The sequence below is a fragment of the Physella acuta genome, unplaced genomic scaffold, assembly GCF_028476545.2.
Source record: "Physella acuta isolate Inbredline_101_S28 unplaced genomic scaffold, ASM2847654v3 ptg001575l, whole genome shotgun sequence".
NCBI classification, from domain to species: domain Eukaryota; kingdom Metazoa; phylum Mollusca; class Gastropoda; family Physidae; genus Physella; species Physella acuta.
The window spans coordinates 1-144,179 of record NW_026733089.1 but is presented as its reverse complement, the minus strand read 5'-3'; the positions used below and the strand labels follow the sequence as shown (position 1 = coordinate 144,179).

General features: G+C 36.7%; 8 protein-coding genes, 1 long non-coding RNA gene and 1 pseudogene across 12 annotated transcripts; 5 read left to right on the top strand and 5 right to left on the bottom strand.

Moving 5' to 3' along the window:
- Positions 1-30,597: 30,597 nt before the first annotated feature.
- LOC131928952 (glycine cleavage system H protein) lies at positions 30,598-44,947 on the top strand. The gene is made up of 5 exons (XM_059285134.1): positions 30,598-30,799; positions 42,028-42,107; positions 42,343-42,406; positions 43,079-43,210; positions 44,170-44,947. Exons 1-5 carry the CDS (start codon positions 30,679-30,681, stop codon positions 44,268-44,270), a joined length of 498 nt encoding a protein of 165 aa, XP_059141117.1. The 5' UTR covers positions 30,598-30,678; the 3' UTR covers positions 44,271-44,947.
- Positions 44,948-45,712: 765 nt separating this feature from the next.
- On the bottom strand, positions 45,713-49,965 carry LOC131928948 (protein SYS1 homolog). The gene is made up of 5 exons (XM_059285130.1): positions 49,843-49,965; positions 48,061-48,158; positions 47,346-47,495; positions 47,158-47,225; positions 45,713-46,812 (listed from the first exon to the last, which is right to left on the bottom strand). Exons 2-5 carry the CDS (start codon positions 48,109-48,111, stop codon positions 46,572-46,574), a joined length of 510 nt encoding a protein of 169 aa, XP_059141113.1. The 5' UTR covers positions 48,112-48,158; positions 49,843-49,965; the 3' UTR covers positions 45,713-46,571.
- A 1,076-nt stretch (positions 49,966-51,041) lies between these two features.
- Positions 51,042-60,504, bottom strand: LOC131928947 (protein unc-93 homolog A). 3 transcript variants are annotated; one of them, XM_059285128.1, is made up of 5 exons: positions 60,431-60,498; positions 56,424-58,605; positions 56,157-56,292; positions 53,121-53,252; positions 51,042-52,691 (listed from the first exon to the last, which is right to left on the bottom strand). In XM_059285128.1, exons 2-5 carry the CDS (start codon positions 58,380-58,382, stop codon positions 52,447-52,449), a joined length of 2,472 nt encoding a protein of 823 aa, XP_059141111.1. In that variant the 5' UTR covers positions 58,383-58,605; positions 60,431-60,498; the 3' UTR covers positions 51,042-52,446. The 3 variants fall into 3 exon arrangements, 2 of the variants coding, with proteins under 2 accessions (XP_059141111.1, XP_059141112.1); XR_009383867.1 differs by lacking the exon at positions 51,042-52,691 and adding an exon at positions 54,767-54,986 and having other exon boundaries at positions 53,119-53,252; positions 60,431-60,504; XM_059285129.1 differs by lacking the exons at positions 51,042-52,691; positions 53,121-53,252 and adding an exon at positions 54,300-54,986 and having other exon boundaries at positions 60,431-60,504.
- A 22,748-nt stretch (positions 60,505-83,252) lies between these two features.
- Positions 83,253-91,530, bottom strand: LOC131928949 (E3 ubiquitin-protein ligase MYLIP). Its single transcript, XM_059285131.1, has 7 exons — positions 91,309-91,530; positions 89,050-89,246; positions 88,703-88,868; positions 88,170-88,420; positions 87,754-88,013; positions 87,332-87,522; positions 83,253-87,085 (listed from the first exon to the last, which is right to left on the bottom strand). Exons 1-7 carry the CDS (start codon positions 91,393-91,395, stop codon positions 86,867-86,869), a joined length of 1,371 nt encoding a protein of 456 aa, XP_059141114.1. The 5' UTR covers positions 91,396-91,530; the 3' UTR covers positions 83,253-86,866.
- A 5,928-nt stretch (positions 91,531-97,458) lies between these two features.
- Positions 97,459-113,407, top strand: LOC131928950 (engulfment and cell motility protein 1). The gene is made up of 22 exons (XM_059285132.1): positions 97,459-97,558; positions 98,164-98,505; positions 98,840-98,880; positions 99,027-99,102; positions 99,329-99,379; positions 99,548-99,717; positions 100,189-100,288; positions 100,851-100,942; positions 101,493-101,558; positions 101,829-101,907; positions 102,022-102,072; positions 102,248-102,367; positions 102,704-102,826; positions 103,179-103,280; positions 103,667-103,775; positions 104,187-104,323; positions 105,576-105,745; positions 106,248-106,363; positions 107,397-107,498; positions 107,992-108,068; positions 108,824-108,952; positions 109,649-113,407. Exons 2-22 carry the CDS (start codon positions 98,317-98,319, stop codon positions 109,802-109,804), a joined length of 2,256 nt encoding a protein of 751 aa, XP_059141115.1. The 5' UTR covers positions 97,459-97,558; positions 98,164-98,316; the 3' UTR covers positions 109,805-113,407.
- LOC131928951 (uncharacterized) lies at positions 100,835-105,012 on the bottom strand. The gene is made up of 5 exons (XR_009383868.1): positions 104,849-105,012; positions 103,107-103,270; positions 102,689-102,794; positions 102,238-102,462; positions 100,835-100,934 (listed from the first exon to the last, which is right to left on the bottom strand). It is a non-coding gene; the product is annotated as an uncharacterized LOC131928951 (long non-coding RNA).
- Positions 113,408-117,694: 4,287 nt separating the features above from the next.
- On the top strand, positions 117,695-119,290 carry LOC131928956 (dermatopontin-like). The gene is made up of 2 exons (XM_059285138.1): positions 117,695-117,938; positions 118,800-119,290. Exons 1-2 carry the CDS (start codon positions 117,722-117,724, stop codon positions 119,102-119,104), a joined length of 522 nt encoding a protein of 173 aa, XP_059141121.1. The 5' UTR covers positions 117,695-117,721; the 3' UTR covers positions 119,105-119,290.
- Positions 119,291-121,097: 1,807 nt separating this feature from the next.
- On the top strand, positions 121,098-125,324 carry LOC131928953 (dermatopontin-like; annotated as a pseudogene).
- Positions 125,325-129,277: 3,953 nt separating this feature from the next.
- On the top strand, positions 129,278-134,581 carry LOC131928954 (dermatopontin-like). Of its 2 annotated transcripts, none has more exons than XM_059285135.1 (2): positions 129,278-129,567; positions 134,001-134,581. In XM_059285135.1, exons 1-2 carry the CDS (start codon positions 129,354-129,356, stop codon positions 134,303-134,305), a joined length of 519 nt encoding a protein of 172 aa, XP_059141118.1. In that variant the 5' UTR covers positions 129,278-129,353; the 3' UTR covers positions 134,306-134,581. The 2 variants fall into 2 exon arrangements, with proteins under 2 accessions (XP_059141118.1, XP_059141119.1); XM_059285136.1 differs by lacking the exon at positions 134,001-134,581 and adding an exon at positions 131,975-132,506 and having other exon boundaries at positions 129,281-129,567.
- Positions 134,582-137,053: 2,472 nt separating this feature from the next.
- LOC131928955 (dermatopontin-like) lies at positions 137,054-141,263 on the bottom strand. The gene is made up of 2 exons (XM_059285137.1): positions 140,999-141,263; positions 137,054-137,615 (listed from the first exon to the last, which is right to left on the bottom strand). The coding sequence occupies exons 1-2, from the start codon at positions 141,213-141,215 to the stop codon at positions 137,236-137,238; spliced, it is 597 nt and encodes a 198-aa protein (XP_059141120.1). The 5' UTR covers positions 141,216-141,263; the 3' UTR covers positions 137,054-137,235.
- Positions 141,264-144,179: the final 2,916 nt, after the last annotated feature.

Sequence of the window (144,179 nt, the reverse complement as noted above, 5' to 3'; positions counted from 1 at the left end):
AATTTAGTATTGGCATTGGAGTTTGCTTTGGATTACGGATGGAATAGAGAATTTAAAGTTTGCTTCGGATGTTTGGATAAAATAGACTTGAAGACAAATCAGTAGGAATCTTGACATCCCTGTCTGTTACAAGAAAATTGACTGTCCTGTCAACAAACAATAAACCAGATGGCAATTTATAAATTAGAAGCTATTTTAAAAACTTATATCATAAAAAAATCGTCCTATCTGGAGAAAAATTAACAACCGAGCCCGACTTAAGTTTTTAAAATTTCAAAAGTCCAAAACATTTTAAATCTAAAGCCTATCATTAACAAATATATACCGCCCATCCCAAGCAGTTAAATTTCAACAATAATTCTCAACACGAACTATCTAAAAAGTTTGACATCAATTATAAATGATGTCATTGTGGCAGCGATTCTTCAAAGCGCCTGACCACGCGCTATACCTTACAACTGACTAACAACGGTGTTGATGTTTGATCTCGCTGTAAGGAGGGAGATGAATTTATAATCGGGTTTCACGCACTAAGTCACCCTGAGGGGATCGCCAGTTAGAGGGTGTTAAGGGTAGATTTGTTTGTTTGTTTGTCGCTATAGTACAGGGTTTCTTGGCCTTTTTGTAATGTTACAGTAAACCTAGAGTAATGTTACAATAAACCTAGAATAATGTTACAGTACCCTACCCGTTTTGTATGCGCAGTCACCGAAGACTGCTAACAGTACTAAAATCCGATCGTGAATCACATGCGTTGGTGTGTGTCTTGACCTCCCCTGAGACTGAACCACCGAACCCCTGGTGTTCAATCGAACCCTGGTTAAGAACGGCTAACAACCCCCCCCCCCCCCCACCCACCCACCACTCCCGCTCCACTCCCAGCTCTCTTATCTCAGATATTTCTAAGTGAATTACGATAAAGAAAATAAATTTCATAAATAATTGAATCATATTGAAGACAACGAAAACAATAATATAGTTGTGTGCGCGTGTGTACGTGTGTGTAATATATATGTGTGTGCGTGTGTGTGTGTATGTGTGTGCACGTGTGTGGGTGGGTGTGGGTGGCGTGTAAAAGAATAAAAATAGTAAATATGTTTTTAATTGGTAAATAAATGCTGTTTAGCTTGATGAACATGAAGGTTAAAAAAAAAAGATATTTGTTTCATCTGGCAAATTGGTTTTCTATCGGCGGAACTGGCATAATAATGGAGCAGTGACGTCATGTATCGGATGAAATCTGCCACCGGAAATGACAGGCAGCAAGCGATACGATGTCCTTGGAGAACAGACCTCTTGCAGGCTTGTTGTAGGAGTGGTGGTGGTGGGGGGGAGGGGGTTCTACAGGTTGGTGGTGGTCAAGGTCATGAGAAGAATGATGGGGGTCGTAAGTGGGGTGGGGGGGAACGGTTGTTTCCGAGGGGGTGGGGGTTTTAAGGGTAATAGGGGGATGTGGGATGGTCTGTATATGTAAGTGGAGGATCATGAGATACGGAGGGTCATGGGGTTTGTTGTTGTGGAGGGGGTCAAGGGGGTTGTGTGAAGGAATGTCGCGGTGTGAATTTATTTAATTATTGAAGTAGTTGTGTGAGTAATTTTATGAGGGGGGGGGGGGGTCGGGAATTTTATTTGGCGGTTTGGAGTAAATTTATTTGAATATGACGGTTGGGAGGGTGGGGTTGTCCGAGTGCTAGAAAGTGAAAAATGAATCACATTACATTATGGCATCATGACAGAGAAAACAATGTTTTTAGCTTGATACGCCTTTGTTAATTTGTGCGCATGTTGTTGCGCATGTAGGCGTGTCGCAAAATATTCACCTCGCGAAAAGAACGTTCTAAAAAAATGTACATCGATTTCTTCCGAATCGGGTTATATGTATATTGATATATTGATGTATATTGATATGTACATATGTGTGCGAGGTCATGTTTATCATATATATATATATATATATATATATATATATATATATATATATATATATATATATATGTATAACATTAACATACGCATGCCCTTAATGACAGGAGTCGTTGAATATAACCTATGTGCACGAATTAAATACAACGTGTGCCTGTATCTTTCTAATCTTAACCATCACATTAATTGATATTCGAGGTCCAGTATGTTAACAGTCTAATACATTATTTATTAACTTAATAGACTTGGCAGACGCTTTGCACAGAGAGACAAAAGGTAGTTGGCGAAATCTACATACAATTTACATATTGGGAAGTAGATTAGCATCTATATTTTAATTAATAGTTGACGACCTAAATCATCCTATTGCAGCGGTTCATATATAAATGAGAATACACATATGCATACTCATACGTGTGCATTCATATACACATAAGCGTGTGTTCACAGATAGACACACTCAAGCAATAAATGTTAAGATGAGAAACGAAATCTAACTAAAATGTTAAGTGCTTTTCTGTCTCCGCTTATCCTTCATCAACTGGAATATCTAGACGTCCAGCACGCTATGCCGAGGTCACAAAAACTGGTTAACTCTACTTCACTTGCCCCATGGTCCGTCAGGTTCGAAAAAGGGAACTTTACCAAAAGCGAACGATTGGAATACGGTGAGCTGTATTGCGTCAGCATTTTGGCCTAGACTTTAGTGTATCTCTAGAGAAAAAGCGTACTGAATACCCCTGATTACCAAAGTAGACTTGTGCACCTCCATAGTTGCGCACCTCCGAGGATGGGCACATTCCTGGGCACACCCAAAGGCATACGCACCTACGTGGACACTCGCGTGGCAGAAGGAAGGTTAGGGCACTGTGGCCGGGACAGAAAGCTGGTTGTCAGTTGGCTCAAATAAAGGTATTTAACAGATAGGGGGTAGGGTGGAAGGTAACGAGTGGTAGTTTAATTATGAATCATTATAACTAATTAATTAGCGAGACAAAAGCCGTGTATGTATCTATGCATATGGTTGTATGGTGAGACCAGCGGGAATTCCAGAAACATCTGTTACAGTCTCCATTCTGTCTATTTAGATAAGGCCTAATGTTACGGTAATGTTACAGTCTCCATTCTGTCTGTTTAGATAAGGCCTAATGTTACGGTAATGTTACGGTAATGTTACGGTAATGTTACGGTAATGTTACAGTCACATCTCCATTCTGTCTGTTTAGATAAGGCCTAATGTTACGGTAATGTTACGGTAATGTTACGGTAATGTTACGGTAATGTTACAGTCACATCTCCATTCTGTCTGTTTAGATAAGGCCTAATGTTACGGTAATGTTACAGTCACATCTACATTCTGTTTGTTTAGATAAGGCCTAATGTTACGGTAATGTTACGGTAATGTTACCGTAAACATAGAGTAATGTTACAGTTAACCTGGAGTTACGTTACAGTAAACCTAGGGTAATATTGCAGTAAACGTAGAGTAATATTACAGTAATGTTACGGTAATGTTACGGTAATGTTACAGTAAACCTAAAGTAATGTTACAGTAATCCTACAGTAATGTTGCAGTAAACTTAGAGTAATGTTACAGTAAAAGTTGTGTGACAAAGTTGCTGAAGTAATACCAGAGTAATGTTAAAGTAATTTTACAGTAATGTTACAGTAATGTTAAAGATCTGTTGGGATAATGTTAAAGTAATGTTGGTTTAATGTTACGGCAATGTTACAGCATTGTTGCAGTAATCATACATTAACGTTAAAGAATTAGGTTAATCCACGAGTTGTACAAAAATAAACTTAATCCTTATCGAATTGCCTTGTACACAACTCAATAATTTTTTCTTGTTGAAAATTCTTGTTTCAAATCTTTTTTTTTTCTCGTTGCTATCTCATAATACTTTATTATCCTCTGTGATTTTTTTTTTAAATATAAAAATCACAGCTTTGATCGTATGAAGGTTGTTAAACACAAATAATTTGTTTGTTGGTAACGAACATGTTCACGCATTAGAGGCTGAGCGGCCCTGATTAAGAGATTTACTTGGCTGTGGTATAATACAGCCACGTTGTAATAATTAAGCTATAGAAGAGGAGCGTTCGGTGTTAGGCTTAGGGTTTGAAACTCGAGTTAGATTGCAACGCGAGGCAAGACTGAACATGTGAGTAAGTATGAAGTCAACCCCAAATCTATCCTGAAATACCGGACCAACGGGGCTTTGGTGAAACTGCATCAGAGGCGTAGCGACCCTTCCCGGCGCCCGGGGACAAACTTACAAACTTTTCAATTTGCACCTCCCCCCCTTAAACTTCCAATTTGCAACCCCGCCCCCATAATTTTTTTTATATTTATAATGCAAAAATGCAGCTACAATGAGATTTTAATTTGTTTTTCCAACCCATTTTGGCGCCCCCTAAGGTCGGCGCCCGGGGACATATGTACCCCCCCCCCCTCGCTACGCCTCTGAACTGCATAGACTGATTATTTGTGGTTGTATTAATGTGGATACTGAAACCACAAATAGCGCACAGTGGATGGGATGCAGAAAGGTGTATCCAAGATGACTATCATGATATTTCGACTTGCTAAAGCCAGTGTATCACCAGTACAACGAAATCACGTCTCACATTTAAATTAAATACCGAGATAGAAAGAACAAAATGAAAAATTACCAAGGAAAAGATCAATCGACGATAGTTATGCGGTTTTAGAAAGACTTGGCCTGAAGTAAAGAGGATTTTCAAGAAAAGGTTCGGTAACTGCAGTGCTCTGCCCTTTGTTTGACAACAAGCACAAGGGGGCGACACTTAGATTAATATTATGTCGCCGTTCCGTATTACAATATACGTTTCAGTAAAGAAATGCTGGGATTTCTAAGCAAAATTAAAAATATATTACACTTTTTCGTCTTTTAAATAACAAACGTCAAACGAATTGTGGAGAAATAAATATGGAAGTTGGATGTTTACATACACCCTGGGGCGAACACAACCACATATAAATACACGGAACACGAGTTTAGGTTTTTAATCAGCAGCACGGCTAGACATCAAGGAGATCGTTTGTCCAAACGAAATATATTTTGTAAAGAAAAAAAAAAAAAAAAAACACCCTTTCCTCCCCCCTAACTACAGTATTATGATGAACGTGGGATTTTTACTTATATAAACATATAGTATTTTTATTCCTTTTTCTATAATTTCTTAAGCTTTGGTAGGTTTTTATTTGATTAAAAATTATTATAATAGATCAGACTCTAAAACCCCGTCTAAAAAAGGATTGTGTACATATTATAAAACGCAATGGGAAGCAGGTTTGGTCATCATTTTTGTATTGTATTGTTTGGGATAAATTGCAGTGTTGTACAAAGCAATGCTGTAGTACACTGTCTTTTCTTTGATATGCTACTCTTTCATCTTGGGCAGTAGTTCTAAACTCTTTTGGAGATATCGAACCCCCACCATTTTCATATGCACATTCGCCGAACCGTTCTGTTGTCCGCACTGACAAAATCAGATCTCGAATCGGGTGTTTGTCTTGACCTCCACCGAACCCCTGAGATCGAACCCGGACTAAGAGCCACTGTACAGTAAGTTAGACATAGACTTTTCTGGGCTACAGACTAGTAGGTTAAATCCTTTGATCGACACACTCTTAACTTCACAACGTGTGACCAATAAAATAATGTCTAGCATTCTGGCTTTACAAATAAATACACCGGTCTTCTAAGCTAAAAAAAAAAAAAGTTTATATATTAAGTACTAACAAACTTGCAACATACCACTTTGGCCACACGTAAACAATTTACTGTTGTAATGCTGACAACAACCTTTTCCCCTTGTATACCGAAGTCATAGAAACAGATAAGCTCTACTTCATCTGTTTTATAGATGAATTGGTAACTTAGATGCCGAACAACGACGCTGACCTATCAAACAATAACTAGATCTTTAACGCAGTGAGATGACGTCAAGAAAACATAAACAAACCACTCATTAGTAAACCATTTGTTTAAAATAATTACAAAACATGGTTCCACGTACTGTCAGAGAAAACGAAAAAAACTACCAACAGTAGGACCCTGTCATGTGAGCTATGTCAACAGTAAACAAACCTGTAGTGAACTGTACTCAGTGAGTCGACACAAACACAACACACGCGTGGTTTGATTGGGTTAACGGCGGGAAAGGTCAGCGCCACCTAGCGGTGTACACTTTCAGTGATTACCTTTTGACCCCGTAAGGTAAACATACCTGCACTGTTGGTTAAAGGTAAATATACATTTTAAAGGTTGTAGGTAAATTTATCTTGAAACTGTGGGTAAACTCACATTAAAGTGTATTCAAGTGTACTTTAAACAAATGTAACTGTTGCGTATTTAGATAAACTATTCGGAAAAGTAAATATTAAAAATATAGGAAAATATACGTAGAAAATATTTGGTAAGTACTTTTAAAATGTTAATAAGTGTAACTTAGAAAGGAAGGTAAGTTTATTTTTAGGGGAAATAAAACTTAGCGAGATAACTTGAAACACGCAACTAAGCTTAGCTTTATAATCGTACTGCAAACATGTAATTAAGCGTATCGAACTTGTAATCAAGCATATCGTGAGAATATAATTAGGTATACCTTGAACAAGTAATTAAACATTCCCTCATAGCAGTGGTTCTTAAATTTTTTGTAGGTACTGAACCCCGCCAGTTTTATACTCGCATTTCACAGAACCCTATTTCATAGTTATAACGTCCGCATTGAGAAAATCCGATTGTGAATAATATGAGTTGGGTGTGTGACGGCCTCCACCGAACCCCCGAGACAGACTCACTGAACCCCTGGGGTTCACTCAAACCCAGGTTAAGAACCACTGCCTTAAAAGCATAACTTTTATACGTAATCAAGCATATTTGAACAAGTAATCAAGCCTACATTGAGCAAGTAATTAATCATACCTTTAAAATCAATGTCAACACACCTGTGAGTGCGTGTGCTTGGTACGGGCAGGTTGTCCAACCAGCAGGTAACCTAATCCAACCTGTCAACCCGATGTCATCCTCCCGTTATACACGGAGAGACGGACAACTCTCCTATTTAACTCCCCTTTTTTTTTGTCTCCCCTGTTTGGTGCCAACGACGCAGCGCGCGTGCGTTTCTTTGTGAGTACTCGACGCTATTAGCTCGCGCGTGAGGCCGGTGGTCGAGGTGAGATGTACGTCCCCCCCCCTCGTCATACGGAGCATGTGATGTATGAGTTACGGGAGGTGGGGAGGTGGGAGTGTGCTAGGAGAGGGGGGGGCTGTGTCAAGATAAGGGAATATTGAGTACTATCTGGATTTTTGGCTCGGTCAAGGTTGTATGGCGATCGAACAAGTTGACCGCTGGTCAGTTGAACACTAGACACAGGTGACCGCTGGTTTAACACTAGACACAGGTGACCGCTGGTTTAACACTAGACACAGGTGACCGCTGGTTTAACACTAGACACAGGTGACCGCTGGTTTAACACTAGACACAGGTGACCGCTGGTTTAACACTAGACACAGGTGACCGCTGGTTTAACACTAGACACAGGTGACCGCTGGTTTAACACTAGACACAGGTGACCGCTGGTTTAACACTAGACACAGGTGACCGCTGGTTTAACACTAGACACAGGTGACCGCTGGTTTAACACTAGACACAGGTGACCGCTGGTTTAACACTAGACACAGGTGACCGCTGGTTTAACACTAGACACAGGTGAGTGTTGGTCAGTTGAACACTATACACAGGTGACCGCTAGTTTAACACTAGACACAGGTGACCGCTGGTTTAACACTAGACACAGGTGAGTGTTGGTCAGCTGAACACTAGACACAGGTGACCGCTAGTTTAACACTAGACACAGGTGACTGCTGGTCAGTTGAACACTAGACACAGCTGACTACTTGGTGTAGATCGATGTTCGAGTAAGGTCACTAATATTGTGGTCTTGTGTTTGTGATCGTTTGATCGTTGGTGTCGCTTGATGTGAGGAGAGTTGACGACATAGATTTGGACAAATTAAAAAAAAAAATAACAACCTCTGCTCGCTGTTGTTAACTTTAGCCAAAGGTCAGTTTATTTCAGGCGCTAGGTCGATTCATGACTTATACATAGACAGCAGTTAGTTCATTTCAGCCGCTCGGTAGATTCATGGTTTCACATAGACAACAGTCAGTTTAATTCAGACGAGATACAGAACGATGGTTTGAACAGTTCTACGCCATTACTGTTTTTTTTTTAAAATTCATTTCACTCATGCCAGTTCAAAAAATAAACTTTAAAATTGCGTAGTTGGACGCTTGCTAGCCCTCGCAGTTAAAAAAAACGTATTTGGACTCTCAAAGTTAAACTTTGACCTCTAAACTATTAAAAATGTATGTTGGGAAAATAAGCATCGACAATGTGAAAATGGATTAAATTTAAAAAAAAAATCTTCTGTGCAGAGAAATGTTGATACATCTTCATTATCACAAGAATTTTATATTTAACTGTGTATCTGTGTAAAAAAAATCTCAGATACATAATGTATAGCATACATTATTAATGGTACGTAAAGTGCGGCAATCCTTGCAGAAACTTTGTCCCCAGGTGGCGCTAGATTAGAGAGAGAACCGTGGCTAATCCTGACTTCAAATCAAACAACTAAACTGGCATTTCGGGCTGCAATACCTGAATGTTCCAGAACAGAAATCCAGCGACCAAAACATTCAAACAAAACGACCAAAACATTCAAACAAAACGAATAAAACATTCATACAAAACTACCCAACATCCAAACAAATGGAAATGCCGGATAATCGGGTCATCGACCGATCCGGTTTGAACCGGTTAATTTGTACGGTCCGCGTGTACAAGCCGGCAAGAACATGGCCGCTGCGCCAGGTTTTTTCCCCTCCTTCTTTTGTTGTCGCAACAAGTCGGCGTTAATCAATCGGTGACGTCACGTGAAACAAACCCGTCTAAAAATAGACGACCACGCTTGTTTACGTTTATTGATGTCAAGGTCGCCATTGCGCACGCGCTGTGTTCGCTTTGGGTTTGAGATTTTTTTTTTCTTGTTTGTTTAAAGCTTGAGAGTTCATTTTTTTTAAGAATGCTTGTTACAGTAGCAACTAGCATAGTCGGGGAGAGCGTTGGTTCTTCAAGTGTGGTTTAGATCAGATTGCAGTCAAAGCGGATTGGTGAGCTGTGGTTTGAAAGATTCATTAATTAGGTTTCGTTTTCTTGCTGGGGTAGTAACGTAACTTTTTTATGGAAGTGGGTGACAGCAGGACAGAGGATGTAGAGTTCGCTACTTTCTCTGACCACGGCATACGAAGGTGTGGTCAGTTCTTTGTCCAGCCTCGTTTACTTTTCCTAGCGTGAGTTAAAGAGTGGTGGGAAACAAACGCGAGCCTGGGTTACGAACTCGAGACTTTCTGATAGGCCATCGTGCGCTCAAACACCCGACCACGGACACTGTGATGACATTGTAGTGTGCAGTGTACCTGATAGTTCTGGGTTCGGCTACTCGGGATTGTCTTTTTGTGTCCAGTAAGTTGAGAGTGAAAGAGTAAGGGCGGCGGGACTTAGTTATCTGTTATTTGCTTTGTTGTGATGACATAAGTTGGTGCTGTTATCTGCTTTGTTGTGGTGACAGAATTTGGTGCTGTTATCTGCTTTGTTGTGGTGACAGAATTTGGTGCTGTTATCTGCTTTGTTGTGGTGACAGAATTTGGTGCTGTTATCTGCTTTGTTGTGGTGACAGAATTTGGTGCTGTTATCTGCTTTGTTGTGGTGACAGAATTTGGTGCTGTTATCTGCTTTGTTGTGGTGACAGAATTTGGTGCTGTTATCTGCTTTGTTGTGGTGACAGAATTTGGTGCTGTTATCTGCTTTGTTGTGGTGACAGAATTTGGTGCTGTTATCTGCTTTGTTGTGGTGACAGAATTTGGTGCTGTTATCTGCTTTGTTGTGGTGACATAATTTGGTGCTGTTATCTGCTTTGTTGTGGTGACATAATTTGGTGCTGTTATCTGCTTTGTTGACAGAATTTGGTGCTGTTATCTGCTTTGTTGTGGTGACAGAATTTGGTGCTGTTATCTGCTTTGTTGACAGAATTTGGTGCTGTTATTTGCTTTGTTTTGGTGACAGAATTTGGTGCTGTTATCTGCTTTGTTGTGGACACAGAATTTGGTGCTGTTATCTGCTTTGTTGTGGTGACAGAATTTGGTGCTGTTATCTGCTTTGTTGTGGTGACAGAATTTGGTGCTGTTATCTGCTTTGTTGTGGTGACAGAATTTGGTGCTGTTATCTCCTTTGTTGTGGTGACAAGATTTTGTGAAGGCTTAACCTAGCTAGATCTATGACGTTTTGTGATTTGAAACTACGTGATTCCATAACGTGGACCTATAGCGGACTGGTCAGATAATTATTAAATTAACTAATTAATTAGCAAAAATGTTTTTCCGATGAATCACCATATTAATGCCCCCCCCCCCCCCCCCTAAAAATCGTCATTAGGCCTTACTCTGTCATCATATCATCATACAACTGGAGTTCACTAACTTCAATGGCCGGATTTATAAACCTGGATCACACTAAAAAAATTTAATCGATTTTTTAACCCCCGTTGAAAACATGACACATAAATCAGAATAATACGTGGAACGCTGTTGTATCTATAAATACCCCAGTCACAAAAGACGGGCGGAGATTAACATTTATTTTTTAACCAAATGGTAATATGAGATTACATAGATACAGAATGTTGAGTATACCATCACAGTGACACAAGTCTGTTAAAAAATGCTGGGGTTAAGCCGCCTCAACGGACTTATGTGTTTGTTTAGTGGCGACCTCTAACAACACCACAGCGTAAATTTTAGGGTTGTAGTTGCGACTGCGTAATCGCCTTAACCTTTAGGACGTAAATCAATAGCTTAAAGTAACACAGTAGTTTGAGAGACACACCTATTTATAGTTAGTGAAATAATCTTAACAAACACACCTATACATAGTTAGTGAAATAATCTTAACAAACACACCTATATATAGTTAGTGAAATAATCTCGACAAACACACATACATATTTATATAGTTAGTGAATTAATCTTAACTAACACACCTATATATAGTTAGTGAAATAATCTTGACAGATACACCGATATATAGTTAGTGAAATTATCCTGATAGACACAGCGATATATATAGTTAGAGAAATAATGTTGACAAACACTGCTTTTGTTCAATATTTGAAATATCTTTATTTACATTTTAGTGTTTAAATATTGATGTAAAGGGGGAATGTTTAATACAAGAATAAACGGCAATTTCAAGAATGTTAGGTCTTGTTAACTAAAATCATTAACAAGTAGGAGTAGGGGGGAGGGGGGGGTCTATCTTTAGTTGTATAGTTGGAAAGGGAGTGAATAAGGACATGAATATAACTAACACAACCTGTAAGGCTGAATCAAGGGCGGTAATCCATAAATATAAACACAAATAATTTAACTAAGTGGCTTCCCTCTAGCTAGTCACGAGGTTTTTTTTTGTTGTTTTTTTTTTCATTGTTAAAAGTTAGTTAAAACTAGAACATAACCTTTAACCTTAGTTACGTAATACTACATTCAATAAGGCTATCTTAATTTTATAGTATTCAGGCATTCAAGACATTTGTATATTTCATTATATGAAATGTGAAGTAGGGCAAGAGACTGATCACGTTGATTCCAAGATATCAACGTAATCACGTTTATATAAAAGTACTAATGTCACGTAAATATCGAAAGGCTGATGTGATCACGTTGATATTAGATGCTGTGATTCTTAATACAACCATACTGATATAATCACGTTAATATAAAGTACGTGTTGCGATGTACTGATGTGATCACGTTGATATTGATGTCCTTTAATGATCACGTCACTCTTGATGTATTAGTCTGATCACGCAGCATTGAGCTGTCTTGTGACGACGCGATATACTGTCACGCTGAGACCAATAATTCACCGTATGATCACGCTGTAACCAATATCATTACATGGCCACGTTGAGGCCTAACTAAAACTACAGTTGCTGTGAATGATCACAGCGGCCATCTTTTGGGGTAATATCTAAAACGAGCAGACCCGCGACGTAGCATACGCCGCTATCTATTTGTTTTATTTTCTACTTCTACTTATCAACAATTCATAATTTGTGAATTCGACTATACCCCCCCCCCCCCCCCACACACACACACACCCCACCCCGCCCAGTGAACGCAGCCGTTTACAGACGACAATGAAAATATCAAGCATAACTTATTATCTCCTTTTCGGTTCAAATCGTTCAAAAACTAAATTATCTGCCCCTAATAGCCGTCGCTGATTCGAACCGGGTCTACTATTGTAAACATTCGGGGTGAACCACAGCTCACCTGACAGGTGGGGCTGAGGGTGGTGGCTAAGCTGCGTGGTGTTTTCTATGGTCTCCATGAAGAGAATCTATATATATAATTCTCTTCTGGGAGACGTTAGAAAACAAGCTGCCAGCGCGCCTTGCAGTCCCCTCTCTTCCTTTCTATCGCTACCACCCCCACCCCCACCCCTACATGGACTGGTGAGCTGTAGTTCACGCTCAATGTTTACATTTTACATTCGTAGAGACGGGTTTGGCTACGGCTATTAGGGGCAGATAATTTAGTTTGAAACGATTTTAAACGTAGAGGAGGTAACTAAGAGGAGGCTGCTTTCACGGAAGGGGTGGGGGGTATTAGTGTTTTAAAGCAAATATTTTCAGTGGCAACATTGGTACTGTCGAATTCACAAATTATGAATTACTGAAAAGTAGAAAAAACTACAACTAAATAGCGACGTATGATACACCGCGGGTCGGCTCGTTATATATATTTATATATATATATATATATATATATATATATATATATATATATATATATATATATATATATATATATATATATATATATATATATATAATAGATTCACCATAACTACAGCTGCTGTGAGTGATCTGAGCGGCCATCTTTTGGGTAATATCTAAAATTCACCGGAGTCTCGTCCTCAAAGTTTGAGTCTAGCGACCTCTCCGAGTCACTCCCCTCCCTTTCTGTATTGTCCTTGTGTTCTCTCCCCTTGTTTTTATCCCCACCCAGCCTTCTCCCCGGGGGTGGCGTCCCTTGGGTGTTAGAGCTCACCAAATACCCCGACATTTCCCGTAAATCTGGCAATGAAATGGATGACCTGCGACCTTTATGCCTCTCGCTCCAAACAGCATCATCCATGTTTTTTGATACGAAATTATCAGCCTGTTTTCCTAAAATAAAATCCTCTTCAAAAACCGCAGTTGAGTTGTCTATCTTTAAATTCACTCCCCTTGTTTGATTAACTCCCTGTTTTATTTGACGTTTAAGCATTGGACTAGTTTCCGGGTTATCTGTTCTTGAGCTACGGAACGATCTTCTCTCGACATTTTCCCTACGAAGATTTGAAGGCACAGTTAGAAATTGTTCATCTCGCGTAGCCTCGTTTTGGATATTCCGGAAGCTCGAGCTATGCTGCAGCAGCTGTTTTTTAACTGGCATCACAGGACTGCTCAGTGCGCTGAATTTTTTATTCGACGGTTCTGTAAAGTAATTGTTGGCGTTGTTCTCGGATAAAACTGCTTGCGTGTTGCCAGATTTTCTGACGATTCGAGGCGAGTGGGTGTTGGGGTTGATGCACGGTGGTAAAAGTGGTCCCTGTGTTCTGAATTTATCGGGGCCAGTCCGGTTTTCATTCGGTGATGAAGGAGAAGAGTTATCGTTGAATTCAGACTGGGAAACACTGAGGCGTTCTTGGTTGAAGGGTGGGGTCGCGCTTCTTGAGGTAAACCCGTTGGATGTAGAGGTGTCGGTTTCTAGGGGTGTGTTGTGGTCTGTCGTGATGTTGGAGCGCCAGTTGTATTTTCTGGAGAGAGAGCTGGCCCGCCTTAACTGGGGCTGCTCCGTAGCTCGACGGGGTGTTGGTGGAGTCTGGGAGCTATGCGGAGTCTGGGAGCTCTGAGGAGCCAGGTAACTCTGAGTGGTCTGAGAGTTATTCGGAGGTTGGGAGCTGTGGGCAGTCAGGTAGCTCTGAGTAGTCTGAGAGTTATTCGGAGGTTGGGAGCTCTGGGGAGTCAGGTAGCTCTGGGTAGTCTGTGAGTTAAACGGGGGTTGGGAGCTCTGCCGAGTTTGAGAGCTATGGGGAGTCTGGGAGCTCTGAGTATCCTGGTAACTCTTGGAAGTCCGGGATCTTGAAAAAGTCGGGGTGCTCGGCCTCATTGTGGTTGGGATGGGGTTCTGTTCTGAAAAGGTGGGTTCGTGTTGTGTGACGCCTGTACGATCGTGCTGTCCGTCTGATGTGACTGCTGGAGTGTTGTCGTCTGCCCTCTTTGCCGAGGACATGGCAGCGGAAAATTTCCTCGCGACCGCCGAGTTTTTCTTCTGTCTCGCGAGGTCTACTGGGCTGTAGCCTAGGACAATACAATGGTGCAGTTATGTGGGTGAAATGGGTATTATTAAATGATAACAAGCAGACCCTTGCTTCGTGTTAATTATATACCTCATTCAAAACCTAATCTAAACATTCAGATCTAGTAAAATAATAATTGTGCTAGATAAACATAGTCAAGAAATGACCATCTGCTCAATGATAACAGAAATGTATAGAAAAACAATCAGATAAAAAGTGCAAAAAACAATCGCTGTTTACATTTCAGCTGATTCAGTGTTTATATGATGAGCTCAGAGATTAAGCTACACACTTCCCGTGCGAAACCTGAGCTACGCCACTGAGTGAGATTAAGTCTGAGCATCTTACCCTGAAAGTCTAAAGTCCTGAAAGCGGCCTGCACGTTCGGATGCCGCAGTACCCTGTCGATGACGTCATCGCCGCCGCTGGTGGCCGCGTAGTGTACCAAGTTCCGCCCCTTCCGGTCGGTGACCGTGACGTCACAGCCGTGCGCCAGCGCGTACTCCATCATGGCGGAGTTGTTGGCGATGCAGGCGTGCATGGCCAGGGTCCGCCCGAGGTTGTCCTGCTGGTTGGGGTTGGGTTGTCTGCCCCTGACTGCCTGCAGGATCTGCCGCAGGCGTGTCGGGTCCTGCAGGTCCACGTGACACAGTCGCATCAACGGCGTCTGCAGGTCATGTGACACGTCACGGAAGTTGATGTCGAACAGGTCAGAGGTCAAGCATGTGATTATTTTGTCCACATCCGCGTCTTTGAGGGCTTGAGAAAATAGTTCCTGTGTGACGTCAGACTGCATGGCTGTAGGGATACAGAATGTTTTAAATGCTTGAAAGAAACTCTGGTTAATTTTAATGTGGCGTTTGTTCTATTATATGGATGGATTAAAGCACACATATAAATAAATAAACCTATAGGCCTAGCGGTAGAGAGCTAGACTACCAGAGTTTCTTCCAGGCATCTCTTCGCCCCCCCCCCCCGAAAAAAATTCTACCGCCCCCCCCCCCCCCCCGAACGAAATGGAATTTATATAATTTATATAGAAAATATATACTTTTAACAGTGTCCGCCCCCCTCCCCCCCCCCCCCCCCCCCCCGAAAATTTCAAGTGCCCCCCCCGGAGAAAAAAGTCTGGAAGAAACACTGTAGACTACTAACCCGAAAGTCTCGAGTTCGAATCCGGGTTCAAATCAGTGGAACATCCCTGAGTCCACCCAGCTCTGATGGGTACCTAACTTATGTTAGGGAAACAAAGGCGGCTGGGCTAAGTCTTCATATTCCGAGGACTATGAATCAGATAAACTCTACTTCATCTGTCCTATATGACTTGGGCAAAACGGGATTAAGAAGAAGAAGATGAATAGGCCAATAGGAAGACTTTTCGAAGTCAGATATATGGAACACAGACAAATGGAAAACAGACAGACTGAACTCAGACATACGTATAACAGACACGCGGAAGAAAAATACACGCAAGACAGAAACGCAGAAGACAGACACAAGAAAGACATGCTCATGGAAAATAGATACACATAAGACAGAAACACAGAAGACAGACACATTGAAGACAAACATCTGAGAGACAGATAATTTTAAAAACCATCGTCAATTTCCCTACATGGGACGCAACTAAAAAAATATTTAAAGAGTCTTTAACTAAAGTGATTATATAAAACATTTGTATACGCAAATCATTTTATTTGATCTGTTATACTTCGGCATGTAGCGATATTTCCTATAAATGTGCAAGCAGTAACATCAATACATTGATACATTTAAATTAGTAAACTAATTATAGAGAAGTGTATGGTTGATTGGTGATACATGTAAATTAGTAAACTAATTATAGAGAAGTGTATGATTGATTGGTGAGAGTTTGTAGTATTCAATAAATGCATACTTTAGTTCTGCAAGGTAATTAATGAAAAAAAAAATGCCAATGATTTCTCCAAAGGAAAAAATAAATAGTTACTTCAATCAAAAAAAAAAAACTTCGACCGTTATAAAAAGTCAATTTTACGCATGAACGGCATCCTAAGTGTGTTATTTGTTCATTTCTGTTCGCTGTCTGACCTCTCATGCGTGACCCGTGGTTTACACACGTGGGGTTAGTCCTGTCTGCGTGCGTGCAAATAAATGTAGCGGGTTTTTATAAACTGTTCAGACCCTAGCATGAACTTCTTAATGAACAGATCAATATGTCAGTAGTGTTCGATACGGTACAATGCATGGTCATGTCAAGTCGTAGTCCTGTTTAGTTGGTTTTTTTAATTAAGATTTTTCATAGAACGTTTTGTACCCAAGGTACATAACTCAATGGACACAAAAATAAATGGCGCGTCGTTTGTGTTATTGTGTGACGCACTTCGCCGAAAAATTTAATTGTAAGTTAGTTGAACAACCTAAATGAACATCTGCTGTTTCTATTTTTAGAATTTAATTTTGGTGATATTTTTAAAAATTGAGTTCCTTATTTTGAACCTGACGGTCCATGAGGCAAGTGAAGTAGAGTTCCCCTGTTTCTGCGAAGGGATAGTTTGGTCAGCACTATGCCCAGCCGCCTTTACTTTCCCTAAACAAAGCTGGTGGACTCAGGGACTCAAGATTCGAACTTAAGACTTTTGAGTTAGCACGCTAAAAAACGCTATGCTAAAAAGTGAAGATCCCTTTCGAACTGATGTTCGGTCTTTTATATTTTGTGTTGTAAGTAAGTGGCTGCTTCTAGATCTTGAGGTCGAAGGAGCAGGTGAAGTAGAGTTTACCTGTTGTAGCAAAAATAGTGTGTGTGTGTGTGTGTGTAACTCATGTAGCCAGTGAGTAACAACTGCAGTGTCTAGGCGCCTTTATTGTTTTTCTTGACCTAATTATGTCAAGTACACACACTAATCACAGGTGATGGGTACCCGATTTAAGTACCCAGATGAAACATGAGTAGGGGATAAAAAAAAATATCAATAACGCGGCTATGGCTATGGAGTTCAAGCGTCTGATCTTTCAGTCAAATATTTTTGAATAGACTTTTCAAGTCATATTTTCCTTAAAGTCACATATTTCCAAAAACCATATTTAATATATTTCCGAAAATCAAATATTTCCAAAAAAAAATGAAGTATTTAAGTCACGTAACTTCTAAAATCAAATGGGCGTGAATGCGTAAAACAAATATATGACGTTATTTGTACATTTTGTAGACAGCTTTTCATTTAAAACTGTTGTTGTTTTGTACATGTTAAAATATGTTCTCCCCACTATGTTACATATAAAATTAAATGTATATAAAATTAAATTCTATATTAAATTCATGAATAAAAATAGATACCAGTGTGAAAATAATTCGTTAAAATACTATCGTGACATACCTGAATTAAATTCATAGAAAATATCTTGTAACGTCTTCTAGTCCTAAGGTTTATAGTACCATACTGTTTCCACTAAACACTAAACATTGCCTATTGACTACCATGTTTTCTTAATGCTTCAGTTCTCTAAGACGCCATAACATTTTTTTTCAAAACCAACCAGGCAAAGAAGAGCAGGCTGTAGGTGATTATAAAGTCCAAGGATTTACATGGCCAGGTATGTTAGCAGAACGGGGGGCCAAACCAAAATAACGCTTTTGTTTCTGTGCGCTGGTCCGTGACGCGGTATCGATGATTGTGGACGGGGGGGGGGGGGGGGGGTTGGTTGGATTAAGATCACGGGTGTGGGGGGGTTGCTGTTAAAAATATATTGTGATATTTTAGAGTGTCATTGTTTTTGGTGGGTGGGGTTGGTATGAGTAAGAGGGGGGGGGGGGTATTTGAAAGAAGGCTAGGGTAGTATGAGTAAATGGGGGGGGGGGGTGGTGGGATGCATGAGGGAGGGGTGTATGTGGTATGTGAGAGGAAGAGGTAGATATGTTATAAGTGCGAGAGAGGAGGTGGGTAATACGAGGAAGTCAGGGGTCTCGATTGTCATTCATTGATAATTGGGGACAGTTGTGTTTCAAACATTTATAAAGAATTTTTTTGTTTAGTCGTGCAAATTTCTTGGTCGAAATTGGCATTTAAAGTAAGGATTGTGTTCAAGGTGTGTATTTATAGTAATAATTGTGTTTAGGGTTTTAAAGTAAGGATTGTGTTTAGGGTTTTAAAGTAAGGATTGTGTTCAGGGTTTTAAAGTAAGGATTGTGTTCATGGTGTTAAAGTAAGGATTGTGTTTAGGGTTTTAAAGTAAGGATTGTGTTTAGGGTGTTAAAGTAAGGATTGTGTTCAAGGTATTAAATTAAAGAAGGTGTTCAGGGTATTAAAGTAAGGATTGTGTTCAGGGTTTAGTATCAAGTTCTCATGTCTGAGTTTTTGTTATTCGGTTTAAGTTTCCGCCCTGTTGCCAGAAAAGAATAAAGCTTAACTAGGGTTTACCGTGAGATTTTGGCTGGAGTTTGTTTCTATACCAAGCCCTTGTGACGCGAGCTATAATTAATGGGATTACTGGCGTTGCGCGGCTTAGCTAAATGTAATCTGTAATCTTCTTATGTTATATAAATCAACGGTTACATTAAGCTGGTTCCAGATTTGTCAGCAGATAAGTCTGGCATGGTTTTGATCCTGAACAGCACAAATATTGAGAAGAGGGGAAAATTTTTATACTGTCAGCAACTGTTATCACCTTCTGATTCAGGGGCTAGTTTTGTACAGGTTGTGACTTATGCCCCGTCCCTCTAGCAGTTTAGATAATCCCTGGTGCTAATCCCCCTCCAGGTTTTTAAGTACTTAAATAAGGGTATAGGAGAGTATAGAGCTTAGTTAACTACCATTTCTATTTTCTCACAATAGTGTTTTGAGTACACATAGGGCTATGCTAAGAGCATGGTTCACTTGTTGTGTACTGAGCGTGTTATTTTTTTTTAGTAAGCGAGCACAGTGTCAACAGCTGGTGTGTTGACGTCATACGGTGGATGTGTTGAACATTGTAACACGGCTTTAAATTATATACAGTTAATTTGTATCTTTCAGATATTTTGCTCCGGATGAGCAATTTAAATTTCCGAATGAGCTTTTAAAACTTCCGAATGAGCCCTGGAAACTTCCGAATGAGCCCTGGAAACTTCCGAATGAGTACTTTAAACTTCCGAATGAGTACTAGCAATTTCCGAATGAGCACTTTAAACTTCCGGATGAGTACTTGCAATTTCCGAATGAGCACTTGAAAAGAAAGATATAATGTTACCACCCATGAATGACACGGGCAGATCAAGGGCTTCATTGGGGCGGAGAGTGTGGTGGAGAGTGGTGTGGGGAGTGGTGTGGAGAGTGGTGTGGAGAGTGGTGTGGAGAGTGGTGTGGAGAGTGGTGGAGAGAGTGCTGTGGAGAGAGAGGTGTGGAGAGTGGGGCGAGAGAGTGGGGGTGGGTCTTTGCTGCTAATGCACGTCATGTATGATCAAGAAATGAAAATACGGCGTATTTGGTTTAATAATATCAATACAATACGGTCTATTTGTTTAGTGCTATCCATACAATATGGTGTATTTGTTTAGTAACATTTCCATAGCTCGCTTCTGTGTGAAGATGATCGTACACAATATGTATGGCATTTGTTTCAGCAAGTTTTCATTTTAAAACTAAACTACATTTGCAGGACATGATTCGATTTTTGATTTTATCAAAACAACGAGGAAACTGTAGACAACACGGTAAAGAAACTAAAGTTCACCTGTCTGGAGTTTCGACGTATGAAGATAGTGTGGTCAGTTCTATGACCATGTACCTGTCAGAACTCGGTGGACTCATAGACGCCAGCGATTCAAACTCGAAACTTTCGGGTTTGCAATCGTGTGCTCTGCCCCCCGACCATACCGTCCAATGCAGCCAACACAGCCCACATCTAAACCAGGCCATGAAGTTCTTTAATCCTAATAAGTTTCCTTTGACGAACACAGCGTCATACGTCACGACAATAGTGCCATACGTCACGAACACAGTGCCATACGTCACGAACGCCATACGTCACAAACACAGTGCAATACGTCATGAACGCCATACGTCACGAACACAGTGCCATACGTCACGAACGCCATACGTCACGAACACAGTGCCATACGACACGAACACAGGGCAATACGTCGTGAACGCCATACGTCACGAACACAGTACCATACGTCACAAACGCCATACGTCACGAACACAGTCTCATACGTCACGAACACAGTGCCATACGTCACAAACACTGTACCATACCTCAACAACACAGTGTCATACGACACCAACACAGTACCATACGCCTATGAAAACAGAGCCGTTCACACCTTTATAAATAACCAGTGCAGAAAAAATCAAGCCTGGTTTGAATAATAGGATCGTGCTGTTGTATTGATCCCTATAAGGTGCTTATGTTCGCCCAACCCGTTATTTATGTTGCAATTAATTATACGCTGTAATAAAAATATGTATACCCACTGGCTTTAATCTGATTAATGCTTTTAAACCGTGTTCTATTAATATCCGCCTTAGAAAATTTAGTCTTTCAATACTTATTGTCCCAGCGCACGTCTCTCCACACCTGTTTCCCCCACACATTTCTACCCACACATGTCTACCCACAATTGTAACCGTTTTTTTTTAAATAAATTTGAATTTGAATGTCCACGGCCCACACATGCCTTCCCACACATCAAACATGTTAACCTTACTTTTCTCACACACATGTCTTCCCACATATCTCTCCCCACACATGCCTTCCCACACATCAAACATGTTAACCTTACTTTTCTCACACACATGTCTTCCCACATATCTCTCCCCACACATGTCTTCCCACATATCTCTCCCCACACATGTCTTCCCACATATCTCTCCCCACACATGTCTTTTCACATATCTCTCCCCACACATGTCTTCCCACATATCTCTCCCCACACATGTCTTCCCACATATCTCTCCCCACACATGTCTTCCCACATATCTCTCCCCACACATGTCTTCCCACATATCTCTCCCCACACATGTCTTTTCACATATCTCTCCCCACACATGTCTTCCCACATATCTCTCCCCACACATGTCTTCCCACATATCTCTCCCCACACATGTCTTCCCACATATCTCTCCCCACACATGTCTTCCCACATATCTCTCCTCACACATGTCTTTTCACATATCTCTCCCCACACATGTCTTCCCACATATCTCTCCCCACACATGTCTTCCCACATATCTCTCCCCACACATGTCTTCCCACATATCTCTCCCCACACATGTCTTCCCACATATCTCTCCCCACACATGTCTTCCCACATATCTCTCCCCACTCATGTCTTCCCACATATCTCTCCCCACACATGTCTTCCCACATATCTCTCCCCACACATGTCTTCCCACATATCTCTCCCCACACATGTCTTTTCACATATCTCTCCCCACACATGTCTTCCCACATATCTCTCCCCACACATGTCTTCCCACATATCTCTCCCCACACATGTCTTCCCACATATCTCTCCCCACACATGTCTTCCCACATATCTCTCCTCACACATGTCTTTTCACATATCTCTCCCCACACATGTCTTCCCACATATCTCTCCCCACACATGTCTTCCCACATATCTCTCCCCACACATGTCTTCCCACATATCTCTCCCCACACATGTCTTCCCACATATCTCTCCCCACACATGTCTTCCCACATATCTCTCCCCACACATGTCTTCCCACATATCTCTCCCCACACATGTCTTCCCACATATCTCTCCCCACACATGTCTTCCCACATATCTCTCCCCACACATGTCTTCCCACATATCTCTCCCCACACATGTCTTCCCACATATCTCTCCCCACACATGTCTTCCCACATATCTCTCCCCACACATGTCTTCCCACATATCTCTCCTCACACATGTCTTCCCACATATCTCTCCCCACACATGTCTTCCCACATATCTCTCCCCACACATGTCTTCCCACATATCTCTCCCCACACATGTCTTCCCACATATCTCTCCCCACACATGTCTTCCCACATATCTCTCCCCACACATGTCTTCCCACATATCTCTCCTCACACATGTCTTCCCACATATCTCTCCTCACACATGTCTTCCCACATATCTCTCCCCACACATGTCTTCCCACATATCTCTCCCCACACATGTCTTCCCACATATCTCTCCCCACACATGTCTTCCCACATATCTCTCCCCACACATGTCTTCCCACATATCTCTCCCCACACATGTCTTCCCACATATCTCTCCTCACACATGTCTTCCCACATATCTCTCCCCACACATGTCTTCCCACATATCTCTCCCCACACATGTCTTCCCACATATCTCTCCCCACACATGTCTTCCCACATATCTCTCCCCACACATGTCTTCCCACATATCTCTCCCCACACATGTCTTCCCACATATCTCTCCTCACACATGTCTTCCCACATATCTCTCCCCACACATGTCTTCCCACATATCTCTCCCCACACATGTCTTCCCACATATCTCTCCCCACACATGTCTTCCCACATATCTCTCCCCACACATGTCTTCCCACATATCTCTCCCCACACATGTCTTCCCACATATCTCTCCTCACACATGTCTTCCCACATATCTCTCCTCACACATGTCTTCCCACATATCTCTCCCCACACATGTCTTCCCACATATCTCTCCCCACACATGTCTTCCCACATATCTCTCCCCACACATGTCTTCCCACATATCTCTCCCCACACATGTCTTCCCACATATCTCTCCCCACACATGTCTTCCCACATATCTCTCCTCACACATGTCTTCCCACATATCTCTCCTCACACATGTCTTCCCACATATCTCTCCTCACACATGTCTTCCCACATATCTCTCCTCACACATGTCTTCCCACATATCTCTCCTCACACATGTCTTCCCACATATCTCTCCCCACACATGTCTTCCCACATATCTCTCCTCACACATGTTTTCCCTCATATCTCTCCTCACACATGTCTTTTCACATATCTCTCCTCACACATGTTTTCCCACATATCTCTCCCCACACATGTCTTCCCACATATCTCTTCCCACACATGTTTTCCCTCATATCTCTCCTCACACATGTCTTCCCACATATCTCTCCCCACACATGTCTTCCCACATATCTCTCCTCACACATGTCTTTTCACATATCTCTCCTCACACATGTCTTTTCACATATCTCTCCTCACACATGTCTTCCCACATATCTCTTCCCACTCATGTCTTCCCACATATCTCTCCTCACACATGTCTTCCCACATATCTCTTCCCACTCATGTCTTCCCACATATCTCTCCTCACACATGTCTTCCCACATATCTCTCCCCACACATGTCTTCCCACATATCTCTCCTCACACATGTCTTTTCACATATCTCTCCTCACACATGTCTTTTCACATATCTCTCCTCACACATGTCTTCCCTCATATCTCTCCCCACACATGTCTTCCCACATATCTCTCCTCACACATGTCCTCCCACATATCTCTTCCCACACATGTCTTCCCACATATCTCTTCCCACACATGTCTTCCCACATATCTCTTCCCACACATGTCTTCCCACATATCTCTCCTCACACATGTCTTCCCACATATCTCTTCCCACACATGTCTTCCCACATATCTCTTCCCACACATGTCTTCCCACATATCTCTCCTCACACATGTCTTCCCACATATCTCTCCCCACACATGTCTTCCCACATATCTCTCCTCACACATGTTTTCCCTCATATCTCTCCTCACACATGTCTTTTCACATATCTCTCCCCACACATGTCTTCCCACATATCTCTCCTCACACATGTCTTCCCACATATCTCTTCCCACACATGTCTTCCCACATATCTCTCCTCACACATGTCTTCCCACATATCTCTCCCCACACATGTCTTCCCACATATCTCTCCCCACACATGTCTTCCCACATATCTCTCCCCACACATGTCTTCCCACATATCTCTCCTCACACATGTCTTTTCACATATCTCTCCCCACACATGTCTTCCCACATATCTCTCCTCACACATGTCTTCCCACATATCTCTTCCCACACATGTCTTCCCACATATCTCTCCCCACACATGTCTTCCCACATATCTCTCCCCACTCATGTCTTCCCACATATCTCTCCCCACACATGTCTTCCCACATATCTCTCCCCACAATGTCTTCCCACATATCTCTCCCCACACATGTCTTCCCACATATCTCTCCCCACAATGTCTTCCCACATATCTCTCCCCACACATGTCTTCCCACATATCTCTCCCCACACATGTCTTCCCACATATCTCTCCCCACACATGTCTTCCCACATATCTCTCCCCACACATGTCTTCCCACATATCTCTCCCCACACATGTCTTCCCACATATCTCTCCCCACACATGTCTTCCCACATATCTCTCCTCACACATGTCTTCCCACATATCTCTCCTCACACATGTCTTTTCACATATCTCTCCTCACACATGTCTTTTCACATATCTCTCCCCACACATGTCTTCCCACATATCTCTCCCCACACATGTCTTCCCACATATCTCTTCCCACACATGTTTTCCCTCATATCTCTCCCCACACATGTCTTCCCACATATCTCTCCCCACACATGTCTTCCCACATATCTCTCCCCACACATGTCTTCCCACATATCTCTCCCCACACATGTCTTCCCACATATCTCTCCTCACACATGTCTTCCCACATATCTCTCCCCACACATGTCTTCCCACATATCTCTCCTCACACATGTCTTCCCACATATCTCTCCTCACACATGTCTTCCCACATATCTCTCCTCACACATGTTTTCCCTCATATCTCTCCTCACACATGTTTTCCCTCATATCTCTCCCCACACATGTCTTCCCACATATCTCTCCTCACACATGTCTTCCCACATATCTCTCCTCACACATGTCTTCCCACATATCTCTCCCCACACATGTCTTCCCACATATCTCTCCTCACACATGTCTTCCCACATATCTCTCCTCACACATGTCTTCCCACATATCTCTCCCCACACATGTCTTCCCACATATCTCTCCTCACACATGTTTTCCCTCATATCTCTCCTCACACATGTCTTTTCACATATCTCTCCTCACACATGTCTTTTCACATATCTCTCCTCACACATGTTTTCCCACATATCTCTCCCCACACATGTCTTCCCACATATCTCTTCCCACACATGTTTTCCCTCATATCTCTCCTCACACATGTCTTCCCACATATCTCTCCCCACACATGTCTTCCCACATATCTCTCCTCACACATGTCTTTTCACATATCTCTCCTCACACATGTCTTTTCACATATCTCTCCTCACACATGTCTTCCCACATATCTCTTCCCACTCATGTCTTCCCACATATCTCTCCTCACACATGTCTTCCCACATATCTCTTCCCACTCATGTCTTCCCACATATCTCTCCTCACACATGTCTTCCCACATATCTCTTCCCACTCATGTCTTCCCACATATCTCTCCTCACACATGTCTTCCCACATATCTCTCCCCACACATGTCTTCCCACATATCTCTCCTCACACATGTCTTTTCACATATCTCTCCTCACACATGTCTTTTCACATATCTCTCCTCACACATGTCTTCCCACATATCTCTTCCCACTCATGTCTTCCCACATATCTCTCCTCACACATGTCTTCCCACATATCTCTTCCCACTCATGTCTTCCCACATATCTCTCCTCACACATGTCTTCCCACATATCTCTCCCCACACATGTCTTCCCACATATCTCTCCTCACACATGTCTTTTCACATATCTCTCCTCACACATGTCTTTTCACATATCTCTCCTCACACATGTCTTCCCTCATATCTCTCCCCACACATGTCTTCCCACATATCTCTCCTCACACATGTCTTCCCTCATATCTCTCCTCACACATGTCTTCCCACATATCTCTTCCCACACATGTCTTCCCACATATCTCTTCCCACACATGTCTTCCCACATATCTCTCCTCACACATGTCTTCCCACATATCTCTTCCCACACATGTCTTCCCACATATCTCTCTCCCCACACATGTCTTCCCACATATCTCTCCTCACACATGTCTTTTCACATATCTCTCCTCACACGTGTCTTTTCACATATCTCTCCCCACACATGTCTTCCCTCAAATCTCTCCCCACACATGTCTTCCCACATATCTCTCCCCACACATGTCTTCCCACATATCTCTCCCCACACATGTCTTCCCACATATCTCTCCCCACACATGTCTTCCCACATATCTCTCCCCACACATGTCTTCCCACATATCTCTCCTCACACATGTCTTTTCACATATCTCTCCCCACACATGTCTTCCCACATATCTCTCCTCACACATGTCTTCCCACATATCTCTCCTCACACATGTCTTCCCACATATCTCTCCCCACACATGTCTTCCCACATATCTCTCCCCACACATGTCTTCCCACATATCTCTCCCCACACATGTCTTCCCACATATCTCTCCTCACACATGTCTTCCCACATATCTCTCCTCACACGTGTCTTTTCACATATCTCTCCCCACACATGTATTCCCACATATCTCTCCCCACACATGTCTTCCCACATATCTCTCCCCACGTCTCACCACACTTGTCTACACACAACTGTCTCCCCAAAAATGTCTCCCACACACGTCTCCCAACACATGTTCCCCACTCACGTCTTCCCCACACATGTCCTAAAATCTCAATGCTCCCACCTTCCCCGCCATTCTCCCCCACTTTTGTCTAACTTCCACACACCATTCTCCTTATAGTTACGTGTCTCCCCACACCATTATTCCCAGCTACCTTCCCACACATATCTCTACACATGACTCCCACACTTAACTCCTGTCCTCACACGACTAAGACACAATATTCCCTTCCCCCTTCCCACTCCCCCCACCCCATATGTATACCTATACCACCCAAATTAACATGTCAATACCTCTGAAGTATAATTAGAACCGAACTTAAAAACTCAAACTATTTTTACCGCCGTGTTAATCAGCAGACGTAATAGCGCCCCCTGTGGGTGATTGATTTCAATCATTCATGAATAAGACAACGTATTGTTTGATATCTTTGCGTGTGACCGCCTCAAGAATGGGCGCCTTTAACATGGTAATCATGGTAAGGGGCGATAACTGCCAGTAATAATGTTTCAACAAGATGGCCGTACGTTGGGGGGAGAGGGGGGGGGGTTGAACCAGATTGTTGACACTAGATACGACCACGGGTGTAATGGTGTTTGGTGTACAGCTGTGAAGATTTAGTTTCCATTTAAAATGTATTTTTTAAAGCTACCCATACACCATAGATATTTCTTGAGGGTAGAGGTGGGTTGAAATTACGATGTGTGTTTTTGTTACGATTTACTAACAATAATCTGTTTCAAATGCGAAATAGCCGCTAAACCCCCATGTAAAATAAATAAATTACCTTAATGTTACCTCGTCACATAGTCAAAATGTACGACCCCCACCACCTTACCTCCACCCACCCCCCCCCCCCACACACACACACAAACACACACAATGGGTGTGTCGTCATTTTTCACTATCCTTATCTACGAGGGCGGCTCCGGGGGGGGGGGGGGGGACTTTCGCTATCCCTAATGCTTGATCTAAGGTCAGGTGAGGGATTAGGACAAAAGTGTTGGGTTATGGTTATTGTTAGTGATGCCAGTAAAAAAAAAATAACTTCGACACTGCGTCTTGTGCGATCACAGCAGTACCGCTTAGACCAGCAGTAATTTGGGACCATTAGACTATTATCTGTTGAATTGGTCTCTTGTCATCTGGACACATTGGACCATTGTGTGTTGAATTAGTCTCTTGTCATCTGGACACATGGGACCATTGTGTGTTGAATTAGTCTCTTGTCATCTGGACACATGGGACCATTGTGTGTTAATTAGTCTCTTGTCATCTGGACACATGGGACCATTGTGTGTTAATTAGTCTCTTGTCATCTGGACACATGGGACCATTGTGTGTTGAATTAGTCTCTTGTCATCTGGACACATGGGACCATTGTGTGTTGAATTAGTCTCTTGTCAGCTGGACACTTGGGACCATTGTGTGTTGAATTAGTCTCTTGTCACCTGGACACATGGGACCATTGTGTGTTGAATTAGTCTCTTGTCACCTGGACACATGGGACCATTGTGTGTTGAATTAGTCTCTTAACTGGCTGAAGAAATATGACCTCTGCACTAAACTAACGCCCCATTGAGCTCTCAATTGACACACAACAAAAACTGTTTAAGTAGGTTACAATACATATTTAGAACACACGGCTCTAGAAGAAAGTGCGGATTAAGGATGGGACTAACGTGACAGCAACCCGGGGCCCCCTTATTTTTTTACTATGCATCTTTGGTGACAACACAAAAATATCTAATTATTCATTCAATTCGGTTTTTAATGTATCATTAGAATTTTTTTTTTCGATTCTCTTTATTTAATAACAACATATGACATTAAAAATAAGATTGCTTTAGAAAGAATACCCCCCCCCCCATCTCCTCCATCCTCCCCACTGTCCCCTTTAAAAAAAAAAAACTACGTCAGCCTACGTCAGTTTGTGTTTATCACTTGGCTTTCAACTCCTGGTTAACATCCTGACAATGGCCAAGTCTTTACTTTCGTCCAACTACATAAACACACATATTGATGTTTTACGTCTACCGTTTTTGGTATTGGTGATCAATTTTAACACTCCAAATGCCGCAAAAAAAAAAAAAACTAAGCAAACTAAATCGATCAACGGCTGTATACATCTTAATCCCAAGTGGATAACAGAATGCAATGAATCTAGTGCGGTTTTTTTTTAAGTAAACCAAAAAGGAAGTGTTTGATTTTTAAAAAAAATAGTCCACTCACTTACCCATACCCCGGTTACGTTACATAATATTACCATATACATTTCTATTTCAGCCCTTGATATCAGACCTATATAATATTAACAGGCATATTTCTTGCAGCCGCCTTATATCCCTTCCCTTACAAACCAAGATACAATTTAGTACTACAACCAGTATTGATTTTAGGAATATGTGACGCATTATTGCATATTTTTTATAGAAGGAGTTGTCCAAAATGACGTCACACTTGTAGCGGGAGGGGGGGGGGTCCGTAATTTTGTGAAGGTGTGTGATTAGTGTTTCTTCCAGACTTTTTTCTCCGGGGGTCACTTGAAATTTTCGGGGGGGGGGGGGGGGGGCGGTAGACTTTCTTCGGGGGGGGGGGGGCGGACTCTGTTAAAAGTATATATTTTCTATATAAATTTCATTTCGTTCGGGGGAGGGGCGGTAATTTTTCTTCGGGGGGGGGGGGGGGGTAAGGTAAAAATCGTCAAAAGAAAGTAAAAAACAGCTGTTTTGAATATGTTTTTCATCATGACAAGTTGGCCTATTTCAGTATTTTTAAACATAGTGTGGAAATTTTTTTGAGATTGTTGTGCGCGTGCGTGTAATTCTAGATGATTAAATGTAAAACCTGCCGCTAATGACCAATTATATTTGATTTTTGCCTTAATGAACATTTGACACGGGGCAGGGAGTGGGAAGGAGTCTAAACATCCCTACGATATGGGCCTGATTCCAGCACGGGGTCCTTTAAAGACTAAAACTGTCACACTTTACATTTAAAAAAAATTAACTATGGAAAACCTACGATGCACTATGAAGCAAAAGAATGGGCTGTCTATTCACTTCGCTTAGAAGATTGACCCATAAAGATAAGCCACACTGCTTATCAATTTCATTGCACACAATTCTCTATGCAAACTAAATCTACTAGCCACTTGGTTTTAAAAATTTCAAGATTGTTAGTTTTTCAGACATTTTTTTTAACTTACTAGTCTACTAGTCTAGATCTAATAATCTAATTTAGGCCGTATTACATAAATTAAAAAAAAAATTTTTAAAAATTGCGAGGTTCTAAATCTATTTAGAATCTCGAGGCCTGCTTAATTGGTTGTTATGTAATCGTATCCTCTCGAGTCGATCTTGTTAATTTGGTTAATGATTTTTTTTAATAAATTGTTTTTATTTACTCAGTTTAAATTTATGGAAAAGCGCGTTATATAAAATTAATTTAAATGATTTTTATTTAGAACTGATACGGGTCCTATCAATGAGATAACACATGCGCTTGGCGGAAATCGTGTACAGCTGATTTAGGGTTACGAAGGTGAAGGTCTTTGTCGCACGACGATGGCAGCCTCCATTGTAAGAAAGCTTGTTGGCTCAACGTATAAATGTACTGTAATATCAAGACTTGTAACTTCTGAAACTTTAGGCAAACGAACATTTAGCTTCTCTAGATGTTTAGCTGGTAAGTTAATTGCTCTAAAAAGATAGATCTAGTATTAAAATAATCTAGATTCTAGTTCTAGCAGTATTTGAAGATCGCATCGTGACTGTCCTGTGTGTCCAAATCATCGATTGTTGATTTTGTTGACGTTGGTACAGTACAGTACATGTCGATTAGATTTCTACATATCCTACCTAATTTTCCTAAGGTTCTAAACACAGTAGTTTACCCAAAAGTGTCATACTCTAGAGAAGAATATTGGGATTATTAGCTTAAATATTAAAAGTAAAGGTAATCTATCGTTTTAGGTACGTAAAATCGGCCGCGACTAGTAATGTGAAAAACAGGTGACTCCTTACATTTTAATAATTATTTCACATTTTGATGAGGATTTATGTTTTGAAAAATACAAAGATGTTTCCTTGGTAAAATCTTAGTTTAGCGTCGTAAATTCGGCCAAATCTAGTAATGTAGGAGAGAGTGCATTAATGAATGTCATTAAAATATGAGTATATTTTCGTATATTTTGATAAAATATTATAAATAATTGAATAATAGATCACCATTTATGGTTAAATCAATTTAAATGTCCTGAAATTAATTTTTATCAACCCTGTTCGAGATAGTAAATTTGCTATTAAAAACAGCAGCCATCTTAAGAAAATGTTATTTAGAGTAGCTTCCCTTTCATTTCTATTCGTATAAAAATGTATTTAAATATGATTGTCTTGTTGTATAGTCCGTATTACAAAGCATTTTTTTTTTTAAATTCTGCTCTTTAAAAACTGAATTTCCTAACAAACAACTTTATTAATTCTAGAAGCATTGTGAGATGCAACTTGTATCCATGTTTTAAATCACGTTTTTTTTACTAATGTTTATTTGATCTTATTATTACTATATAGTTTGAGATTTTTCTTATTGTTTGAATGTTCACTATTTTCATTTCAGGTTTTTCTTTTCATCAATTAGTGATTCTATCATAACTTATGACATTTTTTTTACTTCTCTGTACCTTAATTAAACCCCAATCTCCGTCATATTTTTGTTGTCAATGTCACAACAAGTCATAAGGGGTCATCCATAAATGACGTCACACTAGTAGGGGGGAGGTCCGTAATTTTGTGACGATGTGTGATGAGGGAGAGGGGGGGGGGGTTCAGATGTTGCGACGTCACATTTTTGCATTATAAAAAAGCAATGTTAGAAAACGAATTTTAGACGTTATTTCGCGTTTTAGATAACTGTTATAATAAATTGAATAATGTAATAGTTTAGACAAGATTTTGGAAAAATATCGATGTTTAAAAAAAAATTCAACTGCAATTTTGAGGGGGGTTGTAGGTTGAGGTGTGACGTCATTTTAGGGGGGGGTCTGGCTTTTTGTGACGACGTGTGACGGAGGGAAGGGGGGGGTAAAAATTGTCAAAAAAAGCGTGACGTCATTTATGGATGACCCCTAATGTAAAAAATTACGCTTCGCTCTGCCTTATCTAAGATCTCTAGCCATAATTTTGACAACAATAAATGTTTGTCATCATTTATATATACAGAGAGACAAAATGTATTATCCACCAGCTTCCCTCGTAAAACATCATCTAAAATAATCAGCCACTCCACCCCTTAAGTGCGTGTTGTCATTATGGTCGATCGCAAGTCTCCACCTGCCAGACACATTTTGGTTATCCTTTGTTGTCAAAATGTCAATATCAAGTACCCAAGTGAGTGATATGGGGTTGTCCATAAATGATGTCACATATGATTTGCTACGGGAGTGAGTGAAGATTTGTGACGTCAACTAAGGCGGCTCCGCAATTTATGACGTGTCGGTCTCAAGAAAGGAGGTGAACGGGGAAAATACCTAGGTGATTGATGGAGAACCTCTATAATGCTTTGTTCAATCAAAATAACGATAAATAGGCATTAGTATACGTATACCTTGCTTAAAACGAATCATCACAAATGTTGCAAGCCTGCTAGTTTAAGACATTCGGCAAAACGGCCGCAACACATTATCCCCGTCAAAAAGGCTTGCCACCAAATGCCTGCCGACGAATAAGCAGCGTCTAATGCGGGGCGTTAGGAATACGGCCATTAGCATGGGGCCGCGTTAGAGCACCAGTAAGCTATCGCGCTTTGTAAGATGACGTAAATACTTAAATTCAATTTCGCGAAACTACGCGAAAATTTAGTAATGTTCCATCGTTTGAGGAAATATAATTTACTTTAATATAAGTGTCATCTTATCGTTTATTGTGCTTTTTATAAAGCGCATAGCAGCTTCAAAATCGGACGGCCATTTTCACCAAGCTTCTTTTGGAGCTTAATATGGGTAGTCTAGCTCTATACGGTGAGAGCTTAATACATTTTTAAAGGGCCGAATGTCTCAAGACAGCAAGCTTGCAGAAATAACCACGTACGTTTAAATGGACGAGTGATAGGTGTGTTAGGGGCTGTTTAATGAACACCAACTTATGTAATCAAATTAAACGTCGCATAAGCGTCAAAAAGGCAGTGCTGGTTGTTTTTTTTATATAAAATTAGCCTAACGGTCTGCGGTGCCGGTACATGACGTCACGTGCGAGCGTTAACTCGGTGACGATGTACTAAGTGGGGGAATGAAAAAGGTGGGGTTCAAGAAATGCGACTCAGTAAGCTTTTTACATTTCTTGACCCTTCTTAACAGTTCTATCGTCCCCACTGAGAAAATGGATCACCAATGAATGACGCGTCATACTTCTACAGCTGGTCTTTCTCCCACAACCATCCCGTTTTCACGAAAAAAAAAAACCTGACCCGTCTCCAAAATCACATCGCTGAGTTCTACTCAACCTCTCCCCACCACAAATCACAATTTCTATCTGAAACAATATGTTCATATGTTTGTTCTGTAATAATGCACGCTGTCATTACTATCTTAAGAGCGACGTCATTTATGAGCGATCTAATATTGATTTGATTACTGCAAATAAAGTGTTCAAAAGTTCGACCTCCCAACAATTGTTGTGGTCTTGGATGCACACTATTAAGTCTGAAAAGGTGTATTACTATTACCATAGTTATTCATGTCAACTATATTGAAAAAAAGAAAAATTACTATACAGGGGGTCATCCATAAATGACGTCACGCTTCTTTTGACGATTTTTACCTCCCCCCTCCCCTCCGTCACATGTCGTCACAAAAAGCTGGACCCCCCTAAAATGACGTCACACCTCAGCCTACAACCTCCCTCAAAATAATTGCAGTTGATTTTTTTTTTAAATAGCTATATTTTTCCAAAATCTTGTCTGAACTCTGTCAAAATAGAGTATTTTAATCAATTGTTACTACAATGTATTAAAACAGTTTTCTAAAACGCAAAATAACGTCTAAAATTCGTTTTCTAACATTGCGTTTTTATAATGCAAAAGTGTGACGTCGCACCATCTGAACCCCCCTCCCCCTCATCACACACCGTCACAAAATTACGGACTCCCCTTCCCCCCTACGAGTGTGACGTCATTTATGGACGACCCCCAGGCATATATTAAAACAATACAAAACAATCATATTAAACCACAAAATCAACACAAATGACATGCGAATAGACAATTTTTCAAGGGAAACTACACTATTTATGTTTTTGAAACATGGCCGCTGCTTGTATTTACTCATTGTTGTCTCGAACGGGGTAGTTTAAAGTTTATTCCAGGATATTTATGACTGGTTTGGTCTTGGATTGTGATTTGTTATTCAATTATCTGTTATATTATGTAAAATATGACATAAATATGGCCAAATGAAAGAAATATTCATTAGTTACCTTCATCGCACATTACTAGCTACGTTGGAATTTACGACGCTAAACTAAGATTTTACCGTTTCCTTGTTTCATTTATGTACCTGTTTTTAAACAATTGAATTAAAACTTTTCAGTAATAAATGAACACCAGCGATGTTTCCAACAGATGCAACCACGCTCATTTACTATAGCAGCCATCTTGTTTAAGTTTTATTTTTATAGACATATAGCGCGAGATTCAGGCGGAAGTCACTCTATTTTACAAATGGCTGCTGTTTATATAGCAAATCTTGCTTGCAGACAAAGCTGTTTAAAGTTAATTTCTGGCCTATATTGATATATTTAGCCATTGATTTAGGTTTATTATTCATTTATCTATAATATTTGACACAAACATATCACAATATACTTCTATTACAGCCTTGACAATGAGGTAACGTTTTCGTACATTAATAGCCGCGGGCGATTTTACGTACCCAAAACGATAGATTACCAAAGTAAAGTTTCCCTTTCAAAGCTGACGGTCTATGGAGTCTATGGCCTATGGGGCAAGTGAAGTAGAGTTCACTTGTTTCTGTGACCTCGACATATGAAGAGATAGTGTGGTCAGCACTATGCCCAGCCGCCTTTACTTTCCCTAACGTGAGTTAGGTACCCAAAGAGTTGGGTGGACTCCGGGTGATTTGAACCCGGATTTAAACTCGAGACTTACGGGTTAGCTCGCGACTAGTAATGTGAAAAACGGGTGACTCCTTAAATTTTAATAATTATTTCACATTTACAGGAGGATTTTAGTTTCGAAATTTACAAAAATGTTTCAAAGTTTCATTTATGTGCCTTTTTTTAAACAATTGAATTAAAACTTTTCAGTAATAAATGAAGACTAGCGATGTTTTCATTAGATGCAACCATGCTCATTTACTATAGCAGCCATCTTGTTTAAGTTTTTTTTGTGTAAACTTATAGCGGGAGATTCAGGGGAAGCCACTGCTGTTTATATAGCAAATCTTGCTCGCAAACACGGCTTTTTAAAGTTAATTTCTGCCCTATATTGATACGTTTAGCCATTATTTTGGTTTATTTTTCAGTTATCTAATAAGGCAGGAAACAGATTGGTACCGCAAAATGCATATTCGATCTTCGCCGTTCATAAACTTTCTAACCAGACATCGTTCGGGGATTTTGTTTATACTAATAAATAGAGCTATGTTTTTACAAGCTTCGTTAGCAACATTTTTGTGGAATACGTTTTTTATGACATTTTGTGCCGCGGCGAAGGATGCGAAGTATGCAAATCAAGACGGAATGGATCTACTTGGAAAAGTACGTGTACTGCACTAATAAGGTAAGAAATAATATTTTGTAAAAATAACTATTATTTTTATGGATTTTTCATTAGAAATGATTGCTGTAAATTATGAAAGTAAAAAAAAGTATATTTGAATGCGTTTTTTACTTAAATTTGAACAAAATAAATGGCCATAATTACTACACATCGGCGTCGTTGAAAGCGGGGATTTCAGTTAATTTTTTACGGATATAAAATTGTATATTTTTACTCCGAGACATGTATTTAAACAGTTTAGTTAAATCTATTTAATTCTGTAAAATATAAGTATTATTTTGCCGTAGATACTTTTAAATTTTTTTTAATGATTTTCTGTCGGGGAAAATCGATATTCGCACCAGGCACGCACGCGTAGTAAAACTAGACTTATCTTTAAAACAGGAGAATCTTGAGTACGCTGCGAATAACAAAGTTTTTAAATTTTAGTTTACTTTTGACTTTAAGCCATTTGTTTTAAATCGAAATTAATTGATAATGTTATTATTTCAAAGTAAAAATTTTCCGTATGAAATTGGGTTCTAATCTTCGCCCACTGAACCAGCCTACGCACGACATTCGCGCGAGTCTGTTTCTTCGCAATAGTCTGTATAGTGTCGAGGGCTAATTCTAAAAAGGATCGAGTCCTTACTAATCTAATGTTTATTAAAATTAGGTACAATTGTTGGAACGCATGAGAAATAAAAAAAATAATATTTCTTTAAATCTATTGCCAAAAGAAAGTAGAACTTTATAACTCTGTAAATTATGAATCGAGTGACGGCTGTCGTGAAAACAGGAGCCATTTTACTCTTTTTTTTAGGGTGACCTACTTTTATTATATAACTTTAAAATTCATGATTATGATAAGCAGCTGAGTAGCTGACTACGCATGCGATATGGCTGGCACATTTTGGGATAGGGATCGAGTGCACCATAGAATTTTTTTTTCTTAGAACTAAGCATATTTTTTTTTAAAATCAAAAGATACTTACCTATCAGTTGTTGATTTCAATTTCATTATAGATCTAATCACTAACTTCAGTTTTTAAAAGTGATTTTGCTTCTAGATCTAGCGTATTTTCAAAATTACGTAAATCTAGATCTAGATCTATTTACTTACTAGATTTGACAACCGTGTCAGTAAAATGAGGTCACCTCTTCCAGATTCTTAGGTTTTAATTATGTTTTAATTATTTTTGTCATTTTGATCTATTATAAGTAGCATTAAAACAACTGCATCTATCATCAACATTGTTTTTATAGGCCAGTTCTAATTATACATTCTGTTCATTACCAATTCTAATGAAATCGTATCAGGCCCTAACACCCTGTTCCCCTACACTGACACTACACTTGAATGACGCCACAGACAGTCGTAACTTTAAATTAATGTTTAAAGTACTAAACAATTATAATTAGCCATGTAAATGCTGCAACTATAATAAAAATTGGCATATAGACATTTTATTAATAATGTTTTTTATATAGACCTTCTATATTTAACTCTGTTATTTTTTTCTTCCCCAGAGTGTTTCTAAAAGCCAGAATTTTAAAGGGGAGGGCGGTCGTTTTTTTTTTTCAAGAATAATTATAGAAATAAGCTATAAACTGGTATATTTTGTAAAGTTTGACATAATTACACATAAATGTATGCCTAAGTGACATTTCTGTGTAATTATATTGTGAATTTTGTGAATTTCGTGGATTTTTAGACCTCACTACATTTAGATGTAAAAAAAAATCTCAGTTGAGTGAGTGTGGTTAATCTGCATTTTGAATGTGATGTAAATGTCTAGTGCTATTAATTTTTATATTTTTGAATTCCTCGATTGTTAAGCAACAAAATTGATATATAATATGTCAATATTTGTTACTTTGAAAATTGGCGAAAATCGACCCTAAAAGTAGATGCTTGAGGGTTGAATCTGTTTCCTGCCATATATGACACAAATATATCATAATATACTTCTATTAAAGCCTCAACAATAAGGTAACTTTTTCGTACATTACTAGCCGCTGCCGATTTTACATACCTAAAATGATAGATTACCGGAATTGTATGCAATTAAATTAAATTATAGCCAGTCCAGTTGTTTGTCAATCATTTTAAATAAAACATTTTTTTAAGTTTTAGACAGTTTTAGGTACCAAAGTAAATCAAGTGACAGAAAGGTGGATGGTTAAATTTTACAATTTTACAATGATTTAGATTTATGATTAAATTAAAGTAAAATGTTTCATCTGGGCAATCTAGAGCTCTTGTGTAGACTGCTCTAGCTTCAACCAAGTTCTAACTTTGACTGATTTCTTACTATGGTCTGAAAAAAAAATATATAAATTTTTATAAACACCATTGGCCAAAATAAATTATATAGGCCTAGGCCTATGGCCTGTTTAATAATTTATATTTAATTACACATTTGTCGAGTTGTGGGGGATTTTCCTCGTATCATTTTTGAGCTCTCGAACAGAAAATTTAAGGTACAACGCGTCCGTGAATTTTATCACTTGAACATGATGAATTCAATTTTTGCTGTCTTTAAGGTGGCATGCTTTACAATGCTCAAATTAATTTATGAATTTAAATTTTATTAATTAACGCTTAGGCCTAAAAAATATGTGTATTTTTTTATTTAAATAAAACTTTAAAAAAACTAAAGTTGGCATAGTCCTAACTTTGGCTGACTGAAGAACTTGACCTTAAAACATAACTTTGCATGAATTATCTTAGCTTAATTATAGTTTTATTGAATAGTGTAATCAGCAGAGCATTCTTTTTTTCTGAAAATAACAGTGCCATGTGTAAAAGACCTAACAGTTTTTGCGCCCACCCCCATTAAGCCTGCGGCACCTATTCATTTATTATTCTAAATTAATTTATAATTAAATAGCAGTTCTACTTCTACTCCTGCACAATTTTTATTTTAATCCCCTAATCTTTTAGTAAATGTGAAAGTTAAACCATAGACTTAGTGGATAAAACAATAATTTATATATAAGCTTATTGTGGTCAAAGTTAGTACAAGCTAGCGACCCTGTCAAAGTTGAAACCAAGCATAACAAAGTGGGGTCAATATCTAGACTTGCATACAGCTAACATAAGAATTATTATCTTAATGATGGTTGGTTAACTATTCATACCAAACCGATCAGCTGAGGTAACGTTTTTAATGGTGATACAATGAAGCCGCCATGTTTATTGTTTTACAAAATAAAACAAAGAGAATCGAAAACGAATAATTGGAAGTTAAAGCGGTCTATCCTATGTTTTTTTTAAAACAATTTAGGCCTATTTATTAGTTGGCTAAAAAATAAAGATTAGTAATCTTTTGATCAGATGGAACCCAGCTTGTTAACTTAGTACCATTTTTATGGTAGATTATTGTTAGAATTTTCAGGGGAAACCACTCATTTACAAATGGCTGCTGTTTATATAGCAAATCTTGCTCTCAAAGAGTGCTGTTTAAAGTGAATTTCTGGTCTACATTTATGTATTTATATATTGCATTTGGTTTATTATTCAATCTAAAGTTTCGGCTAATTTTACGTACCTAAATCGATAGGTAACCGAAATTTTGATTATCTTGATCAATCTGTTTTTTTTTTATTTTCCTGTGAAATCAGAAGCCTGTCTCATGAAATTCAAAATTATTTCCTTATTTAACCTTAACTTATTCCATTGCTTGCAAACTATATGCCTATACACTGTAAAATAACATAACAAAAATTATTGTAAGGTCCTAATTGACTTAGGGGTCTATGTACATACTTATAGTCTTAGCCTATGCTGAATCAACTTCAATTCAAACAAATAACTAAAAAGGGGTAAATAAAAATCTCATTAAAAATTATTTTTATAAGTAATATAAGGAAAAAGGCTTTTATTGTATTCACACATAAAAAAATAAATGAAAAAAAAAATTATGTTAAAAAAAAATTAGTTTCATGTAAGGCAAATAGTGATTAGTTTAATGGTGGATGTAGGTGTAACTGCACATAATGTTGCCAAATGAACTGCATAAACATCATTGCGGCTAAAAAACATATTACCAGCTGCCAAGTCTGCAAACTTGTATAAATATATGTACCGAGGCTGGTATTATTAATCAAGTGAAGGCTGTTGAAGGCATATTGTCCTGCAAGAACATGACTGTGCATGCTGATGGCACTTCCAGGGATCACAACAAAATTGTGGGCCATCTGCTAGCTCTTGATAATGGAATGATTCTTTATTTAGGATTTAATCCTGTGGCAACTGAATATGCCAACACATTGTTAGAGGTCGCAATGAACCTTTTTAAATCAATGTTGGATATATACTGAGGCTACAGTAATGAGTTGTCTGTGTTGGTTTTAAAGAGTTGAGTTTGAAATTATTTATTAAGAAATTTCAAGATACTCAGTAGAACTTGGAGAGAATATACCAGTTAATTTTCTCCCCTGTAACGCCCTTTTTCTACTAGAGCTCAGCAGTGCCTGTGAGAAAGAACTTAGTCAAGTTGAAATTGAACTTTAGGAAAAATGTGGTCCTCTTGGACGAGTCAAGCTAGATATGTCTCAAAGTTTCTAAAGCAGTACTGAAAGTTCCGTATGTCTTTGATAAGAATGACATGTTAGGACCTTAGAGGGGATAAAATGAATAGTCTTAGCCCATTGTCTTTTACTTTTAAGCAATTAAATTGATGAGATTCCCTTCGGGATTTTGATTATGACATGGGCAGACGCAGAAATTGCTGTTGAATCATTCAGTGATGAACAGACTTAAAAGAAATCAGACAGCTGCTTATAGCAAAAGCCAGTCATTGGCTAAGAAAGCAGCTCTTCTTGTACGCTCATCAGCAATCTAAAATGTTCTGGAGTAGTGCTAGGTTGAATGAAAACCATGTGCAACTTCAGATGAAATGGCAATAAACAAAGATAAATGCATTCAAAATGTGGTAAAGAAAATCAACAACTCAGCAGTGTAAACAAAAGTGAAAATTCATGGAGGTCCATGTACTTCTTTATGTGACAGGCTAGATGGTAAGCTATTGTTGGAGGCTTTAAAAAGGGAAATTAGAATACAGAAACCAATATTTTAATAAATAACTCAGGTATTTTGAAGCTGTGTGGCAATGTGGATGATTTATATCACACTCTTAAACTGCATTTTCTAAAGCAGAGTTAAGGTTAACATGCTGATTTTACTTATATATAATAGTAATATGCTCAGTTTTGTTTGTTTCATCATATCTTATCTAGTGTACTGAATATTTTTTTGTAGAATTTCGGGGGGAAAATTGACTTTTTGTCACACTCGGTTTTGAGTAACATTATGAATGTTTCTGATTTGTAGAACAATATATACAGTTTAAATTTTTTTCTAGGGTCGTTATAGTACTTTGCTTAACATTATTATATTAGAGCGCTTTTGTTGATTTAAAAGAAAATTTTGTAAAATTTTCTCTTTGTGGTTTTTATTGAGATGATGATTAAAGCTCGATTTCTGCATTTTTATATTCTACTCTAATTAACCTTTACTATCAATGGTTTATTTACATCAGTTTGTTATGTTTTATTTTTTAAAAACTTTGATTTTTCTTTTACATCCCTTGAAATTTTGTATAAAAATGACAAGTTGCCATTTGTATACAATAAAAGTATATATTGGAAATTAACAGCATGTTTTAAAAAAAATGGGTATTAAATCTTTGTATTCGACATTAGAATTTATTTAAATCTTTATTACATCATTTATAGTTTTTAAGATAAGGGGCGGTAAAGTTGGGACCTCATTGGAATGAAAAAGTATTTTTTTTAAAATGTCCGATTTCAAAATCACTTTTTTACTAATTGTCTTTTAGAAATAAATTTTGTATCCACGTCCTTAGAATAATTAGTTCTACACATTAAAACCAAACCAACTGCTGTGTGAAAAATAAGTTTGGTGTACCTACTTTTATATTTTAAATATAATTGTCATCTAACATCAATATCTTTAAATTTGGGTTAATTTTGTTATTAGGTTTGGAGTCAATTTATAAAATACATGAGTGTAATGTACTACCTCAGTTTTTATGTCAGTTTGTACTTGATAGACTGGTAATAGCCTGCTCCCTGTTGATTGTTTATCTTTAATGGGTTTTAATTTTTACTTTTAGATAGACTTTACACAGACAAACATGAATGGATTGAAATCAAAGGAGGGAAAGGCACTGTTGGAATATCTGTTTATGCACAGGTAAAGCTTAGTGATCTATTTAGAATGCACCAAGTGAATCCCATCTTATATAACAGTTATAACTTAGCTACAAAACTAAAGGTCTAATGGCTGATAACTGCTCTAGGTGGAACACCATTTTTATATAAGCACCTGTGCACCTTTTTCTTATTTAAAAAAAATTTCAACAACCCAATGTGTTTTTGTATCATACAAAATGAATTTTAAGAAGAATTGTATTTTGATTCACTTTCAGGAACAATTGGGAGAAATTGTCTTTGTTGAAACGCCTGAAATTGGTGCCACATTAAATGCCCATGGTAGGTGAATTATTTCAGTTTAAACTATTTATGAGATGTAACTCCTGTTTTCGTTTGAGAAAATTTTTTACCATTAGTTAGATTTAAAAATCAATTTTTGTTTCGTTTATATTGACAGCAATTTATTGACAATATTTTTTTAAATGCACCCGGAAAATACTTAAAATACCTTTGGTTTGTTGTTAGAAACATTTGGAGAAAAAAAATGTCCTTATTTTTTGAAAGTCTTTTTTTTTACTTTCAATTAGAATATATGTAGTTACAAGAGGAATCCACTAACAAAGTAATACTTGAAAAGTAAAGCTTTGTATATTTTTAAGATGCTAAGTTGAAGAGGCTATTGTAAACTACTTCTTTCAGCTGGCCAAGACCATTTAGTATATTCTATAAATTGATAAAGATGAGAGACAGTGAAGAGTTTATGGGAAGATTTTTTAGCAGTTGCGCATTCCTTCAATTAATTTGTCTTGAAGCGATTTGCTGCACATGTTTTGTTAAACTTCTATTTAGTAATATTATAGTGTCGACATTAGTTTAATACTAAAAAGGTAATTTTTATGATGTACTGATTGATCTGTTTTATTTTAAAAGTAAAGTTTACATGAAGACTATAGATGAATTAATTAAAATTTAGGAAGTTAAGTACTTAAATTAATAAGTCACCTGTTTCAGATGTGGCAGGCTGTCTGGAGAGTGTGAAAGCAGCCAGTGAAGTGTACAGCCCTGTTGGGGGTAAAGTCACAGAAGTCAATGATAAGTTGTCCGGTGAACCAAAGCTAGTCAACACATCACCCCTTGATAAAGGTACATGGCATTTTTATATTTATTTATAACTACGTATGCATCATGTGTTGCTGCGATCTGATGCTACACGAAAATGACTCAATTTTTAACCGCATGATCTTATTTTCTGAAATTGAGTTATTTAAATGTAAATAATGTCAGCACTAAATTGCTTGGATATTAGTTTTTGGGTGCTGGTTTGTCTACTGCCCAGATGCTCCAGGGTGAGCTGAGTGAAAATGAAAACCTTGATCTTACTTGCATCACCCTCCATAACAGTCAGGTAAAATATACCTTGGCATTGCTGGCATCTAGTGCAGTTTTTTGGTTGAGTTTAGTCATTGAATGTAGTGGACCACCGTGTCCTTAGTGTAAGGTGCTCTTGAAAATAATGTAGGCACCATAGTGCTCATGAGGAGGTCCAGGGTCACCTGCTGTCCTGGTGCTGGAGGATGACCCTAGTGTATTTTGACAGTTGAATCAAGTGTAGTACATCTGACTCCTCCCCTGCGCAAGACGTGCAATCAACTGACCCCAGGTAGCTGTTGGGGAACCCTAGGTGCCAAACTGCACCTTCCCACTTCACTGATGTTTTTTTTTAAATTTTAACATTCGCTAGTGTTCTTCCCAAAGTTTCATTGTTATCAGGTTAATGATGCATAAAAGACCCATAAAACAGACTAACATTCATTTTTATATTGATAGATTTTGGTCTTGTTGTTAATGTTTTGAGTAGATGTAGTAATAGATGTGTAGTCTTTGTGTTGATTGAAGCAGACTTGTTGTCTGTGTGTTAACTGCAGTAATGATCTTCAGTAGAATGTTGGTCATCGTATTAGTTTTAGTAGACTTGTAATCTTATTGTGAATTCTTATAGAATTATGCTCTTTTTATGAATTTGAGTGAACTTGTAGTTTGATATAAATAATTGCATAATTTATGATTTAAATACCACTTGAGGCTTCTGTCATATCTTCCAGGCTGGCTATACAAGCTTGATGTTGCTCCTGGCACCAAAACTGATGATTTGATGGACGAGAAAGCTTATGCTGAGTTTGTTGGAACCATTGATAATCATTAAAATAATGTGTACTGATAAAATGGCGCAATTGGGTTTGTGAATTGAAAACTGGGAGATTATTTGTAAATTAATTATTTCATGTAACATGGCCTGCTTAGTGGTATTAATACATAATTAATTAGTTCTTTGGAAATTAATTCACTTTGTTGCTAAGTTCAGCGGCTCCACATTTTTAAAAAATACAGGATCTGTGAATTCTCCACTTTTTTAATTCATTGTTACACTCAGAACCAGAATTATATACTCATTCATTTAATTAGCATTGTGTGTCAGAAACATGAATGTCTGAATAGTTGTTTTAATGAGAGGGGCAATGAATTAATTATAAAAACCATCTTCATGTTTGTTGCTAGTCATCTAGACATTTTTTTCTATATTCTGATTTATACTAAACAGCTGTATGGAATGACTTCTTTATTAGCAACATATACAGAAAATTTCCTTGTGCCTTTGTAGTTACCTTAGTATTAAGTAGTGATTTATGTTATTGTTAATGCATTCATGTATAAAGATTCTGTTTCTGTTATTTACATGCCCTAGTTTGTGGAGAAACAAATGTAGTGTACAGTATATATTTTTAGATTATACTGTATGGTGTAAACAGAGTTTGGTCTCTTCTTGGCTTTTTTTTTTATCAGGGATTTTATTCATCTATCCAATAAAAAATGTGACATGGTTGAATTTGTTTTGTTGTCTTTTATATCACATTTTGTACTCGCAGAAATAATTTAAACAAAACATTAGCAATGTTTAAATGACTAATGAAATACCAACACCTTCATTTTAACTGAAAGACATTATCTTCTCATAGCATAAGCAAGTTTTGTCTAAGAGCAGACCAATGAAGATATAGTCCTGTAAAATAAGATGAGAGCACACAGTTCAAGTCATTGTCCCACCATTTGACAGTTTACAAAGATGACCTTTCCAGAAATGACAACAAAATTGTAGGTCACCAATGGACTCTACTCATTTGGATTTAATCCTGTGGTGTTGGAGGATGCCCATATCTGCCAGAGGGAACAATGAATTTTTTTAACTCAATGGCCACATCTATTCAGACTATTGCAGTGGTAGTGATAAGTCTTCTTTAACAGACTATGCTGGGACTGCATGTTGGATCATATTATGATTGCTAACACAACAGTCTTGAGTTTGAATCCCGGGCTCAAGTTCTTAGTGTAGTACAATAAAATTTGACATGAAAAGTAAATAACTATACAATAATAAAAGAAAAGGTAACTGTCCAGTTCAAGCTGTAGCAAACTGTATTGCAAAATAACCAAGTGTACAGCAGCATCAACTTTAAAAGACAATGAATATTCAAGAAAAACAGTCAGATGTAAGGAAAATTTTACAAAACAAGTTTATTTTTAAATGTTTCAATTTTTGGATCCCTCTGGAGATTTTTGAGAAAATAAAATCAAAACAAAAATAGAAAACATTTTGTTTATATTCAATTGTATTTGGATAATTTTTACTTCTTAACTCCACTGCGAAACAGACCAAACAGAAATTAAGATTTGAAAATCTTTCTGGACATTTTTTATACAAAAAAACAAAAAAATATGAACAAAACTGCATGATTTATATAATTAAAACAATAATTCAATTGGCATATCTTTACATATTATAAACAAACACAGTTAAAACAGCCTTGATGCTGCCCTCCAACAACCACAATAATGGCAATACCAACACTATCTAATAATCTGCTATCAGTAAGATACTCAATGAGTTCTTTACATTAAATCATCAACAAGAGTCAAAAAATGAACAAAGAAATGCAATGTACAGACACATAATAAGACATGCACTTCAAGCAGTCTCAGATTCTCAAAAACATTCAACTCTTTTGACAATAGTTCTATGAGTAATTTTCAAATACTTGCAAAACAAAAATAAAACAGTAAAAAAATGAATCATTATAGTTCTATATCCTTCTATACAGTGACTACCTATATATATTATAGTCTAATATATCTACTCAATTTCTGGATAAATTTTACTATAATTTAGTGTTAATATTTATTTCTATACATGGTATCCACACACATAATGAACAATTTAAGAGTTTTTTTTATATAAAATACGTACATTGAAAAAAAACATTTTATATAAATACCACACAAAATTATGTGTGCTTTAGTTTAAAATGAATACACATTGGATGAAATCAAAAATGTCTATTTTGAAATTAACTAAAACAAAAAAAATAATTTTATACTGAGTTTACAGCCATCTGTTAGTTCAGGAGCGATGCAGCAACATAACTTTCACAAAGCACTTTGCCAACAACCTTTACAAATCTACTTTAGCCCCCATCCCCACTGGTATAGCCTTCATCTCTGACCTCATACACAGGAACTCTGCAGTCACGGTAGTCAGGGCCAGGCAAATGATGTTGGTCACCCACCACCAAAATGTCACAGGTACATAACCAAAGTAGATCCAGCAGGCAAAGAAGTGGAACCCATGGATGGTTGCAGTGAAGTCTAAGCACTGTTTCGTGCGTCCTACTACAGTCCACATAATGAATGACCTGTGGAGATTATGATAAAAAACTTCATTTGGTAAGTAAGTTACTTACCACAAGAAATTCTTTATGAGTTCAGTGCCCTTGAATGTTATTATATTCAATAAACTCAATTAGTCAAACTCAGCATAAAAAGGAAATTGTGACAGGCATAAACTATGACATTTTTCAAATTATGTGCAAAAAATGTATGCATGCAAAATATTAAGAGCATAAATTATATTAATATAAACATAGATCAATATACGAAAGCTACTATTTAAATAGTTATGGGCATTCATATAGTATAATACTATGAACATCCAATTGTAAGCTCATAAAAAATTATTAAAGCTATCAAAATAAACTTACGCAGTTAAACTGTTGAGGGCATATGCTATTATATTTGTTCTTCCAGAGTCTTCATATAGTCCAAGATCCTAATGAAAGTTATAGATATATTTATATGGTCAATTTAGCAAGGGGATAACCAATGATCACATGATACAAATCTTAATTTTTTTTTTACCATAAATAAAATAATAAAAGGCTCTACATACGCTCTGTGTAAAAAGTTGTTCAGTTGAAAGGTCAAACTTTCCAATGACATCTAGGACAAATATCCACATGCCCAAAGAAAAGTACCAAAAGGAAATCATTGCTATTATCTGGCCAATGATGAGGACAGGGTCCCATTGAAAACTGCGGAACTAGTGGGTGAATCAAAACAATAATCAAAAATGTGTTACTAAATTAATTTTTTTTAGTAAAATGTAAGAAATTGTAATCGGACAATGTGGTCCAACAGTACAGCATTTGGCTGCTAGCTCAAAGCTCTCAATTTCAGAGCTCGGTTAGGACTTGTCACTGTAGGACGTCCATGAGTCCACCCAGCTCTGATGGGTACCTCACAAAGTTGGGGAAAGTAAAGGCTGCTGGACATAGTGTTGACCACACCATCCTTTCATAGGCCAGGAAACATATAAACTGTACTTTAACTGCCCAATGGATAGCTAGGTCCTAAGAGAAAAAATTACTTAACTTTCCAAAAGTTGTTACAAAAATTTCAGTTTTTAATTAGCTTTGCAAGGTAATATTATGAAATGCCATTAATTCTTTTTTAAGCATGATAGTTGTTAGGGTTAGAGTGAAGGGTGCAGTGAAATATCATTAAGTATCAGTGTCAATACAAAAATATTGATTATAATAATCAATTAAGTTCTTAAAAAGTCAGGCTATCTCTATGAAATAATTTTAATAGAAACTTGAACTTACTTGTCCTCCCATCTTTAGTGACGGAACCGGTATTCTAATCAAATGTAGCATATCATTGGACTTGTCATCCAAATTCCAACTGTACAAGAAGGTTTATTCTGAGTGTATAAAACATATTGTTTTAGTATGATTGTCTTAAAAATGTTAATGAACATGTTATGTTTTAGATATTTGAGGCATTGGTCCTATTATCACCCCCCCACCCCCGCCCAGCACACACACACACAAATACTGTTGATGTCAAGTGGGTTAGGACAAAGTAGGCATTTTGAAGAAAATTTCATAATGATTTTTTAATTTAAAAATGTAGCACACAAGTAAACTAAGCTAATTTAGCATATTTTAACTTTCTGTGCAAAGTCATTATTACTGAAAAAAATTTTAAAGTCAGGTCAGCCTGTGGCACCCTCCACTGAACTTGACTGAAGGGAAAAATATTTGACCTGTGACCTTCATTAAAACAGAATTTACTTTCGTTTTTTATTTTTATTTTTAGTAAACATTTGACAATTACTTTTAATTACTGTTGTAAAGTGAGATAAACAGCTTAAAAAACATGTGTTTTGAGGGGGTGTGACCCGGGTGTGGCACATCGCATTGTAACTTTATATTTCTGTGTTTTATGACTATATTTGTTCACAATCAGCATGCTATGCTTTTAAAATTGATAAAGGGTAAGTATACCAAGTTACAAAACCTGAAATCTAACTAACACTTCATACTTTCAGTTTAAAAAAGAATGAAAACGATCATCAATGAAGAAAGTGTAAACATTCTATTTTTAGGTGTGACATAAAAAAAACAGTCATAAATCTAGCCAAATGATTGGATTCATGTGTGTCACACATTTTCCAGCGACTTGTGTTCACCAAAAAAGATTATAATAAAATGGCATTATTATTTTCACGGACCATATCTCATAGAGAACCATAAATTATTACCAGTTTATTGTAATGTGTGTAAAATTAATGCTTTCAAGTTTCAAATAAGTCTGGTTAAAAGTAGCAGCGGTATTTTATAGTTATTGGATTCGAAAGATAAGAATTATATAGAGCTACTTTCACTAAGGCGCCGCTTGCGAGACAAACAAAGAAATTAGGCCAAAAGTAGATCCGACAATTCTTAAATAACAGACTTAAATAGAAAAGGATAGTTCCGATTTCAAAAATTAACGATGGCTTCATAATCATTAGTTTTATCCCTCTACACATTAGTGAAAGCGAAACTGGCCGCCATTTTTGGTAAGTGCATGAGCCGTGAGATGGCTTCAAAACAACAAACCCGGAAGCTGTGAATCGAACGGCCTAGACAAGGGTTAAATAAATATCTGATGAGTTAAGGATACTTGATTTTTCACTATTTATTATAAGCATTTTTTGTGTGTTGTTAACATGAGTTCAATGTAATTTTAGAAGTGTGTCATAAGTTGAAGTCTCTCATTCAAATCAAATACATGCAGGCAATAGGTAAAAAAAATGAATAGGTGGCTTAGTCGGCCGTTGTCTCATCCAAGTTATAACTTGGGTGGAGGATTTTTGTAAATATTATTTTGTTATAGATGGACATTTGCTTGGTACAAATGTACTTTGAGTAGTTGTTTACTATCACTCACACTAACAGTCAGTCACAGTTTGCAGTGTCAGAGTCAGTGCAGTGTCAGTCACAGGTGACAGTTGAAGTTGAGTACTCATCAGTGAGTCTGACAGCATATATCAGACTGCTCAATTAGAAATGGCGAATGTTAACAGTAGACTATATAATATACTATAGAAATGTACAAACCGTATTATTTTGTAAGTTCAAGTCATGGGAGAATGATGGAGGATGGAGAAGTTGATACAAGTGTCTTGGGCTTCGACTAAGGAAATTGTTTACTATGCCAACTTGGAGGTCGCCATATTGAAAAAGGGGAGACTACTAATTTATAATATTTCACCAAACTTAAAAGGAATAAAAGAGGTTAGATACAGATACGGTATTAGTATTAGGGTCCATTCTAAAATTAGTCCCAGAAATTATATTACATCATGTAATATTAGAATGATTATTCCAAATACCATTACCGTTCCTTGCCAAAGAAAATTTTTAAAAACTTAGGCCAACAAGAATATGTATATAAAAAATTCAAAAATTATTTGCTGACAATATAAAAGGTATGCCAGATACCTTTTCCGAAAATACTGGACACCTTTCCATCCTTCCCTTCTCAGGTATGCCGCAAAGCAGAAGAAGGGGGGGGGGGGGGGTAACAGAGTATTATTCATATACTTGTCCAGTATTTATATTTATTTTTTCCTGGACAGTCTGCTCAAATACTGGACTGTCCAGTTCAAAACTGGACACCTGGCAACCCAATAGATTATCAGCTAGATCAACTGACTAGATCTATATGCATTTAACGATTAATAATTAACTCATTAGAACCTTTTTGGAGTAGTTATTAATATTAATATTGAAAAATAACAATGTTTAATTCAATGCCATACCTGGATCTTCAGATACTTTTAGCAGCCAAATCTTATGCAGCTTTTGGATTGTACTTTGTCAGCCCTAAATATTACTAAATAATAAATTACTTTAAATATATTTAATGAATAACAGATAAAAATTAATTTAAAGGGTTGTCTTCTTTGTTTTTAATTGTACTGTTGGAAGGTATTTCCTCCACCACAATTAAGTATTACTGGTCAACTTGTTATGCGTCAGATTGGCCATTGGTCCTCTCAGCTTTTGTTTCTAGATTTGCTTCCATAACTTTTGTCCAACCAAGCTCAAACTACAAGGCAGAATTTGCTTGATTTTGGAGTTTACTTTTCTAGATTGGTTGCTGACCCCAGCTATTGAGCCTTATCTGCCTGGGTGATAGAACTCTTGGACTTTTCATTTTATCAACCATGAGTTTTGCAGACTCAACCAAGCCAACCCCTAAAAGGGTTGGATCTGCTTGAAACTGATGTAAAAACAAACAACAAAAAGTGGTATAAAATTAAATACTTTAATTAATTACAAGAGTCAAAAGTAAAGTACAGTAACAAATTGATTTGCCTACAAACAAAAGTCACAACCATATCAACAATAACACAAAAACAATATTCCTACTAATAAACTATTAAATATAACAAGTAAATATCAGATGCAACAAAAAAAATGTTAATACAATTTTAGTAAAGATTATCATTTGCACTAAATAAAATATAGGAACTTTAATCTTCTGTTAACTATTATTTTTTTAATTTATGAGTGTAAAACTAGTAAAAGACTAAAGTGTTAATAAGAAAAAATGTGTCTACAGAAAGAGCTACATCTTGGTGAATGTATACAGGCTATATGTATCTAAAAGATAATCATCCAGAATAATTATAAATGATAAAGACAACACACAAATTATAGAGTACGCAACTAAAATGCTATGCTTTTTTTTTAAAAGCATGCTGTTATTTAAACAAAACCTACTGATATATTTTAATATGTACATTTTTAGATGCTAAGAAACAAATAAAAGAGGTAACATAGTTTTTAAAATTAAAAATAGTTAATGCTGAGATTTTTTTCATGACATTGCACAATGAACATGCAAAATTATGTACATAAAAGGAAAAACTTGTTTAATCTCATACTAAAGTCAAACATATTTACAGTGTCTTAGTAAATGTATACACTCCATAGACAGAAATTTAGCTTAATTACAACAACAAAAATTATTGCAAGTAAGTATTTTATATAATTTACAATTATATGATACATTAGAAATAACAGGCAACTGGTATAACTTAAATATTCAGCATAAAAATTCTATAATAGGCACAGCAAAAAGGCTATCAATCATAAGTCTTTTCATAAATTATGAATAGTTTTCTTTTGTTGATTCATTTTATTTCGGTTTCTAGTGATGTAATCTTGTCATAATAAAAAAATTGCACAGGAAAATAGTGAGACAGAAGAAAACCCAGTATCCCAAAAAAGTTATTCGAAATTGATGTATTTAGATAGTCATGGAAATATCTGTATAAAAGTAACCATATATAACAGAATACTGTGAGTAAAAAGTGTAGACCTTCAAATTACATTTAAAATTTGCTGGATGCGTAAAAGTGGTAATCTGGAATGGTAGACATAGCTTAGCAATATAGACAGTAATATAGGATGTTAACGTAAAAAAGTTCAGCAGAAGAAAAGTGGAATTGGTTTAAAATATGTAGAGCGAAAAAATGGGCTTGCTTTGGTTTTGTATGCTTTAGATAGTTTCTGAATTAAATTTAATCTGATTTAATGTTACACACATTGTGAGCTATTTTTTAAACTTATAGCAATAGTATAAATCATTTTTTTAAAGTTTTGAAATGGTTTTATTTTCAGAGATAATTTTTTCATCAATAAACATTAAACTTAAGCAGTTGTCTCCCTTATCTTTAGAACCATTACTTTTTTGTTTTCTTTGAGCTTCAAATTCACCTCCATTGCCAAGTATGAAGTCAGGGAGAATATGCATGCAGCCAGCATTATGTAAACTTTAAACTTCATACAAAAGCTACTGGAGTATCCAAATAGAATAGCCACACCTAGACCTTGAGCAATGCGCAGTCCAGCAAAAGCCTCTTCATACTTTTCAAGGAAAATTGTTCCCACCAGACCTAAGAATGCAAAAAAAAAAAACATCACATTAAAATATTTCATTACAATTACATTTTGTACAGTTACCTATTCATCAGTTACTTTAATACGCTTTTTATTATGATGGTGCTTTTTATTATGATAGTTATGAACCAAACTGAACAGTAGCTATAAATAAAAATTGCTATAAATATATGACTTGATCTGTGGCATGATAAAGATAAGCGAGCTATACTTCATTATTTCCTAAATAACTAAACATAGGGTGTTTCCTCATAAATATGAAGACAAATTAGACAAAAATCTATCAATCCCCTGCCCCAACAGTGTCAAACCACAACAGTTACCAGTTTTACTATGCCATAAAGTGTCATCACACAAAAATAATCTAGTCAGTAAAGTTACACTCCAAATTTTTGCTTATATTAAAAATTTTAGTGACTGCTTACAGTTGATTTGACTGATCCATATGCCGTCTGCCACTCCCCACGCACCAATCATGACAAAATACGGAACCAGCGAGTCATGGTTTGGTTGCCACTGGCTCATAAACATCAGAACACAGAAGTTAAAGATGGCAGCTAGAAGAAGAAATAAAGAAAACAGATGCAAAACGTAATACCGAAAATAGTTGGGCAGTTTTCAGCACCATCATCAGAACAAGGCGACTTGTGCAACATAACAACTGGTATTTTGTGTATTGCTAGCCAAAAATTTGGACACCATCGAGATAAACAAAAAGTGCTGTATAAAACCAGAAATACGTAATCAAGCTATTTAAAAAGTTATTTTAAAAATCATTAGGTAACAAAGTTTAAAAAGTCAATGGGTTTTCAATGGTATATATTTTAATGGAAAGGATAATTTTTCTGTTAAAAGTAGTTGTCCAGATAACATTTTTACATATATTTACAAAAATCTTTTTGAGATTGTGGGGAACCAATTTTACCCTATAAAATATAGAAATGGTAAAATATGCTTTAAGATTTTAAAATCCATGATAAGATTGTGCACTGACAAATTTAGCTCAGCAGTCTATGTTAAAACAACACAATGTAACACTTTAAAAAGTACAATAACATTTGACTTAAACTTAAAAAAAAAACATGTTTAGTCTAAAACAATAACATCTTTATAGCATCTATACACACAATATCACTGTTACTGTTATCTAAAATGAAAAAATTCAAAGCAAGTGTGAAATTAACAGGGTACTCAAGCATATACAAGCTATGTGACATTTGTTTCTAATTCTATAGTCAAGCAACAAGAAAGGTTATACAGTGCAGTATAATGGGGTGCAGTCTATAATGTTATGTATTGTAAACCTCCAACAACCAATCTTGGGTTAACACATGCCATCAGTTCTCAACCCAGGGTAATTAATTATACACATCATCTTAGGTCATTGAATTTTTAAAATATATTATATTTACAATGGTATGACAAGGAAGTTTATTCGCCATGCATGACTGATTTTTCAATGGTACACAAGATTCCGTCATACCTAAAACAAAAAGTCTTGTTTGATCTCAAATTTCCCTAAAGTTAACAACTGAATGCATAAAAAATAAAGTGTCCAAAACGGGCAAAGTTAGTGCGTGAAAGCGCAGTGTAATTTAACTTCAAAGAAAAAGAAGTATAATAGCAAAGACTTCGCTCTATTACTAGCCGTGGTAACAACCAATATGATAAAATTTCCGCATAGCATACCAGTAATAATGTGCACACAATCACCTTTAGCTCAGAAGAATTTTAATGCTCATCAGAGTAAATAATTGCATTTACTTTCCAAGCATCCTTCTTCTAAACCGTAACTTTACAAAATACTCCACACAAAAAAAAAAGAAACTAATTTAATTATTTTTTCAGCTTGGACTTGGACATATTTTGATTGTATTCTTGACTTTTTTGTGAGTAGTATAAGTAAGTTAGGATGAAAACTGCCCACTGCTGTGGAATACAGGGATCGAAAGCAGACTATAAAAAGGGTATTCTCTGCCACCTAGTAACCTTACCTTGATCAATACTTGCTCTTACCTGTATGCCCATGTTTTAGCTAGCGAGGAGCAGAGAACTACCCTCCCATACATACCATTATACCATGAAAATCTGTCACCCCCATGTCCTAATTTAGTTGTCATCTGCGGACATCCCCTGGGGATGACCCAGAAGAGCAACACATCCACTGATTCTATCCTTTAAGCCCTAGGCTTTATCTTGGGCAGTCACCACACCCTCTAGCACTCAAAATGACAAGAGAGTAATGTAAGCTTGTATAGCAACAGCTGGCTTTGAATGGATAAATTTTGTTGCTGAAATTAGAATAAACAGGTATAGAGGAAAGTGTCACCCAATGCATAAGAGCAGCAAGTGGATTATGGGAATTCATTTTGGCCAAATTCCATGACAAGAGACTGGTTTCCATGAAAATGTGAACTCAGCTTCAGATGTGAGAAAATGGTTTGCTGATTTTGAGAGAAAAATTCATGAAATAATAAATGTTTACTATACAACGTGTACAACTAATTAAAAAAAAATTCAGGTTTTTTTTTAACCTACATATGAAACATTAAAGTGAATGTTTTTAAAAATTAAAATGTGTCCATGTAGAAATGGTAATAGACCTATTACAGACAACCTGAATTCAGAGAATAAATTGAACAGCCACAAGAAAATCATTAAAACAAAGAATATTGAGCATTAAATCTTTATGACCTCTGACAGTAACAATCTCTAAAATCCAACCAGTTAGAAACTATACTGAAATGAAGTAAGCACTGTGCCCAAGTATTTGGACAACACAAAGAAACACTAATGTGACTGTATTTATTTAGTGTCATTTTAAAATTAAAATGAGCCTCAGATCTGATAGTCTTCTAAAGTAATATAAATAGATGAATGAATAACTGAATATGTTAAAGAAAACAAATTTTAGAAAATAGATTGAATAAACTAATTCTTCCTTCTTTGTAACTTTTGACAAATGGAGCCACAAACTACTATCTATTAAAATCCTTCAGTGAGAAAAACTAAACACTACATATACCAAAAAGATATCTAACTTATTAATAAAGAACAGTGTGAAAGGTTCAGTGCATAAGATATAACTAAAGAATGAATTGCAATTATAAAATGTAATCTACAGAAAATACTAAATGAGAGTGCACTTATGTTATTTAAAGAATATTTTAGAAATTTAAAAAATGTATGAATTAGTGTTGTATATATAATATACTTTTGTATTTTTGTATTGGTTAATGCAGACTGATGTTATATTGTAGCCTTACATTTAAACTTTATTAAATTTTCAAAAATATCTATCATCATTGTTCATCTCTTAAATGAAGTAAATGCGTAATAAAATTAACTGTGTTGTTTCACATAATGTTGAACCATTTCTGAGTATTCAAGCATAATTTACAAAAATAAATTACACTAATACTATTTTCATTATGATAAAAAGTATTTATAACACAATTTACCAGTAGTAAATAATGTGACTCGTCCAACATGTTTGTTGAGAAGTCCACTGAGGTAAGAACTGATACTCCCACAAACACCAAAGCAAATCATGGCATAGCCAACCATGTGGACACCAAGAGGGCAGGTAATAAAGGCCTGGAATAGTTTTTTAGAGTATTTATTAAAGTTTGCAACACTAGTTAATACAATGCACAATTCTTTACAATAATATTATGCTTGTTAAAATTATTATTTAGAAATGTGTAAAATTTACTAAAATGTCTTACCATTGTAACATCAGCAGAGATGAATCCAAACTGCATCAGTGAATACATTTGTAGAGGCAGGAGCAGAAGAAATCTGCTGTCTTTAACAAAATGAGCTAAGGAAATCATCTGATCCTTCATCTTTTGTAAAGGTTTTTGTGGAGCGGTGAACGCATGCTCACTCAGAGGTTCTAGAAACAAGGCTGCGATGAAAATGGCCAGGACTATACACCCCATGTAGGTACCAAACAAGATGCACTTGGTCTCATTGTTGATTAAAAGTGCTCCTCCCACTCTATAGTAGTTACAAAAGGATGCTCCACAGAGTGCTATCTCATTTGAATCTACAGTAGTAGTCTGAACTTTCTTTTCTGTGAAATCAAACAGACCAGCACTAACATCAACAGGCAGTACTGAGGCTACCTCATGTGGTTTTTCTTGAAAGATATTGAAAGAGAGATTATTTACATCTGATGAATTTGAAAATGGAACACCTGTGTCTATTGAATGCAATACTAATGAAGAAATTAAGTTCCCAATAACATGATAACTTTGATAAATGAGGCAAAATACACCAAAAAAATTACTGGATACTTTCTCAAAGCTTGAGCTTTTCCTTTGTGCTTGCCCTTTTGATAACAAGGTAATGTAAGTACTCATGGCATTCCAGATGACAGCCATGGAAACACCTTGTAGAAATGAGGTGGGCGCCATTAGCCACATGCTGGGGTAGATGTTGGAGCCAATATACAGCAGGTTGGGAAACAAGCTGACCACAATACACCTGGACGGCTGAAAAGTCTGGACAAGAGAAATGCTGACTACGCTGCCCAGCATGTAGCCCACAAAGCTGACGGCCATGGAGACGATCCCCACACCCCCTTCCTGGTTTAAGCTGCTTTGTAGATTCCTCACTGATCCAATAGCAATGAACATGAGGGTTATAACAACACTCAGAGCTATCAAATTGCGAACATATCTCTCACTGGATATCATTTTGTATTTCATGTTTTCAATCTGGCTAGACACTTCCCTGGAGTCTCTATATGCAAGGCTGCTCAGAGAACCAAAGGTAAGGTCATCTTTGAGGTAGATCAAAGCATGTTGACAAGCTCTGCCTACTTTAGAAATGTCAGATAGATCCAGAAAACCTGAATTCTCTTGGAGATTCTGCATTGGTGATGCTCTTTTGTCAAGCCAGAAAGTATCGGTTTCAGTAAGACTAACCATGCTTGAATGAGGGCATGTTTCTGTCAACTTGTTAGGGTCACTGGGGATCAGAACATAGTTGGCACATAAGACTACACTGAGAACATTTTCAGGGCTTTTTTCTTTCTCTAGATATTCACTTACAGTTGCTAAAATAATTTCAGGATTATAATTTTTCTGAGACATGTTTGAGTTTGGGAGTTGATTACAAGGAAGCAAAGACTGGTACTCTTCAACATTCTCTCCAGCAAGTTGTTTCATTTCATCCATGTACTTAGAACCGTCTTCACTGGTGTCAGCAGGACTTGTAAAAATATCGGAATAAACATCTGTGGTGTTAGGGCTTCCCTCATTATTTTTTGTGGGCTTAATGAGATACGTTGAGCTCGTTGCACTGGTCACAGAATCTGTGTAAGCATTATCAAACTCTGCCATGTAAGCATTATTCAGCTCTGCCATGTAAGCATTATCAAGTTTTGCAGTGTAAGCATTATCAAACTCTGCCGTGTAAGCATTATTCAGCTCTGCCGTGTAAGCATTATCAAACTCTGCTGTGTAAGCATTATTCAGCTCTGCTGTGTAGGCATTATTCAACTCAGGCTCAACATTTCCATTAATTTCAATATCGTCGGAGCAAGTATGACAGTTCTGCTGTCCAGCTAGAACTGTGTGTACATCTTTGTGATTATCATTGTTTGCAATGAAATCTCCCCATGGCATTTCATCCTGTTCGTGTGACATTTCTCCACTGTTGTCTAGTGAGTTCTCCATTGTCAGTAATAAAAAAATTAATTTATTGGAACACTTTCACAGTTGGTTCCTCACAGCCAATATCATCTGGATGTTTCATCCATATTTAGTCAATAGCTAGGATCAGATGATAAAAGTCACTCAGATACTAGCTGAAGGGGTGAGTTTTAATTATTTACTTGTACTGTGGTTTTATCTTTATGCACAAGACTTGTTTAAGTAGGCCTAATCATCTTTATGACATCTGGAAACAAGTTAAAATAATGATGGTTAAATACACATTTTTTAAAAATTGATGGTCCAATTTCCTAAGTAAAAATAGAATAGTCATCTTGACAGTGTATAAGATGAAAGGTGGTGCAAAGAAAAGCCCACATTTGCTGTCATTTAAAAGAGAATGGGATCTATGGTGTACTGCTAGTGTTAGTGATATTTAAGGACAGTTGTATATTGGCTAACTACATGGTATAAAATCTTAAATTTAAAACTGTCAAGGAATCTCAATCTTACTTATCAAGTGAAATAATGAGACACCTTGGCAGATTTATGGCAAGCAGAGTTTCTTCCAGGCATGCCCCCCCCCCCCCCGAAAAATTTTTACCGCCCCCCCCCCCCCGAACGAAATGAAATTTATATAATTTATATAGAAAATATATACTTTTAACAGTGTCCGCCCCCCCGAAGAAAGTTTACCGCCCCCCCGAAAATTTCAAGTGCCCCCCCCCGGAGAAAAAAGTCTGGAAGAAACACTGATGGCAAGTGCCAAACAATAAGCAAACTGTTAGGTTTCAACTATAAAAAAAACAAGACTTAAGAACAGGTCAACTAGACTAAAGAATTATTTATTCAATTTATTGTGCTGCTTTTATTTTTACACTATGTTACTGGAGTAATCTTTTTATAAGATTAGATTGCTTTCCTATCTAAATATAATTTTTTTTAATAGGCTTAAGACTTAGTTAAGACCAATAAATATGTAGGGCCTAATGAAATGAGTCAATAATTAATCACTGATTAATGACTAGACTCTATGAATGAATGATCCTACTAAAACCCTAAAATAAAATACTTATATAGATCTACTAATATATACTAAATTAGTTAGGCCTTACTGTTACTGTTATTTTTATTTAGATTCTAGTAGTAGTACTAAGTTAAAGCAGGGGCGTAGCGAGGGGGGGGGCGGGGGTGCGGACCGCACCGGGTGACACCATTTAGGGGGGTGACACCAAGGCAAAAATTAGCAAAATATATAGAGAAATACTTGAGGGGGGGGGTGCAAATCGAAAGTTTGAGGGGGGGGTGCAAATCGAAAACTTGAAAGTTTGTCCCCGGGAAGGGTCGCAACACCTCTGGGGGGGTGACACCATTAAGTGCCGCACCGGGTGACACCCGACCTCGCTAAGAATCCAGTCTTTCTATCTATACTCTCTAGGCCTATACTATAGTCTGTCTATAGATCTAGTCAAGAGTGGTACTAGATTCTAGATCTAAGATGCTTTCTAGTAATTTTCTATGGTATTTGTTATTATAGGTCTACTGGACTCATAATAATAATACTTAACTAGGCCTATACTTAACTATACTAAAAATATAATAATAGCCTACTGTTACTGTTATGAGTTATGTTATACCATACTCTGTAGTCAGTAGTCTGTTAAGTAGTGTTAAGTTAGGGATTTATAGAATCTAGATCTAGATCTAGATCTGGACTCTAGATCTAGATCTAGAATTAGAATCGACTGAAAGCAGAAAGCTGAGTGAAAGACTGATACCAAATCGTTTTGATTTTAAATTTTAAGTTTAAAGTAATTTTCTAATTCTTGAATACTCGAAGTCGAAGATCTAAATCTAGATCTAGATCTAGTCTAGATATAGATCTACTTCAATTAAAAATATTCAAGATTTAAGAATCGAGATCTAGAATCTACTAAAATTACTTGAGTTTAGTGAATTAGTCTGTAACTCGATTGGATCAAGAAAACCAGATTTGAGTGTGTCACAGTTCGCTGACAGTAAGTCAAGACAAAACAAGGAAGTGTGTAACACTGTAAAGCCTGTCGGCTAACCCGTTTCATCCAGATTTTCCCGGTTCCCTAATCATTAAAGAAAACCTTTTCGTTTACACCATGTTTCAAATATTCTAGATCTAGATTTCTAAATCTATTTTGAATTTTTAAAGTATAATTACACAATAATAAATTACTCGGTTTTCTTAAGAAACAAACGTAAGCTAACTGTAGGCATTAACGGGACTATGATAGCCTAGTGTGTTATTATTTTGATCAATAAACAACAATAAAGGTCAAGGTAGCCAAAATAGTAAAACATTTGTTTCTTTCTACACACGTAGGCTAAGAAGAACTCACTGTGGGAAAAATATTAGGCCCATACTACATTCCTACTTCTAAGTAATAATTTGTGTTTATACGATTTTGGGCGATAACGTGTAAAAAGTTATAGTTAAAGACCTAGGGGCCTAATGATACTAACTAATCTATATAGTATATATAGAGTTAGAGGGCAGAAGTACCAGGTGTTAATTATTTATTTTTGACTATCCCCATTTCGCGGCACTTTATTAAAAAAAAACCATTTTAAGTAGCCTTTAAATACATGAAATGTAAAATTTAGCTTCTAGTACTTCTAGTGTTGTTAATTTATAATTTTATCTGACACCCACAAAGAAGGGCTACTGTGGTAAATAACTCAATAAAAGGGTAATTTCACGAATTATCCTTCTTTGTCCAATAGGCGGACGGATTATTTACCTGCGTTTGTTATATCTAGACGACATAGAATTAGAATCTAGCAGGCAGTGAAGGCGACAAAGAAAACGAACAGTGTTTCTTTTCGACATTCCTTCGCGGGGGGGGGGGGGGGGGGGGAAGGGGTTGTGCCCCAATGCCCCCCACCCCAGGTGTTACAGTTCTGTTAACATCAGTTTCTTTCTTGGGCAGAGGCGTAGCGAAGGGAGGGGAGGGACATATGTCATTTTGCCAAGGCTCTATCCTTCATTTTGCAATCGCTGTCAATGGTCACTGGGCAATGTCAAGGCCGAACTGTTGTTTTTAGTTTCAACATCGTGTTGGACACCTGTTGCCGTGATCATTGCCTATTGATACGACATTTTTTTAGCAGAACCCCCCTCCACAAGTATTCTATTTACCATGTTAAACATCTGCGTCGCCCTTACATGTCTCATATCCCCCCCTCCCTCTTCTCACCTGCAACTATTACTATTTTTTAATGTACTTATTATCTTTAACGTCTTTTGTTTAGGCTCTGTATTCATTTGTAAGTTAATTATTCGCATTTTGAGAATCATCATGTATGTCCCATTATAGACTGGTTGTGCATATTAGATGAACTTGTAAGCTGCCTAATTGCAACTATAATTAGCGCATCAGCTGCACTCATTAAGTGAGAATATTTTAAGTTATAATTATAAGCTTAAAGCTATTGGGTTTTAGAGCAGTGGAGAGGAAAGTCTCGAGTTCGAATCCGGGTTCAAGTCAATTAAAATGCCCATCTGTCCACCCAGTTCTGATGGGTACCTAACTCACTGAACACACTATCCCTTCAAATGCCGAGGTCTCTGAAACAGATGAACTCTACTTCACCTGCCCCATTAGTCTTGAGCACGAACGGGGAAAAAATGATGAGCACAGCTTATATATAGAGTCGTTGGAGGTTGACGCCCTGAGTTACCACACCGTGTGTCACCCCACCTTGTGACGCCACTGATCAGGCATAGAGCCATGACGTAACAAGATTGAACTGGTGCAGCCGTGTGAGAAAGAATAGGGTATTAGGTCTGTCTAACCTGTCTAATCTCTTTTTCTCTTTTAATCTTCCTTGGTCTTCCATTCTTTCATAGTCACTGATTCTTACAGACTTTTTACTTGGGGGAGGGGGCGGATACTGTTAAAAGTATAAATTTTCTATATAAATTATATTTCGTTCGGGGGGCGGTAGACTTTCTTCGAAAGAGCGACCCCGAACTTACGAACGACATTTGAAAATTCCGGTGGAGGAGGTGATATTTTTCATATTAATTATATATTTTTCTATTTCGTTTTTGTCCGGGGGGGGGGGGGGGTGCTAACTCCTCACCCCTTCGAGAAATATTAATATTATTATTATTGCCTGCTGTCCGCCTTCCCGCTTTATCCCGCCACCGTCTGTTGTTGATTTTTGGTCACGTGCCCATGAGATAACAGTTCGACAAAGCTATCCAGCAGATAGTGCGGATTATTACGCAAAATTCGAGATTTGTGAGTTTAAGTTGCGATATGTAGGTTACCTAGATTTCGCCTTTTCTGTTTAACCTAGATTCAAGTCAAGAGAAAGTAACTCTACATACGTCGGATAAATATTTTTGAATATGAATACAATTTTAACATTTAAAAAAATATTTAGGAACAGATGTATACAATTGAAAACCAGATTTTTTAAAAATTATAATTGAGTAATGTATGTCACAAGGCAATTCCCTCCCCCCCCCCCTTGTATGGAATGTATGTCACACATATGTTAACCTGGTTATGCCACGACGTATGGCATTTATTTTCATTTACATCAAGGTCCAAGTGTTACGTAAAGTAGCAATCATGGCTGCCCGTAGGAATTTACAAAGTTTTCACAGAATTTTTTTTTCCGGCCACTAAGTTTTGTCACTATTTTTATTTTGTAAGTGTCGTCAGCAACTGACGTCACGTTGTTAGAAATATTTTACACCATACCCTCCATCTTCACAAAAATGTGGGACCCCCAACTTAAATTAACGTCACACATCAGCATACCCCCCCCCCCCCCCACGCTACACACCACGCAGATTAATTTAGGCTTTGTCAAGATCATGTTGATTAGTTAATTAAAATTAAAATATGATATGACTTGACGAATTTGAGTTTTTAAAATGCAGAAATGTGACATTACAGCACCATTCACCTAACGCTGCAAATATGTAGTTTATATTTACACATATCCATAAACTACGTCACGTTTCTTTTTTACGATTTTTACCCCCCCCCCCCCCCCCCCCCATTATAATTGCAGTTTTTTTTTTTCAATACACTGATGTCTGTCTACATTATTTATTAGTTCGGTCATCACTGAGTAGTCCTTCTAAAGTATTCTATTGCAAATTACAAAAACTTTTGTTTAAACGCGAAATAGCTGGCAAAATTCAGTTTCTAACAAAACTTTTTTTTTAATAAGTATAATTGTCTCATCACATTTTTTTTACCCCCCCCCCCACTTCTTCGTAAATCATCGTCACAAAAGTGACACCCATACCCTTAGGACCGTGATGTTGTTTGTGGACGCCCCCCCCCCCCCCCATCAGAGACGTAGCGACCCTTCCCGCCCGGGGACAAACTTTTCGATTTGCACCCCCCCCCCATATTGATCTATGTATGCTTGACCTCGATAGCTAAACATTACTACCGTTGGCCAACGGAGAAAGAAAGATTTAATTTTTTCAACCCGTTTTGGATGTTGTAAACAGATATTTGAGATACACGAACCTGCAATCAACACCTCGCATCTCAAAATGCTAATTAGGCCCCAGTGCCCCGCGGCTGTTGTTATGACGAGCACGTGGCCACACAAAAAACACGCCCATGCGCAGAGAGTTGACCTAATTTCTTTATAATATTTTTTCTATTGGTTGACACACTTTCTTTCTTGTGGACACGGACCGCTGTGCACTGAACCGCGGCAGTACTATGTCTACCAACCGCGCGCGCGCAAGGCTACGTGCGTGTGTGACGACAGTAGCACTTTTTTCAGGTCCTGACGCACACTTGACCTATTATTTATTTTTTTGTGTCATGTGCCGGGCGTTTGAGGGGGGGGGGGGGGGGGTATTCAGCACAAAGAGTATTCTCCCCTATATACACTTGACAGGAATAAAGTGGATGCCAAATTTGTGAAAGAGGAAAACAAAAGGGGGGGGGGGGGGGGGTTAGTGGTAATTCACTGGTAATACAGTGGCCTATAGTACTTTAGAGGACTGTGTATCGTTCTGAAAAATTGCAATAGTCAACAGAAAACGGTTTATTATATAAGAGACATTTACTTTAATGCAGTAATGTTTTTTTTTTTAAAAAAAGGAAAACAAATTGGAAACCTTTCACGAGATGTTAGCGACACAATTTTTAATTTTTAATTACGAACTTTCAAAATGTCTGTTTTTAAACTCCGGTACCCAAATCATCCCTAGATAAATTCAGGGATCATCAAAAACTCGAGCTCTTCCGAGACAATCGAGTTAGCAATCAACTGCTTTAGGCTATAGGAGTACTTGTTCGTGTAGCATTTTTTTAAATATACCAATAATGGGTAGGCACAAATGCTCGAACTGAAATGTTATAAACGCCCTTTCAGACATTTTCAGTGTTTCTTTCAGATTTTTTTCTCGGGGGGGGGGGGGGGGGGGGGGGGAGGGGGGGGGGGGGGGTGACGACGACACTTTCTGGGGGGGGGGGGGGGGGCGGACAACATGGACAAACATTTTCCGGGGGGGGCGGACACTGGTAAAAGTATATGTTTGCTATATAAATTCCATTTCGTCCGGGGGGGGGTGGACATTTTGCTCCGGGGTCTGAGGGGGGGGGGGGATGTGAAGAGAGGGTAGGTACATTTGAAACTTTGGAGGTGGGTGTTCTATATAATAAATGTATGTATTTTTGTCTATTTCGTCCATGGGATGAGGCGGTAGACGTGGACGGGGGACTGGGGGGGGGGGGCGGGATAATGACCGGATTTAGTCTTAGCGGGGCTCATTGGCTGAAAATTATCCAAGGCCTATGTGACTATTTATAACCTAGGTAATAAAACAAAATCTGGGGGTCTCATAAAATAAAGCTTCCCCCCCCCCTCGCTACAATATCCTGGATTCGTTAGGCTGTTTAAGAGAAAGAACAGCTAAATACTCCAAATTGCACAATATTAATCCCCTAACACTTTTTAATAATGCAATATAAAATGAATAATTTATTGTTCCCGTAATATCGTGCGACATAAATCTGACTTGATTGAAGTGGATCTTGTCTACATTACCTTAATTACCTTGAGAAAACACCCTCCCCCGTTTAATCACAACTTGTCTGATTTATTAAGCTTTCAACTGTACCGTCTTTCTGTTCCTACCATCCACACACAAAAAAAGGTAAAATGAAATGAATATGTCTACTTTTTGACATAAAATATTATGTCAGTTTTACTTGACTTGTAGTTAGGTGGAGTGTAGAGTCCTGTTGTGTAAAAAACCGCTCTTGCATACCAGATGTTGATGTGATTGGCGTGTCCCTGTTGTTGATTTTTATATCGATCATAGTCTGATCAAGGACATTTCCTATGGATTAGCTTGGTAGTGCTGTTCATTGTTTTTATAAACGGGGTGTGAATCAGCCATTAATATAGTGAAGTTCCATTTTGAACCAGGAGGTCCATGGCACAAATGAATTAGAGTTCACCTGTTTCTTTGTAAGAGATGCATATGAAGAAATTGTGTGTTTAGCACTATGCCCAGCCACTTTTGTGTTCCCTAACGCGAGTCAGGTACCCATCAAAGCTGGGTGGACTCAGAAGAGACATTCTATGGTCTTGAACCCAAGATTTGGCGAGTCGTATGCCCTACCATTCTACCACACCGTCCCATAACATTTAATATTACATTGGTCGAATTGGGAGTCGTCCATTAAGTACTGTTACGACTACTTGGGGTTTGTCCTGGGCTGACCCGTATGTTGGGGTAGCGACCCCACGCTCATCCATCAACCTGGCGGTGGTCAGAGGCGGACCAGTGCTGGCCGTGGGAATCTTTGGGTCGTTTCGGCCACCACGCGGATTGGGTTTTTACTCTGTGGGCGGCGCATACCTGGTGTCTTGGGGACTCGGCTGGTAACGACCAACAGCCCGTGATTTATGGCTGGGAAAGCTTTTCTGGACGGACGAAACCGTGGGGACGGTCATGTCCTGACTTGACCTGACCTGGGGGGGTCAGGCTCGATTAACTAGGTTCCCACACTAGTCAGGGACGACTGGAGAATATTAGGAGGGCGATTGGTGAGACCAGTCAGTCAGGGCATAGCAGCACACCAGTTAGGACGTGTAGTTGTATATAGTTTAGACAAGGCTAGGTGGTAGGATTTTTGTGTTGTATTTTGGTGGCGGTTACTTTTACATGTTGTATCTTTGATGTAAGAATTAAACTTGAGCAAGTATTAAAGGTGTTCATTAGTTTTAACGTGTGTTCTTGTCTACCTCCCCTCCTAGATCGAAAGGTCTAGGTAGCTCGGGGCGTAACAATTGGCGGCTAGCGTCTGGGATTGGACAGACAACGAGTTGAATAGTTTCTTTTGATGCCATTTTCAGTTGGGGGCTCACGAGCTTGTGTTTTAGTTTTAAGTTTTAGGAGTAGTGAGAGTAAAGTTGTTCACGGAATCAGGAGAGTTTTCCAAACATTGAGTAAGTAGCGAGCTTATCACCTTTGTATTGACACTGAGTTTATTTTGCTTGATTTTTATGTTGGTCCAGTAGAGCTGGAATTTTTATTTTTATTCAGTATAGCTGGAGGGATTAATGCCCAGTATACTCGAATATTTTTGTTTGGTCCAGTGGAACTGGAGTGTTCGGGTTTGTTCAGTACAGCTGGAGGGTCATTCCCAGGTACGTGAATAAATTCGTAATTTTTGTTTGGTTTGCTCAGTATAGCTGGAGGGTCAATTCCCAGTATACGTGAGTAAATCGTTTGTAATCCAGTGTAGCTGGATATCTTAGTTTGGTTGGCCCAGTATAGCTGGTGTCTACCTATTTGAAGTGTCAAAGGTGATAGCCCTACTTTTAGTGTTTTAATTGTACTTGTAGCTGTGAGAGTAAGCCATTTAGTTTTGTTTTTTTAGCTAACCGCCACCGTTTAACCTTAACAATGGATATAATGAATTTTTTAGAGCGTCCAACATTGGAGGTGTTAGATAATTGTAAACGCGTAGAATTAGTGGCCATCGTGCGCAAGTTAAATATGTCTTTTAAAGCTTCATCTAAAAATCGGGCAGTGCGTGACGAGATTGTGGTAGAGCTAGTGAACCTTGGGTTGTTAGAAGAGGAGTGTCTGGACACCATTGAACAGAGTGATCCTACCTCTGAAGCTGTTAAATTAAAGAAACTTGAGATAGAGAGTAAAGAGAAAATGGAGAGGGAAAAGAGAGCTTCCGAAAAGGAAATTAGGCTTAGGGAATTAGAGCTGCAATCTTTCGCCTCTACATCTCCTCCTATAAAACTCACTTCCTTACAGTCTAGTGTTCCGAAGTTTAGTGAAGAGGATTTAGTTAGGTTTTTCAAATCATTCGAGTTCGCAGGTAGGAGTTATGATTGGCCCTTAGACAAATATACTACACTACTTAGTCCTGTGTTAACTGGAAAAGCTGCGGATGTTTTTACATCCCTTAGCCCTGACATTCAGTCCAACTACCAGCTTGTTAAAGAAGCTATACTGAGAGCTTACGAACTGACACCAGAAGCTTACAGAAGCCAGTTTAGGAGCCTAAAGAAAGCTCCAGGGGAAACTCACGTTGAGTTCCTCTACAACAAAGAAAAGCTTCTATACAGGTGGTTGACTGCTGAAAATGTAACTACCTTTGAAGACGTTTGCTCCTTATTCCTACTCGAAGAGTTCAAAAACTGCCTTCCAGGTAGAATACGAGTTCAGCTGCAAGACAACGGGGTCAAGTCGACTCGTCAGGCGGCCGAGATGGCTGATAACTACACGCTGAACCACAGGGATTACTATGAGACACCAATACAGAAAGGTTCTCATAGACCAGCCCTGGGTAGAGCAGGCAATTTCCCAGGCCAATCTTCAGTCCAGCAGCCAGTCAAATCTAGAGCAGGCAACTTCCCAGGCCAATCTTCAGTGCAGCAGCCAGTCAAACCTGAATCACATGAAGTTGATGTTATCTGCTACTACTGCCAAGCAAAAGGGCATTTGGCTAGACAATGCAGTAAACGCGTGAAGGATAATAGGGTGTACCCAACATCTTGTCTACAACAATCGAGGGATCACCTGGATCGGGATCTAGATACCACCCGAGGTTATGGCTGTATTGAACAAATTAGCCAGCCGGTAGATCTGCACAATTCTGAGGGGTGCATCCCAAACCCAGAGGACACTCAAGAAATGACAAGCGTCGAGCCTGCCCCTAAGCCCATCCACAAAGCTGTGAATGCTCATGTTGGTGTGGCCGGTGATGGTATCACAAGCCGTGAGGCAATATCAGTCGAAACATTGCAGAGGTTCCAGCCTTTCATCTTCGACGGGTATGTGTCAATACCCGGAGATGCATCGCCTCCACGACCAATAAAAATTCTTCGCGACACCGGTGCCTCCTTGACCTTGCTACGGGAGGGAATCCTTGCTGGTAATTCGTTTACTGGTGACAACGCTATCCTACAGGGCATCGAGTCAAACCAAGTGAGCGCCCCTCTCCACACCATACGGCTAGACTCAGGTCTAGTTACAGGTGATGTCGTTGTTGGAGTGAGGCCGCACTTACCCCTGCCAGGGATTGGATTACTCCTGGGGAATGATCTTGCGGGACACAAGGTGTTTCCAGATTGTTTTTATGGTGAACATCCGCTCACCCAGTCCACCAGCGATAACACCAACAGCCAGTACCCTTCATGTGTGTTAACTCGTGCGGGAGCTAAGAAAAGAGAGTCACCGCTGGAAGTGACGAGCGAGGATGAGGCAGTGAATTTAAGTTCAACCTTCTTCGATAGAGTCACTGATCTCTCTCTCCCTCGTGATCAAATCCGTGACACTCTCTCTCCCTTGAGAGTCTCATTTGACGATTTCGTGCAGGCGCAACAGAACGATTCGGAAATAACTGAACTGAAAAACGAGGCCTTACCTCAAGCTGAGGCCGAGAGACAGGGGAACTGTTTCTACCAGCATGATCACATCCTCTACCGACGATATCGCCCAGACAACGCCTCTGGTGAGGTTGCCGGGCATGACCGCAATCAAGTCGTGGTACCCAGAATATATCGGCCTGACCTGATGTACATTGCCCACGACTCACCCCTGTCGGGTCATCTAGGGGTAAGAAAGACATTGACAAGACTTAGAGAACATTTCTTCTGGCCGGGAATGAAGAGAGAAGTAACGGAGTATTGTAAGACATGTGAAGTTTGCCAACTTGTCGGTAAACCTAATCAGGTTATCCCTGAAGCTCCACTGTGTCCTATCCCAGCTTTTGGCGAGCCTTTCACCACAGTTCTCATCGACTGTGTAGGGCCTTTACCTAAGACAAAAGCCGGAAACGAATACCTAGTCACCATGATGTGTGCCTCTACTAGGTTCCCAGAAGCCATTCCTTTGAGGAATATTAAAGCCAAGAACATTATAAAAGCTCTTACCAAGTTTTTCACTACCTTCGGTTTCCCACAGGTGATACAATCAGACCAAGGCACCAACTTCACCAGCAGGGAATTCCAGAAAGCCATGTGTTCATTTGGCATTAACCACGTTAAGAGTACCGCGTACCACCCTCAGTCTCAGGGCGCGCTCGAGCGTTTTCATCAAACGCTAAAGACTATGATGCGCACCTACTGTGTGAACCACGCTGATTGGGATGAGGGCGTACCCTTGCTCCTGTTCGCAGCTCGAGAAGCAGTCCAAGATTCCCTCGGATATTCACCGTACGAACTTGTGTTCGGTCGCACTGTTCGCGGCCCTTTAAAGTTACTGAAAGAAAAGTGGACTAGTTCCAGTGAAGCGGTGCCACAGAACTTTGACATTTCAAAATTCAAAGAGAAACTGAGTGCTATCTGGGAGTTGGCAAGGGTTAACTTAACCCATGCTCAAAGAACGATGAAGAATAAGTTCGATCGAAAGACTAAGGCTCGCAGCTTCCAACCTGGCGACCAGGTCCTAGCGTTTCTTCCTGTCCCTGGCCAACCACTCAGGGCCAAGTTTTTCGGTCCATATACAGTAGAGTCCAAAGTTAGTGACGTGAATTATATGATTAACACTCCTGGTCGCAAGAAAACAAAAAGGTTGTGCCATATCAACTCTATTAAAAGATTTTATAGCAGGACTCCCCCAGCCGCCACAACAGAGGTGGTGAATGTTGTTGTAAAAGAGGACCATGGTGGGGTCGATGAAATCGATCAAGACGAGCCAGGTCACATAAAGTTGCATAACTCAGAGATTTTATCGAATCTCAATGATAAACTGTCTCACTTGACCGAAGATCAGCGAACCATCATGGGCAATCTTATTTTTGATTTCTCTCATGTGTTTCCAGATGTCCCTGGAGAAACTAATTTAATTAGCCATGATATTGATGTTGGTAATGCTACTCCGGTTAAACAACACCCTAATCGGGTTAACCCTGAAAAGTTGGCACTCATTAGAAATGAGGCCAAATACATGCTGGAGAATGACATAATTGAACCCAGTCAAAGTAGCTGGAGTGCCCCATGTCTTCTCGTCCCTAAAGGGGATAAGACCTATCGGTTTTGTACCGATTTTAGAAAGGTTAATTCCTTAACAAGGGCTGATTCCTTTCCCCTCCCCCGTATAGATGATGTAATTGACAAAGTTGGACAGGCAAGGTTCATAACAAAAATGGACCTTCTGTCTGGATACTGGCAGGTACCCCTGACCCAAAAGGCGAAAGAAATTTCTGCCTTTGTCACCCCAGATGGCCTTTATCAGTACAAGCGTATGCCCTTTGGTTTGAAGAATGCCCCTAGCACTTTCCAACGCATGATCAACTCAGTAATTGCTGAGATAGATAATTGTGACGCGTATATAGATGATGTTGTTATCTATAGTCAAACTTTTCAGGAACACATTACCCAGTTGTACCAATTGTTTACCAAGTTAGCCTCGGCTAACCTAACTGTAAATTTACAGAAGAGTGAATTTTGTCATGCCACCCTCACCTATCTAGGGCATGAGGTGGGGAACGGGAAAGTTAGACCTGTCGGGACAAAGGTGGAGGCTATTGTTGGGTTGCCCCCGCCCACCGACAGAAAACAGTTGAGGAGGTTTCTGGGAATGGCGGGGTATTACAGAAAATTTTGTAAAAATCTCTCCACCATTGCCGAGCCACTCACCAATCTACTCAGAAAGAACATAAAGTTCGAGTGGAATGTGGAGTGTGAACAATCATTCCAGGAGATTAAATGCATATTGTCAAATTCACCTGTCCTAATGGCGCCAAACTTTGGCAAGCCCTTTAAACTGGCAGTTGACGCTAGCGATTGTGGCGTTGGGTCTGTCCTCATGCAAGAAGATAATGAAGGCGTAAAACACCCAGTCGGGTATTTTTCAAAAAAATTAAATGCTCATCAAAGAAATTATTCAACTATTGAAAAAGAAGCCCTAGGGTTAGTGCTGTCACTGCAACATTTTGATGTATACGTGAGTTCCTCCCCTTTGGTAGTGTATACAGACCATAACCCACTAACTTTCGTAAACAAACTCGGGTTGAAGAACCAGCGACTGCTCCGCTGGTGTCTGTACCTACAAAATTTTAATTTAGAAATCAAACACATTAAAGGGAAAGATAACATTGTGGCGGATATGTTATCTCGGGGATAACTTTTCAGTAGGATTATGTTAAGGATAACAGTAGTTTCTTCTATTTTTGTCTTTTTCTAAAATGTATTTTTAAATGTGTTGGATGCCATGTTTTCTTGTTGTAAAACCTGAGTCGATGTTTGATGTCATTGTTTCGTAAAACCTGTTGGTGTGACTAAAATCACCACTTTTTTCGCCCCTGTTAATTATGGTGATGTTTTAATTAATTTAGTCTGGTGTGTGATCTTGACATTTTGTAACCCTACTTTTGAGGTATTGTGAGACGGGGGGTGGTGGTCTAGGTGATGTTCAATTAATTCCCCATGCGGTGAATAAATTTCTCGAAGGGAGGGGGTGTTACGACTACTTGGGGTTTGTCCTGGGCTGACCCGTATGTTGGGGTAGCGACCCCACGCTCATCCATCAACCTGGCGGTGGTCAGAGGCGGACCAGTGCTGGCCGTGGGAATCTTTGGGTCGTTTCGGCCACCACGCGGATTGGGTTTTTACTCTGTGGGCGGCGCATACCTGGTGTCTTGGGGACTCGGCTGGTAACGACCAACAGCCCGTGATTTATGGCTGGGAAAGCTTTTCTGGACGGACGAAACCGTGGGGACGGTCATGTCCTGACTTGACCTGACCTGGGGGGGTCAGGCTCGATTAACTAGGTTCCCACACTAGTCAGGGACGACTGGAGAATATTAGGAGGGCGATTGGTGAGACCAGTCAGTCAGGGCATAGCAGCACACCAGTTAGGACGTGTAGTTGTATATAGTTTAGACAAGGCTAGGTGGTAGGATTTTTGTGTTGTATTTTGGTGGCGGTTACTTTTACATGTTGTATCTTTGATGTAAGAATTAAACTTGAGCAAGTATTAAAGGTGTTCATTAGTTTTAACGTGTGTTCTTGTCTACCTCCCCTCCTAGATCGAAAGGTCTAGGTAGCTCGGGGCGTAACAGTACATTGGAAAGAGGGGTGGGAGGTTCCGACTTTGTGATAAGATTTGGGCTTCGAGACGCACATCCTAATGGGAAATGGCTTACGAATACAGAAATAACATGTTGGTCCTAATTAAAAGACATTAAAAATTAGCGGGCTCCCAAAATTACACTGGCCTAAAAACTGCAAAATAATAATTCCGTTTTTCTACTTCTATATGTTTTATTTTTAATTTGTAAAACATAAATCAGCCACGTTTATTTATTTAACGAGCCAAATGAATCTTCTAACGGTATTTTCGCCAACTTGTCGATCACTGTCGAAGCAGTAAGAACGGTAACTCTTCATGCGTGATGAGTCACATTAACCTGATTACGCCATATTTAACTGGCTTACATCCAATTCGTGTTTGCACTGACACCGATTTTTAAAAAAAATTAATTATTGAACCAGTATCAAATACTATTTTTTTCAAGTATTAATACATAATACAATGTATGTATTTATTCGTGTTCATTCAGGGCAAATTTATACTCAGATTAAATTCTTGTTTTTGTTATTCGTGGTAAATTACCTCTGTCTAAGACAGGGATTTCCCGATTATTTGACAAAAGTGCTAATGTTATTGGCTAGATAGTTGTTATTCCAATACAGCTAGCCTGTAGTACTCTAAGATAAGTTATGTTATCAAATGGTCTCTTGAAGTCGAGCCAGCCGAAAAATACGTGGTCAAGTTATTGATGGCGCGGCCAGTTAATTAAACCGTACACGATCGTATCTCAGCATTCTAGTTTAATGCCTCAAGCAGACGTTAACGAAAATCAGACTCGTAGGAGGTAAACAAAGAAGCCATTGCCACGCCAAGATTAACGTGATTAGAAATTATTTTCTTAGCCGGCTGCTTCGTTAGTTGTTATGTTTGTTTACTGTTGATAGGCATATACTATATGATATAGGGTCGCCATATAGGCCTGCATGTCACATTTGTCGTTTTTTTGTCCCATTTAGGCCGCTTTGCCGTATTAGTCGTTATTCACCATTTAGGCCTGCATGTCATATTTCTCTTTAGTCGCCATATAGGCCTGCATGTCATATTTGTCGTTGTTTGTCCCATTTAGGCCGCTTTGCCGTATTTGTCGTTAGTCGACATTTAGGCCTGCATGTTATATTAATTGTCGTTATTCACCATTTGGGCCTGCATTTCGTATTTGTCATTTGTCGCCGATAGGCCTGCAAGTCATATATGTCATAGCTAGCCCCACATAATCATCATGGGTTAAAGGATACGTTTTGCTTAGGGACTGTCCATCATAACGTGGGCGGGGGTGTGATGGTGGGGGGGGGGGGCTTGTTTTAAAACGATTTATGCTGTGAGGGGAGTGGTGGTTAAGAATGTGTGACGCCATACTTTTGCAAGTTAAAAATACGTTTTAGCCAAGCAAAGATTGGAGACGTGACATGGAGGATGAGACACGAAGGGTCCATAAATGCTTAAAAAAATTGAGTCATATCGCTGAATAATTCTTGATGTTTTTGCTTTTCCCTTCTCTCTACTCCATGTATCTGATGTAGTTTGGATAAGCTAAACCAGTGGCGTCACTAGGTTAGGTGACACAGGGTGCGGTTACCCAAGGTATCACCCCACTACACCTGAACGACGATGTATGATATAGTAAAAAAAATTTGGTGTCAACACACCCGTAAGTCTAATAATGAATGCTATAACGTTATTAAACTAACTGGAAAAGTCATACTTTCTCACTAATATTAGTTACAATACGTTTTGAGTACCCTCTCCCCCTCCTCCCTTGGATGGTGTCACCCTTTCCGCACACCCTCCTTCCATCCCCGCCTTGTGAGATTAGTGATTTAAAAACAACACACTAGTATAAAGATAAATACTTATTCTAGAACCTTCTTATAAGCGCCCCACCCCTACCACGTTCAATGATATTAGGTGCAGTTGTCCTTTTGAGAAGTATCATTTTCAAGTGTTTATTTTTTCAAGGGCCTTAACCCATTTCTCGTGTAGACAATTTTATTGTCTCAACAGCCCCCACAAAACTTGTGGGTTATTTTGGGCACATGATGTGTTTATGACGCATCATCGGGAATTCCAATTGTGTTCCGTGTCGTCGCCCACTTTCATTTCATACGTATTTTTTCCCCTCATATTTCACGCTAGAATTTTGCAACTTGTACACACCACTAGTATTCACCTCCAGCATTTCTTTATTAAATCAGCTATGCTCTTACTTGATTCAATCCGTTCCATTGTTGATTTTGCGTTAGCCAAACTACCAAAATATTTATCAGACCCAAGAAACAGTCGTGTTGATGCGCAGAATCAACAATTCTGAACTGAGTTAAAAGGCGCTCCAAGGTCTTGCCTTTCCAAGAAAATCTTATTTATCCTAAAGCCACCAGCGCAATAAAAATGTCATTGGAATAGGTAAGTCTATGTATAGGACAAAAATCTATTAAAAATCTATAAATATTATATATTAATCAAAGTGGTCGGGATAGGGTTAACATTTTCAGGTTTTAAATTAGATTTTTATTAGACGTTTTGTATTATGTATAGGCTACGTAACATATTTTTTTTCAAAAAAAAAAGCTAAGTTAGTTTGAATACCTATTAGTTTTGCATGATAAAATTTCGGTACAAGCTTATTTATTTTCTAGTCTTTAGTACTTTAAATATTATGAAAGTATAAAAATAAAGTCGAAACTTGCATTTAAAAAAAATTGTACTTCATATTGATCCAACCTGATCGATTTTAGGTCGATACCTTAAAAAAAAACAGGCGCCTTCAAACCAGTGTTTGTTCCATACTTTTTTCTCCGGGGGGGGGGGGGGGGCTGTCAACATTTTCCGGGGGGGGGGGAGGACACTGCTAAAAGTTTCGCTCCCCCAAGAGATGCCTGGAAGAAACTCTGCTTAAAACCCGATCAAATTAATTCACGCCGCTGTTATGTTATAGAAAAAAAGGCATATTACGAGGTTACCTGCCCTTGGTAGCTTCTCTCGTCTAAAAAAAAGATTGGAAAACATTTGACGTGAACACCTTGGCTGAAAGTGAAAGGTGATCGCTAAAACTTAACTCTCTTCCCTATGCTAGTAAATAATCCTTAAATATTTTTTAAATGAATAATAAAGTAGATTAAAATTTAAATATTCTTTCGTTTTCAATGGAAATGCATTTGTCTGAGATTTAAAAGAGGCGTAGCGGTAGGGGTGGGGGGTGGGGGTGTGGACCGCACCGGGTGACACCATTTAGGGGGGTGACACCAAGGCAAAAAATAGCAAAATATATAGGGAAAAATATAGGAAAAATTTGAGGGGGGGCTGGCTGCAAATCAAAAGTTTGAGGGGTGCAAATCGAAAGTTTGAGGGGGGGGGGTGCAAATTGCAAATTGAATGTTTGTCCCCGGGAAGGGTCGCTACGCCTCTGAGGGGTGACACCATTAAGTGCCACACCGGGCGACACCCGACCTCGCTACGCCACTGGCTCTACTGGAGCTTAGAATTAAATTGAGCTTAAAAATAAAATGTGACCACTAACACACTGACAGAAGGGCACCGTGACCCAAATCGAAGAGAGAGCTTGTAAAAAAAAAGTTATTATTAGGCGGTGACGTAGGAAAATCACGTGTCACATTATTATCCAATCATCGCTTCATTAGCCCAACTTGCACTGGTGTAAACTCGTCATTAGTGATTTAACAACAAACGTATAAACGTCAGTAGACGTCCTTGCGTGGAAGATTAATGATTGCCATAATTGAAAGTTAATGACTAATTAAGCCGAGTTAATTAAAAAAAAAACCTATCGTCACATGGGAAACCCTGATACAATTTTTATGAATACACTTGTGATGAGGTTTTGCGCAGTTTCGTTTTCAGTGTAAAAACAAACTACTTAATGTATCTTGTAAAACGTTGCTGGATCGAATTTTATTTTGTTTTGTTACCTTTAACGTGGTTATATAGCACGAAAGCAGTAAGGAGTCATCCGTAATTGACCAGTGTTTCTTCCAGACTTTTTTCTCCGGGGGGCACTTGAAATTTTTTGGGGGACGGTAGACTTTCTTCGGGGGGGGGGGGGCCGGACACTGTTAAAAGTTTATATTTTCTATATAAATTACATAAATTTCATTTCGTTCGGGGAGGGGGGGGGGGGGCGGTAGAATTTTTTCGGGAAGAAACTCTGCTAATTGACGTCACGCTTTTTTTTGACGATTTTACATCCCTCTCCTAAGTCACACATCGTCACAAAAAATCAGACCCATCCCCAATACAATCAGTGTTTCTCCCAGACTTTATTTTACCGGGGGGGGGGGGGGGGGGGGGGGGGCACTTGAAATTTTCGGACACTGTTGAAAGTATATATTTTCTATATAAATTCCATTTCTATGGGGGGGGGGGGCGGTAGCCTATAACCTCCCCCCCCCCCCCTCACATTTGCAGTTGACTTTATCTTAAAGCATCGATATTTTTCCAAAATCTTGTCTGAACTCTGTCAACATAGTGTATTTTAATCCATTTCTATTACAATTTATTTTAAGTTTTCTCAAACGCGTTATAACGGCTAAAATTCGTTTTCTAACATTGGCTTTTTTATAATGCAAAAGTGTGACGTCCCACCATCTGAACACCCCCCCCCCCCTCCTCCCGCTTATCACACACCGTCACAAAATTACGGACCTCTTTCCCCACTTACGAATGTGACGTCATTTATGTACGGGGGGGGGGGGGGGGGGGTAACGAGCAATGTTACATCAGAGGCGTAGCGACCCTTCCCGGCGCCCGGGGCGAAGTTTTAGTTTGGCGCCCCCCCCCCCCAAATATATATATATATACATATATATATATATATATATATATATATATATATATATATATATATATATATATATATATATATATATATATATATATATATATATATATATATACATATGTGTGTGTATGTGTGTGTCGTTCTCTAAAACTTTACTCAACGCCAATTTAATTTTCCTTAAGATGCATTATCCTTTAAAAAATGATGATTAGTATTGTCAGAAGAAAAAAAATTGTTGCAGGTGCCAATTCGTTTAGGACAGTCTTTTTATCTTTGGAACAGTTTCTGTTATGATATAGTACACACTTGAATTATTAATTTGTTAGATTAAGGTTATACAATTGACATACAATAGCAAATTATTGTTCACTTTGGAATACGATTTGGGTATTTCGTTGACTGTTTGATTGTATAATGAAACAAGCAAGAGGAAAAAACTGGAATCCAACGGACACAACAGCTCGAAGTCTTGGATTTATCAGATGTGCGCTGCCTTCTCACACACAGTCAACAACAAATTCAGAACTAATTGTAGTGGTTGAAGAAGCTGTAATAACCGGTTTAATGATAATAGCTGACGCCCATGACGTTCTGATTAGAATCAGCAACGATAAAATGCGTAATAACATTGTAAGTCGATGTGGAATTCAAATGCATTGTCAAAAAAAAAATTCAATCAGGATCTATAGCTAAATATGATGTATCTTTTACTGTATGGCTCGGAGCTAGGTTAAAGACAGTGGAGAATGAAAAGGTGGTGGTTAGGACACAATATGAGACAACAAAAAAATAACATCACGGGGAAAGAGGAAGATAAAAAGACGAAATAAGTTCTGAAGGTAATCGTTTGAAATAGAGAAGGGGGAGGGTGGATTATTAGGGTACGATCTTCATAAAAATCAAGAGAGTTGACGAAGTGTTGATTACGCCTATGTTCCTTATGAAGCCGAAACGAATTAACAGAAGAAAATCAAAAGAGTTTAGAATAGTGGGTTCCATCGAACCCGAGAGGTTCGGTAATTCAGTCTCAGGGTTTCCGCGGAGGTCAAGACACACACCCGACTCAAATGATTCACGATCTGATTTTTTTCTGTGTGGAAGATAAAACTATCAGTTAGGTTGACCAAAGTGTTATGAAAAAATGAATTAAAAAATGATCTATTCAGTACAATATACTACTTTTCTTCTCTCATAAAATTTTGGCAAAGAGTGTCGCTTTCCACCACCCCCTCCACCGTCTGCTATTTTACGGATAGCGATACAAGAATCCGTGATATTTATCTCTCTTTAATGAAGTGATCCAGTTAAGATGTAACGCAATCAAGTAAAAGTATCTGATCTATCACGATGAAGTTGAGAGAATCGTACAAAGAACTAGTCGCGTTATTACTTAGCAAAACTGGGTAGTGAAATCATACATTAAGTGTTAATACAATTGGTTTCTTTTCTAAGTGTTAAAAGAGCTATCTAGTCTCCGATCCAGTACAAATCCTGCGGTTTTTTGTTGGTGAAAAAGCGCCCCCCCCACCCCCCACCATCTTGGACACAAATGGTAGAGCGGATTTTAAACGTCACTAACTCTTTTTTTATGTTACACAATCGTAAAATACTCTTTAGTACAATGGGTTTCTTTTCTGAGTGATATCGGTTATTTATTCCTTAATCCGGTGTGATATTTTTCCGATTTTAGTCTTCGAAAAAGCGCCCCCCCCCCCCCTCATCTTGGAAAGCTGAAAAGCGGTTTTTCCGGTCACTGTTTCTTAAGGATACACGTTTTATATTTACACAATCAAGGCAGAAAAACAGTTAAATCAGTATGCAATTTCTTTACTTTGACTGTTTATAATTCAAAACTGCAGCTTAAAATGAGGTTTTAAAATTATTTTCTACCCCTTTTGGCGCCCCCTAGGGTCGGCGCCCGGGGCGGCCGCCCTCCCCGCCCTCCCCTAGCTACGCCTCTGTGTTACATACTTAGATTTTTCTGATTCGTATTTTTCACTAAATTCATATAATTTTGAATGTTAAAAATAAATAAGTTGAAACGGCTGTCTTACATGGTCTTCATTTATGATAAGGGTAGAACTAAGTTTAGTGATAAAGTTAGGTTAGAGTTAAATTATTGTACATATTTTCAAATATTTATTTATGTATGCTAATAATTAAAGCAAGATGTATACGGTCAGCTAGGGATAGTGACCTATCTAGTAGAAGTAGAGAAAACTCCAAACATTAAACAACTGCTACCTTGCAGTTGAGTGGGCTAAGTCTATGTTGACATGTATTACTTAATTATGTTGAAATATATGTATATATATACATATATACACACACACACATATATATATATATATATATAGAAGAAAGAAGAAGATCAATTTGTTTGATGTTATGTAAACAATCGACAAAATTACAGGTTAATTAATCAGAGAGCAGGTGTTGAAATGAGTGAATAGTGCAAATGGGAGCGAAGAAGAAAGTAAATATATGCTGATATAAATAACTGTCAGCGTCAACTACCCCAAGCAACACCAGCACACAAGAGCACCCGTGGGTAAGCCCAGATAACGGACTGCCAGCAGAACTGTAAACAACTCACGACACCTGCTACTATTCAGAGGCGTAGCGACCCCTCCCGGCGCCCAGGGCGAACTTTCAGTTTGGCGCCCCCCATATATATATATATATATATATATATATATATATATATATATATATATATATATATATATATATATATATATATATATATATATATATATATATATATATATATATATATATATGCGTGTGTGTTTGTGTGTGCGAAAATCTGGAAAAAAAATTAACAATTACGCTGATTGTCCTTCCCTAAAACTTCACTGGACGCCAATCAAATTCCCCTTAAGATGCCGAAACGAATAAAAAGTAGAAAATCATAAGAGCTTAAATCAGTGGGCTCCATCGAACCCGAGAGGTTCGGTAATTCAGTCTCAGGGCTTCCGCGGAGGTCAAGACAGACACCCGACTCATAGGATTCACGATCGGATTTTGTTATTGTGGACGATACAACTATTAATAAGGAGGGTTCGGTGATTTCGCATATGAAACTGGTGGGGTTCGGTACTCCAAAAAGTTAAGCACCACTGCTTTAGAGTGTATTTTGTAGAAGGTGCAAGCCTTATTTGGTCAACTTTTGGTCGTGTCTTTAGAACAATTTCGATAATAGTAGGCCAATATTGCAATTTTGAATTATCAGTTATGTTGAACAAAATAATAATCAGTACAATATACTAATTTTCTTCTCTCTTAAAATTTTGTCAAAGAGTGTCGCTTCCCATCCACCCGCTCCGACAGTCTGCTATTTTACTGATAGGATAGCGATACAAGAATCCGTTATATTTATTTTTCTTTAATGCAGTGATCCAGGCAAGATGTAATGCAATCAAGTAAAAGTATCTGATCTCTCACGATCAAGTTGAGAGAATCGTACAAAGAACTAGTCGCGTTGTTACTTAGCAAAACTGGGTAGTGAAATCGTACATTAAGTGTTAATACAATTGATTTCTTTTCTAAATGTTAAAAGAGTTATTTAGTAACTCTTTTTTATGTTACACAATCGTAAAATACGCTTTAGTTCAATTGGTTTCTTTTCTGAGTGATATCGGTTATTTATTCCTTAATCCGGTGTGAATTTTTCCGATTTTAGTCTTCGAAAAAGCGCCCCCCTCCCTCCCCATCTGGGAAATCTGGAAAGCAGTTTTTCCGGTCACTGTTTCTTAAAGATAAAGTTTTACAGTTACACAATCAAGGTAGAAAACAGTTAAATCAGTATGCAAAGGCTCTCAGCAGTTACATTTCTTTACTTTGACTGTTTATAACTCAAAACTGCAGCTTGAAATGAGCTTTTAATTTTTTTTTCTACCCCTTTTGGCGCCCCCCTAGGGTCGGCGCCCGGGGCGGCCGCCCTCCCCTAGCTACGCCTCTGCTACTATTCTGACCCCCATTTTCCACAATCAGTGCGATGACCTGGTTAGAAAGTCGGGCATCTTGTCGGTCGGGGCGGATAGGGGGCAGGTATGGTATGAATTAGAGCGTTCATTTTTATGTTGTTGTTGTGCTGAGTTTCTTGAGTGCTGAGGTTAGGGTTATTCTTGATTCGACTAATAAAATCATCTTCTGGAATTTAAATTACATATTCCTTTGACAGTTTTGTATAAGTTGTTTCGTTAACAAAAAATTTGGACTGTACCTGAGTCAGCGGTATTCTATTACAAGTCCACTAGTTTCTTAAAAATCTGGCAGTTGTAGCAGTTTCTTAATATTTATGACCTAGTCAGTTTAAAAAAAAAATTATTAAAAACTTGCTTCAAGGTTCATTTTCTTAACATGTCTTAAAAACGAAGACTACTAAGAGTGGTAAAAATATATTAAAATTACAATGTAGGTAGGCCCAGATTATTAAGGTGACAAAAATAATAACCACGGAGAAGGATTTAAAAATTATTTTATCATAATTTTTATGATGTTTGCGATCTCCAACCCTTCAAAACATCATATAATTGAGTATCCTGCGAGTTGCGAGATTAGTTAAAAAAAAAAACAACACAGCAACCTTTGGACCGCGATCAACAGTGAAGTCCCTTTTTTATGATATTCATTCCAATCTGTATCACGTGGGGAACTCTGCTTCATGTTGACGCGTGTTAAAAATAGCCCAACAAAGAAACGTGCTCTAGGCCTTACAGCAGACGGTACAAACAGTGACAACATAAAATCTAAGCCAAGTGGACTATAAAATGTAAAAAATTAAACCGAAAAACGAAACAAATATTATAACATGATTTAATATGTATGTACCTTGCATTGTAAAATCGTTTGCCATTTCTTTGAAATATCAACACGCTATATGTGTGATTATTCTTATGTACATATATACAGCAATGTTAAAATTACACATTTTAAAACAGGGTTAATAAAATCATTTTAAAAAATGTCAAGTGAATAAGGTGGGCGAAATAAAAAAAATTATTCCTGTTAGGTTTGTAATGATTATACAGGATCAAAACCAACAACGTCACTGTGGACATAGAGAGGTCATCCAAGTGTCCAGCTGATAAATAACTTTACATAAATGCGACAAGGGTCAAGGGCAGTTAACCAGCTGGACAAAGAGGTCCGCGCCCACGGTAAAAAGAAAGGAGTGACCTTGATCCCCTCCTCACCTTTCACGCTATCTACAAGTGACCTAAGCAACCCCCCCCCCCCCATCATAAAACCTACCACCTGAAAAACAAGTCCTAATTTTATATCAGCAGGGGGCGAGGAGTATTCTATCTGTTACGAAATAATAGCTTTTAATTAAATAGTCAACGGTAATGAATTAGCAATCTGGCATAACTAAACGACTTATTTTTAATTAACTAAATGGGAGAGAAAGGAACAACATATGTTTGACTACATTTCAACAATTAACCCGGACAAGGCCACTACACACTAATATTGACCTTTGGACTTGCCAGGTTTTTTAAAAAAAAAATACGGAGCCTCGCTGGCTCGTGGCCAAAAAAAAACCTTGACTGTAACTAGAATGAGGTCAGGGTGCAACCCACTTCAACTGCACAAGTACCCACGGCGTGAATGTATATCTGGACAGGGTACTAACCGCACTATCTAAGCAATAATTTAAAATCTGAAGGGGGCACTTCAAACCACGATCTCAGCTATTTGTGGATGTTCAATCCATCCCTACAGTTAACAGTGGCAAGTTTTGTTGCTGTTAATAATAGAGCGACCTACTTAGAAAGATACATCCGTGTGAAGAATTAACACACACCTGTGCTACAAGTTTCTAGCTTATCAAATGGCATAAAAATAAAAAAAAATATAGGTACATTTAAAAAAAAAACAGAAAATTTAAGCACAGTGAAAAAAAATATTTGAAAGAGATACATAAGAGCATAGAATGATATAAATAAAGCTAAATGGCTCAAGTATTAACCAACATAAAAAATATAGATCTAGATCTGGATTCTAGATCTAGTAGTATTGACTAATAATAGTAATATTGCCCAAATACTCAAATTCTTTAGGGCCAAAGTTATGTAAATGTTACCAACTACAGAAATAACAAATTAATCACAATCCTACTCATTAAGAAAATTCATTTGGAGTTCACACCTAACACATCACAAAAATGTATTAAACTAATCTACAATTACTAAACTACAGTAGCTTTAATCATAATAAAACTATAAGATTAGAAAAAAATATAGGTCTAATAATTACTCAAATAACATTTAATGGCCAGTATTCAATAACATAGCTTTGAGAAAGCAAATGAAACCAGGGAATGTAAATAGTAATGAGTATGTATGCCTTGATAAAAACATGAAACAAAGGGTAAGGGTTTTATAGACTAACCCCTGTGGCCCTAGGGTCAAAGTGCCAGTTCTAGGTTGATAAATGGTTAAGTCACCCATGGTACAGTAAGGTGAACTCAGTATGTCAAACTGCTATCTATGTGGGTAAAAAGTTTATCTCCATACAGTGACCCAATAGGCCTTGACACTTCCTGAAAACAAGGGGAAACAGCTAGTTGAACTTTGGACCTCTTATTATCTTATCTTGATTTTACATAAAAATTGATTATTTGGAAAGAGAAAAATCCTGTGCAAATATGATAAGTCAGTGACCTTAGAAGTTCCATTAAAAGAATTAAGCAAACTTTGGACTTTGTAAAATGACCTATATCTGATTTTAGTTTCATGATTGACTATAGGTCTGATTCAGCAAATTTGTACTGTTCAAACTAGGTATTGAATACTTGTACTCGACACGGATAGTTTAGAATATTTGTACTGGACAAAGATCAGTCTAGTAAAATGATTATCTGAACGAAGATAAAACAAAAATCTGTCAACCAGAAAATGAATATTTAGAGATGTCAGTAATGATATGTATGAGGTCAAAGAATATATATACAATGTTGAAAGAAATATAGATCTATTTATATATTCACATTAATGTTTACTTTAGCTAATTTTATCAACAAATCTTGTACTATAGACAGATGTTTACACAAATATTTGTTTTATTTTTTTTAAATCATAACTAAACAAATAGTCATCAATCAATATAATGCCATTTTCTGCCCTTAGTGAACTTGTATTAACTTTTTCATGTTAATATTTAAACTGGTCACAACATAACAGTACATGTTGTATTTTTAAAGTCTAAATATATTGTATTTTTTTTTTAAATTGTCAGTTATTAAAAAAGCACTTTTGAAATCGTTGTGTATTTGATTTTAAGAGCAAATAACAAGTGAAAAGTTTATTTTTAAATATCTTAGCATACTTATCTATAATTAAATAACCTAGTAATTTCTTTCAATAAATGTAACCTTAAATTTATGTTCAAATTTTGAAATTATTTCCACATTAGAATCCAGTTAAGGAAAAAATAACAACAGTAAACCTTTTTCTGCGATATATTGAAATTAAGCACTATTAACAGACTGCTGCTCAGTTATTGATTATGTGAACACTATATTGATAATAAGGCCAAGATATGCAAAAACATTCATATATGATACAATCCACAATCTGGTAAAATAATTCATCTTACACAATGATTATTGAAAGCCCAAAGGTTTTTTTTTTAAACATGACATGATTTTAGGGTGCAAAAAATTTCCAAGAAAATGTGTACTGAAAAAGAACCAATTGTTTTTTTTTCAATATCAGATTTATAAAGTTACTGGCTAGGAGCTAACATTATCAAAAGTTTTATTTACACAATGAAATAGAATTTGCCCACAGTCTTTAGGTGGGCTTTTGTATGTAGACCTGGTGTTTTACACTTCTGCAGAAATTTACAAAAGAAATTTTTTTAATATTCAGAAGCCTGGTCAACCTAGACCATGCTGAGAATTAAGTAACAAGATTTTAAAGATATGATATCACCTCGGCCCGCCGAGCTCTCAAAAATTCAAGATATCATTCGACAACATTACACATTACCATTAAAGTAGATTTAGACATTTGTTTTAAAAAATACTAAAACAACAAAATATCAAATAGAAACTGCTAAGTTACCAGCTAATTTTGATAGCCCCCAAAATAATTACTTTTAAAGTTAAAAAAATATATTTCATCTAAATTTAAAAAAACAATTTTAACTAGTGCTGAGTGATGATGATAAAATACGATCAAGACCCCACACCAATAACTGTAAGAGGTAGAAAACTTTCTGCTTAAACAACCACCAACTTTACAAATAGTGTTTAGGCAATAAACATTAGATAGCATTTTAAAACATGAAATGGAACGACCCTATGTTTTTATATAAAAAAAGTTTTTTTTAAAAATGCCAATTTTAAATCACACCAAAATGTCAGTCAAATTCATGATAAAACAGAGCCAGCCTTTTTTAAACATGAATGCAGTACAAATTTTAGATAGAAGTGACAGACCTATCAATTTAAAATAATTTTAAGTATCAGCTTCAGTGTTAAATTTATATTAAAACAAAAAATGTCATATGATTTAAAAAAAAAAAAAGTAAACAATAGCTGGCAAAATAAGAAATCACAGCCAAGTAAGTCATAGACTTTATGTTGTTTACATGTCCTAAAAACACAAATTGTGATACAACATTTTAAAAAGCAACTAAAAATTACCCAAAAAATGTATGAAACCAAAAAATGGAAAAACAAACTTTCTACAGCAGGTTGATAAAGTCCAAGTGAAGGGCGAGTCATGGACTAAATGAAAGACAAAATGTCAATTTTACACACAGATGAAAAACACAATGGCAGTCTGGAGCAGCAAATTAATCCCAGAATATTTCTTCCATTTTAAATCAGAATTGAAATCAAATATGGTTTTTCAGCGTTGATAAAATCCCAGTGTATTTGAGGCAAGTGTTCTGTAGTCATTAAAAAATGTAAACAAGTTCACAGATCCAGGAAACAAATTAAAAAGTGATCTTCAGTGTGATCGATGTGCTGGAAGAACAGAAAGATATGGAGTGATCCTGTGCCCATGTCTCTAGGTACACAAACAGTCTGAAACCTTTTTTTCTCCGACCTGAAGCAGAAGCTCCTGTACAATTTCTCCCGGCTCGACTGGCTCAAAAGCAGTCTCAAACCTCCTGGGCTTTGCTGCACTCAAATCCAAAAGGGTGGTACATTTTTTGCAGGTGCTCAATGCTAGACCGGCACTGAGGGCACTTGTCTATGCATGGAGAACAGGAATCACAGGTCAGGTGACCACAGGGGCACAATACAACGCTCACAAATTTGTCCATGCAAATACAGCACAGCATTGAGTCTTTGAGGGCATCCAGCTGGTGCTTGAGATGCTGAAAATTTAAAAAAAATAATATTTATAAATAAATTCAGGCAATTACGTACTTATAATACATGTTTGTATTAATGAGTAAAAAAAAAAATGGTCGTTTAATTCAACACAGAGAATGTAAATTGGAAAATTGTTTTTACCTTTATTTGGTCTAAATTAAGTACTTATAATAGAAGTTTGTATTATGAGAAAAAAAATAGGTCTTTTAATTCAACACAGAGAAGGTAAATTGTAAATTTGTTTTCACCTTTATTTGGTCTAAATTTTGGTTTCCTCCTGATGTACCAGCCTCTACATCATCTTCTTTCTCCAACTCATTCTTATTTTCCAACTGAAAACTGGACACATTATTCAAATTTGTATTGGCATACAGCATCCTCCTCACATGGTCATATGCCTCTTGTCTTGTGCGTTGAATATCAAAGATGTAGCGTTTTCCTGGATTTAGATTTAGAGAAATTTATTTTTTATGCAACTTACACTAGTACACTAAAAACAGTTGTAATAAAACTTTTATAAACATTACATAATTAAAAAATTAAAATTAAAAAAAAAAATTGATTGAAAAACTGGCATAGTATAAAAGTTACTTAATCATAACCAACTTAAATAATAGTGCAATAATTTTAAAATAAACAGAATGTAAGGAAAAAAACAGAAGTTCTTTACCTAGGTCAGAGTTTTCATAGAATATAGACACAAACGTGCCCTTGAAGTCTCTTGAATATTGAGACTGGACATCAGAGCATATAGTATCGCATCGATAGAATGAGTGCATCTCAGTTATGCAGCGGTACAAGGCTACTGCTGCCCGTCTGCTGATCAATTTGTAACACTCCTCCCTGTCAGTTACACCAGCATCATTCATCAGCTCAATGCGGACGATCCTCTCGTTATGTGTTGCCAAGCGGATTTGTGTGTAAGGGATCCTAAAATTTCAGACGAATTGATTTTAAATTAGTAAAAATAAGTCACATCATCTTGGTTGAACATAATAATAGACATTGTTCAAGATGGCAAAAACTATTAAATTCCACTTCCTGTATGTAATGCAAACTATAAGTGTAAGAAAAATACAAACTTACATTTTCACAGATTTTGTCTTGCTTTCTTGCTGAATAATTCCATCGGGTCCAACCTTGAACACAATTTCCTCATTAACCGAATTAACTGCTTTGTGCTCTTCAACCCCATACCCAGGTAAAGATGATGCATACTTAAGAGCAAAGTAGCGAGCACTAGCCCTAGGAACACCCCGTAGCTTTGAGTGCTCACTGTGTATTTTATCAAGCAAGGATGAATCCGCTTCAGAATCTGGAAGGATCTGTTTGATAACCTGAACAAAAAGAACAGACTTCTGGTAATTAAAATTGTAGGCCTTAGTGTGATTTTAAAAAATTGGACTAATATCCAAATTTTTCTGTTTTTAGCAAACAGAAATAGCCATCATTAAATATATACTGCAAAAATATCTACTCTCAGTTGAAGTTTATTCTAAACACAGTGTAGAGGAAATATAAATAAATGATTAAAACTCCTAGTATTCTGTATGGTTTACTGCAGGCTATTTAGATTAAAATTGTTAGCACAAGAATGAATTCAATTTGTGAAAACTTACAGAGACATAATGATTTTTCTGGTAGTTGTTGTTGGTTTGGTCTCCGCTTTCTGCTTGTGTGATGGAAGCAACTATTTTAGCCAGGGTATCCTTATCACATCCTGGCTCTGCAAGTGATATGAGTCCTTTGGACATTGCATCTTTGGCTTGTATGTAAAACAACTCCCTATGGTTAAAAGAAATTTTAATATTAATAAATTAAATTAAGTATATTAAAAAAAAAACAAATATGAAATTACATACACATGAATGGATTATTATTTGCCAATGTAATTATTTTCTGTATTCTAGTAAACCAGCGACATTAAATATATGTAGGCCTTAAAATGTAAAAACAGGTCACTCACTTTGTGCATTCCTGCTGCACCAAATGTGGGGGCACAAAAAATTTCACTCTAAGGCTGAATTTGTAGACATGGCATGATGTCCGTATCTCGTGATCACACACACGATTCCTGAGGTTCAGCCAGAGATCTTCATTCTTTGGACCTTTATATTGTAGACCAAAATAGTCAACTTCCAAGATGCCAAGCAACTTCAGCACCTATTTAGAAAAGAAAGCAAATCTGAATCAGTAGGTAAAAAAATGTTCAGCAGCAGTTTCTGATTAGTTATTTAAATCAATGACATCCCCACAACTTAACATATTTTTAAAGGGTTAATTTTTTTTTCTTGTATAGATCCACTAACTCATGTAAGGGTCTAGCCTTGAATTTTTTTATGGAAAAGGGCTACCCCCCCCCCCCCCCCCCCACTGATCAAATTTTGTGCTGTCTTGCCTTGTTTTTGAAAGAGCAACAATATATTGTTAGGTATCATAATTGTTTTACACACATTAGATAATACAAAATTATTGCAGTCTTGTGTCTAGCCAGTGAGTAGGCCCTTAATTCTACATTCAACTCAATGTCTAAAGGCAGAAGCCTATAATCTTAATTATATTTAACTATTTTAACCTGGACCTCAGGCCTAAAGTATGGCAGCTAGACCAACAACATCCACCAATGGCATTTACAAAAATATACAAATAGATTATGGAAATGCAGAATATTTTCAATTATTTTGGGATCTAGAATACTAGCATTAGTTACTAGTTAGTGTAGTTTATTAATGGAGGCGAGCGAGTTGACGAGATTCCGTCCCCAATGTTGTTGACATGGAATAAAAACGTGCTTTTTAGATTAATAGATTTAGACCGTAAATAAAAAATAAAAACTTAAGCCTAAAATTAAAATTAATTTAGAAATTTTATATTTTTAGAATAAATGCTATAAAAGTTGCAAATCCAGAGAACTTGAAAATAATTTGTTGAGTTTAAGCCAGTTTAAGGCTACATTTCTATTTATTTTCATCAAGCCTAAGTTATAACCGGATGTTTCACTTTCGTAAGACAAATATTGATTGGCTGTACAGTAACTTAGTGATCGATAACTATTTGTTTACAAAACTTTGCAGATCAAGTTTTTAAATAACAATGCAAATTTAAAACCCCATTACCTAGTTTTCTATTTTTAGCTTACAATGTGTACAATAAAATCAATGGCGGCATATCCAATAGCAGGATGCCATTGTTTATGTCGCCATTACACGTGAAAACCAAATTGTTTTTGCTTTTTTTTAAATTTTTATTTAGTTACCGAAAATATTCAAAACATCAAATACATCCAATCTTTAGTAAAGTCCGAAAAAAACCAGATAGACAGGATTTTATAACCATATTATTATTAATTGTAACTACGCTGTGCATGATTTTTAAATGAATTTATACACCTCTCAAATACCTTTGAGACTTTTCTCGCTGGTGTCCATTAGTGCTAGATCTAGATCTATGTGATGTGGTGCTGACCTAACCTAAACTAAACAAAGAAATTAAATATAGATCTAGTCTAGATCTAGATTCCTCTTGCAACTTGAAAGCTGTTTGTTAGCAGTAGGATCTTAAGTTTCTAATCTAGAAATCTGTTACTGTTACTAGTTACACTAGTTAGTTAAGTTACTAAGTTAGTAAGTTAAGTAGTAGACCTAGATTTCTAGTAGTAGAAGGAAGGAGGATAGCGTTTTTTTTTTTGTTGCTTTTTATTTGAACCCAAAAGTAAATATAATAGGCCTGTAGTCAAGAATAGATCTTGTGAACGTCTATTTATTATTTGTATTTCAAAATGATTGAAAAACCTGTATAAATATACATAAAGCTTGGGGCCTAATTAATAATAGTTGAAAAAAGCATTTGGGCGTATAATGCGAAAAGAATTTAGGAAGTATAACATTGACCTTGACTCACATTATGAATCTCTTTCTACAACTACTTAAAATTGGACTTTGGACCCATTGAGGCCATTGCTCTTCCAGCTGATCATGACGTCACAGCAAGCTGGTGTGGGCAGCCAAAAAGAACTATAACTAAAGTCTAACTCTAAAGATACTACTAACTAGCTGATTAAGTCCTAGAAAATGTGAAACTTTAGTAGAGATATAATAAAAATGTACACACTACACACATATAGAGGGTTCAGAAATTTTAGATCAATTCGATCTCCATTTTTGAGTAAATTAAATCGAGTCTCATCTGACACACTTTTTTTTACGTAAACAAACACAGTTCTTACCTTGTCCAGTATAACTTGTGCATTTTGTTTTGGATCTATCTCTAGTTCTATGAACTGCTGATTTGGTTGTGATATATAGCACAACATTTTTCATCTCAATGTATTGCTACTCGAAGATGGCAGTTTTTCATAATTTACAAAATCGCGGTTAGTCCGAGAAGGCACAACAAAGGTTTAGCTGGTGTAATTACTTGTTTCTGTTTCTCCACACTAGCTAGCTCTAGGCCTAGCCTACTTCGCCAAATTTACAACCAATGAAAAGCGTCCGTTGAAAGTAGGCGGGGCTTAGTTGGATTTTTTCCCTTCTCTCTCTTTGTAGTTCAACAACAAACCCTCGTGCTCTGCAATGTACTAAGCCCACGAAATCAGCAGCTAAAAATAAAGTGGTTGCTGACGCCAGATTTTCCCGAACAGACAAAATGATTAGGTCAGTTACTATTTCCCCACTACACAAGAGTCGTAAAATGATTGCTTCATGTCTTGAAATATTAAGAAAGATTAATAAAAGATGTAGGCAAGAGCTGTTTTTTTTTTTTAAATCTCGTAGATCTATTAAATTAGTTTGCATTGGTGAAAATTTTACTTACGTATTGTTTTAATTATACAGGTAGAACGAAACGATAAAGACATTAGAGACAGAGGCGTAGCGAGGGGGGGGGGGGACATATGTCCGGAAAGCAGAGTTTCTTCCAGGCATCTCTTCGGGGGGGGGGGGGGGGGGGGCAAGCCCCCCCGAAATTTTTTTACCGCCCCCCCCCGAACGAAATGAAATTTATATAATTTATATAGAAAATATATACTTTTAACAGTGTCCGCCCCCCCGAAGAAAGTTTACCGCCCCCCCCCCCCCCGAAGATTTCAAGTGCCCCCCGGAGAAAACAGTCTGGAAGAAACACTGCCGGAAAGTTTGTGAGGGGGGGGTGCAAATCAAAAGTTCGAGGGGGGGGGGGGTGCAAATCGAAAGTTTGTCCCCGGGCGCCGGGATGGGTCGCTACGCCTCTGATTAGAGAATCTAGATCTTGTAAAACAGAAATATAAAATTATATTCTGATTCTTCGGCAGCCGAGGCTACTCAATGGGGCCTCTTACCCATTTGGTTCAGGTTTTGAAGGAAGGGATGTTCAATTTTCCCCTCATTCACATCGATAAATATATCTTTATATATACAGAGGGGGTCATACATAAAAGACGTCACGCTTTTTTTTTGACGAATTTGACCTCCCCCCCTCCCCTCCGTCACACATCGTCACATAAAGCCAGACCCCCCCCCTAAAATGACGGCACACACCAGCCTTCAACCACCCTCAAAATTGCAGGTGAATTGTTTTTAAAACATCGATATTTTTCCAAAATCTTGTCTGAACTATGTCACCATAGAATATTTTGATCAATATCTATTACAATTTAAAAATGTGTATTCTAAATCGCGAAATAACGGCTAAAGCTCGTTTTCTAACATTGCTTTTTTATAATGCTAAGGTGTGACGTCACACCATCTGACTCCCTCCCCCCTCTCCCCCTGATCACACACCGTCACAAAATTACAGACCCCCCTCCCCCTACGTGCGCGACGTCATTTATGGAAGACCTTAGAGGCGTATCGAGGGAGAGGAGGAGGACCGCACCGGGTAACACCATTTAGTGGGGTGACACCAAGGCAAAAATAGCAATATATATATATATATATATATATATATATATATATATATATATATATATATATATATATATATATATATATATATATATATATATATATATATATATATATATAAAGATCATTTCAATTAAGTAAATAATTTATTAGAATTATATAGTCTTTTAAGAACAAAATTAACAAATCCCCACAAAGTTGTGTGTGTGTGTGGAGGGGGGGGGGGGAGGGAAGTGTGACACCATGGCGTAAACCTGCTAACGATTGAGAAAACATTGCTAAATCCAGCAGTATTAATAACCGACAATAGTTAAACATCGTTAGTATTACATGTGCACAGTTTAAAGCTATCACGGGGGAGGGGGGGGGGGGGGGGGGGGGCAACAACCAAACGTTGAAATACTTTTATCCGAGGAAAAAGGTTTTGTTGTGATTTGTACAAACTGATCCGTCAATCCATGTCTGGGGTGGGGTGACACCAAATTAAATAATTTACTAACTGTTAGAGTTAGACACATATGTTTTTTCGAGATGGATTAATATAATGTTTGCACAAATGTACGCCATTCGACAAAAGGCTGGGGGGGGGGGGGGAAATTAGGTCCCTCCTGGGACGTAGGCCGCTTTCCAGGGCGTCTCTGTCCTGGGCTAGTCTCTCCAACTGTTGTACCAAATACAACGTCCACCGAAGTGGACTGTGATGAAACCACATTTAAAAATTTACAAATCTACATATCATTCGATCAAGCAAAATTATTATACAACACCCTACGTGTGTATGTATGTAGATGTGTGTGTGTAAGTGTGTGCACGAGAGTGAAGGATGGTGGCTGACATCAGTAGAACAATAGAACATGTAAGTGTACGTGCTTTAGTACTTTAGTCTTGTGTCGATACTCTTACTTGTTTTTTTTTTTTTACTTATTTGTTTTCTATGATTTGTTATATGTTTAATGGACTATTTTTTCTATTCCTATTAAAAGTTGTGTTATAAATGAACTGAAATACATTTTTATCATTTTTTTTTCGCACAGATTTGTGAATTTGTCATAACTAATTTTCAATATGGTATAAGTTAGATGAAAACATTTTGTTTTTCAATGACTATTTAAAACTTCGTGAATAGAATTGGTTGACTCCCACAATATGGGGAATCTGAACTTAGAGTTTCTTTAAGGCATCACCCCCCCCCCCCCCCCCTCTCCTCCCCCTAGTTAAAGAAAATACATTGTTAATATAGAAAATATATACTTTAACCATTGTCTTCTCCCCCTACCCCCCCCTCCCCCCGGCCCCGAAATTTTAAGTAGCCCATTTCCGTCGAAAATTGACTGAAAGAAACCTTGTCTGTACCTGGCCGTCCATTGGGCATTTAATGTTTATGTTTCTATCACAGCGACTAATAAAATAAATACTGTGACCAGCACTATGCTCAGCCACTACGTGAGTCAGATGTCCGTCAGTCAGGGCTGGAAGGCTGAGGGACATGCTACAGACTCGAATCCGAGAGTTTCATGCTAGCAGTCGTACTCACTAACTTTCGACCACAAACTCACATACTGATCGATCAAACTAAATAAAAAACATTAACTAATGAATTTAAAAAAAAAAGGATTTCAAGGCACATAACCCGTTAATAATTGTGTAAAACACTTTACATTTTAGTAGCGTACCTTGATGTGTGTTTATTCAATTTTATTAGAATTAGCCTTTTATTTCTAACATTGTAAATTGAATGCAGGGAAAACAACTTTGAATATTCTTATATAACACTACGGGGGACGACAACTCGGGATAAAGACAATATTTTAAATTACTTAAACTTTTTAAAATAGAATAGAATATCGTAGAAAAAAGAATTGCACACTAAGTGAACACCAAATGCAATGCGTATAATATTCTTTGTACTTTATAAATTCACATGCGTTTTTTGAGAAATCGGAAATTGCCTAAATTACTACGGAAATTACTCAAAAATTTGAAAGAAGGCAGAGTATTAGATATTTTATTTATATTTGTAATTTCATTTATCTATCTGAAATAGTACTCAAGTCATAGGCTTATAAAAATTGAAAGTAGAAAAAGTTCCACTTCCGGTTATTGGAAATCGCTGAAAAGTTGATATGGATCTACAAATTTGATATAGTCTAATACTTATATATGATAGGTTTAATTATGGATTTTTTAAAATAAAATATTCTGTTATTTCAAATACACTATTAAGTTCCTTACCCCTTAAGAGAACATTTGACACCACATTTAAATATCTAGCTTACTCAGTTGACGAGAAAAGAGAGAATTTTAAAATTAGTCTAGAATGGAAAATGAATGACAAAACCCACGTTCTCGATCCCTGCCGGCATGGCATGACGTCGTGAACTGGTGTGCACAAGTTTTTTAAGGGGTGTGTCAACTTAGGTTATTTACTCACCGGAAAATAACAAAAAAAAAACCAACTGATTGATAATAAAACTAGATCTAGTTATTTATTAAATTGGTAAAGGAAAATGTACATTACAAATTCTACTCTACATGTTATTCGTACCATTTTTTATGAAATAATGAACACTTGCATAACTCAGATTACCATAAAAAATATTTTTATTTCAAATTCTAATTTTATTAAATATGCTTAAAATAATATGATTGTTATGATAGTCTATAAATACAAGAAATAGGCCTACATTTTACACTCAATTCACATTATATTGAGTCAACAGTGTGGAAGCTGAAGTTCATACACGGTATTAGTGTCTTTTTTTTTTACATTACATTTTTTTTTCATATTGAAAACGTGACGTGTAATTTTTTTTTTATAAAATCTCCAAACATCGTCACTCGCGTGATTGCTTGCTTATGTTTACTATCCCGCGGGTGAAAAATCCCACCACGGTCGAGGGGTCACTGTGCGGTCAGCAGGCCTGTAGTACACGTCATAGAATGAACACGCGTACACGAGATCGTCGGTGTCTTCACTTCTCTCTCTCTCTTCCCCCCCCCCCCTTCTTCAAGCAAATTATAATAGAGTAGAGCCGAATGGATACAAAACTAAGACTAATTTTAAAACTTAGCTTAATTTTTTTTTGTCTACTCTCTTAAAAGATAAAGCAAATGTAGTTTAATGTAGTAAGGTAAAGTAATTTAAATATTCAATATCAACTTGAAGTCGATCTATCTTGATAAAATCTGTCAAGAAAAAAAAACGATAAAAGATCTCCATCCTGAACTTAAACCAATTGTAATTTTAACAGACGAAAATGATGCTCGCGCACATTTTTTTTTAACTAGATCTACGTCTGGCTTTAAAAATAATAAACACATAAACGCTTAAAATGCCCGTAAACAGATTATTTAGCGCCAAAAAAAGAAAAAGGCCGCTGAACAAGCATTGTTTAAAATACGCAGCAATGAAAAAGGCTAACGGCCTATCAAATAAGTCTAAAAATCGCCCGAAATTAGGCCTAGCTCTGAAAAAGGCCACTGAACGAGCATCACTGATTATATAAACGAATAGGCCACGCAGCGTTGACGAGGTTAACCACCGGTCACGAATTAAATTCAATGCAGCTACTGTCGGCCCACAGTGAAGAAAAAAAATCAATATAGGCCCTACTAATATTTTAATAAAATTACTAATACAATAATAATTTCCACAATTTTACTTTTTCTGCACACGCTACAGTTGAATTATAATTAAAATACTAGACTTAAAGGTTCATTCCGCAAAAAACAAAAACTAGGTGTTTCTGTGAGGTAACTAGCGTAACAATGACGTCACGATAGTAAACAAAGCGGACAGAAATTTCTGCATGGGTACCTCATCCTCATATTCGATTTTTAAAAAATGTATCAACAGATCTGTAATTAATCATTATAAATATCTCAATTATATATTTCTGCATTTGTACCAGGGGGTTTCGACCATGTACTGGGCCGTTTAAGGCGGCAGTTCAGTTTTTCCCAAGAGTACTCGACAAAAATAGCGTGTATTAATTAAAACCACGTATCTCGTGAATATTTCGAACATTTTAAGGCATGGCGTCCATTTAGTTAGCATCTCACATTCAAATAATGATGAGATTTTGCGATATTAGCAGTTTTTTCAATTGTCGTGTAACGGACCCCTAAAAAAAACGAAAAAAACGAAAAAAACGACGAGTGACGTTTCAGGGTCAGAGGTCATCCCGCCATCTCAGCCAGGAGACGATCTAATATATGAAATTTCATCAACCTAGCTGTAACGTAACGGTACTAGAGTTATCGTGTTTACAGACACACACACACACACACACATACACACACACGGACAAGATTGCAAAACTGTTTTTCCGACTCAGGGAGGTGTAAAACGCCGAGATTTGCAAAAATCTCAAATTTTTTTTTGCACGATTATACTTTGTATACGAGAAAGTAAAGAAAAAAAACAAAGCACAAAGGTTAATTAAATTCTCTCCCCTGATAGACGTCTTTTACTCTTTAAGTTTATTTTATCAGTGCTCGATACATGGCGCCCTCTGCAGAATAATCCCGGAAGTATAGATACAATACCTTCCTTGTTTACAAATCCTGACAGCTACATTAAGTTCCTGCTTGTTGGTATGATATTTTAACTAATTTACTGTGCTTTTGACAAAGTTATATTTGACTATATACTTAAATTGACTGTTTATTGTTTACGTAGTGAAGCAAATAATTGAAAATTAAATCTAAAGCCAGTCTATCACACACACAAAACATTGACTTAACCGTCAGTCTATTGGACCGGTATGATGATCCCACATTCTGGGCCCAGTGTGAGTCTTCAACTACAGATCATCGACTCACAGTGCTGAGTAGTTTATTTTTGTTAGTTACTTGTTAGTCGTTAAACTTACTCACGCATCAGCAATAGCAATCAAGCAAAATAATAGACTATTACTTTTATTTCTAGAACAATCAGAGCATTCAGATTAACTAATTTTATAAATTTACTAAGCATAAGCAACCACTGAGTGAAGCAGTCACAAAGTCAAAGTGTTTACAATAATTTCATTATAGACTAGATTAGATCTAGTAACCTACCTACTGGCATAAAATGTACACAAGTGGATAAAATAACACATAGGCTACAATTAGGGTCAAACTTAAATGAGAGAACATTGGAGATCATTCTAGTTTCTACTGACATGAAATAGTTAATACTTACAATTTTTTTCCCACAGGCGCAGCAGTGAATGAATAAGGATGATGAAATTTATACCAACAAAGTCAATCTTCTATTAGAGCTTAAATCAATGGGTTCATGCAAAGTGCAGGAAAAGTTTAACAACTAATTAACTGAATTACAAGCCACTTATTTGTAGATTTTGGGTATAATGCCATTGCCGATGCCAGGATTCATGGAGCACAGAAACAGTACAGTTACCAGGCCTGACACGGGCAAGACATTGCCCCCAACGCCAAGTAACTTCAGGAACTTGAGTGCTAACATTAGAAGAGTGGCAGTGATAATGCCAGACAGAAAAGACCAGGGAAGCCAGGGGCAGCTGATTCAGTTTGATCAGGTAACTTGGGTTGATTTCATTACATGCTAATTAATTAGACAATTCTAAAAAAGTGATAGTTTTTCTTAAGATAACAAATAAAATGTAAAACATAAATTAGCACACCTGCAAATACTATGGTATTTCACTGTCTAATGAGTTCTTAGTAATGTATACACTTTAACTAAACAGGTTTGTATTAAGGCATACTGCTGTTTTTTATTTTTATGTGTGCTAGAATTGAATTAAATTCTGAAATTAAAAAGTCATCAGGCCTATTTATAATATGATAAATAAGTTTTGGATATTTTAAGTTAGGAAAGGTAAAATATATTTATAAAAATTGTTTTTGCAGACTTTGGCTCTGGACATTATAATACAAGATATTTGTAGCAAGTAAGTTATTTTTTATTTGCTGTCTTAGCGACCAGTTTGTTTCTTTTATTAATTGACTCTAACATGGCTTATGCAGTCTTTTCGGTTGATATAGTGTTTTGAGGAGTTATACAATTATTTATTTATCATATTGAACTTGCCTACAGATGGGGCATTGATGACGCAAGTTCATATTCACTTCGTTTCAATGAGAACAATCAGAAAATGTATATCACTGAGAAAGTAAGTGCTTATTTTACAATGTAGATAAAATTATATTAATCTTGCACTCAAAATAGTCCTTTTGGAAAAATCTTTATATTAAAAAGGATATTTTTTAACATGCTATGTAAACAAAATTAAAACAACTGATAAGCTCTGGTTAATATGTGGTTGTACACTAATGATTTGTTATTAATACTGTAAAAATATATTTTTATATTTGATATTTTTTATTGCTCTTTGACAGAATCGTAAAGATATCCGTGATGGACAGGTTTTGAATTTGACTCTCTCAGCTGTAAGTTTTATTTTATCACACATCCTTTTATTTTCAGAGTTAAAGTAATTGAGTCACTTTTTTTAGTTTTTATAATTATTATTTAGAGGTATACATTGAACTGCTTTATACCAAAATGTCACTAAACTCTTTCATGTATAGAGAAAAAAAAACTAATTTATTCTACAGGCCCAAACAGCTAAACATATTAGACAAGCCCTGAGTGGGTCTAGACAGGAAGACAAAAATTCAGCCCTACGACACCTGTCCCTGCTCTCATCAGATATCTCTTTTGCTGAAGAGTTCATCAAAATTGAGGGCCACCAACTGGTTATCACTATTGTCACATCTGGAAACTCGTTAGTGTTAATTTTTTGTTTATCTCTAGAAAAATTGAATTGTGTCTATCCTAAGGTTAAGAAATACTCTTTTAATCACCTTCACAAGAGTTTTGGGAATGAATAGAAGCAGTAGTATAGCTAGGGCATGGCGAGTGGGGCGGCTGCCTGGGTGCCACCATTAGGGGACACCAAAATGGGTAGAAAAAAATGGTTGAAAAAATAGATAGTTCGTCCCAGCGCCGGAATGGGTCGCTTGGCGGTGAATAGAAGTTACAACCCTTTCCTTGTTAACATTTAGCTGCTCCTACTAGTAAAATTTTTCTATCAGCTCTTCATGAGCTGACACTAATAATATCCCTTGATATATTTAAAAAAAAATTTCCAGCAATTATTTAATATATAGTTTTCTTTTACATGTAACTTTCTTTCAGCAGTAACATAAACTGAACTGCTATGTACCCAATCTAATGTGTTATTTTACATTATCAGCCGAGGGGATCCACTGGCTTATGCCCTGAAGTCTTTTGTCTTCCTTATGGAGCATGGTCTTGTACAGTGGGAGATTCTAGAACCTGACTTTATCAGACGGGTAAGCAATACATTTTTAATAGATTTAGCATGACTGCTATCTAAATTGCTAAATTTGATAGTGATTTTAAACTATAGTATAGGAATTAGTTATGGGTTTTTATATTGTTTGTATGGATAAATTAGTTAACCAATAATTTTATATTGAGAATGCATGTGTTGTTAACTTTTTAAAATGGCTAATGTAAACCTCACACTAACACAAGGTATAAAAAACACATTCTCTTATGGCCTGTACAAACCTTCTTTAAAATTGTTTTATTCACCAAATCATCAGCATAATGTTTGATCTGTATAATCACACAAAACTTCAAGAACTTAAAAACTATCCCAAGAGAGAAAAATTAAGTCCTTATTATTATGTTATTCACATAGTAAACTTGCCTCACAGATTATTTCTTTGACACTTATGCTTTTCATTAGCCTTGTATGATTTCAGTCACATGATCTTGAGCAATAGTCACATGACTCATAATTTAAAACAATAAACAAAGGACTTTTCTCTTGCCCCTTGTGTATACAATGCTTTAGTGTAGTAATGTTTTTTTTATTATATCTTGCAGGTGGCTGACTGTGTCAACATCTCAGCTAGCAACTTGGATACCTCCTGTCTTCAGTCAGCATTAGACATTCTTGAATCTGTTGTTCTGTATTGGTGAGTGAGAATTTTTGTATACATAGAGTGATCAAAATTTTGTGACGTAGTGATTGTCAAGATTACACAAGAGAGACACCACCAAGACATTTTGACGCCAACATGATTATGTTAGGGAGACACCACCAAGACATTTTGACACCAACATAATTATGTAAGGGAGACACCATTAAGACTGGGACTCTGATGGAGTGGGGTGGAGGGAATTGGCTAGGATAGATAACCAGGACAGATGTAGCTAGGTGGGGAAGAGATGTGATACGATGGGGTTGTGTTGTCAATCAGTAGAGCATGTAATAGCTTATCCAAATGCCTTGAATTCACTGTACTTCCTCTCACACCTCTGATACCAGCTATCTCGGATTGGAATCTGGTTCAAGTTAGTGGGGGATAAGTGGGCTGAGCATTGCACTGACCTCAGTTTTGTTTTGTCATTGCTTCTATTGATGCAGATTAATTCTACTTTATCTGCCCTTTTGACCAACGTTTTTATCACAGTAAAAAAGAAATGACAGTACATATGTTTGACTATTATATTTATCATCTCCAGTTCATCCCGCCAAAATGTTATAGAGCAGGTAGTCACACCAGTCAATGTTATACCCCACTTAGAAAGGTTGGTACATTTTATACAACTTTTATACAATATTAGAATAATGTGGGCCATTTACCTTTGTTGTAATGGTTGTTGATTGAAAACTCTTTATTTGAGAAAGGATTGTTATGAAAAATGTTAGTTTTTGACTGAAATACACAAAAAGTTCTTTACCATTCTACTTTTTTAAACTTACCATTGTAATTTTGATCTAATAAAAACAAATGATTCTGATTTTTATTTATCCATTTATTTATAAAAATAAATAAAACTATTTGATTTTTCCTACAGTAAAAGTGCAGATGTTCAGAAAAATGCCATAGCATTGATCAATGCATTGTTTACTAAAGCAGATGAAACAAAAAGGAAGGTCAGTTGTGGCCATTAAACTCTATTGGTGTTGAGCTATGTAATAAGAAGTACCTAGAGATAAATCATGTATTAAAAAGTCAGATGGTAATACTTGCCATGTTTTTTGTTACAGAAAATTGCAGAAAGTCTTCAGTCCCAGAAGATGCGAAATAATATTCTAAGTGTGAGTTATAAATTGAGTTGTTTTATTTTTAAAGAAAATTTATTTTCAAGCAGTGTTTCTTGAAAAACTGAGTAGAAATAAAAAGGTTTAAACTATATTTTCTTGAAGTAATTTATTTCTGTAAATTGTTCTGTAATCCACTCTGATAAATCCTTGTTCTCCCACCAATGTCCAGAATGTAATCCGTGGTCAGAATGTTGGTGCAGGGATGGCCCATGAACTGTATGTACTACAGACCTTGCTGCTTAATCTCAATGAAGACAGGATGAGGAAGCCAGTTGACGTCCATGATCCTGTGAGTGCAGTAATTTTTTCTGGCAATGTTTTAATAAACATTGTTATGGTAAAAACTACTTTCACATCTGAAACAGGTCCCATGCTTGCCTGATCCTGTGAATTCATAATTTATTCTTTATTTTAATAATAATATACTTTGTAAATCAAATGCATTTATTTGCAGTATACTAAATTTGTGTAAATTAGAAATAATTTGTCGCTGTGTATAAAGAATACTTTATTTGATCTGTTTAAAGAGGAGATTTGAATATATTTAGTTCCATAATATATATTGTAATTTTTAAATTCTGATGTTTAAGTTTTATTCAATAAGATTTACCTTTTACCTGTTCAGCTTATCCTACGTGAAATTGAAGAGCTTCGTAGAATAGCTTTTGATGTGGAAGGTGATCCTAATATAAACACAGTTCGCAAGTCACAAAATTCTGCCAAAGAGTATAAAAAACTTGGATTTGAGGTAATTATTTTAATAGATTAAGTTTTTATTTTACTCACTTTTAAATAGTTAGGATTTTATTTGATTTATGTGCTGTCTTTTTCACACATACAGGCTTCATTGTTTGTGAAAGTAAAACTTATCTGCATGAAGCTGAGCTTTAACTTCTTTTTTTTATTTAAAAAAAATTTAGAAATAAAAATCTATTAGTAGTTTGAATGTAGGTCTAGGTTGTTTTAATTTATCAAAATTGCTTATCAGTTGCAATTAAACATTAACTGAATAAATTTAAAAACTTTACCTTAAACTGAATCCAGTGGAAATCTTATGTACCATTAGTACTCTAGGCTCAGATACCATGTTTTTCATGCAGAAATCAAATCCAGTGGAAGACTTTATTGATGTACCACCAGGTGTTCTAGCCTTGGATGTCATGTTGTACTTTGCTCGTAACCACGGAGAAAACTATGTCAAGGTAAAATCATTACACTGGTAATAGTTGTAGTATTAGCATATTGATCTGTCCACTATGTTAATCTGTATTTGATTTTAAATTGTGATTTTTTTTAAGGTGGAAAACTAGTGTAGGTGAAAATAAATAACATTTTCGGTTATATTTTTTTCACACTGCTGAATTTTAATAATTAAAAAAAAAGAATTTTTAAACTTAGTTTTCATTTACAGTGATAAGAGCATATTTAAAAAAAAAAAGTTGTATTTGACACTAAAGAATTAGCCTGTGTTATATTCTTAGCATTAAAAATTTTGAAGTAATAACCATTATGAAACGTTTAACCATGATTTTATGTAAAACTATGATTAGTTTTATGAAACAAAAAAATCAGCTGTTTACAATTCTAGGTGGTTTTAGAGAACTGCACAAGAGAAGATGACCATGACTGTCCATTTGTCCAGGCAAGCAAGATGCTGACCAAAATTCTGTGCGACATTCTAAAAATTGGAGAACCACGTATGTTAAATGTTTGACTTTCAAAAGGTCTTGTTAAAACTTGTCGCTTTATATGGCTTTAAAATAACAAAAACCTTATTGCACTAAAGAGCTATTTCATTTTCAAAGTATCCATCATTATTTTTATTTAACTAAAGAAAAACATTATTTTTAATTCAAAATTACTTTGACCAAAGCATCTACCTTAATTAGGTAACCTTAGTTGATCCAGGCAGGTTTCAATAAAATGAATGTAGACATTAGTTAGTTAAGATCAATTGTTCTTTATTTTAAAGTATCCGTTTGGTTAAAGCCATAATTATTTGATTCATTAGTTAACTAAGAGGAATACACCTGAAATTATATATCATTGCTTAAGATATACACCTGAATTTACTACATATCATTGTATAAATTTGTTTCATATTTCAGCATCTGATGATGGGGAAACATATTATACAATGTTTTTCTCCCATGATAAGCCATTTGAGGAGTTTTTCTGTATATGTATTCAGTTACTTAACAAAACTTGGAGAGAAATGAAAGCAACTTCAGATGATTTTCAAAAAGTGAGTTGACAATTAATTTTACTACATTTTCTAGGTGTAATTGACATTATTTTATATAAGCTTAATTTTCAAAATGTAAGCAAATTATTTTTTTTACAAATTAAAAAAAAGGATTTTTTAAACTATTAATGTGTTAAAAAAATTGTTTTTACTAAATAAATTGTGTGGACACATTTGAACTTTTCAATGATGTTCAGCTGTGCAACTACATTTTTAGAGATACACCTGTTTTATTTTAGGAAACTCAATTCTTCTCAGAAAACATTTTTTTCTGCTTAGATTTAAATGAGAAATAAAAAAAAAACATTGCTTCTTTTTTTTTTTACAGTAGTATTTATATTACCTTAAAATTTCTAATTTATTTCCATCAGGAAAAATCCTTGATTTGTTTCGGGTAATTCCCAATCATCTTTACTCATGATAATTAACATATATGTTCTACATTTAGATAGTCAGGTTTTGTTTACATAATATCTGAATAAATTATCTCATATCTTCTAAAGTGATTAGACAGATTTTTTTTACCTGAAATTAAGTTAAATTGCCTCCTATCTTCTGGAGTGATTAGTTAGATTTTAAGTAGAGTTATCTGCAAGAGATACTTGAAGTCCCATCCTGTTACTAAACTACACAGACCTGGTCTGTTTCCTGTGTGTAGCTATCTCTGTTCTGGTTGCCTGTAATCTCTTCACTGATAATCACAGCCTTAATGAACCTGTCAACACCAGATTGTAACTGTAATTAGGTCAGTGTGACCTTTCATGCTGTAACTAGGTCAGCGTGAACCAGGATTGTATAGATTTGTTGTAAAGGTTTTTTTGTTTTTTTTTGACCCAGCTGTGTACATATCCTTGTCTATAGTATTGTGTCTTATGTGTCTTCAACTCTTAGTCACTGTTTATGATGTGTGCAATTCATTGGCTATAAAACTTGGTGGCTTATGTGTTGATGAGAAATATTCTTTTGTTAATTAGGATGTTAGGATTTGTTCACTGAAAACACTCCTAAAATTCTGTTTATATTTCTTTATCACTATGAAATAATGAGAACAGTATTGTGCCAGTCTTAACCTCAGTGGTAATCACATGATATCTTTCTCACAGCTGATTAGATTTTTATCTGGTTCTGTCTTGTGGGAGTTGTTTGGTTTTCTTTCTTGTGTTTATAAGTGGATACAATGCTTCTTACTTACAAGAGAAATTCATTTGCTGTTGGGTAAGTCACTGGTGGTGTTTTAAAATTTTTTGTGTAGGTGCTGGACGTGGTCAGGGAGCAGATCACCAGGTGTTTGGATCAGCTGCCGACATCCTTTGAAACATTCAGGTCGAAGATTAATTCGCTGACGTACGCGCAGATCAACAAGATTTGGGAGAATGAGCGGGAGATCAAAGCAGGGCAGGGGGCACAACTCAAGCCCATCATGTAGGAGGAAAATGTTTTGTGTTGTGATTTCTGTACATGTTCTTATACTTTTGTTGTGATTTCTATACATGTTCTTATACTTTTGTTGTGATTTCTGTACATGTTCTTATACTTTTGATAAAACTCCTGGCAATGTTACTGTTGATCTGTTAACTATTGACATGGAGTTATTTACTGACAACCTTGACAGATAATAGTTGACAGTGTCATGTCTACTGACTGCCACATGTAACATCTGACAGTGTCATGTCTACTGACTGCAGTTGACACTGTCATGTCTACTGACTGCCACATGTAACATCTGACAGTGTCATGTCTACTGACTGCAGTTGACAGTGTCATGTCTACTGACTGCCACATGTAACATCTGACAGTGTCATGTCTATTGACTGCAGTTGACACTGTCATGTCTACTGACTGCCACATGTAACATTTGACCGTTGTGAGACATTGTGTTAAAATTTAACCCTCCCCCCACCTCCCCCTTCCCTTACTTTACCAGAGAGCTGAGGGAACAAATCAAGCCTGAGATCATGGACCTGATCAAGCAACAGAGGCTCAACTACCTGGTGTCTGGCACCAGGTTTGCCAAGTACACCAAGAGTGGCAAGGCAAAAGGTGGGTACTGACCACTGGGTTGTCAGGACATATAGTGGGTACTGACCACTGGGTTGTCAGGACATGGTGGGTACTGACCACTGGGTTGTCAGGGCAAATGGTGGGTACTGACCACTGGGTTGTCAGGGCAAATAGTGGGTACTGACCACTGGGTTGTCAGGGCAAAAGGTGGGTACTGATCACTGGGTTGTCAGGACATATGGTGGGTACTGACCACTGGGTTGTCAGGGCAAAAGGTGGGTACTGACCACTGGGTTGTCAGGGCCCAAGTGGTTAGTGACCACTGGGTTGTCAGGACAAAAGGTGTGTTTTGACCACTGGGTTGTCAAGGCAAATGGTGGGTACTGACCACTGGGTTGTCAGGGCCAAAAGTGGATAGTGACCACTGGGTTGTCAAGACAAAAGGTGGGTTCTGACCACGGGGTTGTCAGGGCGAAGTTAGGTACTGACCACTGGGTTGTCAAGGCAAATGGTGGGTATTGACCACTGGGTTGTCAAGACAAAAGGTGGGTTCTGACCACTGGGTTGTCAGGTCCAAAGGTGGGTACTGACCACTGGGTTGTCAAGGCTATAGGTGGGTTCTGACCACGGGGTTGTCAGGGCGAAGTTAGGTACTGACCACTGGGTTGTCAAGGCAAATGGTGGGTATTGACCACTGGGTTGTCAAGACAAAAGGTGGGTTCTGACCACTGGGTTGTCAGGTCCAAAGGTGGGTACTGACCACTGGGTTGTCAAGGCTATAGGTGGGTTCTGACCACGGGGTTGTCAGGGCGAAGTTAGGTACTGACCACTGGGTTGTCAAGGCAAATGGTGGGTATTGACCACTGGGTTGTCAGGTCCAAAGGTGGGTACTGACCACTGGGTTGTCAAGGCTATAGGTGGGTACTTACCATTGGGTTGTCAGGGCAATAGTTGGGTAAGAGCAACTGGGTGTGTCAGGACAGGTGGGTACTGAATACAGAGATGCCACTTGGATATTTGTTCAATACAATTCATTTTTAGACAGTAAAACTTGTATTTTATATTTAAACAGATAAATTTTGGTTCTGGCGTTTGGCACCCAACCACAAGGCCCTTCACTATGGTGACTGTGGGGAATCAGAGAGTCCATCTCTTGAAGAGTTGCCAAACAAATGTAAGCCTGGCATCAATAGTTCAAATAGTAAAACTTTATAATGATGAGTCGATTATAAAAGTACTTGTGTCATCTGTAGAGTGTTGTAGCCTTTATACGTACTTGTTATCTGTAGAGCGTTGTAGCCTTTATAAGTACTTGTTATCTTGGAGTGTTGTAGCCTATAAATTAAAAGTACTTGCATTATATGTAGAGTGTTCTATCGTATAAAAGTACTTGCATTATCTGTAGAGTGTTCTATCGTATAAAAGTACTTGCATTATCTGTAGAGTGTTCTATCGTATAAAAGTACTTGCATTATCTGTAGAGTGTTCTATCGTATAAAAGTACATGCATTATCTGTAGAGTGTTCTATCGTATAAAAGTACTTGCATTATCTGTAGAGTGTTCTATCGTATAAAAGTACTTGCATTATCTGTAGAGTGTTCTATCGTATAAAAGTACTTGCATTATCTGTAGAGTGTTCTACAAAAGTACTTGTATATCTCCCCAGTGCTGTTGTCAGACATCCAGAAACTACAGACTGGCAGAGATTGTCCACACATTAATCAAACCAAGGCTAGGAGACCAGTAAGTTAAAGCAACATCAAGTCACACTGTTGGGATTTTTTGAGTCCAATCTTTATCTAATTGAGATGATAGCTTCCATAACTCATTCAATTTCTTGAGTCTAATCTTTATTCTGGTTCCAATTATTTCTTTTACTAAACATGTGTCACATATTTGTCTGATGTGCCCATCGGTATTCCTCTATGTCTCAAGTTCAATGAATGAAAGAAATATACACTGATATTAGTTAAGTCATGAACCTGCTATGGAATGAAAGTGCCATTCTTGGCTCAAGTCATTAGGATGTCCCTGAATTCTGATAAGAATTGACTTCAATCACACAGATTCTCAACTTCCACTAAGGCCCACCTGGGTGTGTATTTGGTTGTTATATGTAACCAGGCATTAGACAATTACCTTCACAGTTAAGATGTCCAACATAGCCTTCTCACTGCGATTTTAATTTGAAATATCCCTGTTTAATCTGTCAATTTATAATATCTGTGTTTAATCTGTAACTTTTTAATATGTATTTAATTAATCAATTTGTAATATCTGTGTTTAATCTGTCATTTTATAATATGTGTTTAATCTGCCTATTTGTAATATCTGTGTAATATAATTATAATTTGTCATTTTTGTAATATCTGTGTTTAATCTGTAAATTAATAATATGTGTAATATAAGAGTTTAATCTGCCAATTCATAATATCTGCGTTGAATCTGCCAATTTTTAATATCTGCTTTTAATCTATAAATATCTATGTCCAATCTAGATGCAGACCACTAACGTAGCCTTCTCACTGAAGTTTGAACCTGAGACAGACCCCATCTGTTTTGTGGCCACCTCTGAATATGAGTTTGATATGTGGACTGATGGTCTGAACTTCCTGATGGGCAATGAGGTAAGAAATCTGTCGGAGCTCAAAGAATTGTTTTTCCAACACCTATCCCCCCCACACCCAAATCAGAAAATTTTTTCAGTGGATTCTTTTTTATATCTGTTCTTTTCTGCTATCAATTTAACCAGGTTTATTATTAAATCTCTGTATTTTTTCTGATTATTATTTCTGAGTAAAAAGCAAATTCATCATGTCAGAGGCAACATATTTTGAGGTATATATGACGAAGGAAAAATGAGTCATTAAAAAATAATGTCACGTGTTTAAAAATTATTGTAATTTGTGATTAGGAAAATTAAACCAGACTTTTTTTTTTTTGGTTACCACAAATTATGGTGTCCAATATATTTTAAACTTAAGTTTCAGTAGTTATATTTCCTTGAAATTTTTAAAATTCATGTGACAAATGCAGGAAATATCTATAATTGTCTTGGAAAAGTCAACCTTGTTTGCTTTTTGGAGTGTTATCAGTCATTTTAGTACCATTGGTGCTTTCTCTCATGTTGGTATTCACAAATCTATTTTATAAAGGGCTTAATCCATGTTTTGTTTCTTCACAAATATCTCTTATATATAGATGTAGCTTACATATTTATATAAACTCATACACACACACATTGTTGTTATATGCACTTTTTATTTTTTAAAATAAATACTTTTCCCACTACCATATTAAGAATTATTTCTCCTTTCATTCAGATGACAAGTTCAATGGTAAACAAAGATCTAGAAACTCTCCTGTCAATGGAAATCAAAATGAGAATGCTTGACACAGAAGGTGTGCCCATTCCAGCAGAAGCTCCGCCCATTCCCCCACCACCATCCAATTACAATTTTGCTTATCTTAACTTGTGACCCATGGGATATTAAATATAGACTGTTTATATTTCATTGTTGGACTTAGCCAAATGGAAGCAAGGTTAATACAGATACAACATTTTCACAATTCAATGTTGAACTTTCAGATGAAAACCAGGATAACAGGGTTAGAATATTCATCTTACAATGTTGGATGGTTGGAATAGTTTTTTTTTTTTTGTATTTGATTGTTGGATAATCAAATTACAGCAAGGATAATGTGGATACATTTTTTTTTTTTGAGTGGTGGATAGCCAAACGGAAGCAAGGATCAACCAGGACAGAATTTTTCATATTACAACGTTGGACTCCGCCAAATGTAAGCACTTGGCACAGTATTCTCCACTTGTAAACATTTTTAAAGTCATTTTCTTCATGTCATCTCTCCAAGCCAGACATCAATTACTCATCAACTGCAGTACTTATGGGTTTTTCTGCTGTATTTCAACAAGTATTGTTAACAAGATTTTAAAATATATTTCCATCAATAGAGTTGTTAGTGTCCCTTAAAGTAAGAAACAACACATTGCATGTGCAATGTTATTTGTTATTGTATAATGCTGGTGAGGCTAGATGGGTTATCTCTAAGCTACTATAATCGTGGGACTGTTTAATTTCATGGATATTTATTATGATACTATTCTTTAACATAGATGTGTAGCCTTCATCCATGATTTGATGGATAACATTGATTAGCAACCTCATACTTAATCTACTCCAACTTTTATTTTGATAGCAATCTTGAATTAATGAACTACAACATTTGTTTAAAAATTTTGAATTAAATTAGCTCCAAAATATATTTGTACTATGAATAAATACTGAACAAAGAACACAATTGCTTGTGATAGGGGAGGTAAACCAGGATGAAGAACTTAAACTTCACAAATAATATATTGTATGTATTTTTTTGACCATGTCATGTCCCATATCCCACAAATTATATAACTTTATAACAGCACAAAGTGTGTTCATTATTATAATGGACAAAACATATATGAATATTAAAACACTTGAAATTTTTAAAATATTAAAACACTTTAACTCTATTGGGTATATATTTCAATTTAGGAAAATGATGATTCAGATATGGTAATTCCAAGTTTGAGTAGTCTATGCTTATTCATCATTTCATTCCTTTAAGTTGTTAAAATTTACGAGCAACAGAACTAAGGCATTATTTTATCTCTCTATCATAGTCCTGATTCATAAATGTTTCTGATAAATGTTTCTGATTTAAAAAAAAATCTTATGAGCGCAAGGCAACAAGCATCTGTCAATTAATCATTGCCATCTTTCATGGGTGTCTGATTTATTTTCTTCTCATTGTACGAGTGCAAGAAAGCTAGCATACGTCATGAAATCACATTGCCCCTTACGGGTTATGACATTTGTACTATATTATCACGTATATCACCCTAGATGAGGATTGCCCAGGGATGGCCTTTACCTTGTTGACAAAGTCATCAATCAAAAAGATATGAGTTGACCATCTTACCACCAAAGTGCCGTTATTTTACTAGTATTTATTTGAACTTGGCTGCCATGAGTAGAAATCAGAACATTTTTAATATTATTTTTTTTTTTACGACAAGACCATTCGTATTTATTCAAAGTATGTCACTACAATATGCAAGTCTGTTGCCTCAAAGGGATTTTTTTTTTCTTTCAAATTTTCCCAGTGTATAAATCTCTAGTGTGTTCTCAATATGAAAACATGTATGTGTACATACTTTACATATATTTATACCTATAATGTATTTTATAAGTAGATATTTCTTGTTGTAGATTTGGAAATGTTTGGGGATAACAGGCTAAGATAATACCTGGTCAGCAAAGTGCCATAACCAAGTATTAAATTTATTAAGTTTTCTTTGATTTGGGTTAGAAGAAGAAAAATGCTTCATCTAATGAATATTTGTTCCTTTAATCATTTTCAAAAAATTTAATGAATTCTACTTCCTGTTTCATTATTATGTAATACTATTTCTTACTTCACAGATTTGACATATTCAGTGTTTTGTTCAGGCATCCCCCCCCCAATTTAAACCCCACTTCCCCAATCTGCCACTGACTAAAAGAAGAAAAAAAAATTGCAATCTTTACCTGCCCCTTTCCCAGAAGTTTCAAGTGGCCAACCCAGGAGCCTAATGCCTGAAATAATCCCTGGGCATATGTTGCATATGTTTATAAATCAAATGTAACCATTGTTTAAAAAGAAAAAATCTACCAGTTGTTGTACCATAATAAATTGTACTACTTCCTGTATGGGTTCACCTAGTTAAATTCCTCTACTTAGTGTCACTATGGATTGTATTATTTCATTCACTTTTACATTCCACTGTACCTTCATGTGTTATTATTCATCACCAAAGTCAGTTGTACATTTAAAACTTTTCTTTTTCTTATGAAAGTGTATTTTATTGCTAATAAAAGGATAACAAAATATAATGTAAAATGGGCTTGTAATAATTTTTTGGTAATTAAAGTTTTTGAAATTAGTATAACGAGTACAATCAGGTGAGTGATATGATTGATGCAGCATTGAGGATAGAACTTGATGAGCGCAAACAAAATTAACTCATGGGATTTTTATGTATTTTGGTCTTAATACATAGGTTTATATTGTTAAATTCTTAGGGGGATCTCTTTTGTTTTTGTTACTTAATTATTTTTATCTATGAACAATTTTTAAAATGTATCTTAACATTATATATATTTAAAAAATCAAATATATTGTGCATGATGTTCAGTATATATTGGGTATTGTTTTGTCCATTTTTCTATTTACAATTTAATAGTCAGAAGTGGATGTTGATTGTATTACCTCCCTTAGGTTCAGGGCTAGTTTAATAAGCTATTTGGAATATGTGGTACTAAGTAGTCTACCATTCCAGCTTTTTTTCAGTGTTGTATGGTAATCTAATGGGTACATATTTGGTGTCATATGGCTGTACACATTTGGTGTGTAATGTGAGGGTACACATTTGGTGTGTAATGTGAGGGTATATATTTGGTGTGTAATGTGAAAGATACATATTTGGTGTGTAATGTGAAGGTACACATTGGGTGTGTAATGTGAAGATACACATTTAGTGTGTAATGTGAAGGTACACATTTGGTTTGTAATGTGAAGGTACACATTTGGTGTGCAATATGAAGGTACACATTTGCTGTGTAGTGTGAAGGTACACATTTGGTGTGTAATATGAAGGTACACATTTGCTGTGTAGTGTGAAGGTACACGTTTGGTGTGTAGTTAGCAGATACACACCTAGTAAGCAGTTTTTGTGAGGTGTCGTAAAACTCTACATGATTGTCAATTTAGTTTGTTCTTCCTTGAATATCTATCGATACATCTCATAGTTTATACAGTTTAAACAATACATTGATACAAAATTGTCTTTAGATGATCCTCCTTGCTTTGTATAGATGCTACATCTAATTTAAAAGGTAAAATAATTTTCTTTAGTCCACTGCATCACTTACCTAGTTTACAGAAACAATTTTTTATCTTCTGGTCTAACTGGGACTTCATCATGTGGCTTGCTGCTATAGTTAGATGTGTAGACCATTAACTTTTTAAAAAGCTGAATATATATATATATATATATATATATATATATATATGTGTATATATATATATATATATATGTGTGTATATGTGTATATATATATATATATATGTATATGTGTATATATATACATATATATATATATGTATATGTGTATATATATATATATATATATATATATATATATATATATATATATATATATATATATATATATATATATATATATATATATATATATATATATATATATATATATCTGTGCGAAAAATTAGCAAAGCTGAATATGTAGTTACTGTGCCAGATTTTATTTATTATGCTGTTCATGTAGACAGCATGCTTGCTTTATAGATGTAGGTAGATATCTGTGCTACTAGCTTTTGTTACAGGTCAGTGTTACGGATGGTAGCTTTTATTGTAGCCTTATATAGTATCAATTTCGTTGTTGCCGAATTTAAAATGAATTTATGTAATGACAAGCTGGGCAGCTGAGGGAGGTTGTTGTTTCAGACCTTTTGCTCCCTGTGAATATCTGCTTTATTGGCTGTTGAGTGTATTGATCACCAAAGTGAAGCTTTTGCGTAAGATTTTAATGTAAAGATGTCAAATTCACTGCTGAATGTATCACAATTGTTAAAAGTTGTCAGTTTATTTTTGTTCAGGTATAATATGACTAGATTTCAACGCACATTCTAAGAGTTTGCTATTCCATGGTTCAATAATTATTCTGTAGGTTCACTTTCCCATTGTTTTATAGGTTCAATGTCCATCTCATTGTTTTATTATTCTATAGGTTCACTATCCCATTATTCTATATGTTCACTATCCCATCATTCTGTAGGTACACTGTCCATCCCATTGTTTTAAATGTTCACTATCCCATTATTCTATAGGTTTACTATCCCTTTATTCTATAGGTTCCTATTCCATTATTCTATAGGTTCACCATCCCATTGTTTTATAGGTTCATCATCCCATTATACTATAGGTTCACTATCCCATTATACCATAGGTTCACCATCCCATTATTCTATAGGTTCACTATCCCATTATCCTATAGGTTGACTATCCCATTATTCTATAGGTTCACTATCCCATTATTCTATAGGTTCACTGTCCATCCCATCCTTCCATTGATTCACTTTCACTTATCTATTTATTCACTATCCCATCATTCTAAAGTTCCCCCACCTCATCATTCTTGAGGCATGCTGGATTTCATATCTTCTATCATTCATGCTTGCTGTATGCCCCCATATCTCTCTTGATATTATCAGCTGATTGTACTAGCCTTGACCTTGGAGCCTTGCTGTATGGTAATGGTTGTGTCCAGTTTTTTTTTGCTTGTTGTATGGGAGGTAACTCTAATCTTGCTCATCAAAATTTGATTATCTAACTTTTTACCTAAGAACAAAGATGCAGAAACTCCTCAGTGTTAAAAAAAAATTGGACTGCGTCTGTCCATTCATATTTATCCTTTGAGTTATTGTTTTTTTTTTCTAGTTTTAAGGACAAGCAAAAAGTTTAGTTTACACATTGAGATGATGTAAATTAAAATTTTACCTGTATTGATCAATCGGAAAAAACAAAAAAAAAACCTAGTCACATTTAGGTCTTTCATTTCATGGAGGTTATATAACTATAACATTTGAATGACTTATGGAATTTTACCTGTGATGAAAGGTTAAAAGAAAACTAATAATCAGTTGTGTTACAACATTAGTGGCCAACTTTAATGAACATTTTTTTAAATTTTATTTTAAATTTTTGTTTTATAAATCTCAAGCATATTCCTACACTAAATAAGTGTCACAATTTCAGCTCAGCAGCTGAGCCTGTATATACTTTGTATTCCCTTACACCAGGCAAGTAACTAGATCAGGTTCTACAACTCTGCATGCTGTACTTGACTTGTATGTTTTTACTCAAATATTTTTTAGAACATATTTCAATGTATTTATATTTCAATATTGCAAAAAAGATTTTTTTCTCGTAGTTTTTTTTCCCATGCTCTAACGGCACTTAAAAAAATCTTACATGTTACTTACACAGGACTTGATATAAAGAATTATTCCATTTTTATAGGAGGTACTTGTTTTATATACTTGATATTTGTCATTTATAACTTATGCATGGTTAAACTGATTTACTGCACAGAAAATAAACTCAACATTCATGCATTGCTTTGTGCTTTGTATGTTCTATTTGTATTTTTATGTTCTATTTGTAGTTTTTTGTTCTGTTTGTAGTTTTTATGTTCTGTTTGTAGTTTTTATGTTCTGTTTGTAGTTTTTATGTTCTGTTTGTAGTTTTTATGTTCTGTTTGTAGTTTTTATGTTCTGTTTGTAGTTTTTATGTTCTGTTTGTAGTTTTTATGTTCTGTTTGTAGTTTTTGTGTTCTGTTTGTTGTTTTTATGTTCTGTTTGTAGTTTTTATGTTCTACTTGTAGTTTTTATGTTCTATTTGTAGTATTTTCTGTTTGTAGTTTTTATGTTGTATTTGTAGTTTTTATGTTCAACTTGTAGTTTTTATGTTCAATTTGTAATTTTTATGTTCTATTTATAGTTCTTATGTTCTATTTGTAGTTTTTATGTTCTATTTGTACTTTGTATATTCTATTTGAGTGGTATAATAGGAGCTGTACAGAAGAATTTATTTAGCTGGTGGGTAGTGGAGTGGTGGGGCTATTAAGTTGGGCAAGTTGACATACGTGACCTACAATACAACCATATTTTGATCATTAAATTAAAATTTGAAACTACTGTTGAAGTGATTAGTTTAAAATATTATACTGATGAAATGAAACTACGCATACATTAAAATACCGATTTTAAAGTAAGTTAAATTGTATATTTTAAGTGAATTTTGAATTTTTAAAATTAAGCATTGATTTTATTGGTACATCACCACCCCAGATTTTGAAAATTCAGAAAAAAATATTTTAGAAACAATGAAATGTGACAGATATAAAAGCTAAATTATATCATCAACAACGTAGGCAGTGGCGCCACAAATTATCCGGGGGCCTATAGGCATTAAGGGTGTAGGCTCTAGAAAAAAAACAACTTCTGAATTAGAAAGTAAGCTTTATTTATTTATTTGTGTTTATGTAAGTTAGGGTACCTAACGGAAAATGGTGGCCATCTTAAAAAAAACTTTTGTTGTGGTCTCACGGTTTAAAAACTAACAAGGGAAAAACAACATAACTCCAAAATTGGTATGCATTTTTTTTTTTTAAATTTATTTTGAACACGTGGTTCGACCTTGTAACTAAATGAATACACCTACATATCAAGGGACGGAGTGGTCTAGTGGTAGAGCAGTAGAGAGCTGGACTGCACATCCGGGTTCAAGTCAGTAGACCGTAACTCAAGTTACGGAAAGTAAATGCGGCTGGGCATAGTGCTGACCACACTATCTCTTCATATACCGAGGTCACAGAAACAAGTGAACTCTACTTCACTTGCCCTAAAGACCGTCAGGTTTGAAAGGGAACTTTACTTACTACATATCAAGGATTGAACCAATTTTAATAAAAAATAATTTTTTATTTCAAAATATAACACGTATGAGGCTACCAGAGTCTGCAAACACAAAATTTCGCTTTTCCTCGAAAGTGAAAAAGTGTGACAACTGTCGTTTAGCCCCTGTGGTGTTCAATTGTGTTTTGCAGTTATTGAATCTGATAAAATAAAAAGGTGCCAGAAAAGGTGATAGATCAACAACTAACAGCAGGCGATTGATCCGCCGTTAAAAGCAGATGGTGCAGCGGGTGATTCATCCATTTTTCTGTGATTGCATCTGGTCATGCATTGAAATTAAAATTACAAAGGTGGAGCCCATGGCCTCCAGAAAAATGCGCAAAAGAAAAAAAAACGCAAAAAAAAATGCGCACAAAAATTCGCAACGGAAACATGCGTAAACAGAAAAAAAACGTAAGCAGAAATTTGCGAAAAAAAATGCGCAAACAGAAAATTGCGCAAACAAAAATCGCGCACAGAGAAAAGTGCACGCAGAGAAAAGCGCATATAGCATTTTTTTTATTGTGTATTTTTCCTTTGAGCATTTTTTTAAATTATATAAAAGCGTATAATAATCGGCTTCCCTTCTGCATTCGCTCTTCTGCTCTTCTGACAGACGACTCTGTTAATCGAGGTGCTGTTTGCAATTATCATAACAAGTGAGAGAATCAAAATATGAACATTACAATACATTGCAAGCTCATTAGCTAAGGTGACAAAAAATCTATACCGACAAGTTAATAGTGAGAGCTGCAAAATAAAAGGCATTTCTCTCGACTTTGTTGAGCAAGCGGCCTCTACGACTGAGACACGGAGCAATGATGTTTCTGTTCAAACTCATATTACTCTGCGCCGCTTTGGCCATAGTGCGGACTGAAAATTTTATAAATGACTACGATGCTAGCTTTGATTTCAGTTGTCCTTCTGGTGAAGTGTTGAGCTATATCTACAGTGAACACAACAACTACTACGAAGACAGACGCTTTGCATTTTCCTGCAGAAAAGAAATCGCAACATCGGACTGCACTTTCAGCGGTAAAGAATTTATTTAATTAGGTGCCATCTAGAAATTTACCACCCAAACTCGAGGTAGGGCGTGCGTAGTGGAAGCTAAGTATGACAAATAGATCTATCTATATATGTGTGTATTACATGTACCAATGTGTGTGTGTGTCTGTCTGTCTGTCTTTTGTGCATTGCTACACCTTTCATTTGATCACCCTGAAACTTAAGTGGAAGTTGTTGAGAATTTTCCTAGAAGGGTTTCAGTGAAAACAATTTCTTTTATTTCGCAAGGGTGGCGCCCCAGCAGGGCGCGATTCGATTTCGCTATATATGGTAAGAATTAAAGTCGGGTGCGGTTTAACACCACTTATCCAAGTGCCATGAAACTTTAGGGAGTTGATGACAACACTTCGGAGAAAATTTCTGCGGAAAAAAGTTAAACTTTATTAATGGCGGCGCCCGGGAGAATGAGATTTTTCTTAATACACATTTTCTGTGTGCGCATTTTTCTGTCTGCGCAAATTTCTGTTTGCGCATTTTCCTTTTGCGCATCTTTCTTTGAACCACTCCTAAGATATATTTAGGGTTCGAGTTTAAGCATCTATATTTTTCGAAAGCCTAGTTATATGTATAATATTAGCATATGGATAATTTTCATTCCTATTTTCAAGATACCACCAGGAGTAGCATGCCCTTGAATCACCACACCAACAAGACAGAGGGAAAAGGGGGGGGGGGGAGTGGGGGTGGAAAGAAGGAAATAAAGAGAAAAAGGGAGCTAAGTTTCAAGCAATTGTAAAAGCTATAAACAATACTTGTAAGTTATTCAACACGCTTAAATGGTATGTTTAAATTTTTAAACCGCATATGTTTATGTTTATTTGTCCCCAGGATACGTCAACAGTTTTGATAACCCAGTCAACTTCGTTTGTCCGACGGGTAAAGTTATCGTTGGGATCCAGAGTTACAACGACAACTACTACGAGGATCGTCGTTTCAACTTTCAGTGCTGTCGGGTCCCCAATAAGAAGTTATGTAACTGCAAAATGACAAATGACGCCAACACTTGGGACGGCCCAATGACGCTGCGGGTGGGTGACGGCCAAGCGATTCGAGGCGCTCAGAGTCATCATGACAACTATTATGAAGACAGGATTTGGCAGTTCTCTCTTTGTGAACTTAAATATTCATGCTGAAAATTATTAATAGAAAGTTAACTCTTAAATTTTTGTGAAGTTGTTTTATCCTTAAAGTGTTTTTTTTTATGTTTTGGAAATAATAAATACATTGCATCATTTACTTACCCCCCCCCCCTAGTTTTATTAACAGAATAAATACTAAGTATTTAGCCCTACTCTGAAAATTTAAAACGATTTTAAAAAAACGTGTAATTGTTTAAATTTTGAAAATTAATGTAATAAAATTATTTTAAGCAAATTTTTCAGTCTTTATTTTTTTGGTATGTATGAAACTTAGTATAGGACAGATGAAGTAGAGTCCGCGTTTCTTTACCTCGGAATATGAAGATATTGTACTGTCAACACTATGCCCAACCGCCTCTACTTTCCTTTACGTGAGTCGGGTAAGATCCGGGTGGTCTCAAGGACAACTAGGAGTCTCAAGTCCGGCCCGAGATCCGAACTCGGGACGTACGGTTAGCACTCTACCACCCGACCACTCCGTTCCGCTACCATTGGTGAGAGAATCATCGATACTTAATCCTGTTCAAGTAAGTCTGGTTAATGAGCATTGATTGAGCTGGTAGTGGCCATACATCAGAGAAAAAGAGAAAGAGAGAGTAAGATTTCTTTCAAACCGTGTGGTACAACAAAACAATATACAGAAGTTATGTGGGCTGTAGTTTAAAATGTTTAAAATGATAACTTTTCCCGTTTTTTTGGGGTGTGGGGTGGGGGTGGGTGGGGGTGGGGGTGGGGGAGGGGGGCTGTCCCCCCACTCCCACAAATATCTGAACTGGACTAACCTTGAAAGCACAAAATACTAAACTGTGCTACAAAAACATCTTTACCTAGCTGTGCTTAAAGAAACAGGTGTTAACCCATTGTTGGGTCAGCCACACGCAGGTGTAAATTGTAAAACTGTTACAGCTTAATTAGGTAATCAATAAAAAAAAGGTACAGAAAATAAAACCTATCGCTTGAAATAACGTGCTTTTTTCGTTGTTCTGATAAGTGGCAACTTGTTGTGGTAAATAGACACACACACACACAAACACACACACACACAATGTAATACATACAGTGATAAACAGACAGAGGAAGGAGGGGGGGGGGGGGGGGGAGAAGGAGGAGGTTGGTGAGAAAAACAACGCATTTGGTTAAAGATAATTTTGTAAAATAAAACCATTATTGAAATCAAGGCTCCGTAAAAATATTCAGCCTGTCATTGCATAAATGGATGTTAAATAAAGTGGGCCTGAACGTAGGCTTACTAGATATAGAGATCATAATTGTGTACATATTTCGTAGAGTCTCGCGTCCATATAAAACTATAATGATATAAAAACATTGGATCAACCAGATTTTTATTTCACGTTTTGATATGTAACTGTTAGTGTTTAATGCACACGCGCTTTGTGCATTCCACTTTCATTGTGTTTGGCTGCATGCAATTTTTTTACAGTAAAATCTTGCTGATATTTTCAGAGGCGTAGCCATGGGGGGGGGGGGGCAGTGGGTGACAAATGTCACCGAGCGCCGGCCTTAGGGGGCGCCAAAATGGGTTGTAAAAACAAATTAAAATGTCATTTTAGCTGCATTTTTGTAGTTTGAGGGGGGGGGGGGGGTGCAAATCGTAAAAGGGGGGGGGGGGGGGGTTGCAAATCGAAAGTTTGAGGGGTGGGGGGGGGGGGGGCTGGGTGGAAATTGAAAATTTGTTCCCGAAGGGGGCGCCAAATTGAAAGTTTGTCCCCGGGCGCCGGGAAGCGTCGCTAGGCCCCTGGATATTTTTACCCCTTCTGTTTTTGCTACTCTATTGATCATCGTCACTTCTGATCGTCGGCCATTCTAACCGTCGTCACTTCTGATGTATGACCCTTCTGAACCACAGCCCTGATCGAATCTCTATTTCGCGTACCAACTCGGCCAAACACACACAAACAAGCCCATACATTCTAAAACTCATTAATTAAGCTGACAACTAAATCTATACGGACATGTTTAATAACAAGTGCTGAGCAGTCACAAGGGGACTTCACTGGACCTCTCTGAGCAAGCGGCAGCTAAACCTGGTACCCAGAACAATGCTGGTTCTCTTCAAACTCTTGCTGCTGTCTGCAGCACTGGCGACCGTGTTGACCCATGATTTCGTCAACGACTTCGATCGTTCTTTTGATTTCCGCTGCCCAGATGGTTCAGTTATCAACTACATCTACAGTGAACACAACAACCACTATGAGGACAGGCGTTACGAAATTCTTTGCAGGAGCGAAAAGAAGACAACGGAGTGTGCGCATAGCGGTAAGGAATTTATTTAACGTAGAGGCGACAGAGACAGTGATTTAAAAAAAAATCCTACCATGGAGATAAAAACTTAAAAAACTAAAAAAAAAAACAATTTCATACTTAACCTATGATTTACATTAATGCGATTTAATACGGCTTAGACAAATGACAACATAAGGTCAGGCCAATTTTAAGGCAATGACGTGGCTGATTGTTGCTGGTTCAGTGTTTCTTCCAGACTTTTTTCTCCGGGGGGGGGGGGGCACTTGAAATTTTCGGGGGGGGGGGGGGGGGCGGACACTGTTAAAAGTATATATTTTCTATAAATTTCATTTCGTTCGGGGGGCGGTAGAATTTTTTCGAAGCCCCCCTCGAAGAGATGCCTGGAAGAAACTCTGTGCTGGTTGAATCAAGTACTTTAGCCTATACCAGGTTGAGAAACAACCCAGGTACTAAACTTATTTGGTCAGCAAAAATACGCACTGCAGCAGGAGTAGACTGGGCCGCCGGGGAAAAAAATACCCAGTTGGCCACCAACATTGCTGCTGTAAATAGACCAACTACACTAACTGACTATTAATTAGTGATTTTATAAAAAAAAAAGTTTTTTGTTAACTAACCCTTAACTTAACCCTTTCTCAAGCCTGCCTTGTGAATTTACTTTAAGTAGGGCTGATGTCGACCCGTCCTCATCTCGCTTCGCAGCAGTCTGCTGGAGCGGCCAGTTTTAAATAATGGTCGATCCGACCCCACCACCAACCCCTCCGAAGCACGTCTACGGCGCTCTCCCCTCCCCCCTCCATCCCCCACGAACGATAAAATTTAGTAGCCCCTAAATAAGTTTCGAGTGCCCCTCACCCCACACCCGGAGAAAAAAAGTCTGAATAATAGACCTAAATGTATAATTAATTAAAAAATTAATGAACATTCACCACATGAACGTTGGTAAGACCCAAACCCCTATTGTGGATGAAATCGTGAACTGTATAAAACGCAACATCATATTTTAAATAAAAAATATGTTTTCCTCTCTTCTATTTTGCCCTAAAAACAACTTCTTTGACCGAACATCGGTTTACTCCGTATAAACTCTTATTGACTATCGTCTACCCAAGTCCCTTGTAAGAGATCACTCTCTACACTGAGATACTTCCAAAACCAGAGGCGAAAGTCATTTGTATTACACACATTGAAGGCTATAAGCTTCACAAGGGAACTGAATATTGACACAATCTTACTCCATATTATTGCCGACATGATGTCAAGCTTAAAGAAAATCTACTGTATCACTATAACAGGCATTATCTAATGATATCAGGGATAATCTAATAGTATCAGGGATTATCTAATGATATCAGGGATTACCTAATGATATCAGGGATTATCTAATGATATCAGAGATTATCTAATGATATCAGGGATTATCTAATGATATCAGGGATTATCTAATGGTATCAGGGATTATCTAATGATATCAGGGATTATCTAATGATATCAGGGATTATCTAATGATATCAGGGATTATCTAATGATATCAGAGATTATCTAATAATATTTCATCCGTACCAGAAGAATTAAACCCAGATTCATTGTTAATTATTGTGTTTTTTTCTTCTATATTTATGACAATTTACTCTAAATCAATACAAAACCTTTCGGCGACCGCCATATGTCAGGGGAAGGGGTGCCGGGTACGGCCCCTGGTTCGGCTAAACCATTGAGTGGCGTGTGCCACCGTGTCCGTATCGTATTGTGCTGTTTAAAATAAATGTAGGCGCCAAATTGCTCCACCACTTCAAAACTTAATACATTTTTTTCGCAGAAACCTATCAAGGAGTATTCCCAACAACTTCCCAAAGGCTGAGTAATGCATAAAGACAAACACAAAAAGAGACATACTTTCATTTTAATATATGAATAGATATATTTCCAACTAGCTGCATCCCGTGCTCCGCCACGGTAAATCTTTTTTAAATGTACCAACAGAACAAAACTAAACACAACACAAACGAACGCAAAAAAAAAAAAAAAAAAAAAAAAAAACGAAAAAACAAACACAACACTCATAACATAAACACAATTTAAATGCAATCATAAAGGCATATTGCTCACAGTCTAGCCCGTAGCGCCAAATCGCGCCCTTTCCGGTGATTTGCACCCCCCTCAAACCACCTCCCCCCCCCCCTCGCAAATTTTTTCCAACCCACTTTGGCGCCCCCTAAGGTCGGCACCCGGGGACATATGCCCCCCCCCCCCTCGCTACGCCTCTCCTATAAAACCCGAAAGATAGAATAATAATTAGTAAACAGTATGAATAATAGGCAGTATCTATAATATATACAATATTTCACTTTACCCATTCACGCATTTTTTTTCCAGTACTTTAAATTTTAAAAATTTACAATAGAGTTTCATAACTAAAACCATTGCACACCTAATGAACGTGATGACGCGTCTATAATAGTGCTGAATAGTTGATTAAAAATTATAAGTAATAAACAGTAGGGCCTACATTCAGTGAATAAAATAAATAAAAGATTGCCTTTTATCAATCCATGCTAATTATAATTTTCTAACAATAATTTCCTCTTACACATCCGAATAATTTGCATTCACATTTTGCTAATTATATTATTGCAACACTAATTCCTTCTATGACGAACGTATATTTGCATTCACATTTTTTATTAGCGTGAGTTTAATGTATTTTTAAATTACCTCCTTTGTCAAAATTAGAAAAGAGTTAAATTAATTTGATTTTTCTACCGTACTGTTATTATCTTATTAAAATGTATCCACTTTTTCTGGGAACCTAAACGAAAATGATATTTGACATTAATCTTTTTAATACGTTTTAGCAGTTTGCGTGTATTTAATATTTTCTTGACGTTATGCGAAAGAGTAAAAACCGTGGCAATTATAAAATAGCTCTATGCCGCTATATAAACAAACCCTACTCTAACACTTATAATAAGACACTGCGGTGCACTGAAAAGCACAGCATGGTGCGAATGTTTACTTTTATGGTTCCAAAAGCTATAGCGATGACGGAAGGAAGGACTGACACACTACTTGCCCGCTTATATTATAGATAAGTATTTTTTAGAAATGTAACTATTGTGACGAAAATCAAGATTTATCCTTAAGGTATTACTAATCATTTTTAGAATCATTGTTCGAAATTCCTGCTTTTGTTATACAATATTTTATGGACCAAGGAAAACAACCAAGATAATATTTATCGCAAAATGATCTATATATATATATACATATATACATATATATATATATATATATATATATAAATATATATATATATATATTTATATATATATATATATATAATGCTCACAATTTTGTTTTGTTTCAGGATACGTGAATGCTTTTGATCAGCCCGTGAACTTCCTTTGTCCTGCGGACAAAGTTATGACCGGCATTGAGAGTTACCATGACAACTACTACGAGGATCGTCGTTTCAACTTCCAGTGCTGTAAAATCCCTGACAAAAAGTTATGCAGCTGTTACCTGACAGAGGAGGTCAACACATGGGGACGGGCCGATGACCCTGGTTGTCAATGATGGTCAGGTGATTCAAGGCGCTAGTAGTTACCATAAAAACTATTACGAGGACAGAATTTGGAAATTCCAGCTTTGCCAACTGAAAGATAAATGCTAAAAAATAAAATTACCTCCAAAAAAAAAAAACAACAACCCATTAATAAACAATATGAGGGACTTGTCTTGAATTATTAGTATAGTTTATTAAACCTTTAAAAACTATTACATGCTTTAAATACTATTTTTTAAAATCATTTAGCAGGCTGTAGGCTGTTGTTTAACAATGAAATAAATTTAAAAGTCACATGTTTTGAGCAATTGTTGTATGAAGTAGTTTACATTTTTAAAAAGTAGATCTAATTTCGATTCGATGAAATAAACTAGTTTAAATCTATGATATTGTCGATTTTGTGTTGTATAAAAATAAATATAAAAACCTTTACTAGGATACTTGTAATAGACATTAAGCCTTTATGGATTGGTCTAATACTTGAAAACATATTACACTGAAAAAGTAAAGATCCCTTTTCAAACGGTCTATAGGGTAAGTGAAGTAGAGTTCCTTGTTTCTGTGACCTCGGCATATGAAGAAATAGTATGGTCAGCCTTTACTTTCCCTAACATGAGTTAGGTACCCATCAGAATTGGGTGGACTTAGGGACGGATTCGACCTCGAGACTTACGGGTTAGCAGTCCAGCTCTCTACCGCTAGACCACTCCGTCCCATTATTACACTGAAGACCTAACAATTTGGGTGCATTTGCTGCTGTCATTGATGACCATCTTTTAGATTACAACATATCATGTGATTTTGTTATTGTTTTTACTGAAACCCAATAAGTTACATAGACGGAGAAGGGGTTGACTTCTAGTGTTAGTGGTTGGGGTTCTGAGCAGTTAAGGAGTGACCTTCACCAAATAAATCAAGTGTGTCATAGGTGAAAGAGCAGAGGTCGACTTTTGGGGATGTCTTCACTTGCTGGTGATAAAGTTTTAGTATATTGCTGGTTATGATAAGTAGAATAAATTAGATCTTTTAAATAGGATTACAACTCGCATTTACATCTAGCAACTCACTAGGGAGGCATATGTCCAATGCAGAGGCGTAACGAGGGAGGGGACGGGGGCATATGTCCTCGGGCGCCGACATTAGGTGGCGCCAAAATGGGTTGGAAAAAAAATAAAAAATATGAGGGGGGGGGGGTGCAAATCGAAAGTAGTTTTAGGGGGGGGATGAAAATCAAAAGTTTTGCGCCGGGAAGGGCCGCTACGCCTCTGGTCCAATGTAAATGTTTTTTAACTCTGCTAAGGCCATATTTATTAATTATCTGGACAACAATATTTTATACTGATTGTTGTCATCGTATGTATATGTAGATATGGCTAACCGAAAAGTACTCGCTATTCTAAGTATTAGCAAAAAAATGATAATATAAAAACAAAGAAAGAATACTCTTGGTAAAGAAAACCAAGAGAGAATTAATGGTTATTTCCCTTTGTTTCTATGACTATTTTCAAACGTTTAAGCCAGTAAGAGTTGTTCACCTTGAGATTCTCTTCGCCCCATATTGTGTACACATATCTGAATAACTTTTTAAAAATGTTCACGATGTGTTTGTACTCATGTAACAGTTAACAAAACATTCACTTCAAGGCTGTTGTCAGAAAAATAAAGCGGGAGTGATCTCCCCTAAACTTTCTAGAATATTCTTACGTAACACTACGGCAGGGGTCGGCAACCTTTTAAGATGGAGGGGCCAAAAGTTGCAATTTACAAAATTCCCTAGTTTTTAAATAGCCACTAACATTTTTGTTTCAATATTTGGTATTTGATTAGGATTAGGTTAATAAATTTGATTTGTTATTTAAAATAAATAGCTTTAAATATGAAATGATATTTATTGATATAAAAACATACACATGTTTCGCCAGAATAATAAAATCAAATAATAAAACTATAGGACTATCCCAATCCACTATAGAGGCTGTTGAGTTGTTGTTTTTTCCTTAGTGACATCACCGGCTAAGTAGGTGTCTCCCATTAGCCAGGCAGGCCTCAACACGGCAAACGCCTTCTAACTGGCTTAGATATCGGTTTGAATAACTTGCATCGTTCGCTTCTATCCTTTGGTTCTCACCAGGCTCATCTTCCATCCCACTGAACGCAGGGTAAAGTCGTACCCCACCGTCCAGTAAAAATGAAATTATATAACAGTTAATATTTGTGCAAGGAGCTGGAGAGCCGCATCTGGACATCAAAAGGGCCGCATGCGGCTCGCGAGTCACAGGTTGCCGACCCCTTGAAAACGGGGAATGGCTACTCGGGATTAGACATGGTTTTTCATCCATTTATATATATATATATATATATATATATATATATATATATATATATATATATATATATATATATATATATATATATATATATATATATATATATATATATATCAATGTATGTCTGTTTGTCTTTTATGCATTACTACACCTTTCATCATTATATTTAAAGACCCGAGGCATATGTATTTGAGAAGCCCCTCGTTCATTCCTAAAACAAGCTACAGTGTGGCAGCGGTTCTAGACTTAAGACATCCTGGTTTGTTACAAATGTTAACAAGCTTGTCTTTAAATGTTACTCGTAACAGCAGACGAGCAGATAACTTTTAGATAACAAGCAATAGATAAATAGATATATTTTAAAATAGAAATGCCTAGCTAGCTAGTATAAGTTTCAGGATCTATAGCTGCATGCGGTCATTCACTTGAACAGCTTAAGCACACACGAAATGCTAAAAAAAAAAGAGCGGGAGTGATCTCCCCAAAACTTTATCGAATATTCTTAGATAACACTAATGGGGGTGGCAACTTCAGTGCAGTCGGAATATAGTCATTTAAAAATCTATTTTCCAATAGGCGTACTTTAATTTTAATAGTAGAATCTCGTTAACATTACCCAACTTGACTTGATGCAACCTCCTACATTCCCCCAACTTGACTTGATGCAGCCTCCTACATTCCCCCAAATTGACTTGATGCAACCTCCTACATTCCCCCAACTTGACTTGATGCAGCCTCCTACATTCCCCCAACTTGACTTGATGCAGCCTCCTACATTCCCCCAACTTGACTTGATGCAACCTCCTACATTCCCCCAACTTGACTTGATGCAGCCTCCTACATTCCCCCAACTTGACTTGATGCAACCTCCTACATTCCCCCAACTTGACTTGATGCAGCCTCCTACATTCCCCCAACTTGACTTGATGCAACCTCCTACATTCCCCCAACTTGACTTGATGCAACCTCCTACATTCCCCCAACTTGACTTCATGCAACCTCTACATTCCCATAATGTGACTTTAACCTTTCACAGATAGGCGTAGTGTTCGCATTCATGCGATCTACCCATCGCCCATCCTACTCATCACAGCTTTAACAGTTCTAGACGTTAATTTCTTAAAGAGGTGTAAAAAATAGTATTTGATTTGTTTGTTCTTGCTAGCATCTAAACAATTTTTTTTTACTCCCACATTTGACTGTTACATTAAGGTTTTTATATTTATTTAAAATAAACCGGGAGTGATCTCCCTTAAATTTTCTCGAATATTCTTACATAACAATACGGGGGATGGCAACTCGTGATATAGACATGATTTTTTAACCATTTTTAATTACTTAACCTTTTAAAAATAGAATAGAATCTCGTAGAAAAAAGAATAGTAACCAAAAGAACGCCAAAACAATATGTGTATAATAGTGCGGAATATTATTAGTACTTTATAAATTCCGGTCAAAGGAAGTTACTAAAAATTTGACAGAAGGCAGAGAATTAGATCTTTTACTGACAAGTGAAAAGTCATTTATCTATCCGAAATAGTTCTCAAGTTATAGGCTTTTGAAAGATTGAAAGTTGAAAAAGTTCCACTTCAGGTTTTCGGAAATCGCTCAAAAATGTATACAGATCTACAAATTTGATTTAATACTTATATTTGAAATTTCATCAACCTAGCTATAACGGTACTCAGGTTATCGTGTTTACACACACAAACACACACACACACACACGCACACACACACACACACACACAAACACACACACAAACACACACACACATACACCCACCCACACACCCACCCACCCACCCACCCACCCACCCACCCACCCACCCACCCACACACACACACACACACACACACACACACACACACACACACCCTTCTGAACCACATCCCTGATCGAATCTCTATTTCACGTAACAACTCGGCCAAACACACACAAACAAGCTCATACATTCTAAAACTCATTAATTAAGCCGACAACTAAATCTATACGGACATGTTTAATAACAAGTGCTGAACAGTCACAAGGGGACTTCACTTGACCTCGCTGAGCAAGCGGCAGCTAAACCTGGTACCCAGAACAATGCTGGTTCTCTTCAAACTCTTGCTGCTGTCTGCAGCACTGGCGACCGTGTGGTCGCATAATTTCCTCAACGAATATGACCAACCTTTTGATTTCCGCTGTCCATATGGTTCAGTTATCAACTATATCTACAGTGAACACCACGACTATTTTGAAGACAGGCGTTTCGAAATTCTCTGCAGGAGCCAAAAGACAACGGAATGCGCGCATAGCGGTAAGGAATTTATTTAAATTATACTTAAATTATACACGTCGAGACCACAGAGACAGTGATTTTTTTAAATTCTACCATGAAGACGATAAAAACTGAAAAAAAAAATCATACTTAGCCTATGATTTACTTTTATTCAATTTAATACGGCTTAGACAAATGACAAAATAAGGACAGGCCAATGTAAAGGCCGTGATATACCTGATTGTTGCTGGTTAAATCATGAACTTCAGCCTATACATTGGTTGAGTAACAACCCAGGTACCAAACTTATTTGGTTAGCAAAAATATTGCAGCAGGAGTAGATTGGGCCGCCAGGAAAAAAAATTTCTATTTGACTATGTCCCTACCTTCATATCTTGTTGCATAGTATTCAACGTTTCGATTTTGTTTTCTCAAGCCTGCTGTGTGAATTTACTTTAAGTAGGGCTGATTTTACTTTACTTAACGTAGGGCTGATGTCGACCCGTATCTCGCCTCGCAGCAGTCTGCTTGACCGGCCAGTTTCAACTATAGGTCGAATCGATCCCACCCTATCCGAAGCACGTCTACCGCCCCCCCCCCCCCAACGATATAATTTATTTAGAAAACATATACTTTTAACAGTGTCCGCCCTCCCCTTTCCCGTGTAGAATTTAGCCAGTCCCCAAATAAGTTTGAGTACCCCCCTCCCCTAAGCCGATCCATCGATTGACCTTAGAATACTAGATCTAAATACCGACTGACACACACAGTGTATAATCAATTTAAAAAAAAATTAAAGAACACTCAGCACTTGAACGCTGGTAAGACCCAAACCCCAGTTGAGGATAAAAAATTTTGAAAAAAAATGTATAAAATGCAAATCTTGCAACAAATTTTTTTTTTTCGTTTCTCTTCTGCTTTGCTTAAAAATAACTTCTTTGATCAAAAATCTGTTTACTCCGTATAAACTCTTCTTACCCAGTGTTTCTTCCAGACTTTTTTCTCCGGGGGGGGGGGGGCACTTGAAATTTTCGGGGGGGGGGGGGGGGCGGTAGACTTTCTTCGGGGGGGGGGGGGGGCGGACACTGTTAAAAGTATATATTTTCTATATAAATTATATAAATTTCTTTTCGTTCGGGGGGGGGGGGGCGGTAAAAATTGTTCGGGGGGGCTTAGACCCCCCCGAAGAGATGCCTGGAAGAAACTCTGTTCTTACCGATCATCTACCCAAGTGCATTGTTAGAGATTACTCTCTAAGCTGAGATACAGAGGCGTAGCGATGGGGTGGGGGCAGGGGGGGGACATATGTGCCCGGGCGCCGACCTTAGGGGGCGCCAAAAGGGTTGTAAAAACAAATTAAAATGTCATTTGAGCTGTATTTTTGCAGTTTGAGGTGGGGGGGGGGGTGCAAATCGAAAGTTTGAGGGGGGGGGGTGCAAACATTTTCTCCCAAGGGGGGCGCCAAATTGAAAGTTTGTCCCCGGGCTCCGGGAAGGGTCGCTATGCATCTGCTGAGATACAACCAAAACCAGGGGCGAAGGTCATTTCTGTTACACACATTGAAGGCTATGAGTTTGACAAGGGAACTGAATGATATCAGAGATTATCTAATAATATTTCATCCGTACCAGGAGAATTAAACCCCGATTCATTATTAATTATTGTGTTTTTTTCTATATTTATGACAATTTACTCTAAATAAATACAATACCTTTCGGCGACCGCCATATGTCAGGGGCAGGGGTGCCGGGTACGTACCCTGGTTCGGCTAAACCATTGAGTGGCGTGTGCCACCGTGTCCCTATCGTATTGTGCTGTTTAAAATAAATGTAGGCGCCATAGTGCTTGCGGGGGATCCTGGGACGACAAATTGCAGCATCCTTTAAAAAGTTAATTCTTTTTTTCGCAGAAACCTTTCAAAGAGTATTCCCAACCACTTCCCTGAGGCTGTGTAATACATAAAGACAAACACAAAAAGAGACATACTTTCATTCTAATATGCATAGATTTCCAATAAGTATTTTTTAGAAATGTAACTATTGTGATCAAAATCATAATTTATCCTTAAGGTATTACTAATCATTTTTAGAATCATTGTTCAAAATTCCTGCTTTTGTGATTCAACATTTTATGAGCAATGGGAAACAACCAAGTTAATATTTTTAGCAAAATTATCTAAGCCTGGTTAATTTCCCTGAATTTTCAAAATTAAACAATATTCCTTAAATTTTTCTGGAGTCCTAGGATGCCTTTTTTTTTTAGCCCGTGGGGCCCGAAATTTAATTTTTTCCCGTACAAACCTTTCCATATATATATATATATATATATATATATATATATATATATATATATATATATATATATATATATATATATATATATATATATATATATATATATATATATATATATATATATATATACTCTCTATTTTGTTTTGTTTCAGGATATGTGAATGCTTTTGATCAGGCCGTGAACTTCATTTGTCCTGGGGACAAAGTTATGACCGGCATTGAGAGTTACCATGACAACCACTACGAAGATCGTCGTTTCAACTTCCAGTGCTGTAAAATCCCAGACAAGAAATTGAGCAACTGTTACATGACAGCAGAGGTGAACACCTGGGACGGGCCGATGACCCTGCAAGTGCCAGATGGTCATGTGATTCAGGGCGCTCACAGTTACCATAACAACTATTACGAGGACAGAATTTGGAAATTCCAACTTTGCCAACTGAAATACTAAAAGTTATCAAAATTAATTACCTAAAAAACCAAACCGTTTTAATAAACAATATAAAGGATCTGTCTTGAATTCATTCGTACAGTATATTAAACCTTTAAAAACTATTAAATGCTTTAAATACTATTCTTTAAAATCATTTCAGCAGGCCGTTGAGCAATTGTTGTATTAAGTTGTTTACATTTTTAAAAAGTAGATCTAATTTCGATTCAATGAAATAAACTAGTTTAAATCTATGATATTGTCGAATTTGTTTTTTAAAAAATAAATTTAAAAACCTTTACTAGGATATTGTAAAAGACATTAAGCCTTTATGGATTGGTCTAATACTTGAAAACATATTACACTGAAAAAGTAAAGTTCCCTTTTCAAACGGTCTATAGGGCAAGTGAAGTAGAGTTCCTTGTTTCTGTGACCTCGGCATATGAAGAGATAGTGTGGTCAGCCTTTACTTTCCCTAACGTGAGTTAGGTACCCATCCGAATTGGGTGGACTCAGGGACGGATTCGACCTCGAGACTTACGGGTTAGCAGTCCAGCTCTCTACCGCTAGACCACTCCGTCCCATGATTACACTGAAGACCTAACAATTTGGGTGCATTTGCTGCTGTCATTGATGACCATCTTTTAGATTACAACATATCATGTGATTTTGTTATTGTTTTTACTGAAACCCAATACGTTACATAGACGGAGAAGGGGTTGACTTCTAGTGTTAGTGGTTGGGGTTCTGAGCAGTTAAGGAGTGACCCTCACCAAATAAATAAAGTGTGTCATAGGTGAAAGAGCAGAGGTCGACTTTTGGGGATGTCTTCACTTGCTGGTGATAAAGTTTTAGTATATTGCTGGTTGTGGTGTGCAGAATAAATTAGATCTTTTAAATAGGACTACGAATCGAATTTACATCAAGCAACTCACTAGGGAGGCATATGTCCAATGCAGAGGCGTAGCGAGGGAAGGGTCGCTACGCCTCTGGTCCAATGTAAATGTTTTTTAACTCTGCCAAGGCCATATTTATTAATTATCTTGACAACAATATTTTATAATGACTGTTGTCATCGTATGTATATGTAGGTATGTCTAACCGAAAAGTACTTGCTATTTTAAGTATTGGCAAAAAAAAATGACTGTTTAAAATAAATGTAGGCGCCATAGTGCTGGGGCGACAAATTGCACCATCCTTTCAAAAGTTAATTATTTTTAATCGCAGAAACCTTTCAAGGAGTATTCCCAACCACTTCCCTGAGGCTGTGTAAGACATAAAGACAAACACAAAAAGAGACATACTTTCATTCTAATATGCATAGATTTCCAATAAGTATTTTTTAGAAATGTAACTATTGTGACGAAAATCAAAATTTATCCTTAAGGTATTACTAATCGTTTTTAGAATCATTGTTCGAAAATTCCTGCTTTTGTGATTCAACATTTTATGAGCAATGGGAAACAACCAAGTTAATATTTTTAGCAAAATTATCTAAGCCTGGTTAATTTCCCTGAATTTTCAAAATTAAACAATATTCCTTACATTTTTCTGGAGTCCAAGGATGCCTTTTTTTAGCCCTTGTGGGCCGAAATTTAATTTTTTCCCGTACAAACCTTTCCATATATATATATATATATATATATATATATATATATATATATATATATATATATATATATATATATATATATATATATATATATATATATATATTTATATATACTCACTATTTATTTTTGTTTCAGGATATGTGAATGCTTTTGATCAGCCCGTGAACTTCATTTGTCCTGGCGACAAAGTTATGACCGGCATTGAGAGTTACCATGACAACTTCTACGAGGACCGTCGCTTCAGCTTCCAGTGCTGTCGGGTTTCTAGAAAGAAATTATGCAACTGTTACATGACGAATGACGTCAACACCTGGGACATGCCAATGACGCTGCGGGTGGGTTTTGGTCAAGCGATTCAAGGCGCTCACAGTTACCATAACAACTATTACGAGGACAGAATTTGGAAATTCCAGCTTTGCCAACTGAAAGATAAATGCTAAAAAATTAATTACCTCCAAAAAAAAAACAACAACCCATTAATAAACAATATGAGGGACTTGTCTTGAATTCATTAGTATAGTTTATTAAACCTTTAAAAACTATTAAATGCTTTAAATACTATTTTTTAAAATCATTTTAGCAGGCCGTAGGCTGCTGTTTAAAAATGAAATATATTTAAAAGTCACATGTTTTGAGCAATTGTTGTATGAAGTAGTTTACATTTTAAAAAATGTAGATCTAATTTTGATTCGATGAAATAAACTAGTTTTAATCTATGATATCGTCGATTTTGTGTTGTATAAAAATAAACATAAAAACCTTTACTAGGATACTTGTAATAGACATTAAGCCTTTATGGATTGGTCTAATACTTGAAAACATATTACACTGAAAAAGTTAAGTTCCCTTTTCGAACGGTCTATGGGGCAAGTGAAGTAGAGTTCCTTGTTTCTGTGACCTCGGCATATGAAGAAATAGTATGGTCAGCCTTTACTTTCCCTAACATGAGTTAGGTACCCATCAGAATTGGGTGGACTTAGGGACGGATTCGACCTCGAGACTTACGGGTTAGCAGTCCAGCTCTCTACCGCTAGACCACTCCGTCCCATTATTACACTGAAGACCTAACAATTTGGGTGCATTTGCTGCTGTCATTGATGACCATCTTTTAGATTACAACATATCATGTGATTTTGTTATTGTTTTTACTGAAACCCAATAAGTTACATAGACGGAGAAGGGGTTGACTTCTAGTCTTAGTGGTTGGGGTTCTGAGCAGTTAAGGAGTGACCTTCACCAAATAAATCAAGTGTGTCATAGGTGAAAGAGCAGAGGTCGACTTTTGGGGATGTCTTCACTTGCTGGTGATAAAGTTTTAGTATATTGCTGGTTGTGGTATGCAGAATAAATTAGGTCTTTTAAATAGGACTACAACTCGCATTTACATCAAGCAACTCACTAGGGAGGCATATGTCCAATGCAGAGGCGTAACGAGGGAGGGGACGGGGGCATATGTCCTCGGGCGCCGACATTAGGTGGCGCCAAAATGGGTTGGAAAAAAAAATAAAAAATATGAGGGGGGTGGGGTGGTGCAAATCGAAAGTAGTTTTAGGGGGGGGGGGGATGCAAATCGAAAGTTTTGCGCCGGGAAGGGCCGCTACGCCTCTGGTCCAATGTAAATGTTTTTAAACTCTGCCAAGGCCATATTTATTAATTATCTGGACAACAATGTTTTATACTGATTGTTGTCATCGTATGTATATGTAGATATGGCTAACCGAAAAGTACTCGCTATTCTAAGTATTAGCAAAAAAATGATAATATAAAAACAAAGAAAGAATACTCTTGGTAAAGAAAACCAAAAGAGCATTAAGGGTTATATCCCTTTTGTTTCTCTGACTATTTTTAAACGTTTAAGCCAGCAAGAGTTGTTCACCTTGAGATTCTCTGCGCCCCATATTGTGTACACATATCTGAATAACTTGTTAAAAGTGTTCGCGATGTGTTTGTACTCATGTAACAGTTTACAAAACATTCACTTCAAAGCTGTTGTCAGAAAAATAAAGCGGGAGTGATCTCCCCTAAACTTTTTATAATATTCTTACGTAACACTACGGCAGGGGTCGGCAACCTTTTAAGACGGAGGAGCCAAAAGTTACAATTTACAAAATTCCCTAGTTTTTAAATAGCCACTAACATTTTTATTTCAATATTTGGTATTTGATTAGGATTAGGTTAATACATTTGATTTGTTATTTAAAATAAATAGCTTTAAATATGAAATAATATTTATTGATATAAAAACATACACATGTTTCGCCAGAATAATAAAATCAAATAATAAAACTATATGACTATCCCAATCCAATATAGAGGCTGTTGAGTTGTTTTTTTTTCTTTAGTGACATCACCGGCTCAGGAGGTGTCTCCCATTAGCCAGTCAGGCCTCAACACGACAAACGCCTTCTAACTGGCTTAGATATCGGTTTGAATAATTTGCATCGTTCGCTTCTATCCAGTAGCGTACCTTATTAAGGTTTTTATATTCTGTTTAAAATAAACCAGGAGGGATTTCCCCTAAATTTTCTCGAATATTCTTATATAACAATACGGAGGATGAAAACTTGGTAAATAGACATGTTTTTTTAAAACCATTTTTAATTACTTAAACTTTTAAAAATAGAATAGAATCTCGTAGAAAAAAGAATAGCGAACCAAAAGAACGCCAAAAACAATCTGTGTATAAAAGTGCGGAATATTATTAGTACTTTATAAATTTACATGCGTTTTTTTCGAGAAATCGGAAATAGCGTAAATTAGTACTTCCGGTCAAAAGAAAGTACTCAAAATTCGACAGAAGGTAGAGAATTAGACATTTTACTTACATGTGAAATTTCATTTATGTATCTGAAATAGTACTCAAGTTATAGGCTTTTGAAAAATTGAAAGTAGAAAAAGTTCCACTTACAGTTATCGGAAATCGCTCAAAAGTTGATACAGATCTACAAATTTGATATAATACTTATATATACAAGCTAAAACGGTACTCAGGTTATCAAGTTTACACACACACATACACATACAGAAAAGATTGCAAAACTATGTTTTTTACGACCCAGAGAGGTGTAAAACGTCGAGATTTGCAAAAAATCTCTATTTTTTTTGCATGAGTAGGGTCTACAATACTTACTCTATACTTCGTATATACGAGAAAGTGAAAAAAAAACACACGATCCACATTGCTACGATAACTTTAAGACAGTTTATTTCATCGATTAGATATTAGATCAACATTTAAAATGTTTAAATTGTAATTATATCAGTTTATATAATAGCTTACGACAAATAGTTTTTGGTGTATTTGTACTGCAAATAAAATAAGAGGAAAAAAAAAACAGAATCTTTAACTCTTTTTTTTAAAGAATATTATTTACTTGCCAGTTTCTAAGTCTAAATTAATTGTGTTAGTAAATTTCAGACGAGTCTTTATTAGTTGGTTATTCAAAAACTGGTTATCTTCTAACTGACAAAGCTGGAACTTCCAAATTCTGTCCTCATAGAAATCGTTGTGGTAACTGTGAGCGCCCTGAATCACCTGACCATCCGGGACTTGCAGGGTCATCGGTCCGTCCCAGGTGTTGACCTCTTCTGTCATGTAACAGTTGCTCAATTTCTTGTCTGGGATTTTACAGCACTGGAAGTTGAAACGACGATCTTCGTAGTGGTTGTCATGGTAACTCTCAATGCCGGTCATAACTTTGTCCCGAGGACAGATGAAGTTCACGGGCTTATCAAAAGCATTCACGTATCCTGAAACAAAACAAAATCGTGAGCTTATATATATATATATATATATATATATATATATATATATATATATATATATATATATATATATATATATATATAGAGAGAGAGAGAGAGAGAGAGAGAGAGAGAGAGAGAGGAGAAAGAGAGAGAGAGAGAGATATTTATATAAATTAGCGAAGGTCTGAAATAGTTTACTATAGAAACTCATTATTATCCAGATCTAGAAAGAATTATCTAGAATCTACGGCTAGTTTGCTTAAGTCTAGTTTTTGCGTAACTCTTGCTAGATCTAGATTAGACCTATCCTAGATCTAGATAGATAAATCACAAAGATTTATATCAAGTAATTAAGGACTAAAGTAGTTTAATAAAGAAACTCAAAAGTGTATAATGACTTTAAAATGGATTGTAATTTTAACTAATTAATCTTTGGTTTGACCTAGATTCTAGATCTATAAATAACTTTCTTGGACAGATTGTAGAGCTAGAGAAATTTATTGTAAAACTAAATGAAAAAGACAGTTGAAAATTGATATAAGTGTTGGAACGTAATAAATACAGCAAACGGACGTATTGTTAAAGTTATGGCGGACAAGAAATTAGCTTTATAACGCGTTAAAGATCTGAATAGGCCACGAAATATAGTATTGGAGCCGGCATTCACGTATCCTGAAACAAAACAAAATCGTGAGCTCATATATATATATATATATATATATATATATATATATATATATATATATATATATATATATATATATATATATATATATATATAGATAGATATATATATACTAGCCGTCCCGGCCAGGCCCTGCTCTGGCTTCTGTGAAAAACCATTCTGTTAAAGACCATTACCTGTGTGTTTAGTAATCATCATATACCCGGCATTGCTCACCCATACCACGACCAACCAAAACCAAAACAACAAAACGCAAACATAACGCTAACACAATTACAAATACAAACGAAAACAAAAACCTAGCAACAAACCCAACCACAACCACAAACACCAATACAAACACAAAGAAAAAAACAAACAAAAAAGCAAACGAAAACAAAAACCTAACAACAAACCCAACCACAAACACCAATACCAACAAAAAAAAAAAAAAAACGAAAAAGCAAACGAAAACAAACCAAATCCAAACGCAAAACCAACCAAAAACACAAATACAAACCAAAACAAAAAAACACAAACAAAAACGAAAAAAGAAAGAACGAAAACAAACCAAATCCAAACGCAAAACCAACCAAAAACACAAATACAAACCCAAACAAAAAAAAACACAAACAAAAACGAAAAAAGAAAGAACAAAAACGAACCAAATCAAAACGCAACCACTAACGCAAACCCACCTAAACACAAAGAAAACACTAACGCGAACATAAACGCCCGGGGCGGAATCACCTGTTTTAGCTTAATAAACGACTATAGTACCCCAACTTATTCATAGTTTTTGCACTCACTTAAACGAACGCGCCTGTTTCAATTTAATGAACAATTATAATACTCCAAGCTTATCCGTAAAATACCTACAACATTTGCACTTGATCAATCCCCGCTAATTATGTAATTATTTTTTTCCCAACACCAAAACAAAGTAATTAAAAAGTAAATGCTTTTCAACTAATGCAATGGTTTTATAAAGGGAAGTAATTGTGTTTTGCCTAATTTGTCAAAGGGAAGTAAGCGCTATAGGACTAAAGAAAGACATAATTAGAATTTTTGTAAAAGATGATATTTTTTTTAAAACTTGTGTTTAATGAACATGCCGACAATTATTACTATAATTTGAAAAATGAAAATGATTTCCCAACACTTTTAATAGTAATTTTTTAACTCATAAATTTAGACAAATGCGCACGATAATTGATCTAACACTTAAATCCGTAGAAATGCCAACGACAAACATATGCGTTACAGAATTGAGCTTTATATATTAGATATGTATATATATATATATATATATATATATATATATATATATATATATATATATATATATATATATATATACATATATATATATATATATATATATATATATATATATATATATATATATATATATATATATAATATTATATATATATATATATATTATTATATATATATATATTATATATATATATATATATATATATATATATATATATATATATATATATAATATATATATATATATAAGCTCACGATTTTGTTATATATATATATATATATATATATATATATATATATATATATATATATATATATATATATATATATATATATATATATTATATATATAAGCTCACGATTTTGTTATATATATATATATATATATATATATATATATATATATATATATATATATATATATATATATAGGCCTATATATATATATATATATATATATATATATATATATATATATATATATATATATATATATATATATATATATATATATATATTTATAGTAGCGCACCCGCCCTCTGGAAAGTCTGATGAAATATATAAGAAGGCTTTCATCAATGCTTTACCAATCCTATGTTCTAAGACGCGTAACCAGAGGCGTATCCAGGTTTTCGTTGTAGGGGGAGCGAAAAGAGCACAAAAAGGCGCCGAGTTTTTAACATGTTCTATATACGTGTGTATATATATATATATATATATATATATATATATATATATATATATATATATATATATATATATATATATAATATATATATATATATATATATATATATATATATATATATATATATATATATATATATATATATATATATATATATATATAAACTAGCTGTATGTCATTACTTCGCTATGTTGTAAAATAAATTGAAAGTAATAAGTCTAAGGCATTATCTACCGCACTGTTTAGAACGAACGTAGGTGCCATTGCACTCACCGGAAAGCCCAGGGCTTAGTGCCTTAAACTTAACACCCCTCTTGCCAAGTGGTACTACCGTAGAGGTTTTTTAAACATTGCAATGAATCGTAATGGTTATTTTTAGAATGGCAAACTGATGCAGCTGTTAATACGTGTTGTAAACGTAGACACTACTAGACTAGTACAATAATGCTTAATTGCTGCATGAAAATAAATCTTGTGATTTACACAGATGTGCCGACCAAAAATATTTTTTAACAAATATCATTGTTTAAAACTTTGAGTTTAAAAATTTTCCAAAAAGGCGCCACTTTGCTGAAAATGGCTAGAGGGGGAGCAGCCGCTCCCCCTGCTCCCCCCTGCGTACGCTACTGATCGTAGGCTTAATATGAAATATTAATTTTCAATTTACACATACTTACAATGATGAATATCAAACGTCTGTGTCGCCTCTACGCGTACTCTACATGTCTAGTTTTAGCAAACCAAACTCCTTACCGCTATTCACACACTCAGTTGTCTGTGTTTGGCTAGCGCAGAGAATTTCGAAACGCCTGTCTTCAAAATAGTCGTTGTGTTCACTGTAGATATAGTTGATCACGGAACCATCTGGACATCGGAAATCAAAAGGTTGGTCATATTCGTTGAGGAAGTTATAGGAACACACGGTCGCCAATGCTGTAGACAGCAGCGAGAGTTTGAACAACAACAGCATTGTTGTGGGTCTAGAGGCAGTTTATACAACACGGTCCAGTGCAATCAATTTGATCATGCAACACTGTTAGTTTAACATGTCGTTATAGATTTCGTTGTCAGCTTAATTGATGAGTTTTAGAATGTATGGGGTTGTTTGTGTTCAGTGTTCCCTCTAAGGTGCGCGGTTGCGTGGCCGCGCAGTAGTTTTGAACCTGCCGCGCAGTCATTTTGTAAAATACAAACATCCTTGTATAATACTTTTAGAACACCGCGCACACAAAATACAAGTTGCACACTAGCATTTTCCCCTTAGAGGGAATGTTGTTTGTGTTTCGTTAAGTTTTTACGTAAAGCGTCTATAAGCAATGCCGTCGTTCAAAAGGGCTGTTCAAAAGACGGAAAAAAGTTCATAAAAGTAAACGATCAAATGGCAGAGGCGTAGCTAGGGGATGGCGGGTGGGTCGACCGCTCGGGGGACCGACCTTAATGGGGCGCCCAATTGGCTTGAAAAATAAAAAAGTAAGCTTATTCTGAGCTGCATTACAGTCAAACTTAAGAAAATAGAAAGCTACTTGGTTCTACGGACGGCTTGATCTACATTGCTTGTGTGATACGGGAAAAAACTATTAACGGTGATTGATGTGTGTGTGTGGTGTGTGTGTGTGTGTGAGTGGGGGGGGGGTTCCTTTTTCCCTAAACATGAATAAAGATATAAATATGGGGGGCAATATTAATAGTTCGCCCTGGGCGCCGAAATGGGTTGCTATGCCTCTGTCAGATGGGCAAAGATCTCAGAAGGATTTTCCGGTAGAAAATCAGTATCAAACCAAACACAATTAGACACAAAACTCTATACAACTGTAATTCAGACATAAATCATAAATCAAAATGTATTATAAAAATTTGGTGGATCCAAATTTTTTATTTATATTTGAAAGCATATGGATACGAGATTCTAAAAAAAATATATAAAAAAGTACCTGAAGGTCCATGGGACAAGTGAAGTAGAGTTCACATGTTTCTGTGACCTCGGCATATTCCATACAGAAAAAAAAAGTAAAACTGAAAATGATAAAGATTGGTTGTTTTTTTTAAATTCTCAAAGTAGACGAAGACATTTCTATAAACTCAGCATCTTCGCTTGCTTCTTACGAAAATCGTAAAAAGAGTTTTAACAGATGATAAAAGATTGAATTAATTAGAAAACATCTGGCATCCTGATGAAGATTTCAAATTTCCAGCAAGCGGAGAAAAAAATTTAAAGTTTCAGTACTCGTGGTTATATATGTGGAACTGGGTTGGCTTACTCTAAATGATGGCGCATTTTGCAAATGTTGTGTTTTGTTTAGTTTAAATTATAGTGATGTATGTAGTCAGACTTTCAGTAAACTATAAAAAATTACGTTATTTCTAAACTGGAAAAGTCAATAGACAAATATAATGAAAACCAGCAATGTGATTATCTTAAAACAGCAATTTTAATTTCCAAAAATCAGTCATGGAGAAAAAAAAACCGGGAGTGATCTCCCCTAAACTTTCTCGAATATTCATATAAAACACCAGGGGATGGGAACTCTATTTTCAATAGGCCTACTTAAACTTTTAAAAATAGAATAAAATCTCGTAGAAAAAAGAATTGCACACCAAGTGAACGCCAAAACAAAATGTGCATAATAGTGCGCAATATTATTAGTACTTTATAAATGTACATGCGTTTTTTGAGAAATCGGAAATAGCGTAAATTAGTACTTCCGGTCAACGGAAACTACTCAAAATGTGACAGAAGGAAGACAATTAGATATTTTACTTACATGTGAAATTTCATGTATCTATCTGAAATAATACTCAAGTTATAGGCTTTTGAAAAATTCAAAGTAGAAAAAGTACCACTTCCGGTTATTGGAAATCGCCCAAAAGCTGATACGGATCTACGATTTTGATAACATACTTATATATGACATTTCATCAACCTAACTGTAACGGTACTCAAGTTATCGTGTTTACACACAGACAGACAGACACACACACACACACAGACATACGGATTGCAAAATTATGTTTTTCCGTATCAGTGAGGTGTAAAAACGTCGAGATTTGTAAAAATCTCAATTTTTTTTGCACGATTACAAGACTTTCTCTATACTTCGTATATACGAGAAAGTAAAAAAAACAAGTTAATAAGCTGTAACAGTTTGGTAATACACCAGTGTGTTGCTGACCCAACAATGGGGAAAACTCCTCCTTTTTCCTGCCTAGGTTGTTTTTATGAAACATCTTGTACTTTTAAGTCTCAAAGGTAGTTCGGTTTAATAGACGTGAATGTTAAAAAAAAATCGGAGACAAAATGCCCAAAGTTGACAAAAATACTTTCGAGTTATCCGAAGAAAGTGGGAGCTCTAAGCTATTGTTTGTTTAGCTTATAGGTATATCCAGCACTGATGTCATTTGGTCGTAGAGTTTTTACGTATTAGCCATATTGAAGTAGTTATATGAGTTATACCGCAACTCGTTTAGAAACCAAGATAACAATATGATAGTTATTTCCCTTTGTCTGAACATTTTCAAATCTTCCAGCCAGTAGGAGTTGTTTACCTTCCTACTTGAGTTTCTATGCGCCCCAAGTTGTAATAAGAAATATCTGAATAATGTTGTGGTAAGCCTTCGTGAATAACTGGCTTATATGTGTTTACAAATCTACGACATATTTAATAGACAAGTAAGTATATATATATAATTATATATATAATATATATATATATATATATATTATATAATATATATATATATATATAATATATATATATATATATATATATATATTATATATATATATATATATATATATATATATATATTATATATAATATATATTATATATATATATATATATATATATATGAAACTAGGTGTAAACTAGGCCTACCTGACAAGGGTAACCTAGGCCTACCTGGACGAAAGCAACCTAGGCCTACCTGACGAACAA

Excerpts from the sequence above, each read along its gene's own strand:
- LOC131928954 (XM_059285135.1), top strand. The coding sequence starts at position 129,354 with ATGCTGGTTCTCTTCAAACTCTTGCTGCTGTCTGCAGCACTGGCGACC. Across the intron at positions 129,568-134,000 it reads AACGGAATGCGCGCATAGCG|GATATGTGAATGCTTTTGAT; the intron begins GTAAGGAATTTA and ends TTTTTGTTTCAG.
- LOC131928952 (XM_059285134.1), top strand. The coding sequence starts at position 30,679 with ATGGCAGCCTCCATTGTAAGAAAGCTTGTTGGCTCAACGTATAAATGT. Across the intron at positions 30,800-42,027 it reads CTTCTCTAGATGTTTAGCTG|ATAGACTTTACACAGACAAA; the intron begins GTAAGTTAATTG and ends TTTTACTTTTAG. Across the intron at positions 42,407-43,078 it reads TGCCACATTAAATGCCCATG|ATGTGGCAGGCTGTCTGGAG; the intron begins GTAGGTGAATTA and ends CACCTGTTTCAG.
- LOC131928948 (XM_059285130.1), bottom strand. The coding sequence starts at position 48,111 with ATGCTACATTTGATTAGAATACCGGTTCCGTCACTAAAGATGGGAGGA. Across the intron at positions 47,496-48,060 it reads CACTAAAGATGGGAGGACAA|TTCCGCAGTTTTCAATGGGA; the intron begins GTAAGTTCAAGT and ends TTCACCCACTAG. Across the intron at positions 46,813-47,157 it reads GCCCTCAACAGTTTAACTGC|GTCATTCATTATGTGGACTG; the intron begins GTAAGTTTATTT and ends TAATCTCCACAG.
- LOC131928950 (XM_059285132.1), top strand. The coding sequence starts at position 98,317 with ATGCCATTGCCGATGCCAGGATTCATGGAGCACAGAAACAGTACAGTT. Across the intron at positions 102,073-102,247 it reads TGCGAAATAATATTCTAAGT|AATGTAATCCGTGGTCAGAA; the intron begins GTGAGTTATAAA and ends ACCAATGTCCAG. Across the intron at positions 105,746-106,247 it reads GCACAACTCAAGCCCATCAT|AGAGCTGAGGGAACAAATCA; the intron begins GTAGGAGGAAAA and ends TTACTTTACCAG.
- LOC131928955 (XM_059285137.1), bottom strand. The coding sequence starts at position 141,215 with ATGCTGTTGTTGTTCAAACTCTCGCTGCTGTCTACAGCATTGGCGACC. Across the intron at positions 137,616-140,998 it reads AACTGAGTGTGTGAATAGCG|GATACGTGAATGCTTTTGAT; the intron begins GTAAGGAGTTTG and ends GTTTTGTTTCAG.
- LOC131928947 (XM_059285128.1), bottom strand. The coding sequence starts at position 58,382 with ATGGAGAACTCACTAGACAACAGTGGAGAAATGTCACACGAACAGGAT. Across the intron at positions 56,293-56,423 it reads TCTCTGCTGATGTTACAATG|GCCTTTATTACCTGCCCTCT; the intron begins GTAAGACATTTT and ends AAACTATTCCAG. Across the intron at positions 52,692-53,120 it reads ATGGATCAGTCAAATCAACT|GTCTGGTGGGAACAATTTTC; the intron begins GTAAGCAGTCAC and ends TTGCATTCTTAG.
- LOC131928956 (XM_059285138.1), top strand. The coding sequence starts at position 117,722 with ATGATGTTTCTGTTCAAACTCATATTACTCTGCGCCGCTTTGGCCATA. Across the intron at positions 117,939-118,799 it reads ATCGGACTGCACTTTCAGCG|GATACGTCAACAGTTTTGAT; the intron begins GTAAAGAATTTA and ends ATTTGTCCCCAG.
- LOC131928949 (XM_059285131.1), bottom strand. The coding sequence starts at position 91,395 with ATGTTGTGCTATATATCACAACCAAATCAGCAGTTCATAGAACTAGAG. Across the intron at positions 88,014-88,169 it reads AAGACAAAATCTGTGAAAAT|GATCCCTTACACACAAATCC; the intron begins GTAAGTTTGTAT and ends CTGAAATTTTAG. Across the intron at positions 87,523-87,753 it reads CTATGAAAACTCTGACCTAG|GAAAACGCTACATCTTTGAT; the intron begins GTAAAGAACTTC and ends ATCTAAATCCAG.